Source organism: Anomalospiza imberbis, chromosome 3 (genome assembly GCF_031753505.1).
Source record: "Anomalospiza imberbis isolate Cuckoo-Finch-1a 21T00152 chromosome 3, ASM3175350v1, whole genome shotgun sequence".
Taxonomy (NCBI): domain Eukaryota; kingdom Metazoa; phylum Chordata; class Aves; order Passeriformes; family Viduidae; genus Anomalospiza; species Anomalospiza imberbis.
This window is the reverse complement of record NC_089683.1, coordinates 88065737-88208161: the sequence shown is the minus strand read 5'-3', so window position 1 is coordinate 88208161 and position 142425 is coordinate 88065737. Positions and strand designations below refer to the sequence as shown.

The following is a 142425-nucleotide window of genomic DNA, read 5'->3' as shown; positions in this document are numbered from 1 at the left end:
CCACGATACACAGAGTATCGCCATGCAATTTCAGAAGGCTTTAAGCATTTACCCATACAGAGTAACACCATACCTCATCAGAAGGCTTCAGGTGTCTGCCCATACAGAGTAACATCACTTCAGAAGGCTGCAAGCAGCTGCCCTTCTTGTTCTTTAGCCCAACCTTTTATACCCTCATGTTCACGCATTGCACCTGTGTGCCCTCTGTTTCCTTTGGTGATTGGTCAGTGCACCTGGGCACTCCATGGCTCATTGCTTTCAATGCTGCTCACCTGCTTTTTGCAGCTGTAGCCCATTAGGGATAAGGCTTGGCTGCAGCCCCACTCCCAATTACCACAAACTGTGTACCTACATTAAGAGTCCTAGGCTGCAAGGTGCTGAGCATCTCTGCAAACTTCATTCACCTGGGAACAGCCAGTGAAAGAATTGAGGAACACAATTTGTAGGATTAGGCCCTGAGAAAGGTAGCACAGTGCAGACTGCCAGACCTAAAGACTGTCCAAGACAGTAAATCTCCTCCTTCAGGCATAGTAAATAGGCTTTAGTACAGTCTGAGATGCCAGGGAGTGGCATCAAAACACATACTTTCCATTCAGTATTTTCCATCTCACTGTTGCTGTCGAACATTTGGCTCAAGCCAACAGTCACATGACCTTAATGGCATTTGTGAGCCACTTAAGTTCATGAGTCCATGTAGTCCAGTTACTTGAAAGACAAACATTTGCTGGTGTAAAGGAAGGAAAGGGAAGCAGGGGAAGTGGAAGGAAACCCTCTTTCTTATAGGACAATCATTCTGGATTAGTAATGAGTGTTAAAAGAGAAAACTGCATTGCTAGACATCCTCTCTGGAAAAAAAAATGATAATGCACATTCCCATCTTGTATCCACAAATGCAGAGCCTGCAATGACTTTTTGGATTAGCAGATTGTAGCATCATCCTACCCTTACCAATTAGCCTCCAAATGATTTCCCAGGTCCCAAGGAACCAGAGCAGAGTTAACATTAGTGCCCAGCACTAACACAGCATTTCAGTACTCTAAACATTTAACAGGAGAAATTACCGAAATGATTATAAGAACAACTGTACTGATTCTCAGCCTTGCTAAAATAAATAGTACTATTTGTTATCCTATTATAATACAAAGACTGCATTTCCTATTTCATACTGGTGCCATTTTCCCTTCTTCTAAATGATCATGAGACTGGGCTGGAAGGAGGGAAAAGAATCTTGTAAAATGATAAATCTACAGCAACTGAGGTTGCTCAGCACTCTAGAGAGTGCAGACAAATGACAGTAAAACAAATAGACACAAAAGAAGAAAGTGGAGTTGTTATGCAGTCCTTACCAGTCTTACTGGTTTCTATTGGATTTTCATCACTGATAGACTGAGCAAAGGCATAAAAGCTTTTGCTCCTGAAAGGTCACAGAATGTGCAGGGTAACAACCAAAATGATTCTCTTAACACTGCTACTTCCCAAAGTGTTTGGTCAGACCCAGGCTGAACAGGAGTGAAATGATCTGCTCACAAATCCCGCTGATCGATAAAAGGGCAGTGTCCTTCAGAGTGATCAAACCCAAAGTGGGACACAAACTGAAGGGCTTTTAGAGGAAAATTAGAAGCGCCACATAAATGACGCTCAGCTTGATGCCTTGTATCCTTGGCAGGGTGACCACAACTGCAGTTTAGACACAAGATGAGTGCAGAGGAAGGTCTGTGAGAACAGAAATTTTACTATTTAAGAAATATGTTACTTTTAATCTACATGTGGGTATAAAAGAAAAAGATGAGGAGAGAGCAGACAGCTATGGGACTTGCCCAGAAAGGCAGAGTGGCAGAAAAAAAAACCCATTCACATCATCCTGTGACTACAGCTCAACAGAAATATGTAGAGAAGATGGAGATGTGTCCAAGAAACAGCAGTTCTGCCCAATCAAAAAGGACTAACTCAGAAACAAACAAGGTTTGAAACATTTTTCTTTCTTTTATGACTCACCCGTGCACTCCAGACTATGTATTGACATTATGTGTAACAGTCTGAAACTCCTCTTAAAACTTACTAGCTTTGACCACAGCATCATTCCTGAGAAGAAAACCTCAGCAGATGAAGAATCTGAACCCAGTCACCTTTTCCCTGGTCACACAGCTGCCTCCACAAAGGCCACTGAGAGTCCAGACCAGTCCCTACACCCCAGACTCACCCCGAACAACTCCAAAATGCCTGAGCATCCAGACACACACACAACCACATTATCAGAGAAAGTGAAAATCACTAAGTAAAGAGAAGAAATGAAAAATTAAGTTTGAATTGATCCTATAACCAATGTGATGCTTTTAAGGGGAGTTTTTTGTTGGTCTTTGGTATTGATGTGGACTGTTCTATTTGATCATGGTTTTATAAATGGTTTCTATCAGTACATATGACTGATTGATTGCAGGGTATGCAATTGTACCCTAACAGGCTATTCCCCACAACACAGAGATAGAAATTACCTTCTGGTGAGATTTATGAGGTTTTCCCCACTCTCTTTGTTTCACAAAAAATGAAATTTTAAAGCCTATTAGCTCATGACACTACTAAAAACACACCTACGAAGATATTATTAAAATAACCAAGAGTTTTAAAAAATAAAATTTAGACAGTTATGAGAAAAAGCAGCACTCAGTTATCCAAAAAGGTATATGGTAATCACCAGTTCAAGTCAACTAAGAGTTTCATCACATACATATTTTCAATATTTTGCTACACCAAGTACTTAGAAAGCTGTTCCTCCAAGGCTTTACATTCCCTCGCCTTGCACTGGACTAAGTGATAGCTATAAACTTTTCAATCACACATGGTCCTTGGCCACATACACTCATAAAATTTCAATAGTGAAGTTTAACTAAATGTTTTCATGATTTTAAACTCAGTAAGAATTAATTGCTTACTCAATTTCTTACTCAGTATTTCTGAATTTGGAATGTCTTACTGGGTTTGGAATCCTGAATCACTGAATGCTCCCAAACATTTAAAAGATAAACATATTAAAATATGTATTAAAACCCTACACTGCCCAGGCAAACTGCCTGTGAAAAAAATTTATTCTAAATGGGTAGACTGACTGCTCTCAGGGTTATATACAAGAACTAGATCAAAGCAGACAGACAGGATGTTACTCAAAACAATTTTCTCATCTAACTCTACTCACCACTCAAGCAGTGAATAGTAGGTTTTCTACGGATGTGCTTTTATCTTCTTATCTAATATCCTGCAGGGGAAATAAGCTTTCTACTTGTTTCGGAGTATGGCCATAGTGAAGAGATCTCAAGATATATCTCATGAAAGGATTTCATGCAGGCATGAGAGCCTTGAAGCTGTCTACATTTTTGCATCAACATTTTATTTCTTCATGGCAGATGGGCTGAAAATACCTATATGCAAGTTCAGGTGTGGAGTCACTGCTTGAATTTTAGTCAGGCATGATGGTTATTATCACATGCTGAGGTTTTTTTTCCTTCCTTTCCTAGGGGAAAGGACCATGCAGTGTCCTCAAAGTGTAGGAAGGAAAAAGCATTGTTTGCAAAACAGCTGATGCAGGCTAATATGCATTTATTTTGTAGCATATTCCTACACTAGTAACAGAATGACAAAAAATGCAGTGGCAAATATCTTCCAAAAAATTATATAATCCATATTCTGCACCCTGGAGGCATCAGCTGTACCTCTATTTTTTCTGACGAAGTCTAGTAGGTCTTTATTGTATTCCAATGGCCCCACTGCCTTCTCATGCAACATTCCTTTCTTCTTTTAAGAGTGTCATTATTTCCTCATTACATGGATGGCTCATACTCTCCCTTCATCCCTTTCTCAACAGATATCTGGATAGCTCAGATTCCCTCAGATTCCATTACCACCAACTTTATGCTTCAACCAATTTTCCTAATTTTTCAAAAAGTTCCACAAATCTTCAGCTACCACATCTTGCTGGTGTGCTAAGCTGCAGAAGATCCTCCTCACAAATTTGTCCATCTTCTTCTCCCTTTCCATACCCGTGAGTCTAAATCATATTTTGGATTCCAAAGCAAGTAAGCGTATGTCAATAAAAGGAGAAACCCCACTTCTATACTTATAGCTCACTTCTCTGAGAAAGTCATGTTTCCTTCTATCCCAATTCACATATAGCTCTCCAAAGAGGTTTCAGATAGGCAGGTAAGTCTTACTCTTTATCACATATCAAAACTTCCAGTTCCTTTTATTTATTCCCTCACTTTAGTATATTCTTCATCTAAGAGACCATTTGTTCCAGGCTTTATTCCTAGCATGTGTCATACTGATAGAAATTTTCCCATGGGATGTTCAATATTCCATCTTTTAAAGAGCTTTAATTTTATGTGACTTGGTTCAGAGAAAAAAAAGTTTTCAAAAATCTGCCTTGTTATAACACACTCACCTCCAGTCCATCCTACATAAACAGAAAGTTACAAAAAGACTGATTTACACACAGTACTTTTTGTCTGTCCGTTCAATGCCATTACAGAGTTAATATTTACAATGCTGTTGAAAGGCAGGTGTTGCCAGCAATGGGCTAAGTGGAAACATTAATGTGACAGTTTATTAATCAATTCAATCTCACAAACCCTAATGGAATAAAAAGAAGCATAAATAAATACCTGATCTGTTAAAGTAATATATGGCCTTCACACTGAGACCCACTTTAGGGGTGGGCTCACATTGGACCCGCTCTAAATTTCTTGGCAATTTGAAGTTCAGGCTGCTAACACTTTGGAGGCTAATATACTAGCTGAAGGCATTAATGGTTTAAGCATGGTTTTTAATTTTCAGTGAATTTCAGTACTGTTGAAAGGTGTTGGATCAATAGTGCTAGTTTTAAGCATACTTATCTTGAACTTTTCCCTATGGTCTTATCCACATGAGATGGGATTCAGCTTAGTTAGTACATAGTTAGCCCCACTGGTTTCTCTGCTTGTGAGGACCAATCGTAATTAAAAAGTAATATGGAAGATAGTAGGAATAAGTCTGTTGACTTACAGGGAGAGCTCAGAAGTAATCCTCCAGCTTTAAGCTGGAATATTTACAGCTGTGTGCCCTCTTGACCATCCTCAGTCCCATGCTGTCCCTTCTCTTGTGCTGACAGACCTAATGTCCATGTACTGCCAGGATGAATCCAGGTCTCTCTCATTTCCTCTCTCATGTGCATACACAGACTGAAGGGGAACTACACGGTTCAGCTTGGACAACATTTTTGCATGGGGTAAAAGAGAACTGAGCGAGATAAAGTCTGTCACATTCCTTGTCATAATCATGCACAGATGTTCCATATTAAAAACTAATATTTACTGAAATACTTTCAAAGTTGCATCAGAGCTCCTCAGAGTGTGTTAAAAATAAGCACATGCAAAATATTACATTTAGCTGGGAGCCAGATTCCTTCACCAAAACTACAGACAACTACACAACTGTTTCTCTGCTAATACAGTGAACCAAATAAATCCCCTTCATCTAAACACCTCTGAACTCTGGTACTGGTTTTATCTGAGCCTGTGTTTGGCCAAGTAATTGTTACCCTCCAGTGAATACATGACCACATGCAAAAGTTCAGGGCATGATCAGTTTATTACATGAAGAAGTGTAATAAACTGTGATTTAAATTTAATAGCCTCAGACAAATTTGCCTGTTTGTTCAACAGAGTGAACTCTCAACCTCCATTCATTTACAGAGATCCAAGATTCCTGCACTGCACACAGCAATCCAAATCACCTCAGCAATTCACAGAGTTATAAAATGGTTTGGCTTGCAAGGGACCTTAAGGACCATCTAGTTACAATCCACTTCCATGGGCAGGGACATTTGCCACTAGGCCAGGTCACTCAGAGCCCCATCCAACCCAGCCTTGAACACTTCCAGGGATGGAGCAGCCACAACTTCTCTGGCAACCTGTTCAAGTGCCTCACCACCCCATAAGAAGTATTTGTTTCCCCTAATAATGATAAGTCACAAAAACAACAACAACAACAATAATACAGCACATGTGGTTCTGATAAGACTGAGCCTCAAATTCCTATTTGATTAAGAAACCATCATATGACAAATCCAGCAAAATCAAGCATCTGTCTGAAACCCAGGGAAAGTGCTTGATTTACAGCCCTAAGTGGACGTCTGCCATGATTTTCGCACACTTTGCTATCTTGGCTGACCTCTCCCAGACGTATTTTCTGCAAACCAACAGATTTCACATGTTTTTAAATATGGTGACAGCTGGGAATTCATAAATAATATATCTACACTGAAATATTACTGCCATGTCTGAGCAGTTCCGGCTCCAGGCTGGATCTGCAGCAAAGCCAGACAGCTCAAGTTTATAGCAGCTCTCCCCATTCTGCATCTATGCCATTAAAACAGCTCCACTTGTACTCAGCTGCCCAGACATGGACAGCTCAAGCTAATGGTACCTAAATACAAGCATGAAATATTGCTTCTTGTCAGGAGAAGTTACAGTCATGCATGACAAACATAGGTAGGGAAAAGTGCACAAAGTACATCAGACAAAGTGGGTACATGAACGCTTTTTTCAAAAAACAAAGATGAACTTGTGGGATTTGTGTTTGTTTTGTCAATTTGTCTTCAGTGTCATTCCTGCCCATCAGATGGGAATATCAAACAGCATCCATGGACTGGAATAACACTTCACTCCTGGAACCCAGGCAATGCCCCCTGCACCCATTACACAGTACTTTAGGAACCACTCATATTCTGTTTGGGTGCTAAACATAAAAGTCACGCTTACTGGAAAGCCCTCTATTCCTTCTTGCTTCTCAAATTATCTGAACTGTTATCCTGGATCAGAAATCATAGGAAAAACAAGATTTGCTCTAGGCCCCAAATTTGCCATTCTAACCTTCAGCATGGAAAAGAAGTAAGAAATAACAAACATATAGGGGACTTTTAACAAAGGCAAGTACACATTACTAGATACATTGGTCACCATCTCCATAAACTATTTTAATTTTTCTTCTGAAGTTTTTTCCTATGTTTCCTGAACACCTACACCAAAGACACTGTATGCTGCTCGAGACACCTCAAACCTTCTGATCTGAAATCACCAGTCCCAGACTGACTCATGCTAAAAATCTTTTTCTCTGCACATACACACACACACGCCCTGCACTGAAAATCATCAGAATCCACCATGTTCTGCCTGGTTACAGCCATAAGGCACCATCTGAGATAGCAACTGAGACCAGATTCCCTTGTTACCCATCTCATATTCAATAGATTTGCAAATAAAAATGTTCCATCTCTCTGCCCTGTAAGATATGTCGTAGTTCACACAAGAAAAACTGCTGAAAAGCCTAAATCATGCCCCAAACAGCCGTGTGAGATAAGAATTCTCAGTATGCATGGAAAATCTTATCATCTTCAGTATCTTGGGTGCTTGGAGCAGCTTCTAAACTTACTTTAAATGTTCCACGTAGGCACCCACACATAGATGATTTATAACTATCCTAAAAGTTTTTAAAATACTTAGAGAAAAGTTACAGCAGCCACCAAGGTACCTTCACCACAAGCAAGGGCCTGGTATTCTGTGGGTGTGAGAACCACAGCAGGCAGCCAAGACCTTTTGGCACCAAGAAAGGGAATCCTGGGACTCACTTCACTCAAATGTACAGAAATGAGAGATGGGAAAGGATCATTTCCCTGGGTTTTTCCACCCATCAGTTTCCAATTACTCAAGAGATGTATTCTTCTACCTCCCTTCATGGGAGAGTATCTGTTGGTGTAATGAATCTCACAGCACTGCAAATTTTCTACTTGCTCAGCCAAAACTTGTGTTTCCTAAAAACCATTCTCAGAACATCCTCCTGTTGGAAATTATATGTTTCCTCCTTAATTTATTATTTGTTTTAATTAACTCTTCTAATTAATTGTTTTAATTTATCATAATAATAAGCTGCGTAATCTTCCACTTTAGCCAGAATGGAGCAAAGCTTTTTTCACAGACTGCTGTGGTTAGAACAGTTTGGTAAAAGCACTGAAACTTTAAGTTTTGCTAAATCAACCTTGATATGCTTTCATGAACAAAGCCTGAGAGAGATATGTATTGCTGAAAATTGGACACCAGGAAAGCAGAAGTTACAGACCACAAGGACATGGTGCAAAAACCAAAGAAGAAGAAGAGACCAAATAAGAGAGTTCAGCATTCATACTAAAAACTCTATCAGGGAAAAAGATAATAAAAAGGTTGAAAATGTGTATTTATTATAACAAGAAGTGACAAACCAATAACCAAGAGAACATAGAATACTAATTAAGAGAATTATGTACTTTGTAACCAATGAACATTGATTTGTTTGCTAAAGCTATACAAATAATGAAAAAGTTTTGTTAAGTGGTTGTGCATCCAGGTGGAGTCACCACCATGGTGCTGTGAATTAAGTAATGCTTACTTTCTAATGCCAAAAAATAGTGTTGGAGAGTTTGATTTATCACAATGTTTCCAGCAACACTTCTAGGAGGCGTGTTTCATTCCTCTTCTAAACATTAGATTTGCATTTCTAATGAATCACATGGTCCTGTTCCACGATGTTGTTGTACTTTGGCTATTTCAACCTTTCATTGCTGTTACCCAATTATGTCATTTCCCATTCCAGCTAGGTGGAACTAGGGGCAAGAAAACTTTGTTAAAAAAGGTAGAGAGTGTCTCCAGGTTGCTGCTGCACTGACAACATGCATTGTTCTGCCTTCTGCGAACACTGTAATGAAAGGAGAGTACATTTTTCTAAGCACTAGAAAAATTCTAGTTACTTCTCCCTCCTGTGGTGTGTCCTTCCAACACTATTACAGAAAGAACCACAATATAGGAGGCAGCAGTGTGTTGGTAGGGCTTGTGGTCTTGTTTGCTGCCATGGATATGGATGAGTCAAGGAAATGCATCTTGGAGTAGAAAGCAAGCTGATCTGTAAGACTTATGCAAAAGCTCAGGGTCATCATCAGATGGACAGTTAGGGCAGATCTGTGAAATCCAGGGCAAGGCCAGGCACAGGGAGTGAGTTACAAAACACCCACCTCCTCCAGTGAGGGCAGAACAGCTCCGGAGGCTCAGCTATGTGCCTGGCTGACAGCAGTTAAGTGCTTTCTCATACCTTATGCATGCACTGGGAGCTGTAATAACTCCTGGCGAGACGTTTTCCAGATACTGCCTAGCTCTTCCACAGTCAGCAGCTCTTATTAAAATTTTAATAAATTGGGTCAATAATTGCAGCAAAAGCCCCAATGCTCTGACACAGGCTGAAAAAGGACAGGGAACAGCACTTGTCTGGAGCACATCTCAGTGCTACACAGGGCCACCTCTGCACTTGTAAATCCAGTCAAATTCAGTCTAAAGGTCATAGCTATCCTGAGAAATCCCATTACAGTCAGAGCTGCATTCACCAGGGACAGGAATGTTTCATGGTGAGCTCCTAGCAAACAGTCAATGAGCTGCATCAGAGCAGCAAAAGCAGGCAGAAATCCCAGGAGCACAGCAGGCACGTACAGCCCATCAGCACATCCACACAGCAGGCAGCTCTCAGGAAGGTCCAAAAAGCAAATGTGCAGGTGGGCACAAAGGTCTTAAAGGGCAAGGTCCTGCTCTCCTCTCATTCACCAATGCCTTGTTCATTCCTGTGATGGGTTCCAAGCCAGAAAGACACATCCTAAATCCCATCTTCATCTTGACACAGACCAAACACTCTAACTTAACATGATAAACTCTTCCCAGCATTGAAACCCTTTTTCTTCTGTAGGAAATAGACAAAATATGTATGTGTTTTGAAACAAAAAATAGTTCTTGCTGCTTTTTGAAACGAAATCTTTTTTCCTCCTTTACACAGATCTTTCAAAGGAGTCCCAGCTCAGGTTGAAAGACCAGATACTTCTACAGTACACATAATGGCACCAGAATTGGCTGTGAACCTACTGGTAACTATTTGCCCTGTGCTGCGCTCCTTCCAACAGCTCTATTTTGCCTTATTGATCTGATAAATTACCATGTACAGTCTTCTCTGTAGTGCAGCTCCTTCCCTCACGGGCTCTGAAAACAGATCCTGAGGAACAGAGAAGTTTTGAATGTCCAGCCCATATGGATGACTGCACTAGTGAACACCTCTTCCACAGAGACACTCTTCTATGATTGAGGGTACAATATGAGAGGAAAGCATTCCACAGAATATTTTTCTTCTTTTTTAATACAGGTAAATATTTAAAATTATTTAGTCTATTCTTCATATGCAAATCTCTGTCACTAGTTTGTTTCTTCCATTTTCTTTCTTGTTTTTGAGTTAAAATCATTCTGTAAGAAAAATAACTGTTGGAGGGTTTTTTTAAATCTAGAGTAGTTCAATTTTATGTGAGGCTATTTTAGAAGTGTACAAAGGAGGATATGATAATTTAAAAGTGCAAAAGGCTGAGATTTAGACTTCTACCCTCAAAGTCTCCAAACAAAGTACAAATCAGTTTAAACTATTGCTCAGACTGTCAAACATCTCTTCTGTGAACAGTTCAGGTTGCAGAAATGGTCTGTCATCTCCTGCTGTAGATTTGCAAAATTTCCACTGTAATCTCACTATAAAAGGGAGCAGAGTTCAAACTCTTTGAAGCAACAACTAAAGAACCTCAGAAAGAACATCTCTCTGATCAAAAGTGTTGCTTTTCTAAGTGTAGTTTCTCTGCAGTGCAAAATACTTCAGAAAGAGTAGCAGAAATTGTGACATTTAAAAAGGTAATGCCTCCTGTCAGGTAAACAGTTTTTTAAAAATTTTATGCTAACAAATTCATGCTGTCCAACATGTTGAGTTGGGTTTTTGGTTTTGGTGTATTTTTTGACAGAGGAAAATGTCTTTGCTTTAAAGCATCTGATGATGTCTGCTCTCTTTTGTTTTCTGACATCTGCTCTGACATTCCAGTACTTTGGCAATTGTGTGATAAAATTTGTTTCTGACAAAAGCAAAGGCATCTTTTAAGGAAATAATCCTTCCATCCTTCCATCAAGAATAAAACCAAGCCTCTACAGCTGCAGCTATAGTGGACTTTAACCATCACAGACTAAGAAAAGTGCCCTCAACTGAAATTCTGATTTGGAAGTTTAAAAAAAATCTTGTCTCTGCAACAAAAAATGGACATGCGCAAATACATAAAATTTATAGAATAAATGTATAGCAATGCTTTTTGTTTTACTTTCACATAAGCTTCTTATTATCACAAGAAACAGGAAACATAGGTTGAAGTCCCCTGAAAATATCAGTGACAAGGACAAACAGCAACTCAGTTGCTGGTGATGAAAAAGACATGCAAAAAATGAGAAAGAACAAAACCAAATGTTTTCACTGGAGCAATGTCTTTTTTTTTTTTTTTTTTGACAGCTTATCAGAAATGAGTCCAAATAGCAACTCAAATTGTGTTTTTATATGAGTTCTTTTTAATGATAAGTAGTAAATGGTAATAAAAAAGTAATGTAAAAGATGTTCCTATTCATTCATGTTGGATCACAGCCAAACTCAGCTGTAGACTTGGACTCCAAATATGCCAAAGTTTAGACATAGAAAAAACAACATTATTCATTCTAATTTTAATAAAATTATTTCTAATTCACTTTTCTAGCTTCTGCTGGGAACTGAATGAAGAAATCCCAAAGTAGACATCTGCTGTACCATCTATTTATACACTTGCACAGGAAGGGAAAATACTGAACTCTGCAATGTGCAACAGGACTGTAAGTCAGAACTGCAACTGGAATCCCAATTCTGTGCTTCCAGACCTTTAGTTATTTTAAATGAGCAGTCTTTACACTAAGCTGGCACGAGATTTTGCATTTGTACTCAAATACAACAATATTTTCAGGGGCTGGGTAAGGAAGCAAAAGCTCTCCTGGAGCCTTGCTACTATTGCCTGCCTGTATTTCTGTTTTCTTGTGGGTAGCTGAGGAAGCGATGTCTGGCCTTGCTGGGCAGGATCCTTGCACATCCTAGCCTTGTGCAGCTCCTCCCCTGCCTCTGCTGCTCCCTGGCACTGCTCATGGTCTCCCAGGACAGCCCCAGGGCTTTCCACCTGAGCTCTGATGCCAGCTCATCCCATAGAGCATGCATGGCCTAACAGGGTCTTGCCATAACAGCAAGGTGACTCAGGAGTCTTCTTTCCATCCATTACTATTTTCCCAGGGATTCACTTTCTCTCCATATAATGAGGAAGCAAGAAGAATGCAGCTGTTGAAAACAAGGCTGTCAAATCCTGTAGTCATCTAAATGACCACAGCACTGAGCTCTAGGACTGAAAGCCCTTCCACTGCTGCCTAGAACACAACATCTTAGCATCTCCTTTTCTGCTGTTGCTTAACAGCTTCCATGAAAGATTAAGTACCTCAGAGAGCAAACCAACTACAGCAAGGATGATGAAAACACATCCAGCAAGAACATTTCATACCACTTAGCTCTCCCTCTTGGCATTGAGGCAACTGTATGCTCTGTGTTTTAAGACAAAAAAATATCAAACCCAAATCAAAACCCCAAGCACATTATTTTCATGTCTCATTTGCATAACAGATGAATAGTTTCTAAACCAAATCACATCAGTAAGCCCATTACCATCCACAGTACGACACTGGGAGGACATACTCTGCAACGCAAAAGAGGAAAAACTCTTGCTTCTCAAAGACATGTCCCTCCCTAGACCTTTCCTACACTAGAGTAAGGGTCAAAGGGGCCTGAACAGTGAGTTGGGAGGCCAAAGCAACCACACATCTTATGGCCTGAAGCAGACACCCATCTCTGTTCACTGAGATAATTTATATCCACCAGAATGGTGTCTAGCTGACAAAGACTGTCTAGAGGCAGTAAAGATGTGACAACTAGAATTGGTGCAGAACGCAGGACTTTATAGCCAGAACCTGCTTTCTGACACCTGGTAGATACTAAAACATGATGCGTTTTTAAGGAGCTGGTGTTATGAACAAAGTTTCCAGGTGTTCCCCAGAGAGGCGGGCAGGGCCTTCCTAGTTCCCATGGCAACACTGGAATGACTGCTGGCTACCGATATTGAAATGTTAATTAGTTAATTGCTCTGTTTGTTTTCTCTAAACTACCCAAGGGTAACCTGCCTTCCGCCCCACCACACTGGCATTCTGGGACTAACATGCAAATAAGAAAACCCCCTGGGATCATAGGAGTATTTTCTGGGGGTAAAGACACCCCTAAATAAAAAACTAAACACAGTGGAGGGGGATAGACAAATGCCCTAGCCGAGGAAGAGGGAAACACAACCCGTGATCAACTTTTGTCTGTCACCATAACCTAAAAGCGACTAGACTGGGGTAGGGTGGGGCAAGTGGAGACAGAAGAGACAGAGAGCCCTGGTGCTGCCACCAGGGAAGGAGAAGAGACAGCTGCTGTTAAGGACTTCAGCAACAGACCCTACACACCTCCTTCCTTTTAGCCACCTGGAAGAACTACAACAATGGGGCCAAGCTCTGCTCAGGATCCCTGCCCAGCTGATGTTTTTAATAAAAGAGCTGAACATTAATAAAGGCATAAGCCCTGTTCATTTCACTGGCACTGCTTACGGTGCTGCACAAGCTGCAGGAGGATATAAACTGATCCAAGTCAGCATAAAAGCTCTGCTGATTTATACTGCCTGAAAACTGGCCCCAAAGATTTTGTTACCTAGACAACCAGAAGAAAACTAATTCTTGCAATACCACAGGAATTGGCAAGATTGAGCTGTTTACAAAGCCTGCTCTTGAACAACAGTTTCCTTTTTTCTTGTTGTTTATAAATTATTTGGGCCCTTCCATAGTAAGCTGAATTATATCTGTCATGGCTAGCACAGATATAATTAATCTCATTAAGGAAGGTTACAAACTTATTTTCTGATGAATTCTCCAGGCTTGCTAGGCAAAATAAGTCATTTGGTGCTCGAAGCAGGTTACAAACAACCCCATGGTTAAAGTACTATTAGCATTGATCTGTATCAGATTCTTCAGCCTTTTTTCAGACCGACACAGCTCAGAAGGTGCCTGTTCAAACCCACTGTGCAGCTGGAACATGTAGAGATGGGGCTCTAGAGCTCTGAAGTGCTCTGACATCATGGTCACAATCCAGGCTGCCCCCAGGACAGGGGTTTCTGCCTGTTGCTTCTGCTGCAAGAGAGAGATGGTTTCCTCTAACTGGCTTTATTTACATTATTTATTTACTTTATTTATTTACTTTATTTTGGCTTTCTAAAGGACACCATGACATTCCTGAAGCCCATAGCACACCTTGTCCTGAAAGGCTTGACCACGCATTCTTCCACAAAGTAAATCATGTGACTGACTTCAGATGTGCTTCAGGAACTGGAATGGCCTTCCCTGAAGTACCCTGAGTTCACAGAGAACTCACATCTGCAGACAGTGAAAGGAAAGACTGGGCTGGTTCACCCCTCATCACTGCCTGACCTCACTTTGTGCCCTTGTATCACCACTGGCTTCAGCAGGGCCTGAACTAAACTGCAAAGAATTCAGCAGCTGCTCCAAAACTCACAGCAGCCTTTGGATGGGCAGAGGCCAGCTTAGAGTTCTGTGGGTTCTCAGTGAGAGTTTTGGAAGAAAATTCCCCATTTCAGCTACAAGGGACATAGTCCTGCTAAATCAGGGACAAAAGATGGGGAAAAATATTTCTAAATTAGTTCCTTCTTTGTCCCTTGCATGCTCATTTCTGGGGGAGAAAAAAATTAGATCCTTGATATTTAGATTAGCAATGTATTTTCTCTCTCTCTTTCAGTTGAGAAAATGCATTATAAATATTTAAAAAACCTCCTCATGAGGTTAAGGAAAAACTAGAAAATTCAATACTCAGGAAAAAAATAGAATAATACAATAAATAAATTTGTTTGTGGGTCTAAGTGGAAAATGAGAAGTTTTCAGCCTTCTAGTCCAACAATAGATCTATCTGCTTTCTGTATTTATACAACAAAATAATTAAAAAATAAATTTAAAATGGAGAGGCACTATCAGAGTAGCACAGTCCCTGCTGGGAAAACTGTTCCAAGCAGCACACAACCTTTGCTAGAGTGTTTACACCTTGGAAAAGCAGCTTCACTGTGGAGAAGGCACAAACAAAATGCAGCAGGAGAGACCTTTAGCCCCCTGGGGAGGGTCTATTGTAATTACCTGGGGCAACGGGAGGCACAGCTTTCTTCATCTTCACTGGGAAGAGGAAATCATGTTTGGTATGGACAATGCACACCTCACTGAAGCAGGGAGGCTACTAAAATAAAGTTGTCTGGAGTACTAGCTCATCTTGCTGGCTGCTCTTGCAATCCACCAGGAAATTTAGAAAAACCTTGAAGAGGCTTTTCACGTGTCATAGGTTGCAAGATGTAGCTGGGGGTGTATATTCTATTTGCCATCTGTTAGAAGTGAGGCAGTTATCTTCTGTTAATTGGGCAGTTTTCCTTATCTCTTCCACAAACCAATCCTCTCTCTGGGAAATATCTTCGGTTAATGGGCCATTGAGTCTCACTGCATGGCTGATAAAAATTACATCATCCCATACACATTGGGAGATGCTCCACCCAGGAGGAGGAGCCAAGCATTCCTAACTGGATATAATCAGACATTTGGAACACCAGAGCAGCGTTTTCCCACTGCAGTCCTAGAGGAGCAGGTTTCTTGTCCACTGGATTCCCAGAGGAAGACCAGGTCCATCTACACCACCACTGGATCTTCAGAGGAAAACTCCACCCTTCTACTGTTGCATTGCTCTGGGGAATGGTTTTTCTGTGCCCCCCAGAGACCCTTGTAGCTGTAACCATCTTAGTTTAACACTTCCTTCCTTTCTGGACCCAATTGGCTAGGAGCCAATTGTCCTTTCCTGAACAGGAGGGTAGAAAAGGCCATGCTCTTCCATTGTTTGCCCTCTTTCCCTCTCTTTCCCTCTTCCTCCTATGGAATAAACGTCTTGGACCACATCGGGGGTTAGAGCCTCTTTTGGAATCTTTTGCCTTAACCCTGAAATATTTTCCCCCAAAGCTCTCTCAGATCTGGGCTAGTCTTGTAACTCTAGGGGGCTGTGGGGGTAGGTATTGCAGTTGGCCCCCAGCGTGGATGTTTTATGAAATATTAAAAGCCCACGCAGAAACTGGAGCCCTTAACTGAAGGTCTGAAAAGCTCTTTGGGAAGTTCAACTACCCAGTTACTTATTAGCTGCTTTTTGAGTGGATGTTAGTGACGGGGTGAGGTCGGGACCTTGCCAGCGCCTGAGGCAAGCCGACCCGGGGAAAGTCCTCCTGACGCTGCGGCGCACGACGACCACGATCCAATAGGAGCGATAAGACCCCCTCCGTGTTACTCCGGGAAAAACTCCTAGCTGGGAGGGGAGCTTTTACCATTGCTACCGTGGAAACTGTGCCTGCCGGGGAAGCTAGGACCCAGAGCCCACAGTTTGTGTTACAAGTAGGCTTGTGTGGTTTTTTTCTGCCGGTCGGGGCTCCGCGGCGGTGGGGCCGCCCCGAGCCAACAGAGCCGGCGTTTCGGGGGTGGGGACGGCGCGGGACGGGTACCTAAAGCCAGCAGCAGGACACCCCTCCATGCCCCCGGGAGACGAGAAAAAGCGGCGGGAGCCGTGGCTTCGCCCCCACCACCGCTCCCTGTGCTCTCTGTGCAAGCGGGGATTCGTGCTACATTGTGTCGGAAGGTGGATCTTGGACAGACAGCTTTCAAACCAGCAGTATCATGGGCACAAAGCTGTCTGTTCACCAAAAGAGTACATTAAAACACCTTAACAATATCTTAATTAATGTTACATTCCCAAATAAGCAACTAGTCCACTTCGTCTGCTGGCTGACAGTTGAATTACCAAATTATACCATTCAGGATATGAGTTCCGATTCATTTTGGGGTCAGATTGGACAGTTGCTAACCTTAAAAGTCAAAAATGGTGATCACAAAACTTCTTTATTTATTCCAATATTTTTACAAGCCCGAAAGCAGCTTAAGTGGAAAAAAAAGCACACAGCCTCATATAAACTTTCCAACTAATCATTTTCCTGATTCCTCTGTTCCCCTAGGGTATTCTGGTTCTGAAATTGCACCATCTCTCCTGTACCCTTCTCTCACACTTGTTTCCTCTCAAGAATACAGTTCTAACTGCTCCAAAGGTGAATGCTCTCCTCCCAGAACCCTGAAAGTGTGGCAGGGTCCCTGCAACCTGCAGAGTACATGCTGGAGAGGAATGGAGAGAATCATGTGTTTCCTTCTTCTTTCCACAACCCTTTCTTCCCCGCAATCCCTTCCTCCACTCCATACCGCTTGCCCAATCCCTTGGTGCCCTCAGCAGTCCAGCCCCATCCTTCCTCCCTGTGCTTCTCTTCGAGATGCCATGGGAAAGGGGGAGGGGGCGGCCCCGGAGCAGACTCTAAGCCGGATGGCGGGGGGGGGGGGGGGGGGGCAAGCCCAGCCCACTGCCCCGGCAGGGGTGGAGGGGGGGGCGATTTCCTCGCGGCAAGGAGACCAGAGCTGCCTCTTGTCAGACCCCAAGGGGTGGGGGAAGTCATACCCCCTGCCCCCCTGGGCACTGGAAGAGCAGCAGAATTTTTAGCAACTCAGAAAAATGTTGATGACAGCATGCCATCTGTAACAGCGGTCGTTTATCTTGGTAAGAGAAATGGCACCAGGGTTTACTAGCCATTGTCCTATCAAGATAAAAAAGAAATCTGAAAAATTCAGAGAGAATTCAGGAGATCAAGTGAGATTTTCAAAGGAATGATGAGGGCAACCTTTAATTCAAATGAGATGGTACCCAGTGATATCAAAGATTTGTTTAGATGCTTGCTAACTCCCTCAGAGTATGATCTGTGGGAAGGCAGGTGGAAAAGGGCTTTAACAGCACTATTACCGGAGATTCAACAAACTCCTGACAAAGCAAAAGACAATGATGGTAACCCTATTACACAGGGCCACCTGTGTGGTGAAGGTGAATGGCACTGCCCAGAAAAACAAATTCGAGTGTTATCTAAGTCAGTTTTAGAAAAAATCTGTAATGTTGCAGAAAAAACATTTTACCAGCTACCAGCAATTGAAGTTAAAGGCAGTTATGTTAACATTAAACAGTTTCCTTCAGAGAATTTCTTGCAGTTTGTGGACCGTCTGAGAACACAAGTCGAGAGACAAGTACAAGATCCAGTGGTGCAGGCAGAATTGATTAAAGAAATGGCTCAGAGGAATGCTAATGAGACCAGTCATCGAATTATTCTCAGCCTTCCCCTTGGCCCATCACCTAGTCTTGCACAGACTTGTACCAGGAAAGCAGAACTGTTTGGTACTCCTGACAGAAATACAGGATCACCATACCCACAGCCTATGACAGCTGCAGCACCAGTTCGAAGGAGGCAACCAATGTCATCAGACCAGCTGCAGCACATCATCTGCCTCTGTTGCAAGAAACCAGGACATTTCGCCAGAACCTGCCCCCTAAACCAGAAACAGTTAAACAAATAACCTGAATTTACAGCGCATGCCCGCTGTTAATACAACCACGCACAAAGATATAAATATAGCGGGACCCACATGGGCAAACGCCTCTCTCTCAACAAAAAAGGGGGAGGATGGGACCTGTGGTGGGAGGGAGGCAGAAAAATAAAAATATCAAAGGTTCATGTAATAAGACTTGGCAGCCGCTAGGCCGATTTCGGCTCGTGACTACCAAAGGTTTTCATTTCAGATCTGCTGACTGGGAAGTCATTATAGTGGACCTGTCAAACACCTCACAGGACCTGATGGTTTACCACAAGGGTCTGGACAGTGAGTATTTTGTTATTGGGGACACAGCACACACACCCTTGGAAACTTGAGGTAGCTCCAATGACCACTAAGGGAAAGATAACAGGCTTTATGTTGTTGGCACACTGCATTCCACCATTTCACCTAGAAAAGGGGCAAATTCTTGCCCAGGCCATTCCCATTCCAGCAGAAATCACAGCAGAAGAAAAATCATGGAAGTCTACTGGGCAGAGGTAGTGGGAGAGAATAAACCCTCAATGGCATGCAACCTAGCCCGTGGGTCAGAATGCCTCCATGTGGAGGGGGTTCTAGACATGGGTGCGGACATCACGGTAATACCTAAGACCATGTGGCCATCACAGTGGGAACTGCAACCTGTGGCAGGCAAACTTCAGGGCATAGGAGGAACCACATTGGCAAAGATTTCAAAAAGCATTGTGCAAATTGAGGGACCCAATGGAAAACTGGCATGTGTCCGTCCATTCATTGCAGACTATAAGGCCCCCCTGTGGGGAAGAGACACCATGTCCCATTGGGGAGTCAAATTGATCATTCCTAAGACACACCTGGATTTTTGGAAATAGCCGCTGTGGAGCGCCCTACCCACAAGTTAAAGTGTTTGGATAATACCCCAAGGTGGGTAGCACAGTGGCCTTTGAGTAAAGAGAAGCTCAAGGCGCGTGAAGAGCTCGTGGAGGAACAGTTAGCTCAAGGACACATAGAAGAGACAGATAGCCCTTGGAATTTCCCAGACTTTGTAATAAAGAAACCGGGAAAGGACAAGTGGAGGTTGCTCCATGATCTCCGAGAAATAAACAAAATTATAGAGGACATGGGACCACTCCAACCAGGGATGCCTAGTCCAACAATGCTCCCTCGAGACTGGCAATTGGCTGTCCTAGATATCAAGGACTGTTTCTTCCAAATTCCATTGCACCCTGAAGATTCCCCACGGTTTGCATTCTCAGTTCCCACCATCAATCGGGAAGCCCCAGTGAAGCGCTATCACTGGAAGGTCTTGCCCCAGGGTCTTAAATCTAGTCCTTTCATATGCCAACAATATGTAGCCTCATTACTGTCTCTGGTACGTGCGAAGAGAAAGGATGCCATCATCCTTCACTATATGGATGATGTGCTTGTGTGTGCCCCCAATGACTCCATACTCCAACACACGCTTGACCTAGTGGTTAAGGTTTTAAGCTCTGCTGGATTTCAATTGCAGGAAGATAAAGTTCAAAGGATACCACCTTGGAAATACCTGGGTTTGGAAAACACTGCAAGGACCACTGTTCTGCAGAAATTGGAAATTGATTGCAATCCCAAAACAATAGCAGGTCTCCACTCTTTGTGGGTCTTTGAATTGGGTAAGACCCTGGCTAGGCCTCACAAATGAGGATCTAGACCCTGTCTTCAAGTTATTGAAGAGGGAGAGGAGGCTGGCCTCTCCCAGGGAACTGACCCCAGAGGCAAAGACACCAATAGAAAAGGTACAGATGGGAGAGAGGCAGATGGGGAGTTGTCAGAGAGGTAGGCTCATCAATGTGAGCCAAATGTGCCATTCCATTTCATTGTTCTAGGAAAGCTGCCACATTTGCATGGTTTGATTTTCCAATGGATCGAGGGGCAGAAGGATTCGCTCTTGATTATAGAGTGGGTCTTCCTCTCCCATCAAAGATCCAAGACCTTCATTGAGCCACAAGAGTTAATAGCTCAGCTGATTCAGAAGGCCAGGGTGAGATTGTGTGAATTGGTGGGTTGTGACTTTGCATGTATTCACCTTCTGGTCAGACTTTCTGGGGAGGGAAAGAACTCTCCAGAGAGATTGACCAAAGGGATGTTTGAGCATTTGCTCCAGAGCAATGCCAGTCTCCAGTTATCTCTGGACAGCTACAGGGGACAAATATCAGTCCATGCCCCATCTCACAAGTTGTTCAGTGAGGAATTCCACCTCATTCCTCAGAAGTCGGAGACCACTCAAGGCTCTCACAGTGTTCACAGATGCATCAGAGGCTTCCCACAAGTCAGTGATGACTTGGAGAAATCTACAGACTCAGCATTGGGAAGCTGATGTTGAGTTTGTGGAGGGATCCCCCCAAGTGGCTGAACTGGCTGCAGTGGTAAGAGCTTTTGAGAGGTTCTCAGAACCAATTAATTTGGTAACAGACTCTGCCTATGTGGCGGGGGTAGTGTCCAGAGTGGAGCAGGATGTGCTCAGAGAAATAGAGAATGAACATCTCTTCAGATTGCTCTCAAAGCTAATTTATTTGATTTCTCACCGAGAGCATCCATTTTATGTGATGCATGTGAAGTCACACACTGATTTTCCAGGTGAGATTGCAGAGGGGAATCGCCAAGCTGACTCCCTTGCTGCACCAGTCAAAAAAGCACATCTCCCTGACGTCTTCCAACAGGCAAAGCTGAATCACAAACATTACCATCAAAATGTGCCAGGCCTGATCCGACAGTTCCAGCTAACACAGAGTCAGGCTAGAGCCATTGTGGCCACCTGTCCCAACTGCCAGCTCCAGGCCATGCTATCGATGGGCATGGGGGTTAACCCCCGGGGCCTTGGCAGCTGTGAAGTGTGGCAGACAGACATCACACACTTTCCTAGTTTTGGCCACCTCAAATATGTTCATGTAAGCATTGACACATACTCAGGCGCAGTGTATGCCTCTGCCCATGCAGGAGAAAGGGCTGAGCATGCCAAGAAGCACCTAGTGCAAGCTTTTTCAGTGTTGGGAATCCCAAAAACAATCAAAACTGATAACAGCCCAGTGTATGCGTCCAAGGAGTTCCTGGAATTTGTCCAGCAGTGGGGAGTGGAACATAAGGCTGGCATCCCACACTCCCCCACAGGCCAAGCTGTGGTTGAGCGTGCACACCAGATGCTCAAGTAGGTCTTGGACAGACAGAGCAGCTCAACTGTGTGGATGTCTCCGCAGCAGAAGCTCTGCAAAGCCATATTTACTATCAATTTCCTGAACTGTCCATTTGAAAACATGAGTCCACCAGTGGTACATCATTTTAACAGTGGCAATCAGTTCAAATTGTCTCAGCGTCCACCGGTCTTGATTAGGGATCTAGAAACTTGGGAAACCAAGGATCCCTATGAGCTCGTGACCTGGGGTCGTGGCTATGCGTGGGTCCTCAGGCCCTCGGTGGATTCCCCAGAAGTGGGTGAAACCTTTTGTCCCCAAAAATCCAGCTCAAGCAGAAGGGGATGAGAAGCAAGTAGCCGATGCTTCAAAGAAAAGACGCCGCTGAATGGAGGAAAGAGAATTTTCCTAGGAGTGAATTCCTTCCGGCAGAAATAGAAACTTTTAACAGGTTTTAAAAATGTTTGTTTTTCCCTTTTAGAGAAAACCTACCTCCCTCTCAACCGTGTGATGAACCCCTTCCAAGTTGTCATCTTGCTAATGTTGAACAGTCTGACTGCTGCATGGATCGTCCCTCAGCCGCGTCAAAACGTCTGGGTGACCCTGGCACAGACACTTCAGCAGGAAAACATATGTCTGTCCACTGCAGCAGCAAAGAATCCTATGTCCTCCTGTCTGGTAGGAATTCCATTGCAGGCTGGAGAATTTCCAGCAGGTATGGACAAATATAGGTGAAATGAAATTCCAGAGCCACACACCCCCCGACCACACAAAGATCATCAGAAGCAAGCTGTGGTGATCATGAACCCCTTAGAGGAATGGTTGTGGAGTTTGCCCAAGATAGCTTAGGAACCCCAAGAGTTAGAGTTATTGGGTTCTTCCCCTGCATCTTGCTGCATACATTTTTACATTTTTCCATTCTCCCAAAACCTTCTAGCACTAACGAGTATCACATAATAAGACAATATTGTGGGGAGTTTATGGCAAAGAGGTGGTGTCATAATGTAAGTCATATTGGGGCAGACAATCCATCTCACTCAAGTCCCAAAAGCCTCCGTAAGGGATTGTTCTTGATTTGTGGGGATCAGGCATGGGCAGGAATTCCGTCTTGGCTTTTAGGAGGGCCATGTACCATAGGGCGGTTGTCCGTATTGACACCCAACCAAACTTTAATTGGTGAATGGACTCACAAAAACAAATCGGCAAACAAAATTCAAAAGAGGAGTGTGGACAATTTGGACCCAAATTGTAATTCCGAAATTTTTCATTGGCCTAAGTCAAAAAGAGTTGCTGTGTCCCTGTTCCTGCCGTGGGTCGCAGCAGCCAAAGCTCTAGGTGAATTGGGCCATCTAGAGTGCTGGGTGGTCAAACAGGCAAACTTGACATCCACCGCCATCAGTTCTCTCCTAGAAGATGAGGAAATTACCAGACAGGCCACGCTTCAAAACCGCACTGCTATAGATTTCCTTTTGTTACTGCATGGACATGAATGCCAGGAATTCGAAGGACTGTGTTGCATGAACCTGACCGCATAAGCTCCAAACATCCATGCTGCCCTGCAAAGCATGAACAACCTGATCGGACAAGTGAAGCAAGAAACTGAAGACTGGGTCAAAGAACTGTTCAAGGGCTGGGGATTCACAGGGTGGTGGTCTTCTATAGTTAAAACAATTGTGTCATTTCTTGCTATTCTTTTCTTTGTAACTATAGCGTTCGGGATCCTACATTGTTTGATTTTCAAAGCTATCAAAGGTCTCATACCTTCTACCTCAGAAGTCAACCACATAGAGTTGGCAAACCTAAAGCAATCTGATTTCCTTACCAATTGTAGGTGGTGGGAAAACCCACACCCAGTGTCAAAATGAACCTGATGTTTTTCTTGTAACCTAGTTAAACAAAAAAGGGGGAGGAGTTGCATCACTCTGGGGAATGGTCCCCCCCCCCACCAGAGACCCCTGTAGCTGTAACCATCTTAGTTTAATGCTTCATTCCTTTCTGGACCCAACTGGCTGGGAGTCAATTTTCCTTTCCTGAACAGGAGGGTAGAAAAGGCTCTTCCATTGTTCGCTCTCTTTCCCTCTCTTTCCCTCTTCCTCCTATGGAATAAATGTCTTGGACCACATCGGGGATTAGACCCTCTTTTGGAATCTTTTGCCTTAACCCTGAAATATTTTCCCCCAAAGCTCTCTCAGATTTGGGCTAGCCTTGTAACTCCAGGGGGCTGTGGGGGTAAGTATTGCCTTCTACAGGATCACTGCTTCAACAGAAACACATCTGTCACTGCAGGAGGACTGCAGCCACCATTTAAAGGGACTGCTGCCAACACCCTGACCACCAGGGTGTTAGGGCATGTTCTGACTCTGTCAGTGGGGGTTTTTTTGTTTGTACTATTACATTTGTATTTTTAATTTTTCCTAGTAAAGAACTGTTATTCCTATTTCCATATCTTTGCCTGAGAGCCCCTTTATTTCAAAATTATAATAATTCAGAGGGAGGGGGTTTACATTTCCCATTTCAAGGGAGGCTCCTGCCTTCCTTAGCAAACACCTGTCTTTTCAAACCAAGACATCATGACACCCCTCATCTGTGGGAGTGCAAGAGATCAGTTTTCACTCCCTTATGCCTGTGACACACAGCAGACAACCAGGCCTATGAAATAAGAGGAGTCTGGTGTTCTGCTGAACCAGGTTAGTGCTAATGCTTCATGTTCAGGCAGGATGTTTTACTCAGAGACCCACACCACATTAATATTAAATTCAAAACCCCATTACATGTCTATGTAATAGAAAATTCCTTTTATAGCACAGAGCTATAGGGGCTTGACTGAAGGAAAGCCCTGTTAGTTATAAATAATTCACCCAAGTAATTAAGCAATTTTAAGACCTGAAAGGAATGGTTCATGTGCCATTCTTTAATGAAAAATGGTCTCTTTTTGTCTTTCTCTACAATCTGGATTTTTTTTTTTTAAGTAATGCCTATTTTCTGTCAAAATACCCCATAAAATTATTGAATACCAAATTTTCTTAGCCAACCAAAATGCTAATTTTTTTTAAGGAATTGGCCCATATAAACACAATATTTGGCTGAGTTTCCCAAAAATCTTCGAAGAACCCATTTTGCTCTCCAGATCATCCTCTTAAGGAATGGGTGGGAAGCTGAGCAATGTATCCATGGCTTCTATCTCCAGCTTCCCACCACTGACATTGCTACACTGGGACAAAGAGCAAGGTCTTAGTTATGTGCTGGGCTAGACAAACTCACAAGGATTCATGTGTAGCTGGAATGCCTCCACTCTGATTTCTGCCTCTATGGGACACAAGTTAAACTTGCCCCCAGCATATTAAAATTTGGGTTCTGTAACACCAAAGCTCATAGACTCCAACCCTTGCAACACCCTAAAGAAATAACATAAACGTTTCAGAGAACAGAGACACATTTTGGCCTTCAGACACTGTTCCTGCAATACAGCAGTTGCTATGGAATATCACAAAGCCTGTATTTGTACAGTGCCACCATCTCTGTCCTTGGCACAGGGGCAAAGTCAGGGATAGGGATGTGACTGAGGCATTCTGTGCTCCAGAAACAGGAGCAGCTGGCTACAGTGTCTGCAGGAGCACCTACGGGGGCTGCTCTAATTGAAACCGGCCCCTGAGCAGCTCGGAAGCTAAGGAACAGAAGCAGTGATGCCTCAAGCCACTGATGTACTCTCTTCCTGAAGCTGCACCTTTGGAAGCACGGCAGAAAATAACAGCAGATTGTAAGAGACCCAGGAATAAAGCTGGGCAGAGCAGTCTCCTCACCCAACAGAGACTTTTATCCAGACACCAACAACCCTAAAATTGCACTCTGTTGCAGGTCAGCATTGCTTGCTGTTCACCTTAAGAGGAAGAGGGAAATGTCTCAGCTTCTGCTCATGTTTATCCTAGCTCTAGTATTGACTAATGTCATTTCACTTCTACAGCATTGCTTTGGAATTACCCTGTGGAAACCAGGAGCAATCAGCCTCTCTTAGCACACAGAACTGATCAAAATTTGAGTTTTGATCTTGGGATCATCTCAGACAGAGCAATCAGGCTTGAAGCTTTTCCTAATCAGAAGAAGAGGGTTAAACAGGTAACAAGCAAAGAACTCTGCTGTGTCATATGAATAATGAATCTTACTCAAGAACAGTGCTCTGATAGCAGACTGTGTCTGATGGATTACACTGGCTGTCAAAGAAACTGCTCTTCCCTAATAATACATGCTCTTAGTGGGGAGAGCCAGGAATGGGGGAAGAGAGACAGAGAGGGGAGCAAAAGGGAATTTAAAAAGCAATTTAGCATTTATCCCACAGCACAGTGAACACACAGAAGCTGAAGCAGGAAGCTGGGAAGTCTCTCATGATCCACATAAGCTATAAAACAATCTCCTGGATGTTCAGTCCTGCCGGTGAAAGACTTTGGCAAACCCAGAGAAGAGAAAAGCATTCTTATCTGCTGCTGCTGACTGCTTGTATCTGATGGCAGGGCACAAGTTCTAGCTGAGCAGACTTAATTTCTCATCTGGACTCACTCACTTCATATATGGAACTCGAAGGAATAGGATGGCCTCCAGATATGTCTCCAGATACAGTTCAGGTTCAAGTCCATTGAATGTGCAGGATTTTATTTCAAACCAAATCAGCTTCTCCTGTAAATTCAAAAGTGATTCTCTGGAGATACAGGTTTGCAGAGCCTTCTGTGATCCATAGCATTTCTGGGAAATATGATGTATTCTTGGGCCTAATTACTGACAGATTAAAGCACACAAATAGATCCCTGGTCTTCAAATAATTTTAAACAGAAAACCTTTGTTTTGGCCAAAATTATCTCAAAACTCAGTCTGCAGTGGCTACGGCATCCAAATGAAAGCATTTCTCTAACTAGCTCTCTTGCCCTTCAGAAGTGGCCATCTTGCCTCTACTTGCCAGCTACAAACGAGAATGAAAACCTATTCCTGAGTTTTCAGATATGGAAAGGCAGCATCCTCAACCCTCCCAAGCTGGCCAGCACAGGGCACACCGACCACATCATGAGAGGGCATTAATAAGTTCCCTGTTGAAAGAGGAGCATTCCTGAGCCCACCACACATTGTCTCTGCACACTTGGCCTGGGACACCCATCTCACCTCAGGAATCTCTTAGCAAGTTATTTACAGGGTTTCCTCTGCCTCAGGGAAAGAGAGTGAGCACACAGGAGCTAACAGGTGGGAAATCAGCACTAAGGGGGTTTTCATGCAGATGGTGTAGTCCTCAGTGAAAAGCAGCTTCTCCTACATGACCTTATTTCTGTGGGTCCTCCCATTATGCTGTGAAGGTAGCCATACACCCTACCTCATGTGGATGCTACAAGTGCATCAAAGTCTTCCAAGTGCTGTGTAATCAAGTAAACCAGTAAAACACAAGAATTTGTTTTGAAAGCAGACTCATTTGTGTATTTATAACAACAAATGAAAAGAAACTAAAATAATGCCATTTTTTATGATTTGGATTGGAGGGTAACTAGTAATTTTGCAAAGACAAGAAGGGCAAGAAAGCTGTATTTTAGCCTAATTAATCAGAACTAATGAACCCCTAAAACCTTGTTTCTCTCAATCAGCACACTCTCAGCAGTGACACTGTAGTAGCCTGTTCTCCATCAAAGAGCAGCCCAGGGGCCATCTAATGACACTCCAATGTGAGTGTCTCGGAGTTTTCCATGAAGTATAGCTTGCCTAAATTTCCAGACCAGATGGTGGTAGTGTGAGACAAACTGTCAGATGGCTCTGAAGTGTTTAATACAATTAAGGATATGCAATCTGGAAACGCCCTGGGCTCAGACAATTTGTCTACAGATTTCTGTAAAGCTTTCAGAGACAAATCCATGCAGTCTCCTTCTGAGCAAGCTTCATGATTTTTTAGCCAACAGCAAGGGAATCATGGATCACAGGAAGCAAACAGCACCTTTTGCTGATGCCTTCTCACCCCCATAATGGGCAGGGCAGCAAAGGAGTAGAACATCATCTCAGGAAGAGCTTCACTGAAAGAGTTTTTAAGCATTTGAATGCATTGCCCAGGGTGGTGATGGAGTTGCCATCTCTGGAGGTGTTCTGGAGTGCCACATCCAGAAACAGCTGGATGTGGCACTTTGTGCTGTGATCTAATTGACAAGGTGGTGATTGGTCAAAGTTTGGACTTGATAATCTTAAGAGGCCTTTTCCAACCTAAATGATTCTGTGATCAACAGTTGACAAACGTCATGAAATAGAATCAGTTTCTCAATAGCAAATATTTTGTCTCATAATGCTTTTCATCTAAGCAAAAGAAGCATTAATTCTCTCTGTGTTCCTCAAAGACTTGAAATTACACCACCTGCACAGACAGGGAAACTGAGGCACATTGCTTCACAGCTCATCTCCATCCAGCAGACCAGTGGGAGAACAGCACATACTGGCCTGCCTTCTCTTTACTCATCCTGTCCTCCCTTTCTTTGCTTTCCATCTGCACCAGCATCAGCCTAAGGAAGCAGATCCCAAACCCCTAACATTTCCACAAGCTCAGAAAGACAGCTTGCCTTTGACACCAAGCAAGACAGAAGACACCCACAGAATGGGAAAAGCCCACACCTCCCACTTCAGAGCAGCAGAGCTGAGTGGAGAGTGACTGTGAACAGAATCACACAAATACATGGCCTCAGCTACCCCCTGTCAATCGTTTCACCAACACACATATCCCAGTACCAGGAACAGGAGCACCCAGTAGCAAACATCCCACATGTGACATTTCTCACTGAAATATTTTGTCTACCCTGGAGTAAAGGGAGAGACCTACTGCCTAAAACACACACTCAGAGGTGGAGGAAGAAAGGAAAAGGTTGGAGGAGAAGCTGAGCTGCTGTAGCACAAAAAGCAAAAAATTAATGGCCATAGCAGAGTTCAAGATCTCCTACTTCCAGGTGTGCTTTGTGATCTGTTAAAGGGCAACAGGGAGGTGATCACAACACCACAGCGGGTGATGTAAATCACAGAATCACAGAATTGTTAGTGTTGGAAGGCACCTCTGGAGATCATCTAGTCCAACCCCCCTGCCAAGGCAGGGTTACCTCATGTCAAATCCACTCTAGGCAGAAATTTGTCCTCTTTGATCTCCAAACAAAAATACACGAAGGGCTTGAGAGAGCTTAAAATAACTTGAAGTACACTTTACATAAGGCATATTACCTGTGTTTCCAAAACAAGCAGAGAAAAACCCAAGATATTCAGTTTAATGACATTTGTGTTAGATCTGGGAAAAAAAACTACGTATCATTGCATGGCTAGAACTAAAACCTGTGAGTGCCCAGAGCCATGAGCTCTTGTTCCATGACTACTTTAAGCTAGCATAACTACCAGCTGCTGCCAAAAAACAACTCTTCCACTTCACACTCCTATCACTTCTTCCCATTCACACCAGCAACTGGGATCTGCATCAAGCTGTATTGGTTTATGAATGCCAGCAAGACTGAAGAAGCAGAGGTGGGAGTAAAACTCTGGAATTAATTGTGGCATTGTCATCCCAAATTAAATTCATCTGCCTTTAAAAGATACATGCGACCTCTTCTCCTACCCCTCACACTAACCTTGCAGCCCATATCTGACTCTTCCTCCCAAAATGGTGTGTACCTCCTCTCTGGGCTGAGCTCCACAGCCCATAACATTTCCTTTGGACTCTACAGCTCATGGAAGAGGTGGCTTTGCAGCCACACAAGCCCCATATTTCCTACTGCTCAACAGCCAGATGGGAAAACATGTCACTGCACAGCTGAGAATTGCATTGAGAAATCTATTTGCTCAGATGAGCAAATAAAGGCTTTACAGGTAATGTTCAGCTCCTGCTCCACCAACTCCTGGGTGTTTGTTTTCACACATTTCTTTTCTGGTTCAGGTATTTGATTGTGATATATTTATTGCTACAGGGAACATCCTTTTCCACTGTGCAAGATTCCTTATGTAGCTATTCCTGGTTAAATGGCCACACACTACACTTGACAGCACACCTAAAAAAGCTAGTGAAAACCTGCCACTACATATTTCAGTATGTATAGTAAATAGAAAATGTGCCTGCAAAAGCAGAGCAGGGAATCTGATGCTAGAGTACAACCAAAGAGCAAAAAGGCTGCAAAAAGGTATTTCAGGGTGGAAGATCCCATCTACATAACGTGCCAGAAGATGAGAACTCAACCAGTAAGTGTCTCTTTAATAAAAGGAGGAACAAACCCAAAGCCTGCAAATGCTAGTCAGAGGCATCTTACAACCTTTAAAACCAGGTGGTTGTGGCATACCAAAACTAAAAAGATGACATGCATTCCTGCCTTAAATATCTTGGTTTATATCTCTCTCAGAAAGCTGGAAGGGTAACAACACAGCTCTGAGTTTTTGAGATGTTAGTCTTGCTGCTGAATGCAAGACAAGTGCATAGAGATGTAACAGGAGCAATTAATTACCCTCCCTGCTGCACGTGAGCCCAGTCAATCAGGAACTAGTTGGGAACCCCTCCTGCTCAAAACAAGTTACAAGCTGTCTCATCCAAAGAGTGGGGAGAGCATGAGCTCCCTGCCACTTCTTACAGGTCAGGTTCACCACATCACTTGAGCTGGCAGATGCAGCACCAGACACAAGAACTGCAGGAGCCATACCAATTTGAAGCATCGCTGTTCCCAGAAGACTTCTTCATGCTTCTCCTTGCATCACTGATGCACATAGCAGCTGACAGGCTTAAGGGGGTGAGAAGTGACCTGCTATGACCTTATACATGAGCACGTGATTCCATTCTTTAGAGCTGTCATGCATTGTAAATGCACAGCTTTCACGCAGGTTGTTTGTAAATGAGTTCAATAGATAGGTGCTGGAGCTTTCTTTAGTGTTACACAGGCAGTTGCACTAAGCTTGGCAGTGCTTGAGACACATTCTCTAATTTCTCTAATATATATTTTTCATCTTCTCACGTGACCTGTCTCACACATTGTTTATGAGCTCCCCGTGCTCCATCTGTCAATATCTCTCCCTGCATGTGATGTCTGTCAAAAAAACCTCTGCACAGCTCCAGGCTCACTCTCAACCTGATGTACTTCCTCTCTCTCCAAGCTCATGAAAAACACCTTCCCCAGGCAGTTGCTTCAAAGAAATTCTTATCTACAGATGCTTTGATAAACAGCCTGTATTACCAAAAGGACTTTATCTATTAGGTAGTGTAACTCGTAATTCTGAGATCAAGTCTTCTGGTACACTTTCATAATGTTTTCCTACTGCTATTATCCAGAAGAACTACTGATGAAAGTCAGATAACAAAGATAGATAGTAAAAGGCAAATAAAGTCTTCTTGCATTGTGCCACAGTCTTTGTTCCAGAGACAGATGGCAGCCTGCATGACGCTGGGCTTCAATCTGTATGTGACCCAGAGGGTCAGTGATGCTGTACATCATCAGCTGCCTGGCCCTGGCACAGAAAGGCAGGTGGGACTGTAAACAGGAAAGACTGACTTGGCTTCAGGATGGATGAGGTAGTGTGGGGCTTGGCAAATCACTTAATCCTGCTCTAAATCTGCAAGGTTGGACATTCTGGCTGACAAAGACATCTCCCTTATTTGTTTTTGGACAAACTGTCAAATGTGCAGTTTTATATACGCCAAATATGACAGTTTCAGATCATGGCCTTTTCCTGCACAAGGACAATTTCAACCTCAGTGTGTAATTCAAATCTCATAATTTCATTGAGCAATTGCAGATTAGAGCTCTAAAAAGGTCTCAGTTTCTTCTCCCTGCTTCTGAGGTGAAAATGAAAACAAGAGGGGAACATTTGATGATTTTGTTGATGGGATCACCTACAGCTTTCTTTACTGGCACTTATCATAGCTTATAAAGTCAGACATAAAGAATTATTTTCATTAAATAGCATCCCACAAACCAAATTATTTTTCCATTCAGCAGCAGCTATGATAGACAAAAACAATGTTAAGCAAAAGCAGTTTGAAAATGTAAGCACCTCAAAAGAATGTCCAATTCTGAATTACACAGCTCAAATTGTCATTTAAAAATCATTGGTTTAGATTGTTATAGGTTCAGTCTGTCATCTAGCATAGATCAGCATGGTATAAGGCAGGATCTGGGCTTTACAGCATGTACCATGGGTACACAGCTTGCTCCTAGAAGTAAGAAACTCTGTGTCCTTCACTTCTCCTCTGATCTGCTATGCAACTCATGTAAATTGCCCATCCTCCACAAACTACATCAGCTGGATGTCCCACAGCTCTGTCTCTAACCACAGGGACCAGCTCAACTCACGATCAGCCAGAAGAGCTTTGGGAAGCTCAACCTGTCAGTGCCAAGAGGACAAAGTACCTTCACCTGTGCCTGTCATGGGCGCCCAGAATGTAGGGTACACCCACAGGGACCTGCAAGGCAGCCATTGTCACACCAAGTGATCATCCAAAGTCTGACAGCTACATCCAAGCATAAAGAGCATTTAAGGAAGAAGCTTCCTGAAGGACAATGTGCTGTTGCTTTCTGCTGGTGAGGAATGATACCAGGAACCGAGGAGTCCTTGCACCTGGCAGTGCCCATCAGCAAAATAAAACTGAAGAGGTGGATGTGGAACATACACTCCTGGAAACACTGCTCCCACCTCTGAGGCTGTATTTGGGTACCATGCACCAGAAACAACATCTACACATCATTCCAGCCTGGCTGGGCCACAGTATGCTGATTCTCAGGATGCGTATTGATCTCACTTCTGCCCCTTTAGCAACCAACACTTCAAGACAGGCTTTGAGCTTCCTTCAGTTGTATCACTAGAGGGATGGTAAAATGGGAACTGGGAAAATGAGCTTGGAGAAGGCATTTAAAGGAATAACCCTAGGTCAGAAGTATGAGACAAAGGTTTTCAGGCTCTGCCAATTCAGCAAAACAATGCTGTGGTCAGGGCCCGAGGGCTTTGACATTTTCATCTACATATTCTTCAATTTTATTAGGCTTTCAGTTGTTTTTGTCTCTTGGCAAAGGTGCGTTTGTAAAAGAAGCAGTATTACAACTAAGCTGGAAAAAGCAGTCTCTCCCTGTTTCACCCAAACAGGCACGAAGGACATTAAACAACACACACACACAGCAGCAGCAAATAGCTGCTGGAGTTTTCAGTATTTTCTAATCTGTCTCCCAGCAGGTCAGGTGGAAAGAAGGAGTCTCTCTGGAGTTTCTTCAGCTGAAGTTTGATTGATCAGCTCTAGCTGAACCAAACTGTTCCTGTAAGTGCTTCTGTAAACAAACTAATTACAAACCCCTACTTGACTGTATTTAGTTTATGGATTTAGCAGTGACATCTGCACTAGCTAAATCAGGCTGGAACAAGCAAACCTACCTCTGACACAGCATCTAGTGGAGAAAGCATATTAAACTTCTTTTTGTTCACAGATTTTTCTCTCTTCTCCCCAGCCCAGTGACTCTTTGTGACAAAGATTTATAGAACTAGCAGTCTAAAGGGGGTCATTGTAGGGCAGGCAAGCATAAAATGAAAATGGAAGAGGCAACTGGAGATTAGCTTAAAGTAAGATTCATGTTGCACAATTATCACAGTAAATTCAGGAGTTCAGAGGAGACAGCACTGTGCTTACTTCTCACTAGGCATGTCAGAGTGATTTAGAAGTGACCATTTGTCCTGCTACAAACAACAACTTGATCCTGAAAGTGCCCTGACTTGCTACTTGCTGCCTTAAACATGAGCTGCAACAATGCACCTTCCACTCTGCACCTCTCAATTCTCACGAGGAAACACAGCAAGGTCTGAGTATTTCAGCAAGATATTTGTAAAAGCATCCTTTTGCTGGGATTGCTGAGGAACATTCACTGGGGAAAGAAAAAGGGGAAGTGAACACCAACGAACAGAAAGTCTCTTTGCATTGATTTATCCTCCAGTTCACATTCTTAGGCACTGAATTATCCATCTTCCATATAAAATGATTTATTACTATCTATTTTCCAGACATGCCACAATATATACCAAAAATTGTTTTTTACAGAGAACTCTCAGCCCAAGGTTATGTCTAAGGGGCTGGGTACCAGAAAACCCACATTTCTTTGCCTTTCCTTCTCAACTTTGAGCATTAAATGTTATGTGGGTCTCTCAATTCTTGTTTCAAAGACGTGTCCAAGGACTCCAAATATTAAACGTGTATGTGAGCCATAAGAATGGTCTAAGACTGACCACATGCACTCCACACTAGTGCAGAAGTAGTTGGTGGACTGGAGATTAAAGCAGTGCTTCTGCATTACTGCTGCTTCTTTTTCTATTCTCTTGAGGACTCTAAAATTGTGTGCATTTATTCTGAGAAGAATCCAAATAAGTTTCATTCACTTGTTCTATAAAACTACAATAGCTGAGTTAGTCTTCAAAAGCATGTCTTTTTTTAGTGTTTATCCTTCATATGTACTTAATCATTTACCATAAATAGGAATGGATCACTTTTTGTTTACTTGAAGATATGAACGTTTCTATTTTCCAGAATTGTCTGAAAGAGAAATTTCCCAGGCATAATCTCTTGGAGCATATTAATGGGCACTAGTGGCTTCAACCTTGAAGCAAATCTGCTTTAACTGTAAAACTAAATGCAAACTTAATTAGTTTTTTTTTTTTGTTTTGTTTTGTTTTTTTTTTTTACATAAAAGCAGTCCACCACTGGTCTGATTTATCCTACTGCTGGAATTGCTTCCACCAAAAGAAAAGCCACAATAAAGCAAAAGGTAAGTGCAATTTTCAGTAAGTTTTTGCTTAGCATTGCACCAGTAGAAAGCTCATCAGAGCTGGGTCCTCTGTAGGTAGGACACTCGCATAATGGCAAAGTAGAACAGGACAAGCCTAACTCTAAGAGCATCAATGGATCCGTCACCTAAGTGAATTAAGACGCTTAAGCTCCCTTCTTTGCCCTCTGGCAGGTTGAGGCATCCTGCAATAAAAGTTTAGTTAGAAGAAGGATTACCAGGCATGTATAAGCTTTGAAACAGACCTGTCATGTATGAAAAGCAGCCGCTGATATTGATGCCCTATGGAGAGGCTCCCTTGGAGTTTGATTACAGCAGTCCAACATTCCAATTTATGAATTACACTCAAGAACAGTTTATCCCCCCATGCAGATATGATCTAATCACATCAGTCCCCTCTGAGATTCCCAGTGGAGCTTTTAATGCTTTTGGACACATTAGATCATGCAGTCAGCTTGACAATTCTGCTTGAGGGGATTTGTCAAAGCCATTAGAATGCAGACTGGATGCCTGCACTGAAGGATGTGGAATCACCTGCCTGAGCCTGCACTGGGCTAGCTGGGACCTCAGTGATAGGTAGAAGTGCCCTACTATACAGTGAGCTAATTTAGCAGAGAAAAACCTCAAACCAACTGCTTTACACAAAGCTTAATCCAAATCTTCAAGATTCAAAACATTTTTAGTCATTACCTTCTCATTCATTTGGGAAAGCCAAAGAAAACAGACACTACCCTCAGGAAGGCTGTACCCTGAGGATATCCAAACCAATCCAAACCAGGAAAAATGGCAAGAGAGACACAAACCCAATCACAAAGCTGAACTGTGGGTCCAAGGTTACTCAGAAGAAAGGATGTTAAGGGTCTGCAGATAATTTGGTCCTTCAGAAGCAGAGAAGGGACATGGAAACACTCGGTTACCACTTTGAAAACCTGATAATACTTCGTCAGTCAAAGTATACTTTGAAAGAGCAACACTGCCTAAAACTCAAGGAGAAGAAATTTTCCATGCTTAATGGTAGGCTACTGGAAATAGTATCAAAGAGGAGCTGATCACTCAAAAGCTGGCCTCCAAAAGTTTTCTAAACTGTGCTCAGAAAAGCTTCACAACAGCAACCTTGGAAGGAGAGACTTCTATCAATTATTAGGATAAGGCTGGGAGCGGAATCACATTTTTTCTATTCAGTTTGTTCTGTGGCACAAGTTGGTCCAGCTGAGTAAGCAGGATAATGAATGTGTTCTCCTGGGAGAGAAGAATGGATCTGCTGGTCAGCCAATCTTGTGCACAGAACCACTGACAGGCCTGTATGGGGACAGGGCCTGCAAGTCCATCCAGCTTAACCCTAAAAACAGAGAAGGGAAGCTATAAATTCCCATTCCCATTTGGTGTCCAACCCTACCAGGGGGATTAAACACCTGGTCTCCAGTCATTTCTCCAGCTGCCCATCAAAGGGTGGTGAGGGCAGCTCTCTGAACACCTGGGGCTCAGGGCATGGCTCTTCCCAGGCACTTGGAAATGGGGCAGGAAATTCTGAACTAACTGCACAGGAAAATAACACACAGACACTTGTGTGACTCTAACCCACTAACTGCTGTCTCTAGCAGCAAACATATGGCAAAATCAGGAACAGAGCTGGGAACAAAACCACATTTTCAGCTCATTTGCTTTTTCCAGGAGTCACAAATCACCCAGCTCCAGTTATCCTGTCCAGCACTTAAGCAACAGTTGGCTTTTCACAGTTTATGTAATATTTGTTATACAAGCATATTTCCTCCATCTACCTTAAGAGAGCTTCAGAAAAAAACCCAGTTTCTTCCGTGATTAGCATGGGGACTGTCTGCCTTTAGAAGTCAGATGTGTTTCACAGGAAAGGGAATGTGAGCATTTGAGGAAGGTGCGTAATAGTTGTGACAGGTCTTTTCTTTTGCCTTTCCCAGTAACTGAAGCCCAGAGCAGACCCTCACATTTGTGTCTTGCCTCGGTGGCTGCATCCTTAGTGGAGTCAAATATCCACACCCTTGCAAACAGGCCATGGCTAAGACAACTGCTTCCCATCCACAGCAGTGCTGACTGTGCTGGAACACATTCCCAGTTCCCCACCACCCACTGAGCTGCAAAAGGAACTCAGTACCTATAGCTTTACAGCTCCTTGGGGGAAACCATCCCAAAAAGTTTTTTTTGAGATGTTCTGTTGCTACATTTTTATTCCATTACAGCCCACTTGAAATATCCCAAGTCTGTTTTTACACTGATGATAATAAGACTCTGAATTTGTGCTACCAACAAACATTCTACCATCCCTTTGGGAGGCTGTGAGGGAGGATTCTGTAAGTAGCAGAATCCATACTGGAGTAAGGATGGGGATACTGGATCTCCTGGTTCCTCTACCTCACACATTCCTGAATCGTCTGTTTTCAAGGAAAAAAAAAATTAAAATCTTTCTTGTGAAATGTGATCAGTACATTTTTAGCCTGGTTTTCTCTAGAAAGGGGGTTCATGTAACCACCCTGGTTGCAACTCCTCTCCCAAGTAACCTTCAAATCTGCCAGGTGACTTTAGACAAATCTGAGAGGATTTACAGCCTCAGGGATGGTCCTTACATTCCTACACTTTTTGGAAACTAACAATTGAGCAGAGACCTTCAGGCTGTGATCTCCAGAGAGGGAGAACACTATTTACATTCTGCCTAACAGCACAAACATGTTTACATGTGTATATACATGTAATATTCAGACATAAATACACACATAGTGACAGAGTGACCAGCACATGCACAGCTCTGGGTCAGCTATTTCCTGCTTTTTTCTTCCCCTTTAAATCTAAAAACTATGCATCTTTCTATTTCAAATACAAGAATTTTCTTTTTCTAAAAATAGAATAAAAAGTACTTTACCCTTTCACTACTTTGTTGAGTTATTTATATTTTTGTTTTATCTTATTTGATGAAAAGCTGCTTCCTATCAAACTTTCCAGACGCTTTTGCCTGTAATAGATGGCTTTGTCACCTCCACACTGGGTGCAATGTGGCAGCTAAGTGCCACTGGATATGGTGTGTAAAGTTGTTATAATAAATAGCTTCAAATCTGGTCTGGATCAGAGAAATAACCCTGAAACAAAGAAAATTGAATTACTCCTTTCTAGTTTCAGGAAGATCAAATCATAAAGCATTTGAAGACAATATCTCTTCTGCTTGGATCCCTTGCATTAAGAAAAAACACAACTGGAGAGCACAGTGAGGCAGAGACAGAACTGTTACCCTGGAATATGACTTGGGAACAGTGATGCTTCTCCACAGAAAACTGCTGATGCTCAAATACGAGCAATGAGCACAACATGAACCACATGAATGGACACCCATTACATGAACAGAGCTACCAGCAAATAGAGATGAGGGGATTCTGATTGTCTTTACATTTCTTTTGTATGTTCTGTCACCTTTTTGAGGAACAAAACAAACTGAAGTTCCACAGAAACATCAATCACTTTCTCTCTTCAAAGCCACACAAAAATGCTGTTAAAAAGGCAAGATTTTTTTTTTTGCATGTGATAATGGATGTTTGTCCAAAACAAAAGTATTGAGCCTGCCAAACTACTTTTGAAATGACACTGTATCTGTTGCATGTTTGAATTTCTTTCCCATGGAAAGCAGAGTTTCAGGGAAGAGGAAGGGTGCACACCAGGATCTCTCATGCTACTTTGGAGCAGGGGTGCAAGCAATGCACAAGCTAAAACCTGGAAAGAGCCTTCACAGCAACTTGGCCAGCCTCTGTTATACATGGTAATTGTTAATGGAAATACTACGGCAATTATTTCTTCTGTTTTTTTTATCTCATTCTAACTCATGTTTAGTATCCAGTGTTTCAAAGGCAAGTGGATCATTCCTGTATAATGTGAAAAACAATGATTTTTCTGATTTTTTTGATTGGGTCAAAACTGCAAAACCACATGACACTTCCTGAGGCACATCTCAGCCAAACAGGACTTGAAAAGTTTCATATTCAGAAAATAAGGCAGGCTTCAACCAAGTGTTGAGATCACTACATGCCTAAAATACCACATGGACTGCCTCCAAAAGCCACCCAAAATCAGCAGGAAGTGTTTCCCTGATTTTGATAATATTTTACTCAAAAAAAACCCCTTGTATTTGCAGAAGACAAAGTAATCCACCAGAACTTGCCAACTAAAATGGATTGTATTAAACTCAGACACATTTAGGTTACTGCAGTTTCTTTAAGAAAGAAAACCAACAGTGCTGAACCTGTCAAACAATTAAAACCCACAGAATGTCCCATTTTACAAGAAGACTGAAGCTGTGCTGCAAATCCTTTCTCCCAGAGGTTAACAAGGAAAGGCAAGTGTGCCAGTTTTGCTGATTTGTACCTCTGCTGAGATAATCTTAGGTGCACCAACCTTCCCTCAGGACACAGAGTCAGATGTGTGGAGGACAAAAGTGGGCAAGCCTGACAACCTGTTATGAGACACACCAGGTCTGCAGAGGAAACATTGGCTGCTATTTATTTCATACTATTGCATCCCAAAGCTGATTTGTGCAACAAAGAACCAAACCACGTGAAACACCAGTGAAACTGAACCCAGCAGAGAACTGGGTGGCAATCTAGGCAGAGGAGTTTGGAAAAAGGAATGCAGTAGTGTAAGAGAATTTCCAGGTATTTCCATGAAATTCCTTGAACCAGCAGTCTGAAGAGTCATTAATTTAGTTTCCCCTGAATGCAAGATATGGCAGTAAAGTCATGGAATGTGCTTGGGATTAGCTCACTGTGCTTAACAAGATGGGCAAAAACTCACAGCAGCACAGGTGACATCTCTGGGCTGACACCAGCTTTACACAGGGTTAAACACTGATTTGTCCAGTGGGGCTGTTAGGGACAGTCAGGGAGCTAATCAGGAATAAATAAACCAGTTTTTAATAACAGCCTTGGTCCAGACTGAGCAAGACCACACCTATTCTTACACTAACCACCTTATTTTCTAGCTTGGTGCTCAGTCTGGCCTAGAGAAGAAATTTTAGAGAGCATATATAAATGTGCATCTTTAGATGTCTGGCACACCTTTAAAGGTCAGTCATCCCACAGATCTTCCTTAGAAACCTGCATGGTAAAAACTCACTCTTTTCAGCATTTGAAGTCTGTTAAAATTATTTTCCTAATCTTTTGATGCAGTCCTTAGGTTCCACCTAGTGGCTTTCAACAGCCATAAACAGCAGACTAGGACAGGCATTTTATTGCCTAAATTCTTAATTCTCACATGTGTGTGGTCTAGCTGCAGAAAGAATCATAGAGTCTTCTTTAGATGTAATTCTGCAATTTTGACCCAATCAATCCTTAGAAAAATAATTGCTCTTCATATTCCACAGGAATGATCCTCTTTGAAACATTGGATACAAAACATGAGCTAGAATGAGATTTTAAAAATAGTAAGAAATAACCTGCTGTGGTACTTCCACTACATTGCCATTCATAACAGAGGCTGGGGAAGTTTCTGTGAAGGCTTCATCGACTCCCTTCACAGCCAGCTGAGGAACAAGCACCTCTAGACCAGGACTCAGATGACTTTTTGTAGAGGTTTACCTTCAGGTGAGATGAATTACATTCCAGAAGTGTCTCATTTCCTCATTTTCATTACAAAGAGAAGCCAAGGGGCTTACTGATAGCCTAGTACCACCACCACACCTCCTGAATCGCACCCAGGCTGTCTGACTAAGAAACACTCTCTGACACAGCCCTTGAAGTGCAGCCCACCTTGCAGGGAGCTCTCAGCAGGCAGCAAAAGGCATCTGGAAGCAGGGCAATCACAACAGTTACAGATTTGCACCTAAGTTTAAAAGCCCAATGTTATCACAGAAAACTTATTTCAACACTGTTCTGCTCTCAGAATACATCTTACCCTGCTGCTCAGCTGTGTTAGGCTGATGAAGGTAGGCTTGTCTTATAGCATGAAAAGTGTAAGACAGTTCTGCTCCTGCCGACTTGAAGGTTATAAAATAATCTATGCTTATACTTCAGTTCCCTGAGGCATTAGCATAACACTCACTACAAACATTTTAGCCCTCTTTGGAAAAGCTGTAGTCCCTCTAAAGAGTCACTATCTTCAAAGGAAAGGGGGGAAAAAGCATCCAAAGAAATGTGAAACTTCATGAATTTATCAGCTGCCACATTAGAGGTCGAAAGCAGATATTTCAAAGTAATTTTAGTGCCTTACATAAACAACAAGACAGGGTTCACCAGAACTGATCTAGTTGGTCCACAGAGATCATATCCATTTAAAGAGGAGGTGAAATAAAACTCAAGGAAAAAAAAAAAAAAAAAAAAAAAAAGAGGAAATTAACCTAGTTCATGATTTATGGAGTGTGGGATGGATGAAAGGTCTTTAGCTCCTTAATGCAGCTTTTTCTGTCTACTCTCATTTTCAAGGAGCTTTACTTTTGGTCACATGCAGATTGAGGCTTGCACCCAGCAAATCATGTCTGCTTTTCTAGAACGTGACTGGTGTACAGCAGAGCTGCTCGAATTTATAACTCCACAGCGGTGTCTCTCCGCTTCCTCTGCACAGTTCACCTTCTCACCTTCACCTGAGCTTTCATGAAGCATGTGACAGACTGGTTCTTTAATGCAAAGAAAAGGAGAAAATCCACACTTGCTGTCATGCTGTCGGGTTCATACCCCAGTCAAACGAGACATGTGGTTTATCTGCGAGAGTTAAACCAGTTTTTGTGCAACAGTGATTTCACAAAAGCTGAGGAGAATTACAAAGCTGAGCTATCATCTCCTTAAAGTGACTGTCTCCCCACTCCGCACAAAAACAGGTGTTGTGCAGTCTTACCTGCCGAAACCTTGACTCAGGCAGAGGCTGCTCCCTCGCTCTCAGCGTGGCGATGCCCGGAAGAAGCAGAAGTCACTCCTGGGAGCAATCCTCCCCTGTGCCACCGAAACTCCCCTCTCCAAGGCACTCCCCTCCCCAAGGCACGTCCACCCTCAATCCGCGGCAGGTGCGCCCGCCCCCTCATCAAGACAGGAAGGCCCCCCCCGTCACCCTTGGGCAACGCCGCGGGGGTGGCCCGGGAGATGGATTCCCTCCCCCGCCAAGGGCAGCTTTTCCCCGGAGGACCTACAGACGCCCAGCTCAGGCCCAGGGGTGCCGCAGGTGCGGCACCCACAGACGGCTCCAAGGGGCTGTCCCGGGCCCAGCTCGGGCGGAGGGCAGGGACCCCGCGGCACCGCTGGGGAAGCCGCCCATGCAGGGACAGGGGCTATCGGCAGGAGCACACATGATAGGTGGCTCCATAGCTCAGTGGTTAGAGCACTGGTCTTGTAAACCAGGGGTCGCGAGTTCGATCCTCGCTGGGGCCTCCTGCGGTTTTCATGCCTTTCATTTTTTATTACTGTATCTCCCCTGAGCGAGCTGGTGCGTTCCGGGAAGAGCGGGCGGCGGGGATCGCTGCCTTTTGCATCCCGGCACGGCGCCTGCAGAGGGCGGCGGTGGGAGACGAACGAAGCGTCGCAGCTGGAAACTGACGCCGTGGGCTCGGCTGCCTCCGGGGGCAGGAGCGCAAGGACGGTCCCGGTTCCGCTTCCCAAATCAATCATTTCCCTGCATCTGAACATCGGGGGTTGCTACGGCACCGCTTCCACCGCGTGGGATCCGGAGCCGCAGGATGCTTCCAGCCCACAGCATGGCTCAGCTCTAACCCGGGGTTTTGGGGGGTGTTGCTTGGCTTCTGGTGCTTTGATTGTGTTGGTGTTTCAGAGTTGCTGAACATTTCCAGCCCTTACTGGACCCTATGAAAGCTGCAGGTGATCCGTACCTTTAAAAAAATATTCATAAATAACATGGGCTGGAAGGGACTTTAGAGATCATCACATTCCAAGCCCATGCTGTGGGCAGGGACACCTTCCACTGGAGCGGGTTGCTCAGAGCCCCATCCAACCTCGCTTCGAAGGATGGGACATGCACAACTTCTCTGGGCAACCTTTGCCAGTGCCTCACTGCCCTCACAGTGAAGAATTTTCTTCCTAATATTTAATCTAAACCTCCCCTCTGTCAGTTTGAAGCCATTCCCCCTTGTCCTGTTACTACCTACCCTTGTAAAAAGTCCATTTCCAGCTTTCTTGTGGGAATCCTTCAGGGACTAGAAGGCTGCTATAAGATTACCCTGGAGCCTTCTCTTTTCCAGGCTGAACAACCCCAATTCTCTCATAGGAGACATGCTTCAGCCCTCTGAGCATCTTAGTGGTCCTCCTTCAAAAAATAAAAACTAATTTCATTGTCTGAAAGACAACTACTCTTGAAACACACTTTTTCCTGCATTTCAGGGACAAAAAAAAAAAAAGGTGAGGTAATTGACATGTCAATTCCATATTCTTCAATAGAAGATTAAATTCCTGAAGTTTAGAGTCATTTGCATTTATTGGACAGTCATACACAGCCAAATCTTACCAGAGAATGTCCATCATAGGCTCTCATTAACACTTATGTCAGAAAAGGACATCACAGCAGGATTTGGAAGCTGGTGCTGTTAACGTTTAATATGTTTAATAGAACATATACAGAGCTTGCTAACACTGCTATTAATAGAGGCACACCTGGGAGCACTCGATAACAAGTCAGCCAAAATCTCTTCTATTTGGTCATTATTCAACACTTTTGTTTCACCATTTCATAGGCTACTTTCTTTTTCTGGGACATCACTGAGCTTCAATAGCTGCTTCTTCCTCCTCTTCTCCACTTTTCCCTTAGCTAGAGCGGCTTTCTTTGGAAGAACCTCTTGTTCTGGCTACGTGGGAGCTCTTCTTTTCTGGCAAAGGTGGTGCTGGTGCAGTTCTGGAGTTGTGTCCAGTCTTCTTTCCCTTGTGAGGTTTAGCCTCAGCTTTGACTCTCTTTCTCTCTTTACCAGATGGATTTGTTTTTGCTGTTGATGCTTTTATTTTGGTGGATGGGGTCATTTTTGCTTTCTTAGAAGAAACTCTTGGGGTGGCTGCAGTGAGGTGAAAGATTTTTTTGGAGGCATGGTTGTTGAAGGTTCGTTTAGCAGGTCAAGGACAGTCTCTGAGGAAAGTAATTAACATGGTTCAGCATTCCTGCTTTGAGGCAAAAGGTTAATTCAGAGATATTACTGATAGAAACACTTATTAGAGCTATAGTCAAGAAAAACAGCTGAAATTATGAAAGAAGAAATGCACACTACAAACCTCTCTTCTTCCATGAAAAGACCCTTGTTTTTCTTGGAAATAAAAACATTGATTTTAGAAATTATGAATGTGTATTTAAGAAAAAATATTTCCAGACAGAATGTAATGAAACCTTGCACACTTCTCTAGCAGACTTAACAATATGAATTGTTCATAATATACTAACATCTGGAAATCCCAGACAAGATAATATCAACTTGCTAAACACTGGTTTCTACTCAAGGTGTATCTCCTACTTCAGCTGCATGGGACTTTAAAACAGAACGCAGCTTAGAAAAAAGAAGATTGAACACTTAGGAAAAAAAAAAAAATCAGGGACTGGGGTTAAGCAAAGGCACAGCATCAAGTAGACAGCAGAAGCTGTGTTTGATTATCACATTAAATGTGATAACCAAACTTCAGGATTGCTCCTGCACAGTGCTGTAGTTGTTAAGACTCCTGAAGGTTTCAGTCACATGCCTGTAAGTTTATGTATATGTTCTGTTTCTCATTAAAATCAAAGCTTGACAACTGACTTGTACTTGGAAGAAATGGTATCCACTTGCTCTTTGTTTTCACTGGAACAGGCTTGTATTTACACTTCTCTGGTGGAGCTCTCCTTGGAAAACAGAAAGGCAGATGCAGGCATCTGAGAGATTGTTAGGGATGTTTATTTATTCCATAGGCACACATCAATTCCCTGTTCTCATTTGCCTCTGGTGGAAGAGGCATGAAAGCATTTTAGGCACCTGGAGTGCAGCACAGGTGGAATTCAAGAGGCTGACACAGGGCTGGCAAGCCATAAAATTCCTGTCCCAACAGCAGCTGGTGAATGTGACCTTCATTGGGATTTTCTTTGGATACAACAATGCTGCAGCAAGAGGGATGAGAAAGGAGAGGAACAGTCACAGAGGAAGGGAAATGCGTCTGTGTTCCTCTCCTCTGTCCCCTGAAAACTTCCCACAATACAAAAGCACCAAAACAAAAACCAACCAAACACATTTTCCCTGAGGTAAAGATGTTGCACGTTAAGTGACAGGAAGAGAGGTACAAAGAACCACAACACACCTGTGTTCTCTGTTACCCACCAAGGGAACTGCTGTAGGACAGATAAGAGCAGGTTCTTCCAATATGGCATGCTTGACAGCACCAAGCAAAGCAAAGTATGACCTAAGGCATCACATTTTTTTGTGATTACCTTTCTCCTTCAGATAGTGACAAGAGCCAAGTGTTTCCTCTACACCATTTCAATTTTTTGAAGAAGGTTATTAAAGCAGACATTTATTGTGGGGATTTCTGGTGGGTTGTGAGGCACTTTTCTTTCCTTCATCTCTCCCCTCTCTGATTTTAAAATTACATTCTAACTTGTTTCCTCTCTGATATGGACAAAAGGAATTTGGTGCCACCCCACTGTCTCAAAGTGTACTGCTGCAGAGGCAAGCCGAAGTGGAGACAAACACCACTACTGCCATCAGCTTTCCTGGCAGGTTCCTCGGGAAGTCTGAGCTGCCATCAGGCACATGACAGTGGCCCTGACAATGTTTTGGAAGCAGCAGTTTGTGTGGCTTGCTGTCTGTGCCAGCGCACTTCCTGCCGTGCGGGTAGGAGGCAGGGAATGCTGGATTCACTGCGCCCAGCAGAGAAGCCAGCTATCCCCAGGAAAAATCCTATAAATAGCAGTAGAATCAAAAGAGATTTTACTGTTCATGAGGAGAGCAGAGTCACTCCAGGAGCTGGAGGTGTCAGGACTGTGCTCCAGAGCCTGCTCAGTCTCTGAGGAGCTCTGCACAGACTGGGCACACCTGCCAAGTGCAAACAGACCACGGCAGAGCTGACACAGCCCCATCCGGGCTAAAGCAAACAAGGGGAGCCGTAAAATGCAGAAAAACATTCCTAAGAGCCAAGGGAGTAAGTGCCTGGTACTGCTCTAGAAGTGATGGACACAAAGTTTCAAAAGCACAGGGTCTTACGGCACATTAAGGAGTGGCATAGAGACAACACAGATTTGTTTTGATAAATAGATTCTGCTCAAGCTCTTGATGCAGGTCACATACACACATATATCTATATATATTTAAGTTTAAAATATTACATTTTGGTCACTCACAGTTAATGCACTTCCTGGCAGATGATAAGCTGTTAAAGGCAGAAATCTCCTCGAGCAGTAAAAGATTCAATTTCTGTTCCCATCACCTTGGAACATAGTTTGAGTTAACTACCTAGCTTTGGATCTACCTTCTCAAGAAAACATAGCTTGTTTTCTTCATTTTGTGAGTGTCCAAGGTCTCTGCAAAAGCACAAACACATTTGCACTGCATCTACTTTACAGAGTGATTTGAAACTCATTTAATGTTTTTTAGCAAAATTAGAAAGGGAGGCAAAAAAAAAAAAAAAAAAAACCCAAAAACGTAAGTGTGCTTATTGTTGTAAAAACAGACTTTAGCAGGGATAACTGCTTGATGGGGAAAAACATTTTGCTTGGAAAAACTCAGGTTCAGGTTCCAGTTATTATTTGAGCACTGGTGCTGAAAAGGTGTATCCCCCACCCCAAGGAAATGCCAGAATCTTGCCAGTATCCAAAAACAGTGGAAACATTTTGGTACATGGATAACATTTTAGAGCTCAGGTAATATTAACTACAAAGTTTTGTATGGTTTTATAAAGACTAGGTATGTCTTTTAGCTGCTTTGTGTTTTGGCACACAGCTTGGCATGACTACAGTTGCTAAAAAAGGCAGGCAAGTGCTGCCCTCTGATTCCAGGGATGCAGGGGTGCTCAGGCAGAAAAGTGCCTTTGGTGTTTCCACCCTGCACTTTCCAGGAGCCAGCTGGGCAGTGGGGAGATAGCACTGAGGAAAACACTGTGACTGCAGCCTCGGGGCCTTGCAGCAGCTGTGTAAAACCACTGCTTGGGAAATTTTGTTTTACTTTGACAAGCGTTTGGAGCACCCTTAACAGAAACCCAATGAAAAAACATCCTCCCTGCAGTCCAGAGATGCAAGCACTCTGCCTGTAATTCCCCTATCATTTGATTCTGTAGAATTTGTAATCCAGCACCTTGCAGCTGCAAGCAGAGGGTAAAGACTGATTTGTAATTCTCTCCTTCATTATGCGAAAATCATCATCCTCACTGGGCAATGTTTCCATAAAACCTTCTTGCTAGCAAATGTCACTATATATTCCCAGATTCCAGTGATCCTTACACAAAGAACTTTGAAAAATGCCTGCTGAGGATTAAGTGCCATTCCCCTGCCAGCCCACCCTTCCCCTGCTCCCACACCTCCCTTCACAGCAGCACAGCTGTCAGAACAATAACTGACCCCCAAGACAGCCCAAAGTGTAGGATACAAATATTATTTTCTTCCTTACCTGACACAGGATATCTTTGATGTATGTTCCACACAGTTTATGCCCCTGGGGATCCATGTATGTCCCAGTATTCTGCTGTTGTTTCTCTCCTAGTCACAGCAGCCAAAGTTTTCATAGGCAGAGCAGAACTCCAAGGGCAAAGGGGGCTGGAAAGGCGGCCCATAATCCAGACACTGAGAATGTCCCAGCAGAGTCCCGTCAAGCAAAACAAGAAGAGGCAAACACACACATGTGGGCAAGGAAAAGAAACATCAGACCTGCTGCTGCTCTTTCCAGCCTGTGGTCAAGCATTAATTTCCTTCAGCAAAGGTTTCTTGAGCTCAGATGTATAGAAATCCTGGAATTCTTCGTAGCATAGTTCATTCATCTTCTCTGTTTTACTAATCACCAGCCCCAGAGCTCAGCATTCCCTGAGGCTGACTTACATTCCCCTCTTCCTTTCTCTCTGAAGTCTACTTACTCAGCAGCAGAGATACCCTCCAGGCTGCCTTTGATATGTCACATGTCACAGGGCTTAACCCTCCCCTCTGGACATTTCTCCTGTCCCTAGAAGCACTCACAAATCTAATCCCTACATTTTAGATTAAATTGGCTGAGAAATCTTTCACCCAGAAATATGAATAATGAGAAAACGGGAGATGGGATACCTATACACAGAACTTGATAATCTTTACAAGTCACAAGTGAACAATTTTCAGTTCCTAACTACCATTTTTCTCAGCTTTTGCAATGCACCTAACTTGGGCCTGGTTTCATAAAGACTGAACAGGGATCATAAAATACAATCAAGTTAAGGCAGCAATTAACCATAGGAACAACTGACTTCATAGATATTGCTGTTACCCACAAATCCAGGTATACATTCAGGGTTAAAATGAGAAGAAATTCAGAAGGAATGAAGGAGAAAAACTTCATTTAAGACACCAGCAAAACCTCAAGCTGACTGTGATATTCTGTGGTAATCCTGTACTTAAGCTAATCGATTTTTGTGGGTTTGATCTCACTTGACATTAAACTGATTTAAAATGCATGAGACCTTTGCACACTTTCCCCTCTGGTGAATAATACTTGAGCAAGCCCTTCCCATCAGCTAGGGATGCAGGTTTCTGTACACATTGTACTCAGCCTGGGCTGGAGGATGACACTGCCCTAAATTTGCTCTTCCATAAATAGGACAAGATAACTTTGATCACAGCCACGTTGAAAGGGAGATACTTCTTTAATGCATGATTTTAAAAAAAAGCTTCAGAGAAGCTTTGCCCACAGGATGGGGAGGAAAATTGATAGGAAAACCAAATCAAAGCCAAAGACGACCATTCCAATCCACTAAGAGTTATCACATTCAAAGTACAACACACAAGCTTGAAAACACAGCACACACAGATTTCACTCTGGATTTGTGATCTGCTTGTTTGTCTCAGGTGCAAGGACTGTGGTGTCAGGAAACAGCAAGTTTCTAGTAGGACATGAAAGAGCAATGCTTGGCACAGTTACACAAAAGCTGTGACTGTGCTCTTGGACTTGCTGACTGCAGCATGATAGTTCTAGCACCTGGAGAGGGCATGATCCCCCACAGCAATCCTGCCTCCAGAGGTCACAGGAGAAAGCTGGGAGCACCACAACATATTAGCAGATTTTTCAGACGTCAAGCTCCTCTTTATCCTCTCACTCTCCTTATCTCCACCCCAGCCTTTGACGCTTTGTTTCACATTTCTTCCTCTGTAGAGTCTCAGCTGCTGCAAGGCACATACATCTCCTACAGGGGACAAAAGGAAATTACATGGGAGCTCCCTTCAAGCACCAGGGCTTCCAGCATTCAGCTTTTACACTACTTGTGTTCGGTTAATGCTAAAATCTCCTATGCATACCTACAAAGTAACACAGCTAATGGAAGGGGGAAGCCCAAGTAACACCCTGCTGGGATGCTCTCAGGGGCATCACAGGAGAGTCACCAGCTCATCAAAGTCCATCTTTGCAAGTCCAGGGGAACAGAGGGGCACAATAGCAAGCAGGAAGCCAAATTAAAGACTCTAGGAAAGGGACACCATGTGTCTGGAAGGGAAGGGACACCTGGTTGCCTGCCAGGGCTGTCCCAGGACAGCTTTAGGCCAACATTCAGGCATGAACCCCACTGAGATGGACACTGGGACTAAGTCTGGATCATCTCTCTCACCTAAGGAGGGCTTGCTTCCCAGGGCTGGAGGACACGTTATGGGATGCTGGGGAAGAACATTTTGAAACTTCACAATCTAAACTAGAATAGTTCAAACCCAGTAGAAGATCTTCAACACAACCCTCTGGCTATTACACAGTGAGGCAGCAGCATTCTTAGAGAGTCAGAAGTGAATGAGCACTAGGGTTGGGAATGATGAGTAATTGCCTTTAACAAAACATAGGTACAGCAAGTATTTCACTTAATGTTTAAGACAGATTGTCTTAAGGCACTTCTCACAAGACCCAGATCAAAATCCCACTGAGTTTTTAAAAGCACAGCTGTACTTATCCATAAGCTACCCTGCTGCTAAAGACATCTGTATTTCAGTCCCAAAGGGACATTCAAGCACTTCACCCTCCAGCATTCTACAGATCTGGCATGAAAACAAAGTAGTATTTGGAAACCATTTTGTTGTTTTCAAGCAAACTGGACTTCTGGTTTGTGATAACACATCAACATTTATTTTCTGAACACAGCAACACTGCATACTTCAACTCATGGGCATGACTGCAAAAAAAAAATCTTCCAGTACGTAGAGAATTTCTCAGTGTTTCTGTGCCTCTGCTCTTTCAAGATGCATTTGAAATCAACACTGTTTGCATTTCACACAAATATGAGAGTAACATTACAGAAATTCTTTGACATTATCAGTTGATTTATATTCATTTTATTATAAAATAAATACAAACCAAAGCATTTTTACATAAATTTATTTTTAAAAAAGTCTCGTAATGAGTCAACAGGGTCTGCCTAGAGGTTCTGGAGTAACACCAACACAAAATTCAGTTTTACAGAGAGGAAAAAGTACCAAGAACCTTAGGGACACCTCCTCATCAAGGCTGAACAGAGGAAACTGGAGGACCAGATATACTCAGACAGGACTGTGCCTAGTCACAAACTTCTTCAGCGTCCGAAACCTTTTCAGCTGAGCTTTGCAGCCTTGGTGGGATACATATTTAAAGTATTTGCAACCTAAGGAAAGAAAAATAAACAACACTAAGTTACAGCATAATACAAGCAAACACAAAATGCTTTTGTTGTTTAAATAATATGCAAAAAACTACAAAACTGCAGTAATTAAAGGTATTAAAATCCAAGACATGCTCATTAAAGACATAACTGCATCATTAAATAAGCTATCCTTACTTAACCCAGCAAACATTCTACATGTATCTAAATGCTTGTTATCTTGCAAAACATGTTTTTCTCTTTCATTTTTGGTCGGCAAATTAGACCAGAAAGTAAAATTTCAAGAGTGTAATCAGCATTGATATCATACATTAATTTATTATGCTGGAAAGGAAAATAGAGGCTCACATTGACACCAGTAAGTACTGAAACTTCATTCAAGAAAATCTGAATTGGAATGCTTTAATTAGCCATCTGGAAATAAAAGGGAGATATCTGATACTACTGAAAAAAAACCAAAAAAAATATCCAAAGAGTTTCCAATATGAGGAATTGTTCTATGAAGTGCAGATGAAAAAGTTATAGAAAAGCTGACAATGAACCTGTTGCCTATCAACCTGAAGTCCAAACCAGTGTACAAGCCATTGCCTCCACACCATATTCAATTTAGCAGCTGATTCTTGCCCTGATCCTCCCCTTGGTTTTGGCAGCATTTCAAATAATCCTACTAAAGAGGAAATGATCTTCACCTTCTTACCAAACTGATGATATTTTTCATTCAGACCCTCCCTCCTCTTTCCTGCATTACAACATCCCCATGGCCCTTAATGACCAGCTGACACCCACTGTTGCTGAGACACTGCCTAGGCTGGCATCCAGCAAGCAAACTCCCTGCACTCCTCACAATATTCCATCAGGAGAGGGGTGTCGTGCATTTTTGGAGTTAATAGTTTGAAGGTCAAACAAGACAAATAGTATTGTGGCTGCTCAACAAGGCCAGATAAAACTGAATTCTAAACCACAATAAGACCAGTTGCCTCACGGTTATATATCAAACCAATTTAAGTACCTTTCATGTTCAGCTCCAAAGACAAGAATCTTTTTTAGAAGAAAGAAACTGCATTTCTTCCAGGCAGCAGATCAGCTGCATCCCATGTCATTAGGATTAGAACTACACATTATTTCTGTTCTATGTAGTGAAAAGAAAAAAAAAATTATACCCTTTCCCAGTAGGATTCCAGCCACCAGAGCTTTTTCATATGAAAGGCTTTTATTTTCCTGCCAATTCCTTTTTGCCAAGTAACGGCTAAAATGGAAGGCTGGCCACCAGTCCTTCCTGGAGTTCCACTCTTGCTTGATCCAGTCAAAATGCTTCTCAGAGCTGGAAAAAGATTAAACAAGTTACAGAAGAGGTTAAAATGTAATGGAGAGATTATTAGGAGACAATGGATGTTACTACAAATCTCCTAAATTGCCAACATAGACACACTCTCTTTATACCAAAACACTAATACAAGCATCTTCATATAAAACTAATATTTTTTTTTAATCCTTGGCAACACTTGTGAGGCTGGAAGTGAACTCTAGCAGTCTTACTAAGCCTTGGAAATAGCACAGATTACAGTGTGAAATGAAGCAAGCCTTTCACTCATGTGCCAGTTTGTCAATAGTAATATGGAAGTTTCTCCAGGTTTGTCAATAAATGAGTAGTATGAAGGGGTTGTTTTGTCCTTAGGAAAGGTTTGTGTTACTCCAGGCATACTCAAAGACTAACTTATCCCAAACTGTTATTACTGTTAAGCAATAAGGCCCTTAAACCAAGCATTTCAGCAACATAAACTCCTTCCAGCCCCTCAATGGAACCTGCAAGAAACATGAAGAGGGAGTTTTTGCAAAGCAGGGAGAAACAGGACAAGGAGGAACAGCTTTAAACTGGAAAAGGACAGGTTTAGATTAAATATTAGGAAGAAATTCTTCACTCTAATGGTTGAGGCCCTGGGTCTGTTTTGCCCCATCTAGTATTTGGTGAGTGGTCTCTCCCTGTCCTTCTCCCAGGCCATGAACACTCTCTTATATTTTCTCTCCCCATCCAGTTGCAGAGGGGATGGATAGAGCAGCTCTGGTGGAACAGCCACGGTCATCCCACTACACTGCTCTAGTGGGAGGTGTCCCTGCCCATGGCAGGGGGGCTGGGACAAGGTGATCTTTAAGGTCCCTTCCTACCCAAACCATTTTAGCATTCTATAAAGCTATCTGCAACAGGGAAGTGAAATTCCCATACAAGGACCAAGATGCCCAGTATATTTCAAGATACTCTGAAGCCCTGTTTGAAAGGCAAAAATGAAGGCAAAGTTAGAGCATGGAGGGTCACCGTGTGGACTGCCCAAAGGTGGAGACTTGACACATTTGTTTCAACACATTGCATCAGAGCTACTTACATTACAATTTGTTTCACCTGTCTTGCCAAACAGCTCCATGCTTTTGCATTTTCTTTCCAGCCAGCATAATCCAAGGCTGCAAAAATAACTTCTAGGCCCAGTTGACGTTTTTTTCTTTTCTCTGGAAAAAGATGAAGCTGATTAATGAATTACACAGATCAGGATGAACTCATTAGTAAGGCACAAGTGAAATACAGTTCTCCACTCTGCCCTCCCAAATACTGCTACTTTAAACATAAGTTATGTTTATTGGTATAAATTTCTTTAAAAACTCCAACTTTAAACAGGTTGTTCTCATTAGTCACGAAAAGTTGGCAAATGTGTCACATATGAACTGAAAAAGGGAGGTTTCAGACAAAAGGTCTCTTTTTCCCCCTCGCAAGGAAGAATCATAGAATGGTTTGGGTTGGAGAAGACCTTAAAAATCATCAAGTTCCAACCCCCTGCATGGGCAGGGACACTTTCCACTAGAGCAGGTTGCTCAGAGCCCCATCCATCCTGGCCTTGAACACTTCCAGGGATGGGGCATCCACAGTTTCTCTGGACAACCTCTGCTAGTGCCTCACCACCCTGACAATCAAGAATTTCCTCCCAAAATCTATGCTAAATCTTCCCTTGTCAATTTAAAGCCATTAACCCTCATCATATCAGAAGAGAGAACAATCTTTATTCATGTACAGTTCACTAATCTATTGACCTTCTGGGACATACCAAGCCACAAGAAGACAGAGAGCTTGAAATACACTTGATCAGCAAGGAAAAAACAGTCTTCAGATTGGAAGACTTTTCTACCAGCTTGAAGATAATGCTCCCTTGAAGAGAAGGAAAATTTTATTGTCTGATCATTAACAATGAACTAAAGAATAGATATATTCCAAGAAAAAAAAAAGAATAAATAAAACAGAGATCTCAAAAATGAAATGAAGACCTTGGAATTTGGAGTAGGGTGTCTAAAAAAAATTAAGTTGTTTTTGAGATCCTGCCTGTGCCTTACAACAGTTTGCTTTGTTCAGCCTTTAAAATAAAAAAAGGCATTTGTTTACACAAGTTTGTAAATGACTGCTCATATGGTACTTGGGAAGTTGGGATCTGATGTATCTTTTGGGATTATTTCTTAAGAAACAAAACTACTTTAAAAAGCAGAAAGAAGGCTGTATGGTAATTCAGAATAGTTTTCTGAAATTAGCATAAATGAAATGAACAAAGGTAAAGACTTACTTGATTTTTGAAGCATGGTATTAAAATCTATCATTAGCTCATGAGAAGGAACAATATCATGCAAGATCTGAAAAATAAAAGACAAAACCCAGATAGGTTATTTTAATGTGAAAACTTTTGAAGACTTCTGATGAAGAAAAGAATAGGCTTCAGAGCTTTGGGTACTTTTAGCTCAGAAAATTAAGCAATCTGGTACTTTGGTGCCTTGATATAAAGAATGGATCTCTATGTCCATTTTGCATATCTGTGACACTATAGATTAAATACCTGGATGGCTGCTGACAAACACTGCATGTGGCAAATACAACGTTCTGAAGGAGAAGCCCAAATCCATATCCAGTGTTCCCTTTTTTGAAGGTAATGTAATTTTCTCCCTCGGACAGTTCTCTGCTGCATTGGATCAGTTTCTGGAATTACCAAACTACTTCTATGATTTATCTCTGTTTTCTAAGAGACTCATGTCTAAAACCACTGCTAAAATGCAGAGGAGCATTTCATACAAATCTGCTACAGTTTCAATAAATGAAACAAAACAGCCTTACAAACCTGTTTTTAAACACTTGCACTAACAAAAGCACATTAGTGCCATCAAGTGGCAAAACATGGTTTGCAAGGAGTACCAAGGGCAAGGAAAGTAGGAATTTAAAAGCTTAACCCAACAAGGTCTTGTCTGCCAACAACCAGCAGACATTAACTTTTAGCTTTAATGCACTGCTCACTGAAAACAAGTAAAGAAACTAATTGCTAGACAGGATCAATATGTGAAAGAGCAGGCATTTAATGATTTGTACAATACTGTAAAGATCAAACTAAGAGAAATCAATGCATGCTATGCACAAGTCTGCTGAAACAGACTTCTACAACCAAGTGAACATGTTCTTTGAGCTTGCTTACTGCCATTAAGTGATATGATGTATCAGTTAAAGGCAAAACAAGAAGTGGAATTCAAGGACAGTAAAGGATTCTGCTCCCTCCCACTAACTTCCCTCTAACTCTCTCTTCCACACTCCTCTCTCTTCCCACTAACTTCTCTCTAACTCTCTACTTCCCACAAAGAATAAGATAGGATAAATAACGTTACAGAGCTCAAGCAAGCTGTCAGACCACTTCATGACTGACACAGACTGTGTCTCCTAAGGGATACCTACCTTCAGTGCAGATATGAGGGATTTCTTTGATTCACCCTGTCTCTTGAGAAACTGATAGAGGTAGACATGCGCATTTGGGTTAGCAGGGAACTTGGAGTTATAGGCATATTCATTTAACACTTGACAAGCCTCGTTGTGGTCTCCATAGAACTCCAGCAACTGGAAGTTAAGTCTGTCATTAGTTTGTCAGATACAGGGAACCAAACTCTTACAACTAATTTTGGACTGCAACTGAGACATCCAGTAGCACAGCCTGTACCTAAGAGTGCAATGTATTAGATAATTAGATACCTGCCTGTCTTAATTTTAGTGGCTACTCTCAGCACAGAAAGACAAGAATTCAAACACAGAAGCTACTCTGAGAGAAAATGCCTTAACACCTACTTAATTGTCAAAGGATTATCATCCCTTGCTTACTGGAAAGAGATGCTGAAAGCATCTGCTATATCTCTAGAGACAGAACTTGGCAGATGCCAGCACCAAGGAAAATTCTTAAGATGTGCTTAGAGAAGTCAGAGCTTATCAGTGCTCGCAAAAAGTAAAAGATCTCTTTAAAAATACTAATTCTTAATTACAAATCCTAAGCAGATATTTAGAAAACTCAAACCAAAACAAAGAGGGGCTGCATATTTGACATCTCTAACATCTTGTGTATCCAGAGAAAACACTGCCCTGCCAAAAATCAAAATGTTTTCAGGAACTTAAACTAAAGCAGCTATGCTCCAATTTTTGCAGCACCACAAAAACAAAACATGTAAGCTATTTGTCTATTTATTTTTCTTGACAATGCACAGATAAAAGTTCTTTTTGTACTGTGCTCAGGCTCTGCAGCTTTACCAGGAGTACACTGTGCCCTATATCAAAAGCCAGTGACATGCACATACAAATTTGCTGCTTTTGAAATACTTGGTTTTCACTCACACACACAGAAAATAATCTACATATGGGCATCTTAATGAAAATTACACAGGGAGACACAAAAGGAAGCCATCTGTAAAACAAGCTCTTACATCCACATAGCATCTCACAAAGACGTCCCAGACTCCAGGTATTTTAATAATCTCCTTCAAGTTCACTGCTGCCTTCCGAAAGTAACCGTGCATTTCCTGCTCAACAGCCAAATCTGAAAATCCATCCTCACCTACCAAAACACAAAGGAAGGTCACAAAGTTATTAACTCCACCAAGCACAGAGATCTTGAAGTGCTGCACCTAAGGGATGATCACATTTTGCTAAGCAAGGACTCCAGTCAGAGAGCTTGTAAAAAAAGGCTCCTCAGTACTAAAACAAGAAATTTTCACAGTTCCTCATTCAAATTTATAGTCAATTTCAACTTATGGAGCACAATGAGTAGGACTCCAAGAGAAGCTGCTACCAGCACAAGGCCCATAATGCAAATTCAACCTCTGGTTTTCAGAGAAACAGAGATCTAGTGCAAGTGATAAAACACTGCCAGAAGGTATATATGGAACCAGATGTGACACATGTAGCAACTTCCACATCTTTAAGGAAACTGAAATTCAAACACAAGTGTTGAGGGCTTTGCTATCACTCAACATTCCAGCAGCAATCAAGCACTTGCACACCTATTAAACCACTGCTTTAAGGCAATACATTCCTTTGATCATTATTTTAAGTGATGCTGACTGGACATGGGGAGAAGTAGTTTCAGAACAGCATTTCAGGGCACTTCAGAAAGTGCTATTTTGGCACTACCATCACTGCTGATACAGAATTCTGTACCAGCCACACTGTCACACACTGAAGTCTAGTAAAGGAAAAGGTGTCATTGCAAACCATGGCATCTGAATGAGCAAGCTGAAGCTACGGCTCAATCCAAAAAGCACTTACCATGCTCCAACAGGACGTTCTTCTGCTTAAACCAGTTACAGTAGTCCAAGAGCCCCCTGTAAGCCCGAATCAGCTTAATTTCCTTATCCTGAATGGCTGTTTGCTCTCCAAACCTCCAGCTTTCTGCCAGGGACAGGTTCTGGTAGGCTTCATCTATTTGCCCATTACAGAGGAGATGAAAGACATGCTCCAAGCAAACCTGAAACCCAAACAGCCCAAACCACAGTGTTCCACACTTAAATGCAGAGATTCTCAGCAATACAGCAAAGTTCTACACACATGTGCAAACAATGAGGAGACTTACTGACATGCATAAAAAATATTGCCAATACAGGCAATGAAGAAATTAAATTATTTTTGTTGTTTTAAAAACCTGCTTGTTCTTTAACAACTGCTGTACCTATTTCAGAAGATCTAAAAATGACCTGAGGAAACGCAGCTGGGCTGCATTTGCTGATTTTTCAGAGCACCTGAAAGAGGGATGTCCTTCCACCCTACCATGTTGATTTGGCATCATAAGATAAAAGCCCAAACCTTCAGTTAGCTCCAGAAAACCCTTGTATGGAACTTCTTTTGAAGACCTTTAACAGGATAAAAGACAGAGGCACCATCCCAAGTGTGAAACAGCCAAGGAAACCAAAACAATATAGGTTTGAATGAGCCACCACAGGAAAAAACCCCACAGCTGTGTGACACAGGTGTGCACAACATGCAGTTTTATAATCAGATTAGCTACTCAAAAAACGAGAGGGTAATGAGGCAAAATTTAAGTACAAATGTTTAGTCAGCAGCAGAGTGGTCAAATTAAAGACTGGAAATAAAACCTGGCAGATAATTTTCAAGCATGAAAATGAATTTGACTGGTTCAAATTAAAAGATTAAAGGGTTTTTAAGCAATTCTAAGGACTGAGAACATACATCTGTGATCAAACATACAGACCAAATGAGATAAGGTTAGGTATAAAATGACCTTCAAATACCATGGAATTGGTAATTCAAACGTTGGGTTCAAGTTTTTTTGACACTGACGTCAGTAGTACATTTCAAAAGAGATTTGGAAATTAATATTTAAGTGTTCAGGTAAATGTGAAAAATCATCAGGGCTGCTTTAAGTACACTCACCTTCAAGTACCTTTTTACTCCTAAAGTTTTCATCTGTTCCATGAAACAGCTGAACTCTTTCATGCTGCTTTGGGAATGATGCCACAAAATTTCAGTTCCTATTCTCCAAATCATCTGTTAATGGGGAAAAAGAATATCAAAACCAGCCTTAGTACAAAAATGGCAACAAACATCACATATACAGTCTTATTAAACTTATAGTTACTGTAGGACATGCAAAATGTACATTTGAACTGCAAATAAAAAATACTACAAAGCATTATCTACTGCTATGATAACCTACCTACTCATCCAGTAGGACTTTCAGAGTCATTCAGTGGGTGTTTCAGAATTGCTCATTCTAAATGCAGCACTCTAGAAAAGCTTATGAAAACTGCATGCCAGAGGGTTCCTCCTCCCCCACTGAAAAATTATGTTCTTCTTTGATATGACCCCACTAAGACACCAGGTATACACAACTCTTTGAACTTAAGAGCAAAGATTATTTCCAATTTGATGTAGCTCCCCAACTGCATGCACTTGTTTCCAAGGTCTGCAAGCTAGCCATACTCAAGTACTCCATTTATTTAAAAGCTCAGATCCTTTTCCTTCCACCTGCTTCCATCTCAACACCTACAAGGAATTTTGCAGCTACTGGAAGAGCTGGTAACAACCTAAATAAGCCACCAACCTGAATACAGATTCTGACTGATGGCAAGCCAGAACCAAATATATTTACTGCTTTCCCATTTTGGAAGACTGCCTTGACTTTTCATAGCTACACTGCTGATGGAGTGAACTTATATACCAAGACAAATCTTTTACTGTTGTGTCAAAGATCTATTTAAAAGAAAAAATCAAGCTTGTGATTAGCTAATTAAGACAGCTGCTGGTCCTGAAGTATATGGATGCTGCTTTGCAAGTATTTTTTCAACTGCAAAAGAACTCAGATAAGGAACATGGCCTTACCTCTGATGCACCAATGTGCTCTCTGGAATAGTCCTTCTCTAGTGACTCAACATAGCACGTCAGGAATTCTGCAGCCCTTTTCCACTGTTTTTGGAGCAAGGCATCCTGAATGTAACTTAAACATGCTTCCTTGCTCTTCTTGAAATTTAACTTGTGTTCATTGGAAGATACTAAATAAACAACAAAAAAACCCAACCAAACAAAAAAATCATCAACTGAGCCCAGAGCAATCACAGCCCTTATGCAGATAGCCACATGCTCTCCATTTCAGCATCTTTCTTGTATGGAGACTACAGAGAGTCATCTTAAGCTCTATGGTTTTGAAGATAAACACAGAGAAGCAAGACTATGGGACAAGCTGGAAATGTGATATGGAATGGCATTTTCCATAAGCAGCAGATAGCTGTGCTTGAAATTTCCATTCATTTGAAAAGGTGAATAGCCAATTATGTCACACTACTGCCCTACTAGAATCAGGGAGCCATGGTGCTTTGATAACTTCACAGTATATTCTGTCATATTTTGGAGACTATTCTCTTCACTTATTAATCATCACCTAAATTTGTGATCCCACAGTACGGCAGATTTGCATGCACACAAACAAACAGACCATTCCAGTACCAAAGGCTAAACAATTCCCACAAAGTTAAACATAGAGAATTATTCTCATTTGTGTACAAGGCTGCAAAGAGGCCCCTTGGCCTTTTTACATCAATAGTAGTCCAATTTATACTGAAACCAGCATGAAACTGAAACTTCCTTCCCATGAAGTATGTTTAAAGCTCACGGCTGCATGACCCTACAACAATGCTCATCCATAAAAAGCCACCTGCAAGGCACATGAAGAGCTCATCAAGACACCTCCTACCTGGATGCTGTAACCAGAGGAATAACTCAAACAATGGCTAAGTCAGATAATCACAGAACCATCATGGAGATTATCCAGTCCAATCATCTGCCAAGGCAGAGTCATCTGGAGCAGGTGACACAGGAAGGGGTCCAGAAGTGATCTGAAAAAGTCTCTAGAGAGGGAGATTCCACAAATTCCCTGGGCAGCTGTTACAGTACTCTGCCACCCTGAATGTGAAGATCTCCCTCATGCTGAGGTGAAACTTTTTGTGCTTTAGTTTATGGCCACTGCACCATGTCCTGCTGCTGGGCACCACTGAAAAGTCTGGCATCATCCCCTTAGCACCTGCCTTTTGAAATATCTACATGCATTAATGAATCCCCCTCAGTCTTTTCCAGACTAAAGAGGCCCAGCTCCCTCAGTCTCTCCCTCATAAGAGATGCTCCAGACCCCAAATCATTCTTGGTGCCCTTTAATGGACTCTCTCCAGGAGCTCCATATTTCTCCTGTCTTGAGGAGCCCAGAAATGGACACAGCACTCCAGATCAGCCTCACCAGGGCTGAGTAGAGGGGCATGATCACCTCCCTCGACCTGCTGGCAGTGCTCTTCCCGATGATACCATGGGCCCTCCAGCCCGCAAGGGCACACCGCTGGCTCACAAAATAACTACGGTTATTTCAAACCTATTTCCCGGCGCTAGCAGACGATTTGGCGGATAGAAGCTAAAACTCTGCCACCATTCCCAGGGCAGCACGAAGGAGCTCACAAAGAGAAGGCACAAACGCTCCGCCCTTACCCTGCTGCGGCGGCAGGAAGGGTAGGTGCAGGGGCGGCTGCAAGGCCACCTGAGCGGCGGGACTCCTCCTCCTCCTTCTCTTCCCCCCCACCACCACCGCCGGCGCCTCCTCATCCTCCTCCAGGAAGCAGTCCATGGCGCCGCGGGCAGCCGAGCTCCCACCTCACCTTGCAGCTCGGGGGGCGGGAGGCGCCGGCCGAGTGGAACGCGGGGGCTCAGCCGGGGCCGGGCGGTCAGCGGCCGGGCCGGCCCTTGGACCGACGCCTCCCCGCAAGCAGCAGGGGCGGGAGATCCCAGCAGGCGCCGCGTCCCGGGAAGTGCGGGGCGGGAGCGGCCCCTGCGCGTGCGCGCTGAGGGGGCTGGGCGGCGCGGCCCCGTGAGGGGAGAGGACGTGAGGTGCTTCCGCGGCATTTCCCCGCTTCCCACTGCGTGTGGGGAAACGAGGGCTGCGGACCAAGGGTGGAGCACGGGGGATAGCTGGGTGTGTGCAGCGGTGTGGCAGAGAGATGTTTATTTCTAGATGTACCGCAATCAGCATGACTAGAGCCGTGGCTAATGCACTGGTTACTCCAAAAGTAAATTAGCGAGCTCCTCCTGTCACTCTTTCCATTAGCTGTATTGCTCCTTTCCCGTTCCTTTGTAACTCATGACGCTTTACAGAAGGAAAAGGTTCCGAATCAAAATCCTGTACATTGTAGAGTAATGATATTGCCTGTGCTCCTGCTGGATTTTGGGAGTACGACTGCCTTAGCCGCAGCATCTGGTTTATTCAAATATGAGCTGGAACATGTTTCTTTTAGCCACTTTGGAATAAAGTTCAGTTTACTGCATAAGATCTCGCAGAGGTTTTTTTGGTGGTTTGGGTGGTTGTTTTTTTTTTGTTTTTTTTTTTTTTTTTTTTGTTTTGTTTTTTTTTTTTTTTTTTCCAGAACTGCCCTGGCATGGGAGAGTGAGTAAATAATAAACTGGCTCAGATTAAAGGTTCAATGTGATGGAGTGTCTTGGTTCAGCTGTGATCAATAACCAGTGTCGGGAATAGTGCAAGGCAGAACAGTTGTGTGCAGCATTTAAACACTTAAACCTCTATATCATACCTTAATATGTTTTTTAATAAATAAACGTGGGGAAAACATAAATCTCTCTTTGCCTTTTCTTTATTTTTAATCCTGTGTTCTTCCAGTAAAGGCCAGCATTTCAGTTCATAAGTATTGTTATTAATGGATAATTAACTTACTTGACTGACAACAATAAAATGTTACATAACACCACATCTTTATCAATGCTTTTTTTTTTTTTTTTTTTTACTGCACTTTATAATTTGTACCTTGTGTGAGTGCCTCACTGATCACTGATGTTCCCCAAGTTTGATGCCATTTCCTACAACACTCCGGATCTTCTGTTAGCTCAGTATTCTAATTTTAGAATCCAACTTATCCCCATTTTTTGGTAAAAGTTCTCACGTTTGCATGCAAGAACATTTACTTTTGGCTTGTTATTTTTATTTTCCTGTGTCATACATATGTGAGTGTTTCCTGATCCTTAGGTAAACTTAGCCAACTGACCTTGTTAATGGGTATCAGCTACTTTAGTAGATATTTTAGTGTAGAAGAGATAGAACTGCTTTTTAAAAGTAGGTGAATGTTAGAGACCTCATGTACAGTGGCTGGATATGTGTTTCGTAGCTGAATACGTGTTTCCAAGATTGGGGTTGAAGACTGGAAGGAAATTTTGCCTGAAATATCTTAAGGAAATTTTGCCTGAAATATCTTAATTGAACTAAGTGAAATATTTTTCTTTTCTTTCACACATTGAGGAAAGCTAGGTATGTTAATAAGTGGGTACCTTATTACCCTGAAATACTTGAAATTGTAGGAAATACCTGACAGTTGCAGTGGTAAACTTGTGTATATGTGCGGCTGCCCGTTACTTTTCTCGGCCCCGGTCAGCTCTAGAGCGCCCGGCTTGGGCGCCTCAGCTTTTTGTCGGGGCCGGGGCTTGCCGCAGTTCCCGGGCGCTTTTGCTGCTGCGCTCCGGGGTGGGCTGTTGGCCACGCTTCGCCGTTGGCGCGAGGGAAGAAACAAAGAGGCAGGGAATTCATCCAAATCCGTCCGCGTGGCGGCTGGATGCTTTATTGGCTGTGAGAGCTGCGGTGGAAAAGCTGCAGCCGCTCCCAGCTTCGCACGGACGCAAATGGCCTCGAGCATGCCGAGGAGTGGGATCAAATAGGGAAGGGACAGGGCGGACAGGAAGTCCTCCTGCCCAATGGGTACAGACATCGTGGTGATGACGTGCACTACAGCAACCAATGGGAACACGGCAGGGGTGGACACGGGGCTTTGGGGTGAGTGGGACTGCGAGAACGGGGAGACGAGCATGGAAACCACAGGAGCAGGGGAAAACCCGGGGGATGCACAAGGGTACAGAGAACTGGAAAACTAACACAGAAAAAACCCATAATTTGAACCCAAACCCAGGATGCAACAATTCCCTGCTTTAAAAATATAAAAAAGACAGTTGTTTCTGTTTGGATTCTTGCGCAGTGGCCTCTTCTCCTACCTTCCTTCTGCTGCTGTGACTGCTTTGTAGATGGAGAGGGCCTGGGGATGGTACTGGAGCTGCTTTTTTCATGGGTGTTTGGGGATAGGGGAACTGGGACAACAACTTTATTATAAACACGGGCTGGAGACATATACGGGCTGAGGGAGATGTGGGAAAAGTGCTTTTTAGGGAGATGCTGAGTCTCTCCCTTTTCTGCGGCGCCTGCGATTGGATGCAACCCCTTGGTTGGTGGGATCATCGGTTGCTTCCACTGGCACTGTATCGCTCAAACTCACTGACTGTCCTGGAATATAAGGTCTGACATGCCTCCTGGGGATCCACTTGACTCCTGAGGGCGTGCATACGCAGGCATATCCCCGTCCCCAAGTCAAGAGTGGGAATGGACCCTGGATTTCTTTAGAGTCTGGATCCCTCACTAATACTGGAGGCCTCTCCTCTGGCTGGAGCTCCTGATGCTGTTTGAAATGTCTCAGGGCTGGAGGTTCTTGCCTGTCAAAAGAGCAGTTTAGGAAACTGATGGTAAACAAGGCCTTGCAGAGCCTCTCGTGTGGTGACAGCACTCGCACATCTCCCCGCTGCTTCCAGAGGACCTGTTTCAGCGTCTGGTGAGTCCTCTCTATTATGGCCTGGCCGGTGGGGGAGTGAGGAATCCCGGTTTTATGTTGGACCCCCCATTCCTGCAGGAAGTTACTGAGCACCCTGGAAGTATATGCTGGACCATTATCAGTTTTTATTGTGGCTGGGACCCCCAAGGTAGCAAAGGCGTGTATGAGGTGTTTTCTCACGTCTCTGGCCCTTTCCCCTATGTGGGCTGAGGCAAAAACTGCTCCCGAGAAGGTGTCCACGGTTACATGGACATTCTTGAGTTTCCCAAATTCGGGGACTTTGGTGACATCCATCTGCCATACCTCACAACTGCGGAGACCTCTGGGATTCACACCTGCTCCCAGTGTTGGTAAAGCTGCCTCCTGACAGTTGGGGCATGAGGCCACAATTTCCCTGGCTTGGTCACGCCGCAGATGGAACTGGCGTACCAGACCTGGGACGTTTTGATGGAACTGCTGATGGCTGAGCCTGGCCTGCTCGACTATGTTCGACTGGCCTCCCAGCTGTACTGGGGCTGCCAAGGCATCTGCTCTGTGGTTCCCTTCAGCAATAAAGCCTGGGAGATCTGTGTGTGATCTCACATGTACCACACAAAAGGGATGCTCACGGTTAGAAACCAGGTGTAGTAGTTCTGTGAGCAACCTGAAGATGACTTGATTTGGGACCTCTTTTACAATTGCATGTTCAGCTCTAGACACTGCTCCTGCCACATATGCCGAATCTGTGACTAGATTAAAAGATTGATTGAATTTTTTAAAAGCCCTCACGACAGCATCCAACTCAGCCACTTGTTGGGAACCTTCCACCACCTTAACGTCTGATTCCCACAACTGAGTCTCTGGGTCTTTCCAAGTCATTACTGACTTGTGGGACTTCCCTGACCCATCTGTGAATACTGTCAGTGCTTTGAGTGGCTTTTTACTTTGCAATTCTTTTGGCAACAATTTGAATTCTGTATTGAACAGATGATGGCCAGGATGCCCGATTTGAATTTGGCCTGAGAAGCTGTCTAGAGCAAACTGCAAATTTTCATTTTGTCTGAGAAGGTGTTCAAAGGTCTCCTTGGTCATTTTCCCCGTGGATGTTTTGATGGGGAGGTGGATACATGTGAAGTCACAACCCGCTAGTACTTGCAGACGAACCCTGGCCCGTATTATGAGCTGCGCCATCAGCTCTTGTGGCCTGGTGATACTTTTGGACTGTCTGTGGCCAAGGAACACCCACTCTATTATCAAGAGGGGGTCCTGTTGGCCCTTGTCCCACTGGAATATTACGCCGTATAAATGGGGTAACTCACCTAAGATGATGAAGCGGAAAGGCAGCCCTGGTTGACAGCGATGGGCTTGCCTGCTCGCCATGGTGGTTTGGACCTTCTTGAGTGCGGCTCTGGCCTCCCAGGTCAGGACTCTTGGGGAACTTAAACCCTCATCCCCCTCCTGCAACATATATCTATCAACTGCAAGCTGCTCATTATTGTACAATAAAGGCAGTGACTTATACAAGAAGTATGTGATTTTGTTTTTCTTCACATCTCCCTTTCTTGCCCTTGTCTTTGCAACCACAGACACCATTACCTTTTATCTTGGTCTTTAATAAAGATAAGTTTGATAAATTGTATTGATGGAAAATAACCAAACAGCTCTTTCTTCACAAGAAATTGGACCTAATACTGTGGGCATTACACAACAGGAAATATTAATGTTGAGGAAAGAATGCTTATCTTTCACTCATACAGTTATCATAAAATGTGACTTGAATTAATTTACTTCCATATTGTAAATTGTGACAAACTTCTAGATTTTTCTGAGTTAGGCTTTCTTAGAGCTTTTAATCAGCCAATATCAGTGATGTCAAATAAGTATCACTTCATTTTCTAAGATGTGAAGCACAGAAATGTCAAGAAAATTGCAGGAGAGCTACAGCCACTATACTGCACTAGGCCCGGAGAACACACATGAGCACTGGGTTAATGAATCATTGCATTTGTGTAGCCTGTGGGTCCTGGGGATACATGGGACTGTAAGAAATGCCAGGGTGTCCATGGGATGCTGGGCAAAGAGGTACCAACACCTGTTTCCACCTTGACACTTTTTCATAGTGTGATTAAAATATTAAACTGCTCTAGGTGGGGGCTGAAAATGAAACATGTATGTTTCAGAGATTATACAGCAGTAACTAAGCCTGGATCTAAGGCCTTGTACAATGAGACTGTGGAAATGAGAGTCTGGAGCGAAAATCAATAGGCATGAGGATGCAAGAGGAACACATGCAATTGCTAAGTCTTGAGATGTAGCATTTAAAAGGGCTCCTAAAAAGCTCTTGGAAAAAACCCTCAGCTGCTCTGACAAGCACAAAAAAAAAATTTAAAAAAATCACCTTGACTATCAGTTCTGAGTGCCAATTCATTCATTTTGGGAGCAGCTTCAGAATTTGCTCTGGAAAGTAGGAAAAAAAAAAACAAAACAATTGTTGTCATTTGATTCACCAGCAAGAGGATTCTCTTATGTCACCTGTCCTTTCTTACATGCATCTTTTTTTCTCTATGTCTACTCAGGCTACTGTTTGTGCTGAACAAATAACACAGGTCTGAAAAACAGAAGAAGTTTGGTTCATCTGCATTGTGACTTCTGCTGTCATTTTGCCATTTTAGATCTCTAAGGCAATATTAAGGTGATGTGTGCGAAGAAAAGGCAATGGAAAGTGCAGGCACATTTGTGAGTAGCACATCTTTCGGCTTGCAAACACTCAACACTTAAAACGTACCAGCAAGTGGAAGCTGCAGCTACAGAAGGCCAAGGATAGGCCTGTCCGGGAATGCTGTGCTTTTGGCTGCTCGCTGTGAAACCCAGCACTTTCCCCAGTGGGATCACGGGTGAATGAACTCCTCCGCCCGCTGCACCGCAGGTGTAACCTCAAACTCTCGGAGGTCACCGGGAAAGTGCTCCTCTCCAGCAGAGATAAGAACTGGCTCGGCGGGGCAGGAGGGAGAGCAGCCAAGTGCTTGTTCGGATCTCTCGCGTCCTTACAGGGTGGCAGCTACACCCTTTCTGTAGGTTCTTGTTACTCCAGCGATCCTCAGCTGGAGAAATCCGCACAAATAAGGGGCAGGACCTTCCTTCTTTTCTGGCCTGCGAAGAGGAAAAAGTGGCCGGACTCCTGCTTGGCGCAGCGGCCACGGGTGCTGCCTCCCTGCCTCCTCGGGATGGGGATCCAGCCACCGGCAGGGAGGGAGGGTCCGTGTGCTGCTCTCCTCCCGCGGCGGCGGCGGCGGCGGCGGCGGGGCCGGGCTTGTCCCTCCCCTGCCACATCGCCCTCCCGCCGGCGCTGCTGACGTGTCTGCTCCCTCCTTCCCGGCCCGGCTGCCTCCCTCCGCGGCGCTCGCCGACATGGCCGCAGCCGCGCCGCCAGAGCCCCGGCTGCTGCTTGCTCTGCTGCTGCTGCTGCTGCTGCTGCTGCCGCCGCCGCCTCCGGGCCCGCGCTGCGCCGCCGCCGCCGCCGCCGCCGCCGCGCCCGACCTGGGCCGCCGCTTCGCCGAGCGCAAGCGCTGCGCCGACCTCGAGTGCAGCAGTGAGTGGGGGCGGCGGGCACGGCCCCGGCAAGGGAGTTGTGGGCGAAGATGCCTCCCGGAGGCTCTTCCCTAATCCCCCTCCTTCCGCCGGCTCTGTCACGGAAATTGGGGAGAATCGAGGAAACGGGAACGCGACGCCCATGCGCGCCGTCCCTCTCTGCTCGGCCAAGTTTTCAGATCCCCGCAGCTCCGTGTTTAGTTTCCCCCCACCCTCCATGCAGAGCTCTCTCGTGATAAACCCGCTCTCTGGGTGTTCTCTGGGCATAATTTCAGGACCAGTTCGCTGGGACACAGATGTCATCTTTCTGATTTAACATTAATAATTAGCTTTATAGCTCACCCCTGAAAGTGTAATTCTCCAGTGCTTTTTCACTAGAACACTTGCTTTACTTTTTTAGCTATAACTTCCCTTATTTTTTTTTTTTAGTTTTAACTTGGCTTGTTTGTTTGTGTTAATTATAGCTAAAAAATTCTTAGTTATACTTTCAATTTAGTTATATTTTTATTAATTTATTAATTTCTTAGTTATACTTTCAATTTGCTTTCTTATCTCTTGACCCAATCTGTAAAATAGCAAAGCGGTGCATGTGAGGTCTTGTTTACTGCCAGTTAGCAAAGACACTTTCATGTAAATTAAAGTCATACTCTTCTCCGTGTTTTCTTTGGACAGTGTTAATGTGTCGAGGGAAGGCCATGCGGGATTTTAAAGGTCCGGATTGTCGCTTTGTAAATTTTAAGAAGGGAGAAGCGGTGTATGTATATTATAAACTAATAGGAGAATCCACTGAGCTTTGGGCTGGAAGCGTAAGTACTGTAAAGCATTTCTTCTGTTTGCTCTTCTTGGTAATCTGTTTTCATTCCTTTTGCCTTGTAAGAGAATGCTTGGAGTTTTGAACATGGCTAAATAACACCGTGAATGCTGCTTTGTCATGACGCTGCTGGGAAGTGGGATGAGGTTTGATCAAACCTCAGTGCTGTGAAAAATGGGCAACACTAATGTGTTTAAAAACTGCTAGAAAAATGCCTTTGTGTTGAAAACCTCCTATTGCAGCACTGTCAGTGGTGGTGGTGGCCACAGGACCACCTGGAAGCTAAGCCTCCCTTCCCATTTAGGGAGGCTTAAGCCTGTTCTTGTGTTTTCCCATGACATGGTCTCATCCTGCACTCTGTAATCCTGCTAAAGATCACTGCATGTGCATGTTTTAATTGTGCTTCTCATTCTAATATTCATCTGCCTTCTTCCCCTTTTTATCTAAGCTGTATGCAAAGTTGGAGGAAAAATAAGCAATAAAAGTAGAAAGGAGTAAGCTAAATTTGATTTCTAAAAGGTCTGTCTCTCAGCTGTACTGTACCAGCTTGCAGAGTAGTGGCCTTGTCTGAGTCAGCATCCTTGGACAATCTGAGAGGCTTCTGCCAATGGGGAAGGAACATCCCCATACTTGCAATTACTTTGTAGAAAGCTCCTCTTGACTTTCATAAGCACCTTTTTTGCCTGGCAGAGGCATAACTGAGATACCATGGAGGAAGAGCAGTTTTTGTGGGCTTCCCTTGAAAATGTTGGCAGTCCAGAGGTTGCTTAGACCTAGTCCCTGTTGCTTCCTCCTCATGTTTCCCCTACATCCTTTTTAAGTGTCCAAATTGTTTACTTCAGCCTCCTTTCTTACTCTGGTTTTCTACAAAGGATAAACAATTTTGGCAGTGGTCTAGGGTGCTTGAAACCACACCTGGGTGTTGACTGTGGGACCAGTGGTTTGGTGAAAATCAGGATGTATCACTTTCTTTAACCACTTCAGGCTGGGCATGGACAAACAAGCTCTCAGTAGGAGCTGAATCCAATTAGAGTGATACAGAAGTGAATAGAAAAACTGCAGCACATGGTTAAAGAAGAGTTAATAATTCTATCATGCTGGTAATTCCCTTCTGACATGTACTGTACCATAAATAATCTGGGTAATTAGTTGGTACAGGTTTCCAGGGCTGCCAGTTCTCGAGATGCAGAGTAGCAGCGTGGGGCCAATTTTGCATCTTCTAACAAGGTATAATGTAGACTACAAGATCAGACAGCAGGTTAAGGTAATTGCTGAGTTAATATTCAGTTTAATTATTCACTGATAGGCAGCTCATGCAACAGTTAGGTGTGTCTCCAAGTTTAAAGGAAGTTTGCTTTGAGTTTAAAGTAGAAGCTGCAGTTGGCAGGTTGGAAAGAATTGCCAAGCTCCATTTTATTTGTTGTCATTTTTTGACTGTGTTACACGATTTTCAGTGCTCCTTTTAGGGCAGTGCTGCCTGACTGATTCCTTTTGGTTGGTGGCTATAACTTTTATTTCTTTTATCCCTCTTGGATTGACTGCTGCTGCATTAATTATAACACTGCAACAAGCAGCATGGAAGCACTGCAGTGGTGTCAGAGGTGCCTGCCTTTGCATTTTGAGTAGGGTACAGGCACGGCTGCTCCTGTCCCTGACTCACAGATAGCACTGGGGTCTCTCCTGTATAGTGACTTCCTATGTCAGATTTGGCTGGGCAGCCTGATTTCCCATGCTAGGTTTGGCTGGGCAGCTTGATTTATGCAGGCCAGCCATGCCTGCTGTATGAAGTCTTGGAGCCAGGGCGAAGCTGCTACTTGCTAATTAAAACCAGGCTACCCAGTGAGGTCTGCCATCAAAAGAATTCCAATGGAAGGCATGCTACCTTCTGCCATGGCCCTTTTGGAATCTCATTGCATGACTTCATGTGGGCTTTGTGTGCATTATTTGATCCCATCCATGTACCCTACTGCCTTTTTCCATTCCCCAAAGTTTTTTGGGGAGAGGATTTATTAGGGCAGAATAGAAGCTATGAAAGGGCTAACGAGTTCTGAGTCAGATGTGAACAGAGGTCAGGGGAATGTGTGTATGAGAAGCTTTAATTAATGCAACCTGGGGCTTATTTCAAACAAGTTATAAATACAGATTCTAATTCCAAAATCAATTTGAAGGAGCCATGAGAAACACAACAGTATTTCTGACCTGAAGGAAGATGATCTGATAAGAAAAGGAGCCTTTCACCAAGACTGAAAAATCTATAGCTATTGAGACTAGGCTTTATTTGCCTTTGCTTTTCTAATTCACTCCACCCTTTTCAAGCCATTGTTGAATTTTTTTCCCTGTGCCAGCAAACATGTTGTATTTTAACAAAATAACTCCTTTATATTGTGATGCCAGTCTTGAATACGAAATTGCTTACAGAGCACGCACTATGTTCACTGGGTATTTTGCATGTGAAAAAAATTCTGGAAGCCAGCTGTAATATATATTCTATACATTATATGGCCTGTAGTTTTTGGGCCGAGCTCTCTAAACCTCAATAGTAAAGCAAAGCCAAATGCTTGGAAAATACTCTATGACCCTTATTTAATAGTCATTTTATGTTATGAATTTCATTAATGCATCAGTTGAAGGAAAATGCTTGATTTTTTTCCCCCAAAGCCAAAAGATAGAGCATATCAGGTGCTCTCATTGTCCTCTGCACAGTGTCCTGCTGTGAATCAGTCTCCTCTTCAGCATCAATCTTGTGTTGCTTACACCATCAAGTTGTTGTATAGACTCCTTTGCATTTTTCCTGCACTCTGCCCTCATTTTAACAGGGTCCAAAACTCCAGAATTACTTCAGATAATTCCAAGTAAAACCTGACGCTTTTTCACAAAACATTTTGTGAAAGGCACTTTAAGATTGTTATTTTATCATATGGCAAAGGGATGAACTTAATACCTTTAATTCAGGCTTGAGAAAACCATTTCTGGCCTCATATTACAAGAAATGGACTTGACTGCAGATTGTGGCTTCTTTGTGTTCTTGTTTTTTGTTTTGTTTATGTTTGTTTTTTTTTCAAACCTTGTACATAGGTTAGTAGAAAAAAAGACAGAGTTAATAAAATTAAGTAAAACAGGAAGACAATATTTCTGGAGGACCCAGAGGGTCAGGGCAACACTGTCTTTTCTTAACACTGCCGATGATCAGCAGGTGCAAACCAGCTCTTCTTTGCCCTGTGTTCTGAAGTTTTAGTTACCTGTGATGCCTGTGCTTTAGGGATGCGGGCTTTAAGATTAAAAAGATTTGAACATCATCCCCAGCTATCTGTTTTCTGATAGATGATGTGAGGGTGTGGTTTCTTGGTCAATGACTCTGCAGTAGCTGCCTATGACACATGGGCACCAGGGGGGCCAGATGCTGTATGCACAGCCACGTGTTTTGTCCATGCACAACTTTTTAGCTGGGAAGAGAGTGGGTATTTCTCCCTTATACACTTGGCATTGATAGTGCCTTTCCTCTGTCATGCCTGTAGAGAATGAATGTTTCCTTTATTTGCACAATGAGGCATTTTTTTCTCCTTACAAGAGAGGACTTGTAAGGAGAGAAGCAGATGAAATTTCGGGCAGGCAGATCCCATATGGCTTATAAACCACAGAAGTGGCAAACTGGGTCACTGCAGAGGACTTGTATGGTCAGCAGCTTGGATTGCAATAAAGGAGTTTCAAATTGTGATGCCTGATTATAGTGGTTGTCACAGAGATTAGTCTGTAAGGAGGCTTTGAAGCTCTAACTTTTGTTTTCAGAAAGATTGTTAAAAACTGGAGTTGAAGTTTAGAGAGAGAAATAAGCCAATTTACAATCAAACTCTAGTGTACTATGCAAAGACAAGCTTTTGATATGACTTGTCTAAATTAATTTCCCATTCCTGTTGGTAATTCCCAATAATAAACATGCATACATGATCTGTTTCAATAAGAGAGCAGTATGTGTTTACAAAAGTTGGGGAGGGAACAGTTTGGGGTTTCTTAATACATATGTAACTAACTTCAGAGATATCAACTATGGAAGGTAAGATCTGAATGAGAAATAGTTTAAAAAGGAAGTCCTGTAATGTATCAGTGCTTACTTTGCTTGCATATCAAAATAAACACCTCCAAAAATTATTAGTGCATGTTATTTACTACATGGTAATTTCTTCTTTGTTTTCTTTATACTAATCTAGAAAGCTTCAAGCAAGGTTAACCTGTTTCAGTGCTATCAGTGTAACAATATATCTGTGTATCTCTAATATCCCACACGCAGTTTCTTTTTTAGTTTGAACTTTAGCTGAGTGTTCTCTCCACACAAACTCTTCAAGAAAATTGGCAATTGTCATCTTTCTCCTGTAACAAATGATTGAGGAAATTACCAACTTTATTTTTTTCCCTCAGATATTTTGGTTGTCTAGGAACTTTGTACCTTTCTAGGTATTTCCAGCAGACTCTAATTACCTCAATTATCTAATCAGTGTAGTGATTGCATGCTATTAATATTGGCTTCTTGACAGCTATTGTCAGAACTCTCAAGTGTGAGCATTATTCTGTGTAGATCATATCTGGTGAGTAATAAGAGAGATTCTTGTCTTCCACTGTTTGCCTTGCCTTAGCACATTGAAAATCACCATTCTGTGACTGATTTTTGATTGTGTCAGGCACTGAAGAGAAACAATGCATCCGCAGAGGAAGAGGGGTATATTTTCCATACAGGTTTTTAAATTATTAATTCTGCATTTTAAAATGATGCAATTTTGCATTTCCCTACAATCTGCTTTAAATTTTTTTCCATACGTTACAAGGCGAGCATATTTTGGGCTATAATATTGTGTATGGATGTGAATCTTATTAGTCAAGGATCCTCTTCTGCTTGCTGCTTGAGAAAATCCTTGAGGTGTGTGTGGTGCCTCTGGTGCCTCCACAATAGCAGTTAAAGCAATTGAACCAGAAGGCCTGGGCTTTATTCCCAACTTTCCTAATAATTTGTTGTAAATCAGGCTTTAAAACGTGAACAGTAAAACTTAAACCAGCTTCACAAGGCTGTTGTGAAATGTAAAACCTCAGTGAAAACTCTGGTGTAAACAAAGCATCATTGGTCTTCTTTTATTCACTGTGTTAAACTTAATTTAGTATACTTGAGAGTCAGTTCAACATATTTGCTACTGGTGTCTGCAATTTTTGACATAGTCATGTCATTTCTAAACCTTCTTTACTGTTTTTTATTTGTGTTTTTGCAGGTTGGAAGTGATTTTGGATATTTTCCAAAGGATTTACTTGAAATTAATCATAACTATTCCAATGAGGAGCTAGAATTACCAACAGATGTAAGTCTTACTTGTTCTTCAGTTGGGGTTTTACTGTTTCTTACCTTGGCATTCAGTAAAATTCCCAAGGAAGAAATTGGGAATACTAGTGATTTTTAGTGACTTTTTGTTAGTATGCAGCTACATACTTGCTGAGGTGCACATGTATGTACAGGGGTGGAATGTTTGTGCAGCTCTGTATGTGGATGGGTGTGAAAGCATCACACCAAAATGTGGGCATTGACTTTTATTTTCTCAAATGCTATGGTTTTCTTCTAAAGAAATCTTTTTGGATTGAACTCTATACATCCTGCTAGCTGGCTTGTGCATAGGCCTTCTGGTGTGTAATCAAAACGGCTTCTTTTCCCAAACTTTCCAAATTTAAAGTACTGTCAGAAACAAACAAAACTGGGTACACTCAGTCCTTTGATTCTAGAATTGGTCCTGCAGCCCTTTCACACATGACTGGCTTTCATACACTAATAGCAGCAACTCCAGAGTTGTGTCAGTTAAGCCTTTTTGAGGCTGTAGCTTTAGGCGTGCTTGCAGCATAGAAAGCCGAGTGAATCCTGGGCTGCATCCAAGGCAGCGTGGCCAGCAGGGCAAGGGAGGGGATTCTTTTCCTCTGCTCTGCCCTGGTGAGACCCCACCTGCAGTACTGCCTCCAGCTTTAAGGTCGCAGCACAGGAAGGACATAGACCTCTTGGAATGAGTCCAGAGGAGGACTCCAAGGTGATTCGAGGGATAGAGCACCTTTCCTACGAGTAACAGCTGAGAGATGTGAGATTGTTTAGCCTGGAAAAGAGAAGGCTCCAGAGAGACCTAATTGCAGCCTTCCAGTACCTGAAGGGAGCTTACAAGAAAGATGAAGAGGGACTTTTTGTATGAGCATGTAGTGACAGGACAAGGGGGAATGGCTTCAAACTGAAAGAGAGCAGGTTTAGATTAGGTATTAGGAAGAAATTCTTTGGAGGTACTGAAAAAAGTTGCCCCGAGAAGTTGTGGATGCCCCATCCCCAGAAGTGTTCAAGGGCAGGATGGATGGGGCTCTGAGCAACCGGGTCTAGTGGAAGGTGTTCCTGCCCATGGCAGGGGGTTGGACCTTGATGACCTTTAAACTCCTTTCAACCCAAGGCCATTCTATGGTTCTATGAAATTGTGTCTTGCACTGCTTCTATTTATTTTTCAGAAACTGCGTGACAGGGAGCTCCTGCTTGGAGGACTTGGTCCTTTAAGAGGACACCATTTAATAGAAGTCGTGACACACAAGCTTAGCAACATTTGTTTTCTTCTGTTTACTGGCATTCAGCAATAGACTTGTTCTTCGTTCAGTACATATGGTGATGAGTGTAGCATAATACTGTCACGTCCATTGCTGCATTACGCTTTGTTCCTGCAAAACCTCTTTATTTAGGTTTTTTTATGAGTCCTTGGGCAAAACCTACACTGATTTCAGAAAGAGTTCCACTTAAGGACTCAAGGGGTTAATTCTATGTGATTAACATAATTTACTTTGCTGCTGCATCTCTCTTTAAGTACGCAAATGTTTTTTGTTTCATCACTGCTATAAAGAAAATAATATTTTTGACTGCATCTTGTTTTTCATTTCAGGAAACAGACTTTGTTTGCTTTGATGGAGGAAGGGATGACTTTGATAATTATAATGTGGATGAACTTCTGAAGTCATTGCAAGAGACAATAGCAAATGAAGGGGAAACTGAATTGAGTGATCCAGGGACAAAACCAGCGGAAGGAATTGAGAATGATAAGGAGGCTAAACAGACTGATAGAGGAAAGTCCCTTGGTGCTTTGGAGACAGACAATCTTGAGCAAAGTGCTGAAGAAGAAAAGGAAAGCCTTGTCTTGACAGACAAATTTGACAACTCTCTTACAGAAGGAACTGAAAATACTGGGGGAGACTCCAGTGTCAATAGTCACAAAGAAAACTCTCAGGGAGATCAAATTGCACATGAGCACTTGAAAGGAACGCTACATGGAAAATTAAAAGGGCTAGAAAGTGAAAATACCAAAAACAATAGTATTCCTCAGGGTGAAACCAGCCAACTTGACCAAGAGAATGAAGTCAATGCCTATACACTTTTAAACAGAGAGCTCTCTGTGAACTTAAAAACAAAATTTGGCTCAACTGCTGATGCTGTTGTATCAGATGATGAAGTGACTCGCCTTGTTACGTCACTGGAAGATGATTTAAATGAAGATTTGAGCATTTATCCTCACAATGAAGAGGAGGAACCAGAGTTAGCAGATCAGTCTGCAGAAATCCCTTTGCTGTCTTTTACGGCAGAGGATGAAGTTACATCCTCTGTGGATTTAGAAGATGATGGAAACTATGATGTGAAGTCACAAAATCACGAACCTGATGAAGATGCAAAAGGTGCTACAAAGCTAAATAACCAAAGAGACAATGGGGAAGAACATGATTCAGATGCATTAATTCTTAAGGATGCCTTCAGTAAGAGCGGGAAGTTGGGTGACAGTGTAAGTGTAGACAGGTCTGAATCGAAACAAACAGAAGAGAAGCAGGAGGAGGTGGTGCTAATTAGTAAAAGAGAAGCACCAGCAACAACTCAGCCTGAGGATCTCTCCAAAGAACCCCTTGGAAAGGAACCTGTGGGTACAGATGATCTGGGTTCAAAAGAAAAAGCCAACAAAACTGAACAGTTGGAAGAGCAGCTCACTGATGGAACAGAGTCACATTCTGCAGCACTGAAAGGTACAGCTGTGCCCGATCCTCTTGCTTTGCTTAGTCCAGGCAGTGCTCTGGAGTCCAAATCATTTCTTAAAAACAAGGAAGATGCTTCAGAACCATCTGATGATGATATCAATAAAAATCCTGAAAGAGTTCCACTTGCTCCAATAGAGAAAAGTGAGAAACAGTTTGAGGATGATACCTTGGAGGAGTCCTTGGAAAGTGATTTTAAGCACAAAAGACCATGGGAAAAAACAATGGAGAACAGAGAAGCTGAGAGCAAGCCTCCAGCTGATGTTCCAGCCAAACCAGTGGAAAAAGTAAAAAATGCATCTCAAGGTGACCTAGGAGATATTGACCTCTTGAGACAGAAAGTGGAGCGTGGAATGCCTGCTGTGGAGAAAGAACTTCTCAAACATGAAGAAGATTTAAAACAAGCAGGGAAAAATGTTCATGAAAATAAAAATCCTGCCTCTTCTAACAAAGAACTGGAAATAAAAAAGAGAAACCTGGAAGATACCCCTCCAGGGGAAGGAGACCCAAGCTATAGTGGAGCTGTTGAGCAACCTAGGCCATGGGAAAATGAGACTGAGTATTCAGAGGCAGATGTGAATGAAAAACTTTCAAGAAATCCTGGCAATATGCCAATGTTTAAAGAAAGCACTGAGAAGAGTTCCCCTGAAGAAAAATCAAAAAGCAACATGCAGAACACTAATACAGATTATCTTAGTCGGCAAGGAACTGCTCATCCTGAGGATGCAGGATCAGACAGAAATCTTGGCAATAATTTGGCTAAAGAAACAACACAAAGAGCAGAATTGCAATCTGAAGAGCCAGATGCTGAAGATGACCCTGACCTCAAACAAGCTGATGATGAGCTACTGGAAGATGAGAATGCAGCAAGTGCAAAGCTGTCACAAGCAAGGGCTGCAAATGCCCAGGGTAATACACTAGGTGAAAATACAAATCTTGAATTAGAAGGACTAAGTGAAGCTGTTTCAGGAACCCCAAATCCTACTTACAAAACAGGAGAGGAAATAAACTCATTCCCTAAGGAGGATAAAACAATCAGTATGCAAAATACAAACGAGATTGGGAACAAAGAAGTTGACGTATCACTGAGAAAAGATGCTAAATTGGATGAGATGCAACATGTCACAGAAACTGATGAGGAGTCTTCTGAACCTGAGGACCCATCAGCTGTGGAAGAACATAATTTCCTTCCTCACACAGAAGACAGCAATGAGTTTCACCAAAGGAAAGATCATCTCCCAGCGGGCATTTCACAGAAAGACTCAAAAGAGGTGCAAAATTTAGAGCAAACAAGAAATGACCACCAGCAATCTGCACATGTCCCCAGCCCTGCAGACAGCTCAGAAGCCACCAGTGACATGGTAACAGACTTCAGTGAGTCTGTGAAGCGGCTCTCAATAATGAGAAAGTTCCTGGATGAAAAGCGCGTGATGCGCCTACAGAAGTACCTCGGGCTCCAACACGTGGTTAGGGTTGAAGCCATGTTCCACGACATGAAGGTGGAGATGGAACTTGCTTGGAAAGCGAGCCAGAATAACGAAGATATGGAGAAAGCTCTGGATGAGATACTGGAGTTTTCAGAATCGAGCATTATGGACGTTGTAGGAAAAGTTCTGGATTCCAGGGTGGCAGAAAATAAGGAGGAGGTGGTAAAGGAGATGGATTTGTATGATGAGGAGAGTGCACTGATGGATGATATTCAAGAGTTAATATATTCATTAAGAAGTAAATATTTATCTGCTGGTGAGAGTGTCCCACTTGCTTCTCCTCCAGAACAGGAAGATGACCAGCTGCACATTCAAGGTAGGATGTTAAACCAGTTAATAAATAGATAAAATGGAAGTAAAATGCTGTCCCAAGCTATGCTAACACAGAGTAGCTTTAAAAAGAGGGTGAGTGAGTAGAATTGAAAGAGGTCTTGTGCAATAACCTGGGATTTTGCTTATATTTAATGCATGTTTTTAACATTGTGATGAGAGTGGCTCAGGGACAAATCATAAGGGAAGATATTGAGTTCAGCACACCTGTTGTTATGGACCAAGTTCTGTGTAAGATAAGTGTGATCCATGCATGGATATGGTCATAAGGACCCACTCAGGACAACTCTGTACCTCCTTAAGAAGCAGGGATTCACATATGCTGATCTGCAGAATTTTCTGGAGGAGTTTTTTTTTTTTTTTTTCCTGAACTAATTATCACCTGATTGTGAGAGATCTGGTGATTAATGTAAAGTCCAGGTACTAAATCCAGGCACTTAAAGTCTCAGATAATCTCTGATAAAGATAAAATCTCAGATAAAGTCCTTATAATCATATTTTTGCCCACATTCATAAAAGAGTGTGTAAGTAGCTATACCAAACAAACACATCTTTTGATTGGGCAAGAACCAGAGGTAGAGTCTTTTGCAAACTTGCTGGGTTTTCTATTAGTGTGCAAAATGTTAAGATACACTTTTAGCCAAGCTCCTCTTACAGTGGTACATGTTAAGTATGTGATTTCTGATAAGGTCACTAATGATGCAAATATTGATGCAGTATTTCACTGCAAGGTCAGTGGTTGATATCTTGCATGAATTTCATACAGACATTTAATTAGATGTTACTGAAAGTTGATTGAGAATATACTGGAAGCAATACACAAGCTGAAATATTTAAAAAGTGTCAAGAAAGCTTTGTTACATGCAGCATTTCAGTGAAGGCAGCTGTGAGTAAGTAATGCATATTAGTTCAGTGCTTAATTAATATCTCCTTGTCTGTCACAGATGGTGCAAAAGAGGCTGAATATGACATTGTTACCACCAGAAACCCAAATACCATTGACAAGGGCAATCAGGAATTTCAGCAGCTCATTGAAGATAAGAGGCCAGAGCAGCCTATTGAGGAGGAGAGGGCTGCCAACGTTGCACCTGAGTATGAAGAGGCCAACTTCTCAGATAATGGAGAAGCTGAAGAAGGGTATGATAGTGAAAGAGGATCGCTCCTGGAAGATATTTCATTTGGGTCAGTTCATTCAGGAGAGAGTGCCAGCGAACACATTACTGAAGGTAACCATTTGGAATTGGCTTATTTTGTTCTTTTGCTCTTGAAGACGTGCATGGTTTAATGTATTTTTAGGCAAATAGCAGGAGTTTTCACTGATACTTTTATGTTGCTGTAATCCTCATGGCTTCCCCTGATTGGTGACAGTCCCTCTAGTGGCAGTACTGTATTGCTAATTTAGCACAGCAGTTTTTCTACTATGGTTTTGCAATGTAGGATAAAGGAAAGTGCTCTTGTGAGTGTCAGAGTTAGAGCTCTGTGGACTGTGTCTCAGGATGACTGGCTTGTGGACTGTGTCTCAGGATGGTAGTGGAGAAAGAGCAGAAATCCCTGGAAGCACACCATCAGCCCAGGTTTCTGCCTCTTTGCAGGGACTGACAGCCTAAAGGTCACTTTCTATAGACAGGACTGCCCATAGAATCATGTTGCCCTCTCTTCTTGCTCTTTTTTAGCCCATGTCTCTGGGTCATATTACTTTCCAGGAAAGGTGGTGTGTAGCTTCACCCTCAGGCAGCTCAATAATTTCTCTGTGTGTTGGAGTAGGAGAAATGTTTGTCTCCCTCTAGCTGAGGCCTTATATCCCTGGAGCTAGAGTGCTGTCTGATCGTTATGCCAAGGAGGGATCCTGTTACTGTCATCTTCCCTGGCTCTGTTTTGGCATGAAACAATCTTTGACTGTGTTCTCAGTGTTACTCTCAGCTTTGCTGTTCTGCCTTCACTTCTGATTATGTTTAATGATTCTCTCTCCACTGAGCATTTAGGAAAAATCCAGGCACATCTTTGTTAGCTTTTGTACATTGCTGAGGTGCTGTACCATCTCCAGGGCCAAGTGCTTTTGAGCAGCTTCTATGATCTGAAGAAAACTCTAGGTTGAATGCCAAGAAAAGGAAGGAATTTTAAATGGCTAGTGGATAACTTGCTGGTTAAGCAGTCAGATGTTCAGCTGTATTTTAGACCATCTTCCATTTTTTCCTTAAATGTGGTTAAATGCTGCTTGGCAGGAATTCTTAGGAGGGCTGTAGAAATGTTGGGAAGTAACAAGGTGGACAATGGTAGAATGGCTGGTCACAGCTGCTGTTCTGTGGTGTGACAACAGGCTGGGCAGGTGGCTGTGGAATCTGCTGGCCTGGACATGTGGCAGCAGCAGGAGCAAGAGGAGAGGGCAGTATTCAGGTCACTGTAGAGCTGGAGATGGTTTAAAGCTTTTGCCGTACTTATGGAGTGCTGACAGAGTTCAGGAGTGTTTGATGTGGTGTCATTCTTGGGGGTGTCCTGTGCAGAACCAGGAGTTTGACTTGACAGTCCCTGTGGGTCCCTTCCAACTCAGAATATTCCGTGGTTCTGTGAACACTGCTGGGAACTAATCGGAAGGATTCACGGTTAGGACTTGAAGAGTGTGTGCTGCTCTGATTCACGGCTGGAGGAGCTGGGTGTGCTCTGTCTGAGGCAGGCTCGGCACCGTGCCACCGCACAGCCGCGTCCCGTCCTGCAGCACCCCTCCTAACGCCGCCTGTGGAATATCAGCGCACTTCCCAAGCCCTTGCTGCCTCTTTCCCCAGTGCCCCAGCGCACCGGGGCCGTCCTCCAGCGCGGTGGCCGAGGCGGCTCCCGTGTGGCGCCGTGCGGTGACGCTGCTCCCCTCTCGCCCCGCAGGTGCCGGTGCGGGCGCCGCCTGGCGGGGGGCCCTGGGCGAGACGCGGGAGCTGCTGCGGCGGGTGAGTGGCGGCGGCGCGCGCCGTGTGACGCGGGAGGGGGCGGGGAGGCCGCGAGCGGCGGCGCGTGGCGGGCGGGCCCTGAGGGAGGGAAGGAGGGAGGCTGACAGGGAGGGAAGGAAGGCGGGAATGCTGACGTGTGCCTGGCGCTCCCGGGCCGCCATGGATCCCGCGGGCAGCAGCGGGTGGCCGGTGGAGGAGCCCTCGGGGCGGCGGAGGTTGTTGCAGGTGAGGGCAGGGAAACGGCGGCGGGCGGACGGGCGGGCCGGCCGGCCGTGAGGAGCGGCGGAGGGGTTTCGGCGGGCCGACCCGGGCGGTGACACACCTCCCCCGAGCGAGGCTGGTTCCTGAGGGGGTCACCCCGGCGTACCCCGCCCTGAGGGCGGCTGGCGTTCCGCGCCCCCGGCCCGTAATGTGGGGCAATCCCGCGGGAGCGGAGGCGGCCGCTGCCGTCAGGGATTGCTGCCGGCCTCCCCGGATGGCGGGGAGAGCTCGCACCCCGGCCGGGCTCTGCAGGGGCAGGTGTGCGCCTTCCTTTCTGTCCCCCCTTTCTGCCGGCCGTGGAGAAGGTAGGGAGAGATAGAAAGTAGGAGGAAATGAAGGGAGAAGGCAGCTGGTCCCGTGTGGGCTCGCACCGTTTGTTCCCTGAGCGCCGTGCCATGTCACTATCAGCCCCTTTACCTGTACCAAGCATTCGCACCTTACCCAGGTGCTTTCTGACCTCCAGGTAGAGGAGGAGACTCATGGCATATGACCCTCTGACAGCAGAGGGGGAGCAGCTGGGAGAAGATCTGAGCCATTTGCACTGGATTGGTACAGACATCCAGATGTAAAACTGTTTTTTTTTCCTATAGTTTTCCATCCTTATAGCTTTATTTAGAAACAGGTCAAATAACTACCAGTGCTATGTAACACAAATTGTGCACATCAGTGTGTACTCGTTTTGGTAACAGACTGCCACTGTCAGGTGTCCTCCTGGTACTCCAGAGTTTTGCACTGAAATATGAGCACCAGGCTGCTCTGTGGTTTTCTTCATTTTCGGTTTTTAGTTTGCAGAAAAATTGCAAGAAACCTCCAGATGGTTCTCTGGTTTTATGGGGGGAATAAAGGCACCTGTCAGACTGCTTATTTTACCCCAGTATTTAATGCAAACACACTCACAGCTGTCACTGCTGTCGGTTTGCAGTTGGTCGCCACGCTGCCTGAGGAAATGCGTCCTGGGCCTGATTTCCATGGACTTCCGTGGGAGCCTGTTATTATAACTGCCTTAGTGGGATTTGTCACACTTGCTGTATTTTTCTGGAGAACCTGCCTTTCAGTGAGTATACTTCACGCTTGCAAGCTGCTGATGTTTCACTAACTGAATTGTCCTTTGTGTAGTTAAACTGTTTCAGCATTACTGGAGTCAAAGCAATATGTAGTCTTTTGTGTTTTTACTTTTTCGGTTTAGAGCATTAATGGGAGCTAAATGCTGGGCTGAATAGCTAAAGTAAGTTGCAGTGCTAAGAAGCATTTTCTATAAGCTGCTAATTGAAGATTGCTTTGTAAGAGGTAATTTCAAAGGCAACATAGAGGAGTTTGATATAAATAAAGAAGGCTGAGGAAAGGGTCAGCATATCTTTGAAATGAGAAGCCTTCCATGTGCTTGAACCTCTTGCTGGCTATATCCAAAACAAACAGTTAATCCTCCCCACTTCATGTTGTCCAGCTGTTTGCAGGTACTGCATTTAGAAACCTAAAAACATTATATTAATTCTCATTGGAGAGCCTCTTCCATTTGTCCTCATTCCTACATGGATAATTTTCTGTGCAACAAAGTCTGTCACCAGTTCTCAACTATAGCAGTGCTTTTCCTTGGGAACTGAGAGATGAGAATCAAATAGGCAAATTTTTTTTAGAGCTGTCCAGTTTCTTCACAATATGCTCTAGTATTTTGTGGAATACTTCATATTTGCCTGACAAAAATAAACTAAAACTACATCTTTTCTGTAAGAATATTGATAGCTTTTTTCCCTTGCTTAGTTTTGGTGTTGAGTACACTGGGTCAGTTTCAAATGCAAAAAAACAGTTAATAGAACAGCATAAAAAAGCTGCTGAAAGTGGACTTTTATGGTGTTAATTTCGAAACAAGCACCTGTCACGTTTACATATTGCTTTAGAGGGCGCACAACTAGGATGCAAGGGATATTTTTTTGTGTTTGCAAGGTTTTTGGTTTTTTTTTCTGTTTGCAAGTTAGTGGCTGTGGCTTGATACAAAATGGCTTCATTTTCTCTGCAAATTAGCTGTGGGCAGTTACCGTGTCCCTTTAATGAGTGAGTAAACAGAAGTTTACTAAGGCTCTGGGGCAGAGCTTTAGCCTGGGAGCTTTTATTAGAAAACAGCTTAAGCTCGTTTGTAGTGTTACTCAACACTCATTGGCAGTGATAGATGTGTTTTCCATGTGCCACTGTAACCTACATGAAATGGTCACTTTTTTCATAGGGAATATTAATAACATTTTTCACTTATCACTTTTTATTGCTAATATTTTTGTTTGTTTGTTCTCTTCTGTAGGTAAAGAGTAGAATATATCAAGGTAAGTTTCTCTCTACTTTTCAGTGTAGTTGATGCTTAGGCATTAATTCTGAATATTTATTCTGTTTCAGAGGACCAAGTATCCATCTTCACTCCCTTTCAAGGATAATGTTCAGTCCAAGGTTACAGTGTAAGCTTGGCCAGTAGAGGATATTTAATTGAATCTGAGGGTTTAAATTTTGCCTTTGATAATGCTTAGATCAGGAGAAACAATGCAGCTTGCACCTATAAAATAAAAGGCAGGGAAAAGCTCCACTTTGCTTAACATAAATGTGAACCACTAGTTCATGGGCAGAGTTTGTTTTGGTTTTCTGACCAGCAGTGGGTCTGCCTTTGCTTGCTGTTTCTCTCATAAAGCAGGAGCTAGTTCCTTTTATTTTTTTGATTGAAGGGAACCTAAAACTGGCTGCTCTGCAGTTGTAAAGAAACACTCTTAAATGTAGATCTAAATATGCAGGCATTCCTGTGGCCAGCACATCACTTTTTACATGAATTTTTCTCCAGCTTCAGGTTTTAAAATTAAAGTGTACTGAATGGAAAAAAAAATTCAAAGTAGGGTGATTGCTGGAATTCATAGTTGAATAAAAAATGCAAATATGAAAGAATTGTCTTCATAGGAACGCTGTCTCTTCTTCCCTCACATTTTACTTACCAGTCATTCATTTCTAGTTTCACTGTGGTTATACTGCAGTTTCCTTCTACACAGTTAAGGCAGAATTAATGAGCTGGAAAAAGCCCATCTTGGATCTCTGAGGTGATCTCTGAGGTGATTTCTGTAGTGTAGGAAGAACATTGGTATTGGTAGTGCAGAAATTACTTAGCAGCCTTCCCTAAAAAATAGAGGAGCATGGATTTAATTCCACCACCCAAATATTCTTCTCTTTGATGCTAGATAGAAACTACTGAAGATCAGAACAAATAGATATTCTTCATGCGTGATACAGGCCATATTGTTATTAAAATTTTTATCCAAAATAGAGGAACAGTGACAAAAATGCTTTAAAACATAGATTACATTTGGAGTCCCAAGGATAAAAATCTGTTATCCTCTCTTAATGACAGTAGTAAAATTGGGAGGCAAAGCTAATGCAGGGATTGCTGCTTCCCTTAAGCTACTGAGAGCTATCTTGAACCTTGGCAGCCACTTGCTGTCTCTCTTTTCCCAGAGTGGGAAAGGCCTGGAATTCACTGTCCCAGGAGCCCTCATGTGGGAGGGAAAGGAGGAGTAGCAGTTGCCATTGCACTCTGTGGGATGCAGTTGGAACAACCAGTTCTCCTTCATTGAATCCTAAGGGTTGGTTGGTGGCTTATTTAGAGTGAGAAGCAAATGCATGTCTGAAGGCTGCTGCTTGGTCACAGCCCTTTTGAGGTCTAAGCAGAGCAGCTTAGGTGCTGTCTCCCAGCTGACTGTCTCTGTTCCCAGTAGATCTTTCAGAGCTTTCATTCTGTTACCTTTGCTGATGAAACATTCCGCTTGAATAGAGCAGAAAGGTGGTTGTTAGGGAAGGTGTGGCATCTCCCTGAGTGTCTGAGACTGCTCTGAGGTCCTTGCCGTCAACTCTTTGAACACACCTCAGGTGTGTGTAGCCAGCACCTCACTCTGCTCTGGGTTCTGGGAGCAGCTTCTGTGAAGTGAATGCAGGAGCTTTGTGTCAGCTTTACTGTCTTGTTTTCAATCCTTACCTCAGGTGAAAGCTGGAGATGCAGAAAGAGCTGACTGCCAAGGAATTAACACTCTCCTGATTTATGCTTTAGTTATTACCTGAAAACGTTCCTTGAAGTGGTAGTAATGATAGCTGATTTTTCCCCAGTATATGAAGTACAGTTACTGTAAGTTTTCTTTTTCTTCCTAGTGACTGAAAAACAACTTGCTGAAAAGATTAAAAACCTTCTGCAAGAAAAAACAGAAATCTTAGAAAAGTTGTCAGAATATGATCAAAAGGTATTGCTCTAAGTTGTCCTTTGTTTCTTAATTTTCTGTTATTGCTTTAATTACACAGTCAATGCAACATCTAATATATTTTTATTTTCTATTTGTACTGCATATTATGTTGTTATATAATTTCCTCAGTTCTGTGTGGTTGTTTCTGTGTTTAGATAAAGGAAGCAAAGGAATCTGTGAAAGTGACCCAAGAACAAAAAGACATTCTCTCAGATGAAACTGCAGGGCTTAAGGTAAAAGAAAGTTAACTGTCTCTGTACTGAAAGCAGCAATACAAATAAAAATAGTTTGCTTTAGGTTGGTCTTTTACACCTTTTTTTTTTTAAGGACACTGTCAAAGAATTGGAAGAAGCAAATCAGCAGCTGGATAACAAAGTGAAAAATCTGCACACCATGCTTGAAACAGAGAGAAAAAAGAATGAGAAGAAACAGAAAAAGGTTAGAACAATTACATTTGTGTCTTACATTGTCATTAGCTTGATGTGCCCTAAAAGCTGGTCATGACCTGATGGGTTAGATAGAGGTAGAACAAACAAGGTGAGCCACCTCAAGAAGAGAGATTAAAATGAAATTTTAGGTTTATCCCAAGATCAAATTATTAGTCTATTGATGTATTTTTTTTTTTTTTTTTAAGATCTTGATGGACTTGTGTGGTTACGTGCTTTCACACACAAACAGCTGCATTCAAATCAGGGGCTACTCTAAAACTTACTAGCTCGAGCCAGGAAGTTCCTTGGCAATATAAACTGAAGGCTTCAGGTTGGGAAGAGACATTTTCTTGTACACAGAGCAGCATTTAGTTCTACAGTATGTGTGAACTGCCCCTCTTTCTTGTTGTCCAGAGATACTTGTTTTCTCTTTCTTCTTTCTAAAGCCTGAGTTTTTTCTATCAACAAGCTCTTTGGCCTTGTTTTGGTCAAAGGTTGCTGCTAATGATAGCAGTTCCTCTCTTGTGGACTGCACAGGTGTACAGGGAACTTCCTGGCCACAGACAAGTGGAGTCAGGGGTAGAAGATTATTCAAATGTTGCTGAGTGTTTCTGTTCCTTACCTTGTTGATGTAGTGCTATGTTGCTGCCAGCAAATGGATGCTTGAAATGGAAGTTGGTTCATGTTTTGACTTTGCTTTTATGCTTCCAGAAGACACAGGTTAAATAATTACTCAGGCTGAGGTTTGTGCCAGGTTAACACTAAGTCACTGCTCATCTTTTTCTTAGCTCTCTGAAACCCAGAAGTCCTTGGAGAAGCTTCAGGAAAGTATCACTATGCATTCTGCAGAGCTTTCAGAGGTAAAAAATTATTTACGCCCCCTCAACAGTCACAAGTTTTTGTACCAGGAAAATTCTTATCTATGGAATAGAAAATGCTGGCTTGGCAGGTTGTAGGTTGTTTGTGCATATGTACTTTTTTCTTTTCCATTTAACCAGTTTTTTTTTGTAGCTGTTGCTCCACTATAGTTTGACTTCATCTTCTTGTTCCTTTTTGTTTCCTGTGTAGGTGCAGATAGCCCTTAATGAAGCTAAACTGAGTGAAGAAAAAGTGAAATCTGAACTTCTTCATGTGCAGGAAGAGAATGCTAGACTGAAAAAGAGCAAGGAGCAGGTAAGTTATGCCCATGCCAGGCAACCTTGTCTTTCAGACAAAATATCTGGCCTTTATTCCTAGTTTTTTTGTGTGTAGCTTCAGCATGTCTCTGGTTTCTTAACATGGCAGAATTCCACGTTTTCTATTACCATTATAAAATTCAAATGCTTTGTGCCTGCTTGCACAGGCTGTTTATGCAGCTGAGCCACATCTCTGGTATGAAGGCTTTGCCAGTTCCCCTGATGCAGTTTTTGTCAGCAAAGTCACAGGAAGTCTGTGCTGAGGTGGTAGTCAAGGCATGATGGAGAGATTGCCACTGGGACCAGGACTCAAGGAAGTAATGGTGAAGAATTGCCAGAAAGTATTTCAGAAAGCAAAGATAATGGGGAGGAGTTTTAGCCCTGGAATGTCAGGACAGTTCTTTTCCAAATAATTGCAAATATCTGTTTTCTTTCTTCATATGTGAAATATGTGGCTTTTTAAGGAATGTGTTTTGATTACTTCTGGATTGCAATTAATTTCCTCATATTTTGAGGTGTGTGAGCAGTTTGATGTTGGGATGTCAGCTGAGTAAATGTCAAATTTGTAAAGCCACCTAATAATAAACTGCAGAAAGATTCCCAGCATCCAGATCTGCCAGTGGAACAGCAATGAGCCTGATAACTGGAGTTTACCCTTTAGCTGTGATAAAGGGTAAACCCATGGTGATCAGTTATCACCAGAGCTGGTAGTAAAATAGGCTTTAATTGCGTACATCATGCACTAAAAATATAGCAAGTAATCATCGTGCCTTGGTGCTTCATACAGCTGCTAAAAGAAGCTGAAGGTTGGAGTGAGAGGCATTCTGAGCTCCGTGAGCAGATTCAACTGTATCAGAAATCTCACAAGGACATAGAAGAGACACTTGCCTACAAAGAAAATGAAATTGAAGTAGGTTCTCTATAACCAGCTTGCTTTCAATACTATGCATCATAAAATGCTCTGTCATACTTCACAAAATGCAGGGCAGTTGAACCTTTGATTTCTTTACTAGGTTTTAACCAATTGCATTATGCAGCTGAAGCAGCTGGACATAGATTCAGAGGCCAAGAAGGATGACAGAGGGCATGAGTGGAGCCCAGAAGATGATCTGGCCAATGGAGAGTTGCCAGGTATGGTTATCCCACCTGAGGATCATGTGCTGTGCTCATGGCACGTTAGAGAGGGAACAGGAGGAATCCATGCATATAGAGGTGCCAGCTTGAATCCTCAAACACAAAATATCCCTAACTGAAGGGAAGAACTAGCTGCAAGGTCAATAATTGCTTTTAGATTACCTTTTAGGTAATTCATGAGTGTAGTGACACAGTTGTAAAGACTGTGTATAAAGGTTAGTAATTAAGAGCATTCCTAAAGCTGAGAGTCTTGGCTTTGTTGTTCTGGTACATTTATTTTTTATATGAATTTTTAATGAGCTTTCTGTTTGCCTCTAGATAGATAACTAATTTAGATAATCACATTTAAATCTGAAAGACCAAAATAGATGTTTTCAAAGCTATTCAGGCAGTTTGTCATTTGTGATATTGCACATGTATTTGCTGCATCTCTGGTTTTGAAATCCTTTTTTGTTCCTTTTTTTCTATTTAAGTATATGTGGGCTGGAAATTCCCACTTCTTGATTTTTTTGGGGTTTTTTTTGACCATGTAAGGATGTTGGGATTAAAGTGTAGGGAGTGTTACTTTTAATAGTTGTCCACAACTTGTTCATGATTAAAAAGCAGGGAAAACAAAGATACTTTCCTCTTTTAGATATTGAGAGTGAGAAGATGAGGACTCAGATTAAGCAGATGATGGATGTCTCCAGGGTATGTTGCACAAGTGCCTAATTATTACAGTCACATTACTGCTATGCCTATGATCATAAACTCTGCTCCTTTTTTCAGGTCAAAACGATGTTATCCATAGTTGAAGACGACAGAAATCTTCTGCAATCCAAACTGAATGATGAAGTAACAGCAAGACACGAGCTGGAAGGTAGGTTTAGCAAAATAACTGCTTGGATGACATGCTGTTGGTGGCTTAAAAAGAAACAGAGTGTGTAAGTGGCCGTCATGGTTCTTACTGCAACTGCTTCTCCTACAGAAAAGATAAAAATGTTGGAACACGATTCCTCTTTGCTGCAGTCAGCAAAAACTCAACTGAAGAATGAATGCAAAACTCTTCAGCAGAAAGTGGAGATACTTGGTGAACTGTACCAGCAGAAGGAGATGGCACTTCAGAAGTAAGTTTTTCCTTACTCTGTCTCTTGTATCATGGGCACTGTCCAAATGCTTTTTGCTCAGAAGGATCAAAGATCTTGGAAGTTGCGGTTGGAATGAGTGCTCGCCACTCTTTCAATACAGCTGAAGCTGGTATCCTTTCTTTACTTTTGCTACCATTCCAGAGATTCTAAAAAGACTGTCACTGTGCACACACCATATTGCCTTCTACTTTTAAATTTCTGGAGAGGGTGGGTGGGTGGCTTGGTCTGCAAATTCTGTGGTTGCTCTGTTCCATCATCCAGGAGTGTCAAGGAGAACATAGGGGCCATTAAGATTTCTTTCTGTTACTCTGACTTCTGTTCAGTGAATCTAATTCTCATAATGTAGAAACTTTAGTATTTCAGCCTGTGAGCTTCTTGCATTCTCAAAGGGCTAAATGAAGGCTGAATTGGTGATGGCAGCTGATAGGAATGAATTGCCAGTGGTGAGGATCTGCTCTATATGTCTTCATTCCTCATTAATTTATTTACTTACTGAAATGTCTGTAATACCATCTCAGTTTTGTGGGGAAAATTTGAGACTAGGATTCGGGGACATTCTCAGCTAAATTCTGTAGAAAAGCTGTAATTATGATGGAGAAGCAGTTGAAATTTGTATGGTTTAAGTGTGTTGGTTGGGGGAAGCACAGGGTTGGAAATGAGGCTGTAGTGAAACTGCTTGACCTTGTAACTTCCATGAATCCATGTGTAATAAACTTAGAATGGAGAGGTGGAGGGTAAACCACCCTTCACGGGAAACTTCATCTTGACCTCTATGAAGAATTTCTGTTCCTTCCAAAACATACAGGAGATGACACTGCCTGTTAGTACTTCTTGATTAGAATGAAGAACTTTGTGCATTTTTTTTTTTTTTCTGGAAAACTGCTTGGACTTTTAGCCAAGGAAATGGATTATGTTGAACTGGCTATTAGCATAGTTAACTTGCTCTTAAATGGTTCCAGTTTTGAGGGATAACTCCTGTAAGTTAGGAACACACTATAGATCTCTTAAATACTTCCAGAAAAATATAAAAAAAATTTAAAAAGAAAAAAAAAAAGAACCATGAGGTTATAAAAAGACTGTGGAAATTGTTTGTGCAGTGAATTGGTATGGAGATTACTTGGAAAAAGCTTCCCACATGGTTAATAACTATTGAATGTGTTTGTCACCTGGGCCCTAAATTTGCCCCTTCTCACCACACACCCATTTCTTAATTTCCTGTGGTTGGTGGATTTTGTTGTTTGTACCTTTGTAAATCTGGATTGAAATCTGTGGCATTGCTAGGAAAACTACAGGATCTGAAGGGATGACTGTCTGCAGTTGACAGATTCTGGCAGATCTTCAGAAGCTGACAAAACTTGCTAGTCAACTCTGTAGTTTTAAGGTTTTATACACAAAGGTATAAAAGTCTGCTGGTTTCAAGAGACAGGATTTCTGTCTCTCTTTCTAAAAATTCTCTTTTTTGTCTCTGTGTTCTCACATATTATTGTAGATTTTGATATTGCTGTCGTTGGCAGAGGAATACCTTGATTTTGAGTTACAATAGCTGTAGAATGCTGGACTATATGGTGCATTTTTTTCCCTATGCAGAAAACTAACCCAGGAGGAGTATGAGCGTCAGGAGAAGGAGCAGAAATTGTGTGCTGCAGATGAAAAAGCTGTGCTGGCCATCGAGGAAGTGAAAGTTTACAAGTAACATGAATTTCTGAAGGTTCTGATTTTCCTGTTATTTCAACTACCGAGGAAAATTTATTCAAACGTCTCTCCTTCCCCTCTTTTTCCTTTCGTACAGGCAAAGGATCCAAGATATGGAAGAAGAATTGCAAAAAACAGAGCGATCTTACAAAAACCAGGTAAACTTCTTGCTTGCTGGTTATTTTGTCATCTCTTTCTGCATCATTCCAGTGCTCTGTGGTGAGTTATTGGAAATACTGGTAGTTGAATAAAAACTAAATGGCTTCTTTCCTTCTCAGATTGCTGCTCATGAGAAAAAGGCACATGACAACTGGGTAAGAATTTTCATCCTTTTCTGATGCCAGCAATTTGTATTTGATGTCACATTGGTGCCATTAATGCAGTTGATTAAATTTTCCCTACCAGCTCATTGCCCGCTCAGCAGAGAGAGCTCTGGCTGAAGAGAAAAGAGAAGCAGCCAACCTGAGACAGAAGTAAGTACAGAACAGACACTCTCTATTGCTCTTTGAACATGCTGGGAGTTGCCTGGGGGAGAAGAAGCTCAGAATGTGCAGTGCATTTTTAAGTTACTAAATTTAACTATAGTTAAACTGTTTTGATGGTTAAAATAACATTTCTTTGTGAAAGATCTAACATTTTACAATGCAGTTTGCCTTGTTACATTATAATAGATACAACTTGCATGTGTTGTTTGAATAATAATGAGAGACCTTTATTTTCCAAAATCAGATTAATAGAGGTAAACCAAAAAATCATCATGGTTCAAAGACCAGTCATTGTAAAACCAACTCCAGGCAGACCTGACCGCCAGATCCCACCACGGCGAGGTAAATGCTGCTGGTTCTCCCAAAACCTTTGGTCTCGGAGTCAGTACATCATAAAAACATAGGCCTGTGCTAAATTGTAGAAAAGTAAATCAAGTGGTTTTATTTCTTTGGCACAGGGCCCTTAAGTAGAGATGGCTCTTCTGGCCCATCACCTGTGAGTGGAGGAAATCCATCCCCCACACAGATGATTGATGTCCCTGCCCAGCCCCTCTCTGCTCCTCGAAGGGAAGGTGCGAGGGGTGAATTTGGTAAGCAGTGAAAATCTCCTTTTTTAACAACTCCCTCTTAGGCTACCAACCCAGGAACACTAAGGTCAGATATTGGTTCTAGGAATGTTGATATTGATGCCTGCTTTATTAATACACTAATGAGTGGTTGGTAGTAGGTTTTCATTAATAGAAATAGCTCAGGCTTGTGTTATTTAGGGTCTCTGGGGTTCTTGTTTCCCTTAAGGTACAATGGTAGATGGCCCCCCTGCCCCACGAAGGCCTCCAGAGCTACCTGGAAGGATGTCAGTTCCTGGTAAGTTGTGTGGTCTGCAACCAACTGTAACTAACTTTTTATTCTTTCCGTTCAAAAAGGCAATTTCAAACCCACCTTCCCTACTCTAGGCATGGTAGGACACTTATTCATGGCTCTCTTTTTAGATATCGGGCCTGCTGTGGCATCCCTGATCAGCAGTGAGCCAAGAACCTCCTCCCCTTCCACAGCAATTGATGGAGTGGTGAGTAGAGAACACCCCAGCATTCAGGAAGCGTTTTTAATACATGGTTCACTGTACTTCCTCCTGCTTCTTTAACTATGTCATGTTCTGTGTTGTCTGTATCCTGTCACTATCCATATTTGCTGTTCAAAAAAAACCGCAAAAGCAACCCTCTCCCAAAGAGTCTGAAGCCCCCAGTGTAACTACAGATTCACCTTCCTCCATGGAACCAGCTGCAGTGAGTATTCCATGGCTGGACATGGTGATGCTGCTTTGATGGAGAGGAGGAACAGGCTTGGTGTTCTGAACTACTGAATAACAACTGCTCTGTGGAACTAACCAAGGGCTGGTTCCTCTGTCTCAAAGTGCTTCTCTAATGATGAGCAGTTGCTCTCTGGTTTTTGTGTGATTGAGGCAATAAGACATTTCTTGTTAAGGACTGTGGGCAAACACTTTGGAGTGACTACAACAATAATCCTAAGTAGCTGACTTACTTGTGGTGTTTGAGCATAATTCCATGTATAATTCAAAGTTCCAGGTCCTTTACCAAAGGGGTGTCCACCAAGGACACCTCAGCAGGCCTTGAACTTTTCTTTACTACAGCTACATCTAAACAAACTTGTCTCTCTAAACCACTCACTCCTGGGTCGTGCCAGCAGTGTTCTGGGAGAAGGGATGATGATGGTAGAGTAGCTGTCTCTGTTTTCTGCCTGGTTAATGTGGTTTGGAGTGTGTTGGGGTCATTTTTCTTTCTTTCCCCTCCCCCTTATACCTGTTTGCCTCTGGGTGAGCGGTTGGGTTGTTCAGCAGTGTCAGTGCTTGTCTGCTGCAGTAACTCACTGAAGTGTAACCTCATCTTGTCCAGGGTAACACTAGTGCCAAAGGCCCCTCTCCTTTCCCTGGGACACCTCTGATGAGCTCCCCAGTGATGGGGCCTCCGCTGCTGCCACCCACTTGCTACGGACCACCACCTCCTCCTCTGCGGGGGCATTTCGGGCCTCGGCCTCTCCCTGGGCCCCCAGGTATGGCTGCAGGGCCCTTTGCTGACACTTCACTTCCTGGAGCCTGACTGCAGGACCCAGATCTGCTTTTTCTAAGCACACAGCTTCCTCGTGCTTCATAGGTTTTAGCTGGCTCAGTAAGCTAGGACTGGGTGGGTTTTCTCAAGCCTCCTTAATGCCAAGGTATTTTTCCTTGTTTACTCTAAAATGGAAACCAGCAGCCAAAAGTCCCTAGAATAATTTATGGGCTTTGAAGTCCTGCATGTGACAGTGATCCACTCCAGAGCTGCTCCAGAAAATGACAAACTGAGGAACTAATCAGGAGCTTCTCTGTTTAGGTTAAAGCAGGATTTCATTTAACTCCATGATTTCCTTTCCTCTAGGTTGTGGTCCTCCCTTGCCACCTCCAGCTGGAAGAGATTTCTTACCTAGTCCACGCTTGCCTCCTGGCCCACTCCCACCTCCCCCTGATCCCAGAGGCTACACACGTGGGCATCCTCCCTTCCACCCCCTCGGCCCTCCTGGCCCCAGGGATTACCCTCCAGGCCCTCGGCTACCCCCGAAGGCTTCCAGGGACTATGCTTCTCCTCCCAACAGAGACTTGCCTCCGCCAGCACCCAGGGACTGAGGGCAGCCGGCCCCAAGGACTACGCACATCCCCAGTGCAGGATCCCTGCCTGCAGCGCCCGGCTGGGCCCACAGACCCGGCTCCCGTGTGCACAACTCTAGGAAATGGCTCTTGGTTTGAAGACATTGGTCTCATTTCAGTATATCTTGGCTTTTGCAGGGTTAATTTTTATCCAGTTGCTACAGACATGTGCATTTATGATCACAAACTCATCCATCCACTTGGGCTGCCAGAACCTTTCTGTGATGGACTTGAACCTACTCTAAAAGTGCAATAGGAAGGAAGTACCTATGTGGAGAGTTTTAAGTCAATGTAGCCTTTGTAACCAGTTGGTGAATGAAGTAATTTCGTTAAAAATGTAAATCAAATAATTTCCTGTGGAAATAATTTTTAAAGTAAAATGCTATCCAACCTGCCTTCTCCATCACATCATTGAGCTGCAGTTACTGTAGGCCAGGGGTTTATGTGAGGACTATTGAGGTTCTGGGGTTTTTTAAAAGAGATGTCTGATCAGAGATCAGAAGCACAAATGACACTGTATTCAAAGGAAAGTTATAATAAAAAGCAAAATTCCTTTTGCTAAACCTCGAAGGCTTTGTTTCAGTGCCATGTTTTGTTCAGAAAGGATATTGGATCAGTAATGTGACAGAGAACGCTGCAGTTCTGAGAGCAAGAATTGAATCAAGACCAAATTGATGCTGCTGCAGGGTAAGGACCATGTTACCCTCATGCTGATCTACTCTGACACTATATGGACTTGCTTCGTGTAATGAGGACCATGGGGGATACAGCTTCCAGAGCTGGAAACCTTGATGAAGTGGAGTTGACCTGTGTTTCCACAGTGCCTCTCCACTAGAGAAATTTAGAACTTCCATAATTGTTTTCTGCTTCCAAGAGCACCTCACAGCATCAAGTGATGTTTGAGAGCTTGAGTTTTCATCTTCCTCAGGGTTAAGACCAATTCAGCTTCTTTGAAAGGAAGACTGGATTTGGAGAGCCTTTTTTATTTCCATCAGAAAAGAAAGTAGCTTTCTGTAAAGCAGAGTGGGGGTATATAAACCATGTAACCATCTACTGCAGCTACCACCACTGAACAACTTTCAAAACACGCCCTACACTGGCAGTTCAAGTGTTAGTGCAAGCATTTGGAATAGCAGGCTTTTGCCTGTCTTGGTGAGTAAGATTTCTCACAAATGCACTGTCCAAAAGGCAGCCTGAGGGAGGAAAAAAGGAAAACAATGCAGAATAATAAAAAACCCTACTGGGATGCCATTATAGCTTTACTGCCAGAGTACAAGCAGCCATTAAAGTTGCCATGTAGGTGTTACATTCTTACAGTACAAGTGTAAAGCTTTAGATTTCAGGTGAAAGACAAACTGGGACATCACTGAAGCATAAAACAATCCCAAAGCCTGTGGTATGTGCAGCAGCAATCCTGGCACTGAGTTCACAGAAAAAAGGCAAGGGATAGAAGCAACTTTAAAAATGGTGTTTCACACTCAACAGATATTAATTCACAATCAGTTAAATACAAAGCTCTACTTGTGTATTTAACAAAAATACTTCAAAGTTGACATTTCATATAACTGGCATTAATACAGACATCTACAAGCTGGGGAAGGGTCCAGGTAAGCAGCAGAAATGATGGGTTTATACTTCAAGGGACAGTATTTCAGTTTGCAGGGTGGCTGATGATACACATATTGATGAACATCCATAATTAAAAGTCAAGTTCTCAAAGTCCAGGATCTTTCCTTTTCCATACAAGCCTTTGTGATACTCAGCCTTTGTGATTGATGAACATCCATAATTAAAAGTCAAGTTCTCAAAGTCCAGGATCTTTCCTTTTCCATACAAGCCTTTGTGATACCCCCTTGCCCATCCCAGCTAACAGTAACAGAAGTTGGATGGAATCTCTCTCTGGATGCACCAGCATTCACCTTGGACACACACACCCAACTGCAGTGCTTACCTTGGATGGCAGAGCTGGACCAAACTCCAGAGCCAGCCCTTCCACCTTTCATGGACACTCAGATCCTGCAATTCCTTGGTCAGAACAAGTCCTGAGCCAGCCAGGGACCACTGACAGGTAAATGGGCCGAGGTCAGAGAACTACTAACACTTTGCTCGGTCCTTTTGCAGCGTTCAGAGGATGATTTGTATTTGGTTTTTAGCATTGTAGGTATCCTCCTTCAGTCTGGTGTCCCGAATGCTGCATTCAGAGGCATTTCCATAACTCACAGGGATATCTTGATGGTCACCCATCAGCTATAAAACCAGTGGGATATTGCAAAGATCCATAAACAGGACAATTCAACTGCCCTTTTTCCCCTCTAACCAGCAGTGGAATTTGAGAAAGTGTTGCTGACTTTTGTTGTAACACCTAAATAATGTCATTCCTAGTTATACCAGAGCAAAGAAAGGCAAGATTAGGACATTCAAAACCAGCTTTTTATCCTAATCAATATGGTAAAGCCAAAAATGCTGAACAGCTGAGTAGAGACAGACAAACAGAATGAGGAAAAGTAACATCCCTTCCCTTAACACATGATGTAACATCTTGGGTTGAGGTGACAGAAAAGAGGAATGGATGATACACCTGCATCCAGGCTGTTTAAAATAATCGACACTATTTTGGGAGCTGGGTCTTTAGTTAGCATAGCAGAGTATTCAGGCACTAGTTAGATATGCAAGAAGCTTATCAAACCATAAAGTATCGTATTAAATACCCACGGAAATATATGAAAGATTTGACTGGGTTCTACGTCTTTCCCTTTTTCAGGTCAAAAGGTGAATGCAAGTGTGTCATAATAAGCCAATGTCCTGCAGCTTATTATGCACCAAATAAAAAATACAGAAAATAAATGATAATCCTATCTACTTACATAAAAAGGTAATTTTTTTTGAGTAAGTTTCCAGACTTTCACAAAATATGCAGAAAACTGCATGCAATCAGTTTCCATAAGAACAGCAGTTTCATGTAAAAGGTGGGTCAGCCTGCTAGCCAGACCTACTTTATACAAAGCTTTGGAAAATTGACACTCCTGTCACTGAAATGGCAAAACACCCACTGCCACCAGGACAAAGCCCTGGAGAAGGCCTCTTTATCCCCCACCCACATTTGCAAACCACTCTTTGACAAGATACAGAAAAGAATAGCTCTGTTAGGGAGTAACAGTGACTGAAAAGATTGTAACATGCATTCAAAACTCAGGCAAGGCTGTTCCATCATAGTTCCTTGTTCTCATCTGCGGTTGTCCTCCTCCTGACCTGACCACAGGGACTCGTGGCCACCCATCCAACCCGCATCCTCCGCTCCCTCACTTTAAAGCACTTGCAGTACCTCAAGCTCCTTCCCAGCCCACCTCATCCTTCTCCCAGTCTTCTGTCACCCTGACCCCTCCAGAGGACTCTGAAAGGCAGGTGAGAGGAACTACAATAGCACAGCAGTGTAAACAGTTAGTATGCCTGCCACATCTTTATTGCTGCAGGTTTGGCAAAAGGGCACTCTCCATCCTCAGGGGGAGCTTGAGGCAAAAGGAAAAGAACGGTTAAAGATAAAAAGTGATGAACAGCAAACTTAGGAAAAGCAGTCAACCTATATCAGGGCTCTTGGAAAAACCTGTAGCTGGAAGTTACTGAAAAAAATCTTGCACTTGCATGGTGGGCTTGTCCTTGCCCCTGAAGTAGTGCTGTGCAGTGGGTGATGGTCTCATGTGACTTACTGGCATGAACAGAGTCATCTTCCCGCCCCTAAGAGCCTAAGGCTACTACACAGCTACCAGGACTTGTGGTTCAGTTCACAGAGGTCTCACAACTGGGGTCATTCCTTGTGCAATGTTTGATGGAGGTGAAGGTAAAGTGGTTTCTTGGTCAACAGTTGCAATTTCTTCCTTTTAAAGTCAGTGGGTTTTTTGTACCTGTAACCACAAGAAAGTGCATTAATCCAAGTGCTAAATGCTGTGCAGGAAGACGAAAAGCAAACTAGAAAGCTCATCCTGTACATATCTTATTACCCTCACCTTTTAAATACATGTGACAAGGCTTGCTGTAAGCAACAGTAATGAGTAAGTTTACAGGAAGAAACGGTATTTTCTCTGGATGATTGTTTTACAGAAGAAAAATTTCAATATTTAAGTGAACGTAATATTTTTGTAAGGAGATTCCCAACATAATACTCTGGATTGTAGGAGAGACCCAGTATCAGTAACTCAGTATTTCAGAAGTACTCCAGCTTGCACAGACTAAGCACTCTTCCCAGAATTGCAAGATTCACCTTCCTCTTGAATAAAAAATACAAACCCCAGTCCTCAAACCCCTCCCTCAGACCTTCAGTCACTCAGCAAGGAGAGGATGCACACCACAACCACTCAATACTGCTTTGAAATGTTCACAAAGTTAATTGCAAATTGGTATCTCATGCCTCAAATCATATTTCCTTTGCAGAAGTTCTGTACCAAAAGACTGAGTTGATTATTTTTTTAAATATAGCCGATCTGACAGTCAGGCTAAGCTCCAAATTAAATTCTCCCCTACAGACTTCATTTAATTCATAGAAAATTAAATCAAAAACACCAGCATTTTATTTGGAAACTGGTCTAGTTTCTGAGAAGAGTCTCTAACCATCTTACTTGCCTAAAAGCGTTTTATCTTCCCCTCTTTATTGAAAATAAAATATTCCTTATGGAAGTCAATCTAAGGAATACAAGAAACCTTCCTTAATACAACAAGCCACACATTGTAACTGAAGGCTAGTTCATTTCCTCTGTTATTGTCATCCATAATTGTGAGTCACTTACAGTTCTATAACAATTGCCCCAGGTTTAATTTCATCCATCTCCATGAAAGCAAAGCACTTGGTGCTAGTAAACCTTTTCTTAGGCTTGTAGTGTTTGAATTCAAAGAAAATAGCTGCACCTATAGGGAAAATGAATAGAAAAGTTAGCAATTATGGCTAAGAGTTATCTGAAAACTTATCTGCCATTAAGTTGCTCTACTTAAATTGAAGGGAATTATCTCCCACACTTCTGTTATTTACTCAAAAGCTACACAGTGTTCTTACAATGCTCATCACACTCAAGAATTCAAACTCTTCACTCCATTGCTCACACCCAGGTACCAATGACTAAGCAGGTGATATAGCAGCTCAATACCTGTGTATCACAGCAGACTGCTCTGTTTTTATCTCTTTTCATTTCTCCCTTGCCTGCGAGCCATTCCAATGACCAATTTAAAAGGGACAGGATGCAAAGGTCTATTTTTATCCGTGTCTGGATCTTGAGCCCTGCAGCAGCAGCTCAGGAGCAGCCCAGTGTCTGTGCTCCCAAAGCTCCTGGGCCTTGTTTCTGGTCCCTGGTACCACATACCTTTTGTTAGTCTTTCAATGTGTTTCTGAATCTCAATGTCCACATTAAAATGGACATAGGTGTCCTCTTTCCTCAAAGCCACAGGAGTATCTTGCACAGGAGTCAGATCTATCCCATTCAAATCTGCAGTAAAGAAGCAGCATGAGAATAGTAGAAGCTTCTCAGACTTCAAGGTTCAGCTTTAAGAGACTTAGAAGTCTCTCCTAATCCTGCCACAAAAAGTTAATCCACACCTGGATGGTTCCACAAAACTTAAAAAAGGGGCAATCATACCCCATCACAAGCAGTTAATTTTCTTTGAGTACAACATGAAAGCAGCTAAAGTTCCAGCAATATTTCAGACAAAAAAATTGGAATTATCTCTCTTTTTATTTTTAAGAGTACATTTCTTTCTGCTGTCAGCAAAAGATTCAATTCCCTATGCACACAGGACTCCAGCAGAGCTCCAGCCCAAGTGGGATACACACCAAAGACTGCCCTCCACACAGGGTCTTCAGAGCATAGCTCACACATACTGTGTGTGCCCTGCTTTGTCCCTAGACACAACAAGCATTATTCCTCTTGGATTTTCCACAGAGGCATTGTAGGGCTGTGGGTTGGACTCCAGCTCTCAGCACCAGGCTCTGGTTTTGCTGCTCTGGCACAGCCATTATTGTTTCTCACTAAACCTCTGCTCTTTCCAGGGGCACATTTGTCTTCTGTCTTTCCTCTCATTCTCAATCCCTCCGGCAGAGGAAACTGCTAAGATTACAGGTATGGAGTGCACATGTTGTGCTTGTAGCACAGGCTGAGGCCCTGGAGCACCAGTGATTCCTGTCATCCATGACATGGGCTGGGATTGCCAATGCTGCATCAGGAACAAACCTCTCTCCAAACCTGCAGAAGAGCAGCTTGGTTTAAAACCAAGGAAATCGGCTACCAAGTGTCTTCAGACTCCTAAAAGTGACAAAATGAGTCCTCAGGGTTACTTTTCCTGGCCAAAAGTCTTGGGAAATAAAAGTATCAAAAGACACCATTAGCAGACTCAGCCATACCCTGCCCACACACTCACTTTTTGATCCTATTTTCTACCTCATTACTTGGCAGCCACTATTTATAGGTAAATGAGTTTGGAAACAGGGAGCATCATGTTAACAGAGACTTGTTGGGAAAGCAAGCCCAGCAATACAGAGTCTCCCTTAGCTCCAGAAGGGAAATGAGAGCTACAGCAGCACTTTTAGCAGTGAGACAAACACTTCAGTGGCAAAAAACAAGGGATGTTTGCTTTACAAGCCCTGGTAGGTATTAAAGGGATATTTGATGCTGTGAAACTTCCTCCTGCCAGAGGATGTCTGGTGGAAGAAGCACTGATCACACATCTAACAAGTGTTTCATCCCTACATTTAGTATCCAATAGCACATCTCAAGAGGACACATACAAGGTCATTATCACAACTGAAAATAACAAGAGGCTCAGCTATAGATTTTTACATGATAAACAAAAATAATCATCTGCCTACAAAGACTGTAAAGAGAAGCTGAAGTAAAGCAGAATACAAGGCATGGGTAAGCAGCTTTTGACTACAGGGCCTTCCTGCTAAGAAGTGCAAAATGGGGGACAGAGATACTCCCACTAGAAAGAGTGTGAATATCAAAAATCTTAGCCTCAAAATATACCAATTATGTTACCACCTGAAACAGAGAAATCCTAATGTTGCCTGTCCTGGACTGACAGATAGGTTCTTCCAGATTTATGGAGGCTTTCAGCCCACCAGGCTTTGTCTGAAGCATTTCACTAGCCAGGCTAACACAATTTTTATTTTATTTCACTTCCAAGTTTTGTTTCCCAGCTTCATACCCATCCCTCTAAACCTCAAGCCCTGGAAAGATTATATTTATATTACTACAAAATTAATTTAATGAGAGGGCAAGAATGGAGTCAGTGGGCTGTGGTTCTTCACCTCCAGAAAGCCCAGAGACCAGTATGTATGGGGAGTGCACACAGTCCAAGCAGATCTGTACCTAAGAGTCAGCTGCAGAAGCCATGATGAAGAAGGAGGGCAAAGTCACTTAGCTCTCAGCATGGACAAGCCAACCCTGAGTGCACAGAGAGAAAGTGCATCCTGCAGATATTCACCTCCCAGCAGCTGTCAAATATAGAATTTTTCCACTTTTGATTAAAGCAGAAGCCCTACATCCACAATAGAAGTGCCAATGAATGTTTTTCCCCATAGGCTGAAAAACCAATAGAGCTTTCAGAAAATGCAATCTCTCCAAAGCAGCACTGAGGAGGCAGAACAGAAATCATTACCCTTTACACTGACTGTGATGTAAGGATCAATGCACTGCCCAGCATCTTTCAGACCAATTTTCTCTATGTTGATGGTGAGTAACGTCATCCCGGGTTCAGATGGCAATCTGGGCAATAAAGTACCTGGAAAGAGTAAAGCATATTATTAACCCTTGGTGTCATCTCACAGCAGAGGTCTTGCTTGTCCCATCTTCTCTCATGGAAGATGCTGTTCTTAGGGGGCTCAAACTCCAAAGATTCCTATCCCAGTAGTTCAAACCACTATGGGAATGTCTGTGCACAGACACACAACATCCTTTGACAAATTTCAAAGCCCCTCAGAAAAAACCCAGGACTGCCTCAAGTCAAATCAACTGATAAAAAACTAATGCCGTAAGAATAGAGAGGAGCATTGTTTAAAGTGTTATTTCTTGTCTTCATGCAGAATAACCATTCATGGAAGTCACTTGATAGCATTTTTGAGGATTAAATTTGGGAGGCTGGATTCAATCTGCAGTTGCAGGAGGTTTAGACACTTGATCAGGAGTCCAACCCCACTGAACATGACATGGCTTCACGTTGAACATTTAGACTGGGAGATTAAGAAGGAAAATGGCATTGCTGCAAATCACACAGAACATAAGGGAACCAGAAAACTGATTCTTAAGTGCTACTGACCTCTACTTAAAGGGGGGAAAAAAAGTAAGTGTTTACATCCCCCATGCTCCCTTCTGCCTAAAGGAAGGAGTCCCCAGCTCTGCATTAAGAATATTTAGCATGAGAACTTGGTGGTCATTTTAAATGAATCCTCACAGCGCTGAGGAAGACAGTGCAGCTGTCCAGACTGTTCAAACTCATTAAAAGTCATGATTTCTGTCATCAAACATGAAGTAGGTTACTTCATGTTGAGTTTAGCAAAAAACTGGCACACTTCAAGCCCTTCTCCCCTACTGGATAAACAAGCACCAGGATAGAAAACACTCAGGCTCATAAACAAGTTTGAGTTACAGTTTTGGTTTTCTAATGAAAAAAAAAAAGAAGTTATCCTAAGGCTTGATATCTAAAGAATGTAATAATTTCCTTTGACAAGTCCAACACAGGTTTTTTTCTTGACACATTTTTTCCTCTCATCTGCTTAAGGAGCTGTGCAACCACAAAGATTTTGTCTTATGAGAGATTGTCTTTGCAAGAGGGACCTTGCATTCTGCTCTGAGAACTACAGGCACAACTTCAGCAAGATTTCATGAGCATTCCTGCATCCAATCCCTCTCTCAGAATCATGTGCAAGACTTGAATTTCCATCTCTGATGCTGTGTGTTTCTGTATTGCCTGTCCTGAGGAGACTCAGGGCCTCCTAAGCACCATATCTGCACCTCTCAGCACAGCACAGCAAAGCTCAGCCCAGTGTTCTGAGCAAAGGGAACGGCTTCTGACTGCAGTGGGAGAAATGTTAGAGAGCAAACTTAGTAGAGAGCCTTCATTTTTGCAAAGCAGCTCACGCTGTAGTTAATCTTTCTGTTTCTTTCCTAAAGAGATGTTCAAATATAGAGTTCTTATTTTAATCTAAATGAAGGAAGAAGCAAGCCTTCTCTTTGGCACAAACCTTTGCTCCACCATATGTCAGTTGTCTCCTAAAAGCAGCATGGCCCCCAAGAGCCAGGAATAACTGCAGCCTTCAGCTTTCCTGTCCATCATTCCATCCATTAGACAGAAAAATCACCTGAAAGATGCCTCAGCCTGGTGTTTATTATAAAAATTCTGGCTTAAGAGAAATTATTCTGTTCTTGAAGAATGCTTTCCAGAATGTGTGAAATTGCAGAGTTGCAGTGGACAGAAGGGTCAAACTCACTTCCAGGGGACAAGAGAACAGTAGGACAGAGAGTATCCAAGGAACACTGTTTCCTTCCTGCCCTAGTAGGAGGAACAGCCAAGCCAGCAGTGGACTAGCGCAGCTGACTGTAACCTGTCTCACATGAGCTACAGCCCCAGGCAGGCCTGTGCTGGAGCCTCTGCAGCCAGAGTAGGTGGCAGTGCCCTCTCCATGGTACAGCTTTCCTGGGCTGGGCACCACCCCCCTGTCAGCCACCATGGCCTGGGCCCCTGAGCAGGCTCACACTGAGGCCTTTCAGGAGAAAGCTGCAGCCACTCCAGACACAACTACAGGGAATCTCTGCCAGAGGGCAACGGGAGCATCTGCAAATGAAGGATGTGTCCTCCTCTAAGTGAGTTTCAGGGACAGACAGTGAGCCAGCCCAGCAGCCCACTGCCACCAAGACACAGACATTCAGGCTCTCTCCTCCCAAACCACAGTTCAGAGAAAGGGGGAAAAAAGTGCTAAGTCTTCTGCTGGGCTCACAAAGTGAAATGGCTCACAGAAGAGCACAGCACTGGAATAAAGTCATATATAACCAGGAGAAAGGCAGGAAACCTCTGCTGTTAGAGGCAGTAAACCATTGGTCAGCTCCACACAGCACAGAAGTCTAACTACACAAATACTCTTTGTGTAAGATTTGCCATAAAATGTGTATTCCAGTAAATAAAATCCAGCTACACCTACCTTTGGCTGCACCACAACCCAGAACCTCTTCATTAGTACAGCATGACCTCTAGAGAGCTGTTTGAATCAACAAACATTACCTTCCCTTTTCTCCATACTGAAGGCAAATGAAGACCAACAGATAGGTGCCCAGTACTGTGACTGTTACCAAAAATTGTGTTGTAAGGATTGGCACTAAGAGCTGGATGAAGAAGACCATAAATGTGAGCACAAAAATTACTGTACATACTAAAAGGTTCTCATACCTTTGTTGGTTCCTGGGTTAGATGAATGGGGCAATGTGATAACGATGAAGCCATGCATGGAGAAGACAAGACCATGGTCAGTTAGACAGTACAGTCACACACTATGGATTAAAGGCACATCAAAGCAAGGAGTGCAACACAACTCTGTCAATGTCAGATAGGGAAAGTTCACTTTACTCATAAGGCTCACCCCAGGGCCGCAAACTGCTTTTTTCTGAAACTTCTTGCTTTACTTGGGACAGACAGAAGGCATCTCCATAAATGGATTTATCATGATGAATAACAAGGATTGAGACAGCAAATGTCAGCAATCAATATCACAATATATTACAGCCTTTTTGGGAGCTTGGCATGAACAGCTGTAGACTGTGCATGTCCATATCAGGTCAGCCTGCAGGGGCCATATTCAGCAGCATGCTTGGGATCACATCTGAATATCATCTGTTTTCTCCAGGCATAAATAATGCAACACCCCAGCTCTTCTGATCATTATTGGTTTCCTTACTTGTTATCTCATTCCTGAAATAGAAAGTTTGCCAGCCAGCTCTGAAACTAGCAACTTGTTTTTTCTGCAAAGAAATTACACCAGGAACCTAAAGAAACTCTGTTACAACATTTAAATTGTCAAAACCTGAAGCTACAGGAAGATCTTCTCTAGAATCTGTTGGTATATCCAGTTCGACAAAGTGCTTTCACATGGACAAGGAGTTCAGCTATGAAAATCAAAACACCTTCTTTCTCCTCTCACAGACTGGCTTCACTCTAAGCCACTGTCTCACCAAACAATGCAAACAAAAATAAGCAGCAACAACTTCTCACATCTCTAGGAAGATGTGCTGCTCCTTGCAGGAGAAACATTGCCACAATTTACATTTGAACACATTTGACACATATGCTTCACATAGTTAAAGTGCACCAGGATGAAAATACCGAGTCTGAGTAAGGATTAAAGGCTAATTATTTGAGGTAGATGGTACCAGCCTCTCAGTTTCTCCACACAACTGTTTCACAGTAAGATATTGTTTGCTGGAAAATAAAGTTCACTGGCCACCCTTGTGGTTCTCCAGTTCAGCATTAGGGTTTGTTTACATGAGCCTGTAGCTTCCCACCCAAACCTTTCAAATCACAGGTGGAAAAAGAAGCTTTGTAAAGCCAGAGCTCAGAGATGCTACAGAGGCTGGCATGGCAAGGCTAGTGCCCCTACCTGGAACTCTTGCAGGAAAAGAGTTTGGAGACCCTGCTCCAGCTCCTCCTTCCTCATCATCCTCCTCAAACTCCAAGTGTTCCTCTTCTCCAGGTGCTAAAATCTTCCTGTAAAATAGAAGAAAGAAGAAATGAGACCAACACTTACTCATCACCTGGCTGTCAATTCACAAGCCAGCACCTGAGCATGGACAACACTCTTTAATGTAATTTCATACTTCTTAACTTCTACCTCTACCTACAAACTTTGACAGAGATTGCAGGAGCTCAGACCAATAGAAAGCACAGAGCCTAAAGCCAGGAGACGATACTGGAAATTTCAGAGAGATGTAGGGATGTACCAAGTACTGATTTTATCAAAAGTATGGTCTTGATTTTTAGGGGTACCTAGACAAACAGAGTTCCAAAGTTCTTTTATTAACCAGTTTACACAAAGCAATCTGGCAAGCAGATGGCTCTAGAAATGTGTTTCAGGTACATAGCAGGTCCAGGCAGTACTCCCTTTCAGGTACATATCTGTACATGAAGTGATGTGCACGAAGTTCTCTCTTACCTGAGTGGGACAGGCTGAACATCAAAGGGGAACTCCTTATTGTAAGTGAGGATATTCTTTAAGACTGCAGAGAAGGGAAAAAATAAAAATCCATACTCATAAACCAGCATTAATTCTACGGCTTTGCACAGCTATGTCCATTCTGACAACATCTTCGCACACAAATAATAATATTTTTAAAACAATCAGATCATACAAAAAACACTCCTCTCATACTTTAAACACCAGCACAGCTATGATCAAAGCTGTATCACTATAACATTCAGACAGATGAACTGCAACTGCAGTACAAGATTACTACTACCACATGCACACAGACAGAGACGATAAATGTGGCAATAACCAAAATCTTCAAGAGAAAAAGATACAGCTCCCAGGGTGAGGGTAGCAATCTTTAGTAGCTATTGAGAGCAGGGTGGTGGTGTTACTGGCATCACCTCCAAACAGCTCCTTGTTATTGGCATCAGCTCCAAACAGACTGAGAACTCCAGAGCAGACATATGTGGATGCACATTCAGGCAGCCACCATGGAAGACCAAGTGTGCTGCTAGCACAAAGCTTTGGTGAGATTTTCTCTTTGTTCAGTTATGTGGTTTGGGGGTTTTGTTTGGTGGTGGTGGCTTTGTTTGTGTTTTCTTTCTATCTGCCTTCATATGTCTGGGCAGATTGCTGAAATTCAGGAGAGATAAAGTACAATATCTGAGCACCAAGCCTCAGAGACACTGTCTATACTTTCAAAATTTCATGGAGAATGGCTTTGCTGTTTATATTGGAAATTTACTCACATTTTAGTAATCCCAACTTTAGATGCCATGTCCAAACACAACTACTAGTGAAAGAGAAAATTCCAAAAACATGTGAAAGAAATAAGCATTTCATGATGGCTAAAGGGCCTAAAAATTTACAAGAGGACACCTGCAAGGAGAGGCACTCTCCTACCAGACAATGAATATCCCAGATTGGTAGGGGAAGCAGAGAGAAAAAACTCCTGACTCCTCTCACAGAGCTTCACTTCACCATAAGCGCTCTCAGAGCAGAGGAATTCTCCCCTTAGGACTACTGAATGGGAATAAAACTCTTTTCAAACAACATTCAGATTACACAAATACCAAGAGGTACTTAAATACCAGTTATGCTTAAGAAGCCATTGCCAGGCCCCTCTGACCACACTACATCTCAGCCAGTGCAGGAGAGCTTCCCTGTCTGCCTTCACATCACCCAGCCTGGGCTCCTGCTTTAGCTTACCAAACACCATCTAAATGCTCTCAAAATAAATTATCCTTCTGGGAAACTATAAAGAAACCAAAAAGTCTTTCCAGTCTTTACTCATACTGGTTTTTTTTCTGATTTCTGTGCTACAACATGGGAGGTTAATCAGTGCCTGATCCCAGCCAGTCACAATACATAAACACAGAGAAAGGTCTAAAGTGCCTTCAGTCAGAGCTTTGATGAGAGACAAAACTGATGCCACATCTCTCTCTCCAAAGACTTCTGCTCTGAGGGACCAGTAATGCAGATCTCAACATGAATCTGAAGAATCACAGCCACTTCCCACCAGAAAAGCAGCTGATCAGCAGCAGACAGTCACCTTCCAGTGCTGCTGAGGTTAAGGAAAAGAAGGGGATTTTTATTACTATCAGAATTCCCTAGCTCTCAGAGAGATACATCACATCAGAAATAGAAAGTGAAACTACCCCAGGAGGAAAACTTTAGTGAAGTGAGATCTCTTACAGATTAAACAGAAGAGACAGGCATCACAGTAGCTCTCCTCCCACTTTCCAAAGGTTGGTAAGTGCCAGACTCCTCTCTTCTAGTAAGCAGGTCCCCTTACAAGCAAAAAAACCCTCCTCCTAATCCACTTCAGGCATCACTAGAGGGTCCAAAGAGCTGTACTGACATGAGCCCAGGCAAGAGGCAAACAGTTCTACAGTGCCTGAAATCCTGCTGCTGCTGCCCAAGGCTAAGCACACCTGTCCAGCCAGAACAAATGTGGTGCTGAATGTTCAGCTCAGAAGCAGAACCTCTTGCCTTTTGCTGCACAACGATGTGGCTCAAGTTTTCAAAAAGCTTTCAGTTCTTGTCTCACCACCAATGGCAAATAATTTTGCAAAGCTGTAACACAGCAATTTAAATGCTCCTTTAAAGATCAACAGGATAAGCAACAGGTCCACCACACTCAGCCTGGTGAAATACTTATTCACAGCCACTGAGAAAAAGCTAAGCAATAAAACTTTGAGGAAAAGGAAAATCCTCTTCTCATCTGCGACAAGTGTGAGCCTCAGTTGATTCAAATAAAAATACCAGATCACAGGAAAAAAAATTAGGTTAATACGAACAGGAATCTCCCTTGTAATGTTGTGTAAGACATCCAAGCTTTAAAAAGATGGTTTGGGCTTTTTTAGATCTCTGTTTCATTTTCAAAAATACAATTCACCTCTGGGAAAAAAAAAGCCCTTCCCCTCTGTAATGTTGCTGCTTGAGAATGCGATTCTCAGAAAACTCTCCACAAGTGCAACTAATGTGTAGATCCCAGCATCATGGCCTCCATCTGTGCTGCATTTCCAACAGAAATCTCTTAAAAATAGTGTTCTGCAGGCTCTTGTGCAGAAGTTGCCTTTCCTTTAGTGACTTTGGACAGTGTCACTTTGATTTGCATAGAATCACAGAATCTCCTGAGTTGGAATGGACCCTCAAGGATCATCACAGTCCACCTCCTGCTCTGCACAGAACACCCCAAGGATCATGCCATGAGTCTGAGAGCATTTTCCAAGCACTTCTTGAACTCTATCAGACGGGTGTTGTGACCACTTCCCTGGGGATCCGGTTCCAGTGCCCAACCACCCTCTGGGTGTAGCAACTTTTCCTGATCTCCAACCTAAACCTCCCCTGACAACTTCAGACCATTCCCTCAGGTCCTGTCACTGTCACCACAGAGCAGAGATAGATGCCTGCCCCTTCTCTGCCCCCCACAGGAAGTTGTAACTGCAATAAGGTCTCCCCTCAGTCTCCTCCAGCCTAAACAGATGAAGTGACCTTAGCCACTCCTCACAAGGCTGCCCCTCGAGGCCCTTCACCATCCTCATAGTCTGATTTTATCAGCAGTTGGCTCTTTCTTGAAAGATTTCAAAAGAAATTATCAAAATAAGCCAGAAGATCAGGACACATTAACTTGGTAAAGATTGATTTAGATTTTCTGTGACAGTGATTTTTTATGATACCTATTTTTTAAATAAACAACATAAAATAATTCAGACACCATGCTCCCCAGTACAACCCAGTATCCACTTGTCTTATAATTATCACCCAGGAACAAGGGATGCCCCAGCCCATCCATTTGTACTGTGCATTCTAACACTGGTATTAGCTTCCACAAAGAAATGGATTTGAGATCCAGTGTGTTAACAATGACTTCACACAGCACAGCCTCAAAAGAACTATTTGTATGTATGGAACCTCCTGTAGCTTTATTCCAGCACAAACTATTCAGTGACAAATCCTATAAACAAACAGAAGTAGCCAACTGTTTCACTTTCTAATCTGCATGAAATGCAAGCTCAAGTAGGAAAAGTTAGAACTCAACAGCACAAGATTAAGAGAAAAGAAAAAAGTTAATCTAAGGGCCCTGGTTGTTACAACAACAGCAAAACCATTCTGACAGCTTCAGGCACAAAAGTAATTAAAACAAGCCAAATTGTGTGAATAGCTGTTTTGTATGAATAGCTGTTTTTGTTCCACCCTAATGGAATGGCTTGACCTAACAAAGGAATCACTTATTTGCATTGCCAGCCCAGATTTTTTTAGCTTTTTCTGGTGGGATGCAGAAGAAAATTGACAACATGTAAATTAAAACACTTCACAGTGCATTTTATGAAATGGCTGGTCTTGGCCTGATTAAAATTTACTCTATTCAAGATACACTTAAAAACCACAAAACAAAGGCACAATTCAGAGAGAAAGAGGCCAGAACCATCTAAGTAAGACAGCAGCATTAGGAGCATCAATGTTCAATTGTTATTGTAGAAGCACCTGTTCTCCTCCAAGGAAAATATCTGAGTGTATTTGAAAACTGATGGCCACACACTCTTCCTCAGTTTCAATACAGTTGCTTGTTGTATGAGGTGTGGGTTGAATGCACTTCACGCTGCTGAGCAGTTTTTTTGACAGCTAAACATCAATTCTGTGATTTAGGGCAAGATAAGCAACAGGACAGTTGCACCATAATTGAAATTTTGGAGGAGATTCCCATCTCTCTTGTATCATTCAGTCACTCACAGGGCATTTGCACAACGAAGTCTAAAATCCACAGTCATTCAATGATTATAACATTTTAAATACTTTGTAAACAGAGAGCAGCAGAAAAATCCCAAGTCAGAGAATTCAGAGGCCAGACATGCAACATGTAGAGTGAGGAAGACCGAATATTCCAACACACAGTTAAACCCTTTCCTGAATTACAGTCTTCATACATAAGACCCAGCAGTTTTGTAACACACCTTCACTTTGTACTTTCAGGGATCAGTTTAAAAGCATTTGGACTCTATGTTTTGGTAGAGATATTAGGAAGCTTAGCTCAGTGCTCCACTTCTTAACAAGCTCCCCTTGTAGGACCCTGTGCAAAGAAGCTCAGACTACCCATGAAGGGGAAACACTTGCCTACCCATCATATTTATCCCCAACATGCTGCTTAATGTTACAATTGTGTCATAAGCAAAATAAAACCAACTTCAGTCAGCGTGAAAGAAGCTCTTCTACATTTCCTGTTCCCTGAGAATTGCAGAAACATTAACATTCAGGATAATATTGCTTAGATGCAGAAGCTCTAATCATAAGGATGCTTTGAGAACAAAGCAGCCAGTGTTACAGGAAGGAAAATGAAGCAGATAAATAGATACTTCCTATAAGAAAAAGTTATTTCTGGATTGACATACCAAGACCTGACCCAGGATCAATTGGGAAAAAACAACAACATCACACAAAACCCTTCAAAGACTGACTCACATTCTCACTTTGACTCTCAATTTTGCTGGTCTGGTAGCATTACAGTGGGAGGTGATAGGTGATTGGCTACCATGAGCACAAGTTAAATATTTTCAGAAGAAAAAACAAATGTCATGCTGCAAGAAGAAAGACCACAAAGTGGTGAAATACAGTTCAAATAAGAAATGTGCAGGTAAATTATATCATGTACTACTGATAGCTTAAAATACTATTTTGTGCAAAAATTAGCAGTACCCAAATTGCTTATTTGAAAATTAAGATGAATATCTTATCTGAAACATTTGGGTTACTGTACTTTTAAATTATTCACATTACATTCCCTAATACACATCGAGTTTTGTCCATGTGGTAACAGACATTTGGAATAAGCACCTAAACCCAGCATCACTGTTGAACTGCAGTGTGGTTAGTCAGTATTCCTGCTGCTGTCATGTCTTCTCCTGTCATGATAAATGGCACTCAAAATACAAAGATACCACTTACTTGGTTCCAACTTCTTCAGATCCTCAAGCTTAAACTCATCCTGCGACTGGTTGGACTAGAACAGTACAAAGAAAGAGTCAGATCTTCAGATGTACCTTCCTCATCTCAGAATAAGCATGCAAGGTGCTTCCTTTGTTCAAGCACACCAAGTTACTACAAAGCTACATCCCCCCAAAAAATCTCCCCAACAAAAGGCAGGTTTACAGGTGAGGCAGAGACTATGTTACTTCTCACTTATTAAGAACAAACTTATCCAATATTCCAAGCTCTAATGACAAATAAATATTTTTAAATCAACTAGTTGCAAATTCTTCCTTACTGCACACAGGAACATTCACATTTCAAGACACGTGTCCAACATTGTGACACTGGCAGAAATTACAGTACACAGGATGAGCTTGACAAAACTCAGTCAAGAACTCACTGAAAATAGAAGAGGAATTCCCAACTTTCTTTTCTCCAGCTCTGATGATGCTTTCCTCCTCTGTCTGTGGCATACATGTACAGGTTTCAGTAAGCCTATTTGATTTACTAACTCAACAGAGAAGTTCTTAATTTTTTATTCTGAGGTAGCTCACCAACAGTTTGGTAAGGTTAGTTTATTCTGAGACAAGTGGCAGAGCTGGCATAAAAAGAAATGGAAAAAAGAGGATTGACACTGGACATTCTCTTCGGAGTGGATGGTCAGGTCTTACCTATTATGTCATTGCACCCTTGGCATCCCTTAAGATTGCCCATTGTTTTCAACATTTAAGGTCTAATGAGATTATTTTCTTGATTTTGTCCAAGAGTGAATAGGGACCTTCTGTCAAGACTGTGTAAGGAAACTAAAGCAGCTATACCCTTAGTGTTAGGAGAGTGGGAAAAGGTGAGCACACTCACTAACTGCTTTAACCTCTCCAAACTTTAACTGCATAACCTCTTCAAAGTGAAGTGGGCAAGAAGTTCTTGTACCCTCTCAAAAGGTTATAAAATCCTTGACTTACTGCTGGGGAATCAACAGCAAGGAAGGCTGTTCTTGCATAACATCATCTCTCCAGCTTGGCAGGTTATGACATGGCTGCAGCTTCTGCTGCTGCTCCCAGATGTGACCTGACCCACAAAGCTGTTCCATAGTGGAACATGCAGGCTCTCCTCAAAGTCACAGTGACTCCAAGGAAATGCAACACTCTTCAAACACCACAGGTTAGATCAAAATAGAATGACAGGCAGAGGTAACAAAGTAATTCTTCAAATTCTACACAGCCTCAAGACTGGTCAGCCCTCACCTCATGAGTCCAGCATGCTGTATCCCAGCCTTTCAGACAATTGAAGGCAGCACTTTGTCCAGCAACATGAAGTACTTGGTAGTGCTGCTGGGAGTAACTTGATACAAAATTTCCCTGTCATCACTCTTTCTTGGCAAAGAGGTAATCCACTAACCCAGGCTTTGATTTATTCCTTCCCCATCCATGGTCTTTTGGAAATTTCTCTCACTTGTTTTTTGTTTTGGGGATAAGCATGTGCTGAGAAAAAACAATATCCACTCCCATGACATCTACTTCCAGTCCAGAAAAAAAGTCCAAATTGTAGTTTACCAATTATTGTTTTCCCACATTTTCCTAGAGCACTGCCAGTTTTTATGACTGCTAAAGAGTAATTTTTATTCTACACACACATTTTTCTTTGTGGTCTATTATGATTTGTGAAGCAGCTGAATAAGTCTAAGGGTCATTCTAGTGATTTTTTTAACCTTACACACAGGTTAGGAAGAGAAACAAAACAGTCCTGAAGGATGAAAATGAGGCAAAGAACCAAAGACACAAAATGTGGAGCTAAATTCCTGTACAAGCACTAAAAAATACTCATATAAGCACTTGTGGTCTTTCTCAAGGCAGTCACCTGGGCCATAATGACAACAGCCTGGAAATTCCAAGTGTTCATTCCTTTTTCAGAAGTTTGGGTATTTCTGAAGACAGTAAATGAGTTCTAAAAAGCTCTACAGTTACCTGCAGATAAAGTATGAAATTAATAGGAAAAAGAGCTATACCTGTAAAGCTGCACTCCTCAGTTCCAAGCATGTTGCAATTTTAGCTATGGTTTTCTGAAAGGGAAAAAAAAATTTAGTACTGAAACTGTATTTGTCCAGATTGACACTTTTAAAGAATGTAAACACAATCAGTTGCTTTTGGGTTTTTTTTTGCACAGATTTCAGGTCTATTGTTCAGTATCAGACCATTGAGCATCAAAAGCTTTTTTTATAGACAAGCAGGATTTGCTGAAAGCACAATCGATGAAAGACATCTGCCACTTAACTTCCCTCCCACAGCCCAACAACACAGATGGGGGTCATTCACTCCACAGAAACTGTAATAATGCCTACCACTGTTTATAAACTGTTTATAAACTCAACTGCTCTCACGTGATAGGGGACTGAAAAAAAAAAAAATCCAAGCCAAGAAGTGTATTACTTCCTGAGAACCTGAGTGGGTTGTGCTGATTTGCCCTTTTAGGAGCCAGGCCTACAGCTCCTCTACCAGGCTCCCAACTTCAGCAGATGAAGTCCACCCACATCAGATATTACAGCAGCCCAGTATCTCAGCCCTAAAAAAAACCACAGCCCACTCCTGTGGGTTTCGGTGGGAGAGGAAGTCTAAAGGTGGAATATTTTTTTAACTATTTTTGTGATTTTAAGAGATTTAAACTCTGAGTGAACAATGGAATATATGCCTGAATTCAAACTTGTAAGCAATCTAAAATATCTGTGAGCACAACTTTGAGGTAATTAACTGTAGAAGAGAGGGAAGGGCTTCAGAATAGCCCCCTGCAAGCAGTCTTCCTTTGAAGACAATTTTAAGCTTTTATGTCTCACAAAGTAAGACTTTCCAGCAAGTCACATTTGTTTCTGTTACTACCAGCTGAAAGGGGAAGTTAAGACTTCCATTAGTGACATCAAGAGGAAACAACTGCCCAGTGTATTTTTCCTGATCATCACAAGTTTGTTCATTGACTAAAACCTTTTTGTGAAGAAAAACTCACACGATGTGCAGAAATTAGTGCCAGATATAAACTCAAAATACTCTGTGGAACATTTATAGGGCAAGAAAACCAGCAACAATGAAGCTAAAAAGAAAAGAGGTTTACTTTCAAATTTAATTTCCCCCCAGAAGGAAGACTAAAGTGAAATACACACCTGTAACTCATTCTCTTTTTTTAAATCAGGCACTATAAAAACAGTTTCTCCACAAGGTGGATGCAAGGGGAGGAAAAGATTTCCAAGAGCACAACTCAAGCATCAAAGATCTTCAAGAGTATGGGCACAGGGCAAGCTATGCCATGTCAGTCAAATCCAAAAGGAGGGTTATATTTTTTGGACTCCAAGAGGTTGGTAACAGCAGGTAAAAATTGCATGCTTTCAAACGTGTCTCCCCCATCACCTGTCATGGCTCTCCTGCAAAGCGGTGTCACAAATCCTTCTCAATCTGCTCCTAGGTCCCCAGTAATTACAACAAACTAAGTGACTGCAGTTTCAGTTCACCTTAGGCCACACATAAAGTTGAAAGAGTTCAGGATCTGAATCATAAGTAGGTCATACATCAATACTTCAAGGGCAGACCCAATAGCTGGAGTGTGCAAAAGCCTCAGATATCTGATTTTCATCTGCCACCACAGGCTCATCAAAGTTCTTGAAGCCATTACTTGCCAGTTGGCATCTCCCCATAACATTGCTACAACATGGCACTAGGCCAGACTTTACATCTTCATAATTTTTATTACTGTCCATTGTATGGCAACCTTTCAAAAATTTTAGCTCTTCTGAGCACCTTCCCAGAAAGCAGAGAGTGATGCCTATTAACACAGGACACATTGTTCAGTCAACAAACTCCCTCCGCCCCAAAATAAATTCTGCTATACAACAGAGACCCATGACTGGATCTCCAGCACAGCTTGAAAAAATACAGGTATTTGGAAATAGAAAAGAGCACATAGAGTCCTGAGTTCACTTTGAGACTTTCAGACCCACACTGCAAATGTGGGTGTTGTGGATTTGTTTACATGCACTGCCAGGCTGGGTGGGAGGACACCAAGTAGTACTGCAGAAGCAGATTCTCAGTGCCTAGAATGAGAGCACACTACAGCCATCTAATCAACTGCAGTATAACAAAAGGAATTCCTTTTTCTGTTTGTGAACATCTGGGAAAATATATTTGCAAAGGTAGATTCTTAAAAAAGAAGGTGTGAAATGGGTAAAAGAAAGGAGTCCGAAGGTTCCCTAGGGAAGGGAGGGGAATCTCTGAGGTTTGACTCCAGCTCCAGCATTTGCAAAAGTCCAGCTGTTCCAATGGTTTCGGTGTTGACTGCTGAGAAAAGAGCATCAAAACTCCACCGCTTGCACAATAGAAAGAGGGATATGAGTTTGCAGGGTACCAGCACATAGCACACTGTCTCCACACCCCACCACAGAACTAGAATACGTAAACAGATTTTCACCTGGCTCTGCCCCTCCTGGTCTCTTGTTAAGCCCACACCATAAATGAAGTCGCAGAAGCACTGCTCAGCCCCTATCTCTTTTGTCAATTCACTAGTAAATTCAACAACTCCACTATTCCCTATCCTGCAGATTCCTAACTGTGTGTTCTGAAAACTGCCTGAACTAGGAGCCCCCTCACAGAACAAAGAGCAATACAAAATGTGTGTCCTGGGGGCTGAAGAGCAATAATGGCTCTAGAAACAGATTAAGAGAGTTTGGGAGTCTTAAAATAGTAAAGAATAGGTTTTATATGGAATCTATTGAAATATGGCAAGCTCCCAGCAGGCATTATTCATAACTATTTTTTAAGGGACCACACCCAACCCAAAAGTTAAAAATGCAGCTAAACACTGCTATCATTTTCAGCTGCAACTATCCCATGCAAAGGCTCCTTTTTGAAGCTGGGAAAACATTCTGCATCTCATTAGAAAGGCTGAAGATATAATTAACTTAGCTAGTTTAAAATAGTTTAGATTCAGTTTTATGTAAACTCATGATTAGAATGGGGAAAAGTCAGTTCATCTTGTAGTCAAGGTTTCTTCAGAGGAGTTGTGTGAGTAATGACTGTGCTAACTGTAATGCAGGCAAAGATGTTTGCACAAACACAGAGCCAGAGCAGAGCTTGGCTTTAACCAGAGTTTAGGCTGTTATAAGACCAGTAGTTTAATGAATCATGGTAAGACTGTTCAACAGTGCTCATATTTCAGCAAGTTATCATTGCTTCAAAAGCAGGATTTTCTAACACTGATGAGAACTCAGCCTAGCACAAAAACAGTTACACAAGAAGCAACAACTGTGGTTGGAAGAGGGCTTTAAAGGTCACATTTATTGCAGAGAACTGGGTGAGAGTAACTGTAGCTGGAGGCAAGCTGACAGACACAGCCAAACAAACTGGAACAATTCCTATCACAAAACACAGTGGCTGATCATGAATGAAGATGGGAGTTTTAGAGACTGGAAGTAAAACAATGAACAGCAGTATTCAAAATGTTAAGACTGATGTAAATTCACCAGTAGCTGTATCTCTTAGTATTCCACACATGCTGACTCTAGGTGATAAAACTGTTGCACAGCCTCTTTATAGCTGTTGAAGGGAGACTAAACACAATGATTTGCTGTTTACAGGATCTGCAGAGAAATTCTTCAATAAAATTCACAATCACTAATGAAGAGTCCAGCACTGTCAATTACCCAAATCAAGACAGAGAACAAAATCCAGAATGATTTCCAGCAATAGTTATAAAATGACAACCCATCACAATTTGTAAATATAGGAGTGAACAATAAAATCTGTAGTCTGCTCTATCAAGGCAAGTAGCATACAGTGTTTCAAAACTGATTCTTCAGGAACAAAAATGAGAGATACGACTATTTAAAAGACTGAATTCTTACCATAAGCAATACATGTATTGCAAGATAAATGATAACTGGCTCACAGTATGACCAGGAAACAAACTGGTGGTATTTGTCAAGTGTTCTTAGATTAACAGATTGTATGATTACATTAACTAGTAACACACCATCAATTTTTGTGCAGTCATATCTGCACTGTAACACCACCTGTGATGCATGAAATAACCCCAAATGTGGTAGAAGTTCATACAGGCAGATAGGGATAAGGATTTGAACTTAGTCTTGTCCTTTCCCTGCAGCTGTAAAGAAAGTAGCATCTCCTTGCTACAGAGGAATCACTGCTGAAATCCACCTTCCCCCCACAGGGTAGGTCCAGTAAGAAACAACAGCCTCACAAGAATTCTCAGCAGTATGTATGGTCCTTTGGAAAACACCTGACTGAAAATCTACAAAAAAACTGCAGTAAGGGTAGATTAAGCAAGTGTAAATCATAATTGGCTTCATAGCCTTTAAATCTACAAAATTCTGCACGTAACCTTGGCCAGTGACATCAGATAAGCAAACCCTGAAGGTTACAGATGCTTCCATATAAAAAAAAAAAAAAAAAAAAAAAAAAAGGAAAAAAAAAGTGACTAAGTGACTCATGTAACATACAGAGCCTCAGAAAGTCAAGATATTAGGGAAAGAGATTTTTGGGAACCAGGAATAAAGAGCATGCTGGTGGGTGCACTGTCAGGAGAACAGCTGAGCAAGTTACTGATTTGTAGCTGATTTTTAGAAGGGCAGTGGGAAAGAAGATACATTTCTATTTAATCAAACTGTTTGTAAACCCAGCAAACACCAAGCCCTCCAGCCACATGCCATGTGAATGATATAGTGATGATAATAATTAGTCATAATCACTAGATGATATACTGGCTGAGCTTCTGCAGAAATAGAGAAGACAAGCACAGCAAGGAGCTTTACATCAAAGATTTTGCTGTGCAGAGTTTTAAGTGCTTTTTCTAAGCAACAGCAAGACTCTATTCACATTTTTTTTTTGTGACTAGCATTCCTCATGGAAGAGGAGATAAAGTGTTCTTTCAACCAAATGTTGGGGAAATGCTTTGTGCATGTGGCTAATGAAACAAGCACTGCTATTTGATAAACAGACTCAAAGATTCAGTGCACCAGCCATGTAATGATCTGCAAAAACCAGCAAGTGATAAAAATGCTATCCGCTTTTATAAATTAAATCAGCTTTAGAAATGGGTATCACTCTGCTAGGATGTAAAACCACCACCCATTACTTTTTTTCTTTTCAGAAGACTGTTGCCTTAAGACATGACAGCACTTGTGCATGAAACATCTGAGGTCAGTTATCTCCACTTCCTGAGCCCCTCAGGCCTTCCCTCATGGCTGATCTCATTCACTTCCACAATCTGGTCCAAGGTCCTTTTCATAAGACTCAGGGAACATCTGGAGGCAAAGCCCTGTGTTGTTCTGGTTCCCATACTCACAGGAGATGATGTCTCCAGAAGTGAGATTAACAGCTTTGCCTTCATGAAGTAACTACATTTTCAAAAGTCTCCACAGAGGAGAAACATGCAGTAAAGATGACTCCAGCAGAGAATGATGGAGAAAGCTACCAGCAAGGGAGGGAGAGCAGAAGAATTCAAGGAATAAACAGCTGTCCAACATTAACAAGGCTCTCATGGCTTACAAATTAGGAAAAGCGGACCAAATTCTTCTCCAAAATTATGGCCCTGTTTAAGGCAATCATGAGCATTATCATCTTTACAGAAGGTAAGTAGAACATGGAAGACCAGGTCTTTACTTTTCATATTGGTACACATAGAGAAAACAGCTACAAACCTCTCTCAGTCTATGTAAAGGTGTATTTCTTTGAGTTTCTTCACACACATGAAGTTTATCTCAAATTTCTGTAGCCAGCACCTGTTTTCAGGACTTACATTCTCAAGCACAGCTCCCATTGCTGTTGAATCCTATTACTATTGGTGAGACTCTGAGCTAGCAAATGTCAATTTTCAGGTAACACCATTGCTCAAACAAGTGATTCTATGACATGGAAATCTGGAAATACATGTCTCTAGTTTTTTATTCCTAAGAAAAATATGTCTTTATAGAAGACAAGGAAATTTAATAGGCCCTCATATCTCAAAAGATTTTATTTTGCAGTAAATGCTTGAGTACATGAGTCCACTTAAATCCCATCACAGAGCTGCAGTAGTATGTTGCTGAGACAAGAAACAACCTTTTCAACTGAGGGGAGAGAGGGAGGAATAATTTCAATATTTTGAAAGATTATAAACAAATAACATTCTAAGAGGCTGCTAGGGAGTATTCTGCCAGGACCTTTCCCTGTCAGGTGTTACATGTTAAGCTTTCATCCCCCTCACACACCCTCAATGTCTGTAGTTCAAGATGTTTTGTATTCAGAACTCAAAACATAAATTGTGCTAATGTTGAATAAGCAAGTTAGCAAGTTATCAAACATTGCTCCAAAAAAAAAAAAAAAAAAAAGAAAAGAAACACCCAGGTTATGAAAGACACTGGCCTGCATGCCTGACATTCAATAGCACAGCAGAGCATCCCTCACATTTAACGACAACAACCATTTTAGCTACGCTGGGCTCTGTTGCTGTTTGTGTATATTGAGGGAGGAAAAAAGGTCTCATAAGACTCTGACCTGCAAGATAAAAAAACATAACACACATCAACATCTATGAGTCAAGCTCCTTGTCTGAGCAAACAGCAGTACTCACCTTTTGATCTTCTGTGAATTCCGAGTTGTTGTGCTGAGATTGCGCCTCTTTCTGGAGGTGCCTGGCTAATCTGGATGGGGGAAAAGAAAACTGTAAAGTGGGAACACAACACAAACACACACACCCCAGCTCCAGAAAATGTGTCAGCCAAAAGGTTCACAGACTGCTGCTCCAAAGAGGTTTGGGTTGGTTTTGCTGTTGTGTTTTTGCTTTGTTTTTGTCTTTTGAAACAAAATTTTCTATAGCCATGGTAGTTCACACTTAAGAAAAAACCCCAGAAGGTGGACAAAGCGTGCAACTACATCAGGTAGGAAAGACCAATGCCTCACAAAGGGAGAACAGGTAAGAGGGTCCTTATAGCCAACAGCCCCTTTTACAAGCAATGACCTTCTTCCTCTCACAATCCCCTTCTTTCATAATAACAAACCACAGCCCTTGTGAAGACCCACTGTGGTGCAATCCCACGCGCATTTCCCAGGGAGAGGCTGAGGCAAGCGAGATGCCAGGGAGCTCGGGTGGTGGCAGCACCCTAAGCCATGGCACACACTCTCCCAGCACTGGAAGCCAGGTACAGGCGGCTTGGCCCAGGCTGCCGGGTGGATCCGCTCACATTTGTGTCTGTCAGCATCACAGTCGGAGCACAAACCCCACCCCTTGTCTTCACCAAGGCAGTAGCAGCAGGAGGTTTGGAAAGTAACAGTAAGCAAACAGCTCGAGAAAGCGAAAGGAAGCTGGAGGGAAGCTATGGGAAGAGTTACAGTTTCCATCCCGGGAGGAAGGAGAACAGTGAACAAGCAAAACCTCTGGGCAATTGTTGCCATTCCCTGTAAATAATTTTTTACAAGCAGAGGCAGAGGGAGGACAGGGGTTGAGGGGAAACCCAGGGACATCACAATAGGCTTCCTCCTGGAACCTCACAAGTTTGCACTGTAAAAGGGATTCTGCTTCTCTCCACCACTGCTGTGGGCATTGGCCTAGCTTTAGGAGAGGTTTATAAAATAGATACACCAAGATACATCCAGCAGAACAGACTGTTGTCAAAGCCTGTGGCAGGAACAAAAATCAGAATTCAATTTCTTTGCTTTTCCTCAAAATAAGCTCTCAAAAAATGTCCATACTGATTGAGGCCACTTAACTCTTAACTCAGCTTTTAAATCTTACCAGGAAAAACACAACCAAACAGGATGAGGTAACTGCACAGCTTGGTGGTATTGTCCCATTTCAAAAATGTTGAAAGACTGGGGCTGAGAAAAGACAAAAAGCATAAACATACTTGAACCCAAAAGTACACTCCTTGCCTACTGCCCTGCCCTATGATACACAGGACACAGAGAAAGGGCATTTTAAAGTAATGATTTAAGAAAACACATCACCATAGCAGCAATATGCCACCCACAACAGGCAGCATCACAGCATTAACATGTCTGCAAGCATCACTAGCATAACCCTCTATCCATTTGTCTCTAATACAAAAAAATCCACCCTAATCCAAATAAATGCATCTGGCATTCCCCTTGAAGCTCGTTCAAAGTTGGATGAGACCAAGTTCCATGATGGGGACATTGAACAGGGAAGCCACTGCTGACAGCTCAAAGGGTTCCTGCATGAATAATCACCCGAATGACTGAGGGCCAATCTTTGTACCAAGCTTCTTGTACTTCTAGGGGTAACATGAAGACCTGAGCAGATGGACACAGGAGGTACATAATTGTGCTTTACATCAGCAGCCATCAGGACTTAGATTTTTCCCAAATCCAAGGTTTCTCAGCACCAGCAAGCTCAGTGTAAACAGCTTCTCTCCAGGATGCTTGTGTGGATCAGCACAGACTGTGTTGGTAGTTCACAGAACCTGGACATGAGCAGCACCACACCTGTTCATCCCATCTCATGGTGCCTTTGAGAAGGCAACACCATAAACCCATCCTGCAAAGTCTCTCCACAACTACAGCTCTGTATCTTGCCCTGTGCTGCTTGTTTGCAACTTCTATCCTACAGCTTGATACTGTTATTAATTTACCTGCTAAAGATACAGGATAAAGAAGATATACACACAGAAAAGGTTTTGTTCCTCCCTAGGAAATACCTCCCTGTAATCCCTTATCTTCTCTCTCCTTTCTACTCACTTCTCAGACCACAGAGTTCATCTACTGACAAATATTTGGTAGAAACTCACTGATAAGAGCAACTTCAACCCAAGAGAAGCTTCCTTAGAAAGACACCACACTGCTCCCAGGTCAGAATAGAGCCAGGGTCTCTATGGAGATCATCTGAGGTCTCATCCAACACAGCAACAGTGAGGAAGGCAACAGAAGTTGCACTTCAATTCTCAAACTGGACTGTCTGCAAATGTTTAGTGACTTCACTTCTCAATGAAGAGAGCTCAGAAGGAGAGCCCAAAGACTTCATTCCTAAGAAACATCATTATATGAAACTCACTGCTCAGACTGCTTAGACAATTTAAAGCATTAGGATTCTACTGAACTCCTTGTAGACATCCACATAAGGGCAGCTAGTAAAAATATCTTGTTTTACTTCCTGATGATTCTTTTTTTTATGCCAAGATAGAGATCTGGAAGAAAACTTCTTTTTATCTCTCTGCCGAGGTTTGTAGAGTAACAGCTTGCCCTTCTCTAAAGGCCATCAGCAAACTGCATATCACTGAACTTGCATCATCCTTCCTGGTGAGTGAATGAAATGATGAGATTACAGCTTCTCTTGACCACCCGGTACATGGCCAGCAGACCAGTTACTCTGACGGACAACTGAACTGGCAATTGGTGTGGTTAGAACCCAACTTGACCAGTCCTGAACAGTGCTAAAAGATCCCTCAGGGGGCATCTCTTCAGCTGACTTTCTCTTGGTGAACAAGTGCCAACCCTCTTACCAACTTCCAGAAAGTTCACCATGAAAAGCCCGGCCTGAAATACTCCAACCATGAAGAAATAACTTCCATTGTCATGGCGAAATGGAATAGTAGGGAAGAACATCTGACTAAAGGTACCAGGTGTGTTTCCAAGGAGCCCATCATCAGTGCCCTGTAGCTGATACTCCTCTGCTGCCATAGGATTAATGGATGGTGAGGTGTCACCCTGTGCCAGCAAACCTGACTGGGGCTGCCACTCTCCCACCCTGGTACCACCAGGGACACAACACACAAGCATGTGATGGACACCTTTGCATTCTGATGGGTTGGCAAGGAGGTGTTTTGGTTAAGGCTGATACTTAGACAGTCCATTCACCAGGTTGCTCCGTTGCCACAAGCGTGGTGCCAGGGCAACAGAGTGATGGGATGGGGGCATCCCGGTCCAGTGGTGCCTCGGGGGCTCCACCAACCAACCGGCAGCCCACGCTCTCACAACCTGGTTTGGGGTGGAAGGGACATTAAAGATCACCTTGTTCCATCCACTGCCATGGGCTGGGACACACCTTCCACCAAACCAGTTTGCTCCAAGCTCCTCGCCGGCCACTGCCGCCCTCCCAAGAGAGCAGGACGGCCGGCTCCCGCCTCGCCCCTCAGCCGGACACCCCCCGAGGGGACTCCTCGGACCCTTGCCCCACGCCTTGGGGAAGGGCCGGAGCCGCCGGCGGGGCCCCAGGGGTGAGGGGGCCGCGGCCTGGGCCCGGCGGGGCCCCCCTGCCCTGCCCTGCCCCGCCCCAGCCGGGGCCGCTCCCTCACACCGGCGCCTCGCCCGGGACTCCGGGGCCGTGCCCGGCCCGCACTCACATCTGGTACTCGTCGATCGCCTCCACCAGCTGCCCCCAGGAGTCGAAGTCGGTACCCTTCCTGAAGCTGGCGCCCCAGCGCTGCAGGAGGCTGCGGGCCGCCTCCGACATAGCCCCAGCGCTAGGGCACCATGCTCACCCCGCGCCGGGGCGCCCACTGCGCCGGACAGCCGCTCCCGCCAGCCCCGCGCCGCCGGCGCCTCCCGCCCGGCACAGCCCGGCCCGACCCCGGGACACCCGAGCGCGGCGGCGCCTCCCGCCCGCACCGCCCAGCCAGGGAGGCGGTGCCGACCGCGCCCGCCCGCGCCATTGCTACCGAGGCGAGAGCGCCACTTCCGCCCCGGTACCTGTCATGGCGCCGGTCACGTGCGCATGGGCGGGGCCCGGGAGGAGCCGCTCCGCTCCTCCCTCCGCTCCTCCCTCCGCTCCTCCCTCCGCTCCTCCCTCCGCTCCTCCGTCCGCTCCTCCCTCCGCTCCTCCCTCCGCTCCCGGTCGTGCCGCCGCCGCAGGCCCGCCCCCAGGTAAGCCACGGCGCCCCCCTGCAGCACCGCAGGCGGCTCTCGCCCCTCCGGGAGGGCAGGTGCCGCTGCTGGTTTGCTGGCGTCCCCGCTCCCGCCGGTGTTGGTGGCGTCTGGCGGTCCTTCTCACGGGAGGACTGTGGGCCCCGGTCGTGCCAGCGGCCGCTGTCCCGGGGGGACGCCCGACACCCGCGGGGCTGTTGTTGGCGGCGGCGGCCCGGGGACTCCGGTGGGGAGGAGGGCGAGCGGTGGGGTCGATGCGATCGGCCGCGATGGGAAGGTGCCATCGGCTCTCGGCTGGCGCTGCCTGCGGCGGCGGGCGCGTGACGCACCGCCGGGAGCGGCGGGGCCGGGCCGGGGTCCTGCGGCCTCGGGATCCTCTGAGGGACCGTCCCGGGCTGGGCCGTGACACCGCGGGGACAGCAGCGCTGCGCGGGTGGGTGGGCACGGCGCGACGGCCGCTGGCCTGACGGACAGACCCCGGGAGGTGCCGGCACGGTAAGCACGGCGCGATAAGTGCCGACGCGATGAACGAGCCCCCTGCTCGGTCAGGAGGGTCTGGGCAGTGTCGGGGAATCAGTGCTGGCTGACCTTCTTGTGTCTGTTTTACTTTTGTTTGTTTGTTTGTTTGTTTGAGCAAAACTGCAGAATGTGTTTCTAGGGATGAACTGAAGGGATTCCAAAAGGACCAGGGATGATGGAGGTCCTGGCGGGTCTCCGGTCCCGCGTCCTGCTCACAGCAGGGACAGCTCCGAGGTCACTCCAGGGCCTCGCGGCTTTGTCCCGTGGGGTCTGGAAAGCCTTTGAAGATGGAGAGCACACAGCTTGCCTCTCAGTTTCTCTGTCCTCATGGTGACCTTTTGTCTAGTAGGGCCCTCCCATGTACAGGATGTGCCCATTATGTTCTATCACCCCACACTGCCGTTGTAAAACTCACTGCAATGCTTGTGTTATATTTGGCTGCTGAAATTGAAGTGAAAGAAAAGAGACAGTTGGGTTTATCTCTGCTCTCTCAGTCTTCCAGGTCTGATACACGTGTGTAAATAGATCCATGTTTTCAGTCAGGGTTTGTGGTTGCAGCTTCGTTTATACCAAAGGCTCCCAAATACAAGTTATTCACAGATGGACCAGACACAGTATAATGATTTCAGTGAATTGAGATTTAGCCTGGAAAAGAGGAAGGAGGCTCAGGGGTGACCTTATCACTCCTTACAACTCCCTGAAAGATGGTTGTGGCAAGTTGGGGATCAGCCTCTTCTTCCAGGTATCAAGTGACAGGATGAGAGGAAGTGGCCTCAGGCTGTGCCAGGGGAGGTTCAGGTTTTGCATTAGGAAGAATTTCTTCACAGAAGGGGTTGTTAAACATTGGAATGAGCTGCCCAGGGAGGTGGTGGAGTCACCCACCTCCATCCCTGGAGGTGTTTAAGGAAAGGCTGGACATGTCACTCAGTGCCATGGTTAGTTGACATGGTAGTGTTCTCACAGAGGTTGGGCTCAGTAATCTCAGGGTCTTTTCCAACCCAATTGATTCTATAATTCTGAGCTATTTCTCAAGTAATTTACAGATATGTTCAGCCTTATGCACGAGGTAACAAATGTGGAGGTTTTTTTCCTAGCAATGTGTATGCTCACATAGAGCAAAGTAGGTGGTAGCTTTTTGCCTAACTTAAAATAGTTGCCTCAGAAAGCATTTATATTTCAAGAGAGTGCAATTCTCACACGAAGCACATGGATGATGAGCACAAGGCATATGGAAGCTTGGCATTTCAAATGGGAAAAAAATTAATTTCAAATTAATTTCCTGCCTACTTGTTTACATTTGGAATATCTTTTTGTGAGCAGAGGAGCAGGACATGTGCAGCACCTCAGTTGTACCTGTTCCTGCAGCTGTTCTTTCCTTTCCACTCCGTAGGTTTGGCATAAACAGCATTACAGGAAGAAAATGACCCACTGGTTCCATCGCAACCCTCTGAAGGCTACAGCTCCTGTTTCATTTAATTATTATGGGGTAGCCACCACTCCACCTGCAACAAAGGTTTGCAAGTAAGTGTACTTGGGACTGGCTTTACTCTGCCTCTTACAGTTTGGGGGACATCCTTAAATGTAATGGTTGCTCTTCAGTTTTTGAGCGGAAGATTACTAGAGATGTGTAGGCAGGGAGGCAGTAAGACACTGCTAGCACTGAACACTTGCTTACAGAGAATGAATTCTCCAGTTTTCTTGTCTCTGAGTGCACAGCAAGGCCAATTACAACAATGCAGAGGCAAAAGACTAAACACTTCATTGTCTTTCTGATGACTGTGCATTCCTCTGCAAAAGATTGCTTAATTTCCATAAGTGGATAGGGCCTGACTGTTCTGTTGTGGATAGGAATATAATGAAAAGGGATCTCAGCCTATTTTGCAGATCTGTTCTTATCTCTTCATCTCATCATCCCATTCTAATGTTGAAGAATGTTCCTGCTTGTTACTTCCCTTTCCTCTCTGTGCACCCAACCTCTTGGTAGGTAAAGGCACAGTTATTTTAGTTAGTGCTAGAACATTAGATTGAGTACTGATTATCCACTGCTGTGTGTCCAGTCATATGTATCCAGAGGAGAAAGGAGGATTTTTCTGTATTAGTACATTTTAAAATAAGATTTCGTATGTTTTTCTTTTCTTTTGTTTTTTCTCCTCTCATTTAGTGACTTGCGGTTATCTAGAACACGGCTGTTGGAGCTGTTTACAGACTCGAGTTGTAATCCAGAAATGTTGAAGAATGCAGCTGACTTGTACTTCTCACTCCTGCAAGGTAGGGAGATTTATTAGCAGTACTAATAATTAATCAAGAGAAGTATCAGTTCAATTTTAATGGCACTTCTCAGAATTGTTAATTGTGCTGATCTCCTGTAAAGAAGCTTTGCACTTCTCAGGAAGGAGAGTATCTTCATGGGTTCTGTGCTTGATACCAGTGCTAGCTGCTCACCAGGCCTCTTCTCTAAGTTTCAGTGTCCTTTGTGACCCTGCCAGTACTAAGTGCTGGCAGCCCTGCCCTCCTGCCTTTAACCTCATTCTGCTTCCTGTTGGAGGAGAAAACATGTGTCTGTCTTTTAGGTGGTGGTGAGTTGATCCCTAAGTACAAATTGAGTCTATTAATTAGTTGATATCATTTACTATTCAGTGTAAACTGCTGGCTTGTCTAATACTAAACCATAAACTTGTTGCAAGTTGTCCTTCTACTGCTGCTTGTCTTAGGTGTGTGTATATGTAGGTGCTCATTAGCATGGTATCTGCATTTTCAGTAGATGGTAGATTTCAGCTGTGCTGACACATTCCTTTGAAACCTTCCTTCTGCCTATATTTGGGTAACCGTCTCTTAGCAGTCAGGTGCTTGGCCAGGTTTCTTAGGACTGAGTTTTCAGGAATCAGCTGATTTGTGGAAAGTGGGATCTTTCAGTCTGTGGGAAGTAAATGTTGGTTTAGTGAGCTTCTGGGAGGTTGTAGGCTAATGTCACATCTAAAGGTCAGATAAGAATCCCTGTTGAAACAGTCAAGATTTGGAGAATTTCTTCAGGAAAATATGCTTGGGCACTAAAATCTTCTGCATGTGAAAGGAACAAGTATTTTCTGATTTTATAAACATGTGACACACTGACAGGTGTAGCCCCAGTAGCTGCTTTGGCAAGCTCTTGACAGTCTGTAAGACCTGATCAGACCAAGGCCCTTCTTTAGCGTCCCTAAAAAATTCCTAGGTCTACATATGCTAGGATTTGAACATCCCATAGCATGAGCTTCATCCCACTAACTGCTGTTTCCTGGGCTACTGGACATAAAGAACCAGTTTCCTGTAGCCCTGGAGATAGATGATGACTAGTTCAGCCCATGCTTAGAAGCCCTTTTCCCTCTCCCTGTTGACCAGGCAGCTTTTCCTGGAATTTCCTGGTTGCCACTATGGTGGCTGAGACAGCCACTCACCTTGAACAACCTCAGCCATCCTGTACCTGGGCCAGTCCCACTCCCAACTTGTCACCATATGGGACATGCAGACATCTGCCAGGTTTTCCTTGAGCAGGCAAGATTCTCAGAATTGAGTTGGTAACATGCTAGGCAAGCAGTTTCCTGGAGTAGCCAGTTGGTTTTTTCCACATTTTGTTCTCAATATACTGAGGAATAAAAACCCCAGGAAGTAACATGGGGTTTTGAGGGGTTCAGCAAGAAACATTCCTTTATTTATATCTGTATTCATGTTGATCCATCTCCTTCATTACTCATTTCTGTTTCCTACTTTGAGTTTGCCTGTTTTATTATTCCATAGGTTTTATCCTTTCACTGGATGACTCTTCCCAAGAGTGCAAGTTGAGGTACATTCAGAATTTCAAGTGGACAGACACATTACAAGGACAAGTCCCGAGGTGTGTGTGCTTTTCTGGGTGCGGAATGTGCAGCCGCTCTCTGCTGCTCTGTTATACACACGCACCTGTGCCAGCACAGGCCTGAAGGGAAACAGAAATACAGCAAGGTCTTGAACACAAGGTAGTTTCTAAAAAGGTGTTGCTGTGTTTTTGGTAACTTCTGTACTGTGTTAAGTGTTCTGAAGTGTGCGTGGCCTTTATATAAAGCTGTAAGAATGCACAATAATGCTAGAAGTATCCATTGGGTCTCAGTTGATCTACAAACTGAACCTGCAGTTGCAGTACAAAGAAGAGCCTTGAGGCTATTAGTGAGTTGAGCATGGAAACAAAGCTCACTGCAGTTTAAAACTTCATTTGGCACTATTGTTTGACCAGGAACTTCTGTGTGTTTGGAGGTCCCAGTGTTGCTGAAGATCTGATTTTGTTCTTGTTCTCTAAAGCTCCGAGTACATGTCCTCTTGGTTCAAACAAACAAATCTTCTGTTTCCAGGAGGAATACAGATCTGTAACCTTCTGAATTATTCACTTGTCTCTTGCTGTTGGAGGTAATTGTGTTGTATAATCATGCCTACAAATTTGTCAAGCTTTAGCTAGAAGTGCTTGACCTCCTCAAAGCTTTAATTCCCCATGGAAGAAAATCTGTTGATTAGGACTTTCTTCTAATTTTCTCACGGTCATACACACTTGTACTTGTGCCAGCATTAGTCTTCCCACTCCCATATCTTTCTTTTTAAAAGGTTTGCTAGTTCCTAAGCTAAACTGAGCTTGTGATTGCAAGTTCAGTCTTTTCAAAGACTCTGTTTTTAGCTTTTGAAATTTCCTGCTATTTGCACGTGCTGTTTGTCTGCAGTTACATAAATAATCACAATAACATTCATTTGAGAGAGTTATAACAGACTCTGACTTATTAATTTAGCAGTACAACTTTAAAGTGGACATTCCAGGGCAAAGTTTTCCACAAAATGTGCAATTAAAAAAAAAAAAAAAAAAAAAAAAAAGAGATGCAAAAATGTCAGCCACACCCAAAGCTAAACAAAGCTCAAGTTACAGTTTTAAAATAAAAGTTCCCAAAAGGGAAGGATGGGCATCTAAATGTGGGAGATTCTAATTATGAGTTCTTAAAGGAAATAAGTAAAAAAATGCAAGTCTCTCTTAGGCAGTTCAGCAAGTAGGAGGTTCAGAATTGGAAATTGTTGACATCTTAAATGAAAAATGGTTTATGGAGAGAAATGTTGTCTTTTGCTATGTGAACTATCAGAGAGAGATGTGAGAACAAAACTGAATGCATTAAGTTTTTGAGGGGTTTTTGTCTGTCTTTCTTTAGTGCCCAGCAGGATGCAGTGTTTGAACTGGTTTCCATGGGATTTAATGTAGCTCTATGGTACACAAAATATGCATCAAGACTCGCTGGAAAAGAAGAGTAAGTGGTTTTCTTTTCTTAACAATTCTGCTGCAGCAATACTCCACCAAAGATTTAGCAGCTTCTGGGGGTTGCTGGCTATAGAAAATGTCCAGCTCAGACAGAGGAGTTCCAGGAGGCAGTTGGTCTTTACACACGAGCACTTCAATCCCTTCTTGCCTCTGTAAACTGAGTGCAGTAGTACCACATGACTGTGATACAGAGAAAGTGTCAGTTGTCACTAAACCCTTCATCAGTCCCCCTCTAAATGTCCAGGTACAAAAGAGATTCTTAAAATCACAGCTCTGCTGACATTTAACCCTACAGACTTCTAAATCCTTGGCTTCTAACACTGAGGTTGCCTTTTACTTGAGAGTTATCACAGGATCTTACATTTCATTTTTTTCAAGTGAGTTCTGTATGATTATTTCATGATTGGACACTCTAAGAAACTCCTTTACTCTGAGGGTAGCACATCCATGGGACAGATCACGTAGGGAATTAGTGGGCTCTTGTTTCTTGAAGGATTTAAGATACATCTAGACAAAGCCATAACTGACCTGATTTGCTGTTGCCAAATGTGGTGCCCCAAAGCAGGAGGTGACACTAAATGACACTTAAGAGTCCCTTTCTAACTATAATTTTACTGATTCATTCTATTTTCTCAGTATAACAGAAGATGAAGCAAAAGATGTTCACCGCAGCCTAAAGATAGCAGCTGGGATTTTTAAACACCTGAAGGTAGACGGACTTTCTTTGCTGTCTGTTCTTCGAGGTGTCTCCAAATACTTGACCTTTTGTCTTAGAGAGGCGTTTGCTATACACACATACCTGAGAGCACCTGAATGATGCAGGAAACAGAAGGGTATTAATATGTTGTGGTACCACTCAATCCCTGCAACTCATTCCCAGTGGCACTGGAAGAGTGGTTTGTCTGTTTGCCCATATCATGTCTACAGTGCTGTCTTGGGACCTTCACTCAGTATGTCCCATCCATTTAGGAATGAGGCACTTGTTTTTCACTGGTATTAGGCCTAAACTAACTCTGAGACTTGCTCTGTATTTAGGAAAGTCACATTCCAAAATTAATTACACCTGTGGAAAAGGGAAGAGATTTAGAAGCTCGACTCATAGACTCCTACATCATACAGTGTCAAGCTGAAGCTCAAGAAGGTATCTTCAAATATACATTGGTTGGGTGTGGGAAATGACACTGTGGATCACTGCTGTCTCATGAATTCTGTTTGGCAGCAAGGCTGTGGGTTTTTTATTCTCCTGAAGTACTGTGGCATAATGGGGCGAGTTGCTTTTAAAGAAAATTACATTACAATTATAGAAGGAAAATACAAAAAATCAGTCTGATATTAAAATTGTAATAGGGAATATCTTTCACTTTGGAAGAACTTGTGTGGGGCACTACTCCTTTTCTTACGTTTTCCTTTCACCACCATGCTTACCTAACAGAAACTCCCAGTTCCTTTACTTTAAAATATGTGCCGCTTCTGTTTATTAGCTAATCTTAAGGCTAAAGTTCCTTCAGTTTTTCTATTAAATTGGAATCATTCTATCCAAGAAACAATCTGTCTTTGTTCTGCTGTTTGCTTGACTGCACATCTATTTTCTGTTCATGCAGGGGTTTTAAAACCCTAAATGCCTCTGCTGATTTGATGTGATGGGACATTTCAATTAAACTTAAACCATGGTGTGGAACTATTTTTCAGTGACAATTGCTCGGGCTATTGAGCTAAAACACAATCCAGGCCTAATAGCTGCTCTTGCTTATGAAACAGCCAACTTCTACCAAAAAGCTGGTGAGTGTCTTGTTCTGTGTCCTTAGTGACTTGGCTTATGCACTCTTGCCAGATACACTTCACCCTCCCATAAATTGCAATATTAATGCTGTTCTCAGTGGATATGGAGTGTGTATTTAGCTTCTATTTTGCACATTTAAGGCTTCAGTTATCAGCATGTGTTTTGATAAGGCTTTTTGGTTTTGTGGGAATCTTGTTCTATAGCTGATGGTAGGAAACATTAGTGAAGGAAGACAGACTAGCAGCAGACAAATGGCCTGATGTCAGTGGAGTGTGTTCCAGTTGCATTTGGATAGCAGATCATGATGCAGAGAATGGAGAGTGGAGTGGGTTCATTATGTGCCACCTTCCAGAAGAATAAAATGATCTCTGGGACTACTGAGGCAAGTGGGAGAAGTGCAGGAGTATGGGAGTCACTACTGGAAAGTAAACTAGGAACAAGCTTTGAAATGCTGCCTAAACATACTTAAAGAAATAGCCATCCACAGTTAGTGGGCAGCAGTTTCAGGGATTCTAGGGACAACTGCATGATAGCTACATATTTTTGGGGATTTTCATGGTTTTCCTGTGCTTTTGCAGGAGGAATTTTTGTCCCTTGTTTCTGGATACTTTAGAGTATGATCTATTGCTAAGTTTAAGAATTCTGGTTTTTAATGTGTTTGGGATTTTTCTTTTTGGAAATGTCTTAAGAATAACTTTACATATGTGTTCACAGATCAAACATTATCCAGTTTGGATCCAATCTATGCAGGTAAATGGAGGAAGTACTTAAACTTGAAGAGCTGTTTCTATATGGCCTACGTAAGTATTTTGGGTGGCAGCAGTCACAGCTCGTTGTCTGTCTGCCAAGGGCTGCATAGGGAATGGGGGCCAAGTATTGCCTTGGCTTTCTTTGCATACTGTGAAGAGGAATTGTGCAGTGTCAGTGACATTTGAACTGTTTTTGTGGAGCCAGATGAAATTGCAGCAGTGTGGATTTGTTGTGATCACAGATCTTTAATTGAAGCCATTCAGGTTGAGCATAATGGTGCTCTCTGTTATCTACATCACAGTCTGATCCTAGGCACAGTTCAGAGCTGAGCATCTTTATGAAGGCCCTGAAAGAAACTGCATCAAGTACCAAAAGGTTCCATTCCAAGAGCTGTCCCTCTTTGCCTGATGGATCTCCTAGCAAGTACTGCAGTGCCCTTGAGATCCTCAGCTGCTCAATTTACTGTGTCTTGTAACCTGCCACAGCCTGTAATTTGTCTTTTTTATCCTGCACAAAAGGCCCAAGCTAAGCAGTTTACATAATTGTCTTTCTCTTAGGCTGAACCTGTAGCTAAAATCTGCTTGCCTTATTAGCAGGTTTGAGAGGTGAGAGAAGGTCAGAGTTGTGTACTTCTCCTTTTTTTAAATTTGAGTGATCTGGGCAGTGGTAGATTTAGATAGATTTGTACTGTTAGAACAGACACTAAAGGAAGGGGGGCAAGGTGGGCATTAGTTGATGGGATTGTTCCTTCACCTGTTGTATTTATTAGTTAAACTCAGCTCCTGGTAATAGAACATAGGCAATTCAGTTCTCACTGTAATACAATACCACCTTCAAGCACAGGTGTGAAGGAATGGGACTTTTTGGGGGTGGAAAAGGTATTTGGACTATGACAAAATATCTCAGACAGCAGAACACCTCATCTCTTCCAGATTCAGTGATGTTTGTCGCAGATGGAGTTTTTGAATAGTTCAGGTAGTTTTAGTTTTCAGTCTTAGCTTTGTAAACTTGCCTGGGGTTCATTGTCTCTCTGTGCTGGGGCTTGATGCTGCACACTGCTACAGTTAGAGTTGGGCTGGTCTGTGTGCCGGTGCTTCAGGTCAAACAGCTTTGTGCAGCTTAGTTACTCTTGGCTAGAGCTGAGACAGCTCAGTTCAAACCAAGTGTTAGTGGTTCTGGTTCACAGTGTTAATGTTGAAGTGCATTAATGGCTCAGTGAATGCTGCTTTGACTTGCATTCTCCAGCTGTCAACTACCTGCAGGGAATGGCAGTTTCAAAGAGCTGCAGCTGCTGTAGGGAGCAGGAGAAGTGGATTGGTGCTGGAAGTGCCCAGTGATGTTGGTAATGATTTCGTCCTCTCCCATCAGGCATACTGTTACCATGGCCAGACTTTGCTGGCAAGTGATAAATGTGGAGAAGCAATCAGATCTCTGCAGGAATCAGAAAAATGTAAGTGTGGTTGAGACTGGAGTACAGGGTCTGATGATGTCATGCCTGTTCTGTTTTGCTGTAATGTGTTAATCTGCTCTCCCATAAAGATTTAATTTGTCACCTGATGGAAATCCAGCACACTTTTGAAAAGAGTGATTTTTTTTTTTTTTTTTGTCTTACCAAATACAGTCCTTCATAACATTTCTGCAGAAAATTTTCATCTTCACTTCTTAGCCTGGCTTAAAGACTGGCTTTGAGCTGCCTGCAATACACAGTGTAAAAACCAATGATCTGGTCATCCTGTTTTCTGGTCTATGTTAGAGTAGTGCAGCCATTTCTGCTTTGGAGGTTAAATAGTAAATCTAGATCATGCTTGTTTATTTTTAAACAGTTTCAGTAACTTCTTTTCTGTTCATTTGAAAGGTATATTCAGGCACGTTTGCAGTAGTTCAAGGTCTTCTGCCTAGTCTTCTCTCTTCAAAGCTATTTCTACCCCTGGCCTGCCACTGCATAACTTTACTGCAATGTATAAAAATGCTCAGATCTTCAAAGTGGAAACTTTTATCTCAGTTTTAAAAATAAATTAAAAAATTATTAAGTGCAAACTAAGTTGGATTTCTTGGAGTAAAACAAATACTGCTCTGCTGTTCAGAGAAGAGTGCTTCTTCTCCCACTCCTTATCAGTTATTGTTGTTTGGTTCGGGGCATCAGCTGTGTGTGGACACCTTCATACCCTCTGTTTTTCCCTACCATGTTGCACAGTTCTTGGGCTTATTGGTGCATTTTACCCCACACAAAAGAATGCTTTCCTGCATCTTCCCACCCAGAAAGCTATCTTTTTCTTTTCCTGTTCCTACTCACTTGTTGGATGCAGTAAATCTTGGCTGTCTTTGAGCTGGTTTGGTTTTGTTTCTAAGAAGAAAGAGGCCTGACTGGATTCAGGTGTCTTCTAAGACTGAAGCACTGTAGAGCAGAACCATGATTCAAGAGGGTCATGTAAATAATTTTTGTTTCCTTTCTTTCTTGCAAAGTTTTTGCCAAGGCTGAAGCATTGTGCAAAGAATATGGAGAAAGCAAAGGGCCTGGAACTACTGCCAAACCTTCTGGACATCTTTTCTTTAGGAAATTAGGAAGTTTGATTAAGAGCACATTAGAAAAATGCCAGAGAGAGAATGGATTTATGTAAGTAATTCATGGTTGGTACAGCACTCTGCATGAAGTGTTACTACCTCATTTGCATTTATTTCAGGATGGGATGGTAAATTTTACTCTCCAGTAGTTACATTCCTTTAGGGCATGGCATGTAACTTGTAGATAAATTTGCAATTCTATAGTTTTCTCTTGGCAGATTTGCAGTGGGTCTGTGCTGTCCCACTCTGTGTCCTGTGCCAGTTCAGCAGAGTGGGCTGGACTGACACCTGGAGAGGTTGAGCAGTTTTCTTCCCTCATTCCTCAGCCACATAGTTACTTTTCCTTCTGCACAGGACAAAATCTGCTGAAGTTGCTGTGTTGCTCTAGTGCTGTCTTCCTGTCTCCTGGGATCTAGTAGGGAAAAGAGGACAGAGGGGGAAATGGAGAAGACCAGTAGGTGATTCTGCTTTGCAAGCAGGGAAGTCAAAACATGGTGCTGCCTTCAATGAAGATCATGCTTAGGGTGCTAGGAGCTTTACTAGTCCAAGTATAGTTAATATTGTTAATAGGGATTTCTGTTCATTAATGTCCTTCCAAAAATGGTTTGGAAATACCAAGTTTTTATTTCACTTGAATATAATCAAGATTAGTTTGTCTTTAGAGTTCTTTTGCTCATTTATTTCTCCCCTTCTCTCCTATTACAATTTAGTGTTCCATAATAGGTTTGTTATTTCCATTTTTATGATATTTAAAGATCTGCATAATAGGGGAACTGACTAAATGGAAAGGATGGTCAAGTACATCAAAGTGAACTGCTTATAGGAAGAGAAATGCTCCGCTCTGCTTTGGTTCAAATACACATTGTCAGAGCTTACCACAACAGCATACTGGAGGTTTCAACACATCTGTGTCCCTCTAGAACAAAACTTGAAAAGAGAAAGCAGTGGCTGTTTTGGGAGAGCTCTTTGCAGCACAGGAAGTGAGGCAGAGTGTGTCAGTGTGTGAGCCACTGCTGGCTTGCCAAGGGCAGAGGGACACCCCGAGTCAGGCTTTGCCCTGTAGCCAGTCTTTGGGGGGCTGTTGTGTTGCCATCATCCACATTATGTGCCGTCATGGCACATTAGGACTGTTTAGGAAAAGAACTGTCCTCTTCATCTTTGGAAAGTACTTTAAATCCTCATTTGTATTTTGAAGGGCTTTTTTAGACAAAAGATGCTCTTCTTATTGAAGTACTGGGAATAATGGTTATTAAGTAGGAGAAAACCCACCACATAATTAGGGAACAAACAACAATACTAGGAAGGAGTTGCTTTTGTTCTTGTTCTTGCTGGCAGAATGCGTGTTAGGCAGTGCCTTAATGAAATGGAAGAGAGCAGCAGTGCTTGCCCCTGTGAAAACCTCGATTGTTTTGTTTAGAATTGCAAACAAGACTTGCAGACATGGTGCACTGTATTTTAAATACATTTCTGCATTCTGTTCCAGCTATTTCCAGAAGGTGCCAGCAGAGGCTCCCCAGCTGGAATTGAAAGCAAACTATGGCTTAGTAGAGCCTGTTCCTTTTGAGTTTCCTGCTTTGAACGCACACTGGACTCCTGAAACAGTTGCAGCATTTGATCTCACCAAGAGGCCAAAGGAGGACACTGTAAGATAATCCCATGTGCTGTTCTTTCCCTCTGGCTTTATTCTGTGTATCATACAGAGTTAGTTTGACTCTTCCGTAACATTCCCCAGCTCAGTGTAGGAAGCAGACACAAGGCTACAGCCTAAGCTCATGCTTCTGTTGTGTCAGGGGCAAGTCAATTAACCGCTGTCACACTGCCAGCTTCTGGAAAATCAGCTAATTTTTTACCAAGTCCTGTAACATTACAGCATGCTAGAGAAAGATTATTTTTTAGAAAACGATTCATTGAAAGATGCTGAAACAGAGAACAGTTGTCTTTTCCCTCTTGCTTGGGGCTTACTCAAAGTTTTCAGTTTTGAAAAGAGAGGGGACTATTAGATTATAACATGTAAAGTTAGTTGTGCATAAATACTGTGCAGACACAGTGGTTTGTACTTGAGGTATTTAGCTGGGTTTTTTTTTTTCTTCTTGTTTGCAGGCTAAAGCAAAACCAGATGAAGATGTAAAACCTTTGAAGGAACCAGATATAAAGCCTCAAAAAGATAGTGGATGCCAGATTTCTTAAATGCCATAAGTGCTTTGAATTCACTTTGAAACTCTATTCATAGGACTCTGGGGCTTTAGTTCTGATCTCCTTTTTTTGATTCCCCTCTTTTCATTTTGAAGACTAATTTAATTTACTTTTGTTAACGTGTGTCTATCTTGCTTAAGAATGTGGTGGATTTCTAGGAGTCTATTTATATCTGAGTTATTTTTGGTTTCAGTGGGATATCATAGAATGAGTGGGCTTAAATGTCCCTATTGTGCCTCTAGGGAGTTTCTTTTTGTGGGTTTAGTTTTACCCACAAATAGCAAAGGAAGTATCATGATTGTAATGCTTAAGGGTTTTTCCATTACCTTATATGCTATATCATGTCCAATTCTGCAAACAGAAGTTTGCATGAACAGTTATATTTATTCAAGTTTTGTCATTCAGGCTTAACACCCTGTTGTGTTTGAATTCACCTAATTGTAGTGAGGGAAGAACTGGGTTTGGTTTGTAACAGTCCTGTTGTATTTCACAGGACTTGCACAGAACTTGGGAAACCTCATGTTCTGCATAACAGGAGCACAATTTATGTTCTGAAACTATTAGTCTCTGTTCTTTCCTCTATAGATTAGGGTTTTTATATCAGAATTTGTAGTAATGAACCTTAGCTTTGTCTGTCCTTTAATCCACATCCTTTCATATCAAAGTGTATCTGAAAGTGACGCAGCAAGCAATATGGAAGTGCTTAAAAGCAAAGCATCCCTGTGTCATTCATTCAGAGTTTTTGAATCTTCAAAGCTTTGTTAGGTTTGAAGGCTGCAGACAGTTCTAATCTCCTGGCACTGAAATTCCTGAAGCTGTCATGCTAAGGTAATGGATTTGGAAGTAAGTTGCTGTGTTTCCATCTAGGTGGTGTCTGTAAGAAGCTGTCAGGAGAGCAGGGAGGAAAGACAAGCTGAAGAGTTGATGGCACAGCTGGGAAGCCAAGCTCTAGATTTCCTTTATGCCCTGTGTAAACAGTGCTGCTTCTCAGCATTTGCAGTATTGCACTGAAATCAGCTCTTTCTGAAGAAGAGTTGCCAGAAGCCAAGCCCAGTCAAGGCTGAGAAAGAAAGGATTTTGTAGAACTTGCTGCTTCCATTTCTGCCTGCTGTGGAAAATGTGACAGCATTCTTTAGTGCTGAGCACTGCAAAACACCCTTGACAACAAAAACATCTTTCTGATTTGCTGCAAATGCAAAAGCATATGATGCACGTGTTGAAGTGAGAGCCTTGCTATCCCTGGGTACCAGTTGCTGCACTTCTCTTGGCCTGAGAAAGAAACTGAGCAGCCTGGCAATGTTCACCCTTCCAGCAAACATGATGGCCAATGCACTTACTGTGATGTAAACTGTAAACACATTCCTCACTTTTTACTTTTTGTTCACCGTCCACTGTGCTGTAATTCAGTGCTTCTAAAATCTTTAATGGGGCTTGGTGTCACTGAGCTTAGAGAGTAGGTACGTAACTCCTTGAAGGCCTGTGGAACAAAAGCTGCCAAGGAGGTTCATAGGGAACTCAAGATTCTTCCTGAGATACTGGACCAAGTTACAAAATTTGTTGATGCAAAAGGCAAAGAGACTTTTAATGTTGGCTGCTGTGGGTTGATCAAATGCAGATCTCCTTGCTTCCTGTGATGGATTTTTCTTTCTGTCAGTTCTGCACATAAAACTAAGTGTAAATTGAGCTGAATTTCTTTGGAAGAAGTTTCTGTTCTGCAGGGGCCTAGAGGATAATGAGTATCAAGAAGAATACATACCTGAAATGGCTGCATTTCTTTGGTGCTGCACAGGGACCTGTAATATGTTTCATGAAGAGTTACTCAAATCTTTTCCTAACTTGATCAGCTGACTCATTAGACTTCTTGCATTGTTAAAAGACCAGCTTAGGTTTTGCCAGAGTAGAGTGTGGAGTTAGTTTTCTTATATAGATTTTAATTCTAAAAATGTATTCCAGCTATAGTCATCATTTGTTCAGACTGTCCCCTTTAAGGATCAAGATACAGTTAACTCAGTTTCATAATCACATTTTTTTTTAGCTACTCATTGTTTTTCAGAATTCTTTGTCAATACGTACACATCTCAACTGAATTAGTTTTCTTTCTGTGCAGACTAGATCCTGTTTTCCCTCCTCCCCTCAATTTCCCTTCCATCTGCTACAAACTGTGGCACAGACTTGCCCTCATTTGCTAATGCACACGTAGGTCCTGGGACTCATTTCCAATGCAGCTTTTACCCATGGATGGGTTCCTGTAGAGAAATATCTTAAAATCAAATTAACAAATAATGACTAAGTCGTTCCCAAACATCTTGGTAGGAAAGATTATTTTATGGATTTGGAATTCTTTGGATGCTTTCTCAAACTGAGTGGTTTGTCTGAATCAAGTTCACTGTAAATAGTTTGAGGCATAACCATGTGAATTGTGTCAGATGATGACATTACTTAAGCCTAGCTGTGTAACCTCTTATGCCATAGCTGTTTCAGTAAATATGTTGTAGTAGTTTAAAAATAGAATAATGGAACAAATTAATTCACTTAACATGTGTTGCTTTTCAAGACAAACTTTACTTGTAACTGAAATCCTGTGGCAAACATTGGATGGTTTTGCCAAAAAATAAGAAGCTGGAGACTGTTTAGTTGGCAAAGTAGAGAGAGCTGTGAGGCAATGAGCAGCTTTCTCTTCTGGTTTTGTTGGGTAGTAGCAGGAATTACTGTAAATAGGATATAGATTAACTGTCCAATATGCTTAAGAATATGGGTGAATTAATTGGGATTTTCAGTGAATCTGGAAACCCAGCAGCCGTGTTCCTTCTCTAACAGCTCCCTTTAGTAATTTTTAAGAGTGAGGTATTTTGAATGGTGACTTTTTAATATTCTAATGCTGCAAGAGCCTGTTTTTGTGGCCTCTCTCTGGTTTTAGAGGCTCTCATGGCTAGCCTGCAAATCTTGTTGGTGTAAATAGTCTTTAAAAATTTGTGCCCCATCTGAAGCAGGACAGAACTGCAGCTGAATAAAATACGGAGTGCTGGGCCTTCTGTTTTGTGCTTTAAGAAAAGCAGTGATTGTCTTTAATCTACTGTAAACCAAACCATTAAGCTCTTTGTAGGATTTCTATTTAAATACCTCCCTCCATGTATTTAAATACACCTCCTCCATGTACTTAAATTAGCCTCTTCCATGTTTTGTGTTCCTGAGTTTTCAGTAGTTACTCTCCTTCCAGCATATGACACACCTACATCTGAGGGACTAAATGTGCCCCCTGGATGCGGATGTCTGCCTCCCACTGGATCTGGTAGAGGAGTTTTGCCTATCAGCCTAGGGATGGTGTTTGGTCACTTGGATGATCAGCATGGATCTGTGGTGTGTCTGTAACAATGGTAGTCATTTGTACAATAAGCAGGAAAATGGATCTCTGTGTCTGTGTAGAATAGAGACAACTTTGCACTTTAGAATTTTCTTGTCTTGCAAATTTGGTACAACACCATATGCTTGTAAATACTTCTTCCTGTCATTTTGTTGCACTGATTTCAGTACTGTGCTATTGGTAAAGTTTTAATGGGAAACATTACTAAAATGTATTTTTAATTGTCTGTGTGTAAAACAAACTCATGAAGCATATTTCTGCCTTTAGTACTGAACATGAGAGGAGGCAGTAGCTTATCTGTCTTCCATGGAAATTCCAAGAGGTGAAGACTTTCTGTCTGTTGGCTGCGGGGTGAAACATTTCATCCCATCCCTGTGTCTGGTATCTAAATTGAAGTTTCAGCATTAACATAAATCCTGTTCATGCCTGTTAATTATCCCAAAAAAGTTTCTGTCTCTAAAGATCACTCTTAAGTTACCATAGTAGCATAAGCTGCTTTTTCCCCCCTCTTCTGTGTTTTTTTCTTGTCAGTGGCCCAGCTGAGGGAGGAATAAAGCACAGTGAGTAAGACTGGCATGGAAAAGCCCCTGCAGAGTGTACTTGTCTCCAGGCTGTGAGTGCAGTGTAAAGGCCTTTCCACAGTGACCCTTGGCTTGACTCAGACCTTTCCCTGCTGCTGATGTTCTCAAATTCAGCAAAGGTCCCATGGCAACCCAGGGGACTCTTGATTAGCATTTTATGTAGGAAGGCCTCCCTCCTTTGGTGTTGGTGCCTTCATGGATTACAAGCTTCTGGAAGCCATCCTGTACTCTGAGTAATCCCACTTCAATGGAATCAGCTCTGAGATCACTGACTGAGCAGCCTTACTTTGTGAAGACAGTCACCATGCAATCTTAAGCTTCATAGCTGAAAATTTGTATATAGCCATGAATTTCAGAATACCATTTAAAATAAACAATCTTCAAGTATCATGTGTTATTTCATTATTTAAAATTTTACACACAGTAGCAAGAAAGAGACTCTGTCTTGAATGTTACTTTCTGCAATTTAATCTGTAGTAGTAGCTACAATGAAGCATGTCAAGTCCTGGGACAGGAAGAGAGAAGATGGGCTTCCCAAAGTCCTGTTTAAAAAAGGAAAGTAATTAGGCAGAATTTTTACAGCTGTACAAAATCTCAGTACTTGCTGACGTCTGTGACATTGTGGGATATTCTATACACTGTGTGACGGGGTTATTTGGGAATAACTTCTCTGATATTCTGGATGAAGCCTCACTAGCACAGCAGGCTCAGTCTTCCCTATCTGAACCAGACATGCATCTGCTGCTGTCGCCAGGAG

General features: G+C 42.8%; 4 protein-coding genes and 1 non-coding gene across 12 annotated transcripts; 3 read left to right on the top strand and 2 right to left on the bottom strand.

Moving 5' to 3' along the window:
• Nucleotides 1-41737: 41737 nt before the first annotated feature.
• Nucleotides 41738-41810, top strand: TRNAT-UGU (transfer RNA threonine (anticodon UGU)). The gene has a single exon. It is a non-coding gene; the product is annotated as a tRNA-Thr (tRNA).
• An 8035-nt stretch (nucleotides 41811-49845) lies between these two features.
• TAF1A (TATA-box binding protein associated factor, RNA polymerase I subunit A) lies at nucleotides 49846-60659 on the bottom strand. Of its 3 annotated transcripts, XM_068185577.1 has the most exons (10): nucleotides 60493-60658; nucleotides 58846-59015; nucleotides 57898-58011; nucleotides 56776-56974; nucleotides 55935-56065; nucleotides 54925-55083; nucleotides 53777-53843; nucleotides 52559-52679; nucleotides 51341-51501; nucleotides 49846-50183 (listed from the first exon to the last, which is right to left on the bottom strand). In XM_068185577.1, exons 1-10 carry the CDS (start codon nucleotides 60626-60628, stop codon nucleotides 50083-50085), a joined length of 1359 nt encoding a protein of 452 aa, XP_068041678.1. In that variant the 5' UTR covers nucleotides 60629-60658; the 3' UTR covers nucleotides 49846-50082. The 3 variants fall into 3 exon arrangements, with proteins under 3 accessions (XP_068041678.1, XP_068041679.1, XP_068041680.1); XM_068185578.1 differs by lacking the exon at nucleotides 52559-52679 and having other exon boundaries at nucleotides 60493-60659; XM_068185579.1 differs by lacking the exon at nucleotides 49846-50183 and having other exon boundaries at nucleotides 51361-51501; nucleotides 52559-52695; nucleotides 60493-60659.
• A 5923-nt stretch (nucleotides 60660-66582) lies between these two features.
• On the top strand, nucleotides 66583-94493 carry MIA3 (MIA SH3 domain ER export factor 3). Of its 3 annotated transcripts, none has more exons than XM_068185562.1 (28): nucleotides 66583-66706; nucleotides 67896-68029; nucleotides 73287-73373; nucleotides 74964-77898; nucleotides 78857-79138; nucleotides 80787-80848; nucleotides 82032-82167; nucleotides 85256-85362; nucleotides 85518-85595; nucleotides 85690-85800; nucleotides 86579-86650; nucleotides 86859-86963; nucleotides 87753-87875; nucleotides 87979-88096; nucleotides 88734-88789; nucleotides 88868-88958; nucleotides 89067-89205; nucleotides 90814-90915; nucleotides 91016-91076; nucleotides 91197-91232; nucleotides 91324-91391; nucleotides 91648-91745; nucleotides 91862-91993; nucleotides 92199-92267; nucleotides 92393-92469; nucleotides 92615-92686; nucleotides 93314-93470; nucleotides 93833-94493. In XM_068185562.1, exons 2-28 carry the CDS (start codon nucleotides 67901-67903, stop codon nucleotides 94075-94077), a joined length of 5748 nt encoding a protein of 1915 aa, XP_068041663.1. In that variant the 5' UTR covers nucleotides 66583-66706; nucleotides 67896-67900; the 3' UTR covers nucleotides 94078-94493. The 3 variants fall into 3 exon arrangements, with proteins under 3 accessions (XP_068041663.1, XP_068041661.1, XP_068041662.1); XM_068185560.1 differs by lacking the exon at nucleotides 66583-66706 and adding an exon at nucleotides 67009-67224; XM_068185561.1 differs by lacking the exons at nucleotides 66583-66706; nucleotides 92615-92686 and adding an exon at nucleotides 67011-67224.
• Nucleotides 94494-97529: 3036 nt separating this feature from the next.
• On the bottom strand, nucleotides 97530-124310 carry AIDA (axin interactor, dorsalization associated). Of its 2 annotated transcripts, XM_068185575.1 has the most exons (10): nucleotides 124104-124309; nucleotides 120380-120449; nucleotides 113781-113834; nucleotides 111752-111806; nucleotides 106271-106334; nucleotides 105719-105825; nucleotides 101734-101856; nucleotides 99444-99566; nucleotides 98877-98994; nucleotides 97530-97997 (listed from the first exon to the last, which is right to left on the bottom strand). In XM_068185575.1, exons 1-10 carry the CDS (start codon nucleotides 124211-124213, stop codon nucleotides 97901-97903), a joined length of 921 nt encoding a protein of 306 aa, XP_068041676.1. In that variant the 5' UTR covers nucleotides 124214-124309; the 3' UTR covers nucleotides 97530-97900. The 2 variants fall into 2 exon arrangements, with proteins under 2 accessions (XP_068041676.1, XP_068041677.1); XM_068185576.1 differs by lacking the exon at nucleotides 101734-101856 and having other exon boundaries at nucleotides 124104-124310.
• Nucleotides 124311-124697: 387 nt separating this feature from the next.
• Nucleotides 124698-142058, top strand: BROX (BRO1 domain and CAAX motif containing). 3 transcript variants are annotated; one of them, XM_068185574.1, is made up of 13 exons: nucleotides 124698-125056; nucleotides 126533-126663; nucleotides 127304-127410; nucleotides 128914-129010; nucleotides 130335-130430; nucleotides 131078-131150; nucleotides 131477-131582; nucleotides 132131-132220; nucleotides 132936-133021; nucleotides 134340-134421; nucleotides 135435-135585; nucleotides 137017-137176; nucleotides 137634-142058. In XM_068185574.1, exons 2-13 carry the CDS (start codon nucleotides 126563-126565, stop codon nucleotides 137718-137720), a joined length of 1236 nt encoding a protein of 411 aa, XP_068041675.1. In that variant the 5' UTR covers nucleotides 124698-125056; nucleotides 126533-126562; the 3' UTR covers nucleotides 137721-142058. The 3 variants fall into 3 exon arrangements, with proteins under 3 accessions (XP_068041675.1, XP_068041673.1, XP_068041674.1); XM_068185572.1 differs by having other exon boundaries at nucleotides 124698-125118; XM_068185573.1 differs by lacking the exon at nucleotides 124698-125056 and adding an exon at nucleotides 125459-125644.
• The last annotated feature ends 367 nt before the right edge of the window (nucleotides 142059-142425 follow it).

What these genes read in the sequence shown, in the direction of transcription:
- TAF1A (XM_068185577.1), bottom strand. Translation starts at nt 60,628, where the DNA reads ATGGACTGCTTCCTGGAGGAGGATGAGGAGGCGCCGGCGGTGGTGGTG. An exon ending in TTGTGAGATGCTATGTGGAT is followed by an intron (nt 55,084 to 55,934) that starts GTAAGAGCTTGT and finishes CTTAACTTCCAG; the next exon opens with TTGCTGGAGTTCTATGGAGA. An exon ending in CCCTCATATCTGCACTGAAG is followed by an intron (nt 53,844 to 54,924) that starts GTAGGTATCCCT and finishes TTTATTTTTCAG; the next exon opens with ATCTTGCATGATATTGTTCC.
- MIA3 (XM_068185560.1), top strand. Translation starts at nt 67,044, where the DNA reads ATGGCCGCAGCCGCGCCGCCAGAGCCCCGGCTGCTGCTTGCTCTGCTG. An exon ending in AGATGATGGATGTCTCCAGG is followed by an intron (nt 88,790 to 88,867) that starts GTATGTTGCACA and finishes TCCTTTTTTCAG; the next exon opens with GTCAAAACGATGTTATCCAT. An exon ending in AGCAAGACACGAGCTGGAAG is followed by an intron (nt 88,959 to 89,066) that starts GTAGGTTTAGCA and finishes CTTCTCCTACAG; the next exon opens with AAAAGATAAAAATGTTGGAA.
- AIDA (XM_068185575.1), bottom strand. Translation starts at nt 124,213, where the DNA reads ATGTCGGAGGCGGCCCGCAGCCTCCTGCAGCGCTGGGGCGCCAGCTTC. An exon ending in CATCACAGTCAGTGTAAAGG is followed by an intron (nt 99,567 to 101,733) that starts GTAATGATTTCT and finishes TCTTTACTGCAG; the next exon opens with ATTTGAATGGGATAGATCTG. An exon ending in CATTGAAAGACTAACAAAAG is followed by an intron (nt 98,995 to 99,443) that starts GTATGTGGTACC and finishes TTTTCCCTATAG; the next exon opens with GTGCAGCTATTTTCTTTGAA.
- BROX (XM_068185574.1), top strand. Translation starts at nt 126,563, where the DNA reads ATGACCCACTGGTTCCATCGCAACCCTCTGAAGGCTACAGCTCCTGTT. An exon ending in GGATTTTTAAACACCTGAAG is followed by an intron (nt 131,151 to 131,476) that starts GTAGACGGACTT and finishes CTCTGTATTTAG; the next exon opens with GAAAGTCACATTCCAAAATT. An exon ending in TCTGCAGGAATCAGAAAAAT is followed by an intron (nt 134,422 to 135,434) that starts GTAAGTGTGGTT and finishes TTTCTTGCAAAG; the next exon opens with TTTTTGCCAAGGCTGAAGCA.